This window comes from Eptesicus fuscus, chromosome 5 (genome assembly GCF_027574615.1).
Source record: "Eptesicus fuscus isolate TK198812 chromosome 5, DD_ASM_mEF_20220401, whole genome shotgun sequence".
In the NCBI taxonomy this organism is placed as follows: Eukaryota; Metazoa; Chordata; class Mammalia; order Chiroptera; family Vespertilionidae; genus Eptesicus; species Eptesicus fuscus.
The window spans coordinates 30000737-30126985 of record NC_072477.1 but is presented as its reverse complement, the minus strand read 5'-3'; the positions used below and the strand labels follow the sequence as shown (position 1 = coordinate 30126985).

Sequence of the window (126249 nt, the reverse complement as noted above, 5' to 3'; positions counted from 1 at the left end):
CTATTTCTTTCACCAGGTGGGGGAAGTTTTCAGTCACTATTTCTTCAAATAGGTTTTCAGTATCTTGAGCTCTCTCTTCTTCTGGCACCCCCATAATTCGGATGTTGGTACGCTTGAGGTTGTCCAGAGGCTCCTTACACTATCTTCAAATTTTTGGATTCTTTTTACTTTTTGCTTTTCCGGTTGAGTGTTTTATGCTTCTTTGTATTTCAAATCTTTGACTTGATTCTTGCGGTACTCTAGTCTGCTGTTAGATCTCTGTATAATATTTTTTATTTCAGTCAGTGTATGTTTAATTTCTAGTTGGTTCTTTTTCATATCCTTGAGGGTCTTGCTAAATTTATCAGCCTTTTCTAGGAAAATCTTGAAAAACCTTATAACCGTGGTTTTGAACTCTATATCCAGTCATTTGCTTTCCTCCATTTCTTTCGTTTGTGATCTGTTTCTTTGTCTCCGCATTTTCGCTGCTTCCCTGAGTTGGTAGAGTAGCTTTGTGTGCTAGATGCCTATAGGGCCCAGTGGCTCAGCCTCCCCAGTTACCTGAGGTGGACGCTCTTGGTGCACCCCTTTGTGGACTGTGTGTACAGCCTTGTTGTAGTTAAGTCTTGATTGTTGTTGGTATCACTGGGAGGAATTGACCTCCAGGCCAATTAGCTGTGAGGATCAGCTGTGTCTACTCTGGGAGAACTTCTGTGCTGGAGACACCCTTATGAGACAAGACTTGCAAAATTGCAAAAGCCTCTGTGCTCAGCTTGGATGGGGCAGAGTCTCAGGGCGGAGCAGACAGCCTTGGTTTCCTGTCAGCCCTGCCCTATGAGGCCCCTGGGTCTCAGTGTCCCTTGGTAATTGCTGCAAGCACCTCTGAGAGAAAGCCGCCCTCGAGTTTCACCCACTGCCAGACAGTCCAGTTTCTCCCCGAATAAGTCTGGGTTCCCAAAGTCTCGCCCAGAACTAGAGTTCAGCACAGTCGGGAGCTTCCGTCTCCCTCCCGCTTAAGAAAGCCAGCCACACACTCTGCAGTCAGTCATATCTGCACGCATGCGCCTCCTGACCTCTGCCTTCCACAGCTCCCCTGAGTCTCAGTGTACTTTTCTCTTTACCTGACAGTCCAGATTCCCCCCAAATGAGTCTGGGTTCCCAGAGTCTCGCCAGGAACTGGAGTTCAGCACAGTCGGGAGCTTCCATCTCCCTCCCGCTTGAGAAAGCCAGCCGTGCACTCAGCCACCAGTCCTCTCCGCATACCCTGCATCTCTGTACCTCAGCCTTTTGAAGTTCCTCTGAGTCTCAATGTGCTTTTCTCTTTCCTTCTAGTTGTAGAATTTCCACTCAGCCAGCTTTCCTGTGGTTCTGGATGGTGTCCGTTTTGTCTTTTAGTTGTAGTTTTGAAATTGTTGTGCAAGGCAGCAGTTTAGGTGTTTACCTATGCCGCTATCTTGGTTTCTCCGATTTTGCTATCTTTGTGTTTAAATATAAACTGCAGCATTAACAGACTGCTGCTATCTCTGCCATCCTCTGTGAGCTTGTTTGTCCAGCATACACTGGGACTAAAGAAGCACCTTGGAATATGTATTTTATGATACTGCTTTGTTTAAAGGGGAAAATGGTGCATGCTTGCATATTTCTGGGAGGGCATATATCAGGAGGAGCAAGGTATAGAGGACGTACCTTTTTATCATATATCCTTCTATGTTTCTTTTTTAAAATATGTTTTTATTGGTTTCAGAGAGAGGAAGGGAGAGGAAGAGGGGGAGAGAGAAACATCAATGATGAGAAAGAATCATTGATCAGCTATCTCCTGCACACCCCCTACCAGGGATCAAGCCTGCAACCCACGCATGTACCCTGACGAATCAAAGCGTGACCTCCTGGTTCATGAATCAACGCTCAACCATTGAGCCACACCTTTAGCCTGAAAAATATTGCTTATACAGGCTTTTGTCCTGAACTTCCTTGGAATTCTCATTTCTGTCTCAGCATTAGCAGGCTTATTCTAGAGTCCTCAAGGCTGGCGTGTGGCGCTAACTGTAGGTTAGCCCTTTTTGCTTTATTGGTTCAGCAAATGTTTATTGAGCTTTTAAATGTACCTGAGCTCTACTACCCACAGAACATTTTTTTTTGCTAAACTGTTTTTCCTTCTCTTGTTTTTTATCTTCTATCTCTTCTTCCTCTTCCATTTTTTCCTCCCTTTCTCCCCTTGTCTTCCTGCTTTAGATCCTTCCAGAAGGTATTGCATCTTCACGTGTTGGCAGAGCAGTATTTTTCCTGGGGTCCTTGGTTTTATTATTTTAATCCCCTAGGTTCACATCAGTGTTGTAATTCAATGTTTTATAGTCCAGATAAAGAATGGTGGTACAGCCTAGCTGGCCTGGCTCAGTGGTTGAGCATCGACCTATGAACCAGGAGGTCACAGTTCATGTGTGGGACATGATTCTCTCATCATTGATGTGTCTGTCTCTCTCTCCCTCTACCTTCCTCTCTGAAAACAATAAAAATATCCTATATAATGAAAGGCTAATATGCAAATTGTCCCCTCAACCGGGAGTTTGACCTGGAGTTCGACCAGGGGGTGGGGCTGGCCGGCCAACCGCCAGTGGCCCCTCTCATGGCTGGCCCCACCCCAATCGCCCCCCCGCACCTGATTGGGGGTGGGGCTGGCCTGCCAACCTCCCACATCCCCTTTCCCCGACTGGCCTGGCCCGATTGGCCCAATTGGGGCAGGCTGGCCCGACCCCACCCGTGCATGAATTCGTGCACCAGGCCTCTAGTATTTTAGATAAAGAAAGAATGGTGGTACTTTGGGGACATATTGCAAAGGGGTCATGAGTAAAGAACCCCAGCTCCCCTTACATTGTGCACTGCCTGGCAATGGTACACACTCATTGGTGGTGTCAGTGCCTGTTCCAAAGCATCGTGCAGATCCTGTTTCTGATGTTTTTTAAAAGTCCTATAAAACTTCCTCTGGAATGGGACTTGTGGGGATGCAGTTTGTAAACAAGGGAAGAAAGCCTATTGTCAGACATGGTGACTTAAAGACCATCTTAAAGGTTTTAGGCTCCTTCCAATCACCAAAAACCATGTGGGTTTAAATCCTTAATGTTGAGACCTGGGCAGTGTTGCTCAATGGTTGGAGTATCAACCTGAGCACTGAAGGGTCACGGGTTTGATTTTCAGTCAAGGGCACATAGCTGGGTCACAGTTGGCACAAGCCAACCAATCAATGTGTCTCTCTCACATCGATATTTCTCTCCTGTTCCTGTCCTCTCTTCCGCCCACTAAAAATCAATGGGGCCCAGCTGGTGTGGCTCAGTGGTTGAGCATTGACCTATGAACCAGGAGGTCCCAGTTTGATTCCTGGTTGGCACAGGCCCAGGTTGCCAGCTGTATCCCCAGTTGGGGATATGCAAGAGGTAGCCAGTTAATGATTCTCTTTCATCATTGATGTTTCTATCTCCCTCTCCCTACCTCTCTGAAATCAATAAAAATGTATTTAAAAATAAAAAGCAATGGGAAAGCCGAAACCGGTTTGGCTCAGTGGATAGAGCGTCGGCCTGCAGACTGAAGGGTCCCAGGTTCGATTCCGGTCAAGGGCATGTACCTTGGTTGCGGGCACAGCCCCAGTGCGGGGTGTGCAGGAGGCAGCTGATCGATGTTTCTCTCTCATCGATGTTTCTAGCTCTCTATCCCTCTCTCTTCCTTTCTGTAGAAAATCAATAAAATATATTTTTTTAAAAAGCAATGGGAAAAATATCCTTGTGTGAGGATTTTTAAAAATCCTTAATGTTGATAGGAATAATAAACACAATAGAAGGTTTTATAAGCCAAAGATTATAAACAAAGCCCTAGTACAATAAATAATGCTAATGTTTTTACCAGGTCTTGGAGTGAATGGGCCATCACCAATGCAAGAAATTCCTAAGTAGAAATACAATAAGCCTTGAGTTAAAAATTCAAATGTTACAAGTTGCTTTTTTCACTTGGTGATAAATCTTGGAGATCTTACTTCATCAGCACTTTGAATTGCACTGCTGCTGCCCACCCGATGAACTTCCTAAGGTCATGTGACTCCGAAGCCCCTGCTCTTTACCATCATTCTGCCATTCAGAGCTCCTCCTGCCAGGATGCACAGAAATGGACGTCCCACTTGTGACAGATGGAAAACTGCCCATTTCACATCTGTTCAGAAGGAAGGAACGATACAAGGTGGAAGAAATAAAGAGGTTAAGAAGACTGCCAAGCAATTATTGATGCCATGGGTTTTATGGAATTGATTCTTTAATCTGATAAGAGAAGAGGTGTAATAAAGAGGAGGCATACAGAACAAAAAACTGCTGGCTAATTGAAGACCTGAATTCAAAATCTATAGGAGAATTGTTGCCAGAGAAGCTCCAGTGCCTTTACCTTGGGGCTAAGAGTCCTTGCAGATCACTGGCCTCCCTGTCCCCATTCCTGCCCTTCTCTGGGCTGCTAGTAATGCCTTCCCTCCCTATATTCGTAATATTACTGACAGATTGCAGCTTCTCTGATCTGTACCTCAGAGGCTGTTGCTATGCACTGGAGATGTATATACACTCTTAATTCCAAAGAGAGACAGCATGTATGTGCTGTCAAGTGAGGCAGACAACAACAGAATTACTGTTGAGTTTGTGTTGGCTGGTGCAGCCCTAATGGTGCCTAGGAACAGATCCAACCAGCAGGGAGCTGGAGTCACAGGTTCATTTAGTGGGGTGCCAGGGAAGAAGGGGTGGAGGCTTATTCCCAGATCTCTGAAATGTAGGAAGTGTTACCAAAGAGTTATAGACCATTTTTGGTAGCTTCAGGCCCAGGCTGTGGGTGGAAAGGAACCAGGATGGGAGAAATGGTATGATCAGTAGAGATCAGATAAATATGTAAGCTCTGTTTTATTGGCGTACTGTATCTGGTGATGCTAACAGATAAGCTGTAGGTAGGATAATTTCTCATCAGAGGGGATAGATATATTTATAGCCTGTTTCTCATTATATAATGAAAAGCTACTGTTGGAATAGCAGACAATGATAAGGGTAACAGCTTCCTGTCACTTAAGTGAGTTCAGGGATGACAGATTTCTTCCATGCATGAGATACTGGGTACATTTTTTTAAAAACTAAAATACAGCATTGAATTCTTATCATATCGTAAAGAAAAACCACAGTGCAGTATTTTATTTATAGTATATCTGTCAGTGTGTGTGTGGTAGAGATCAGGGATGAATTATTTGTAATAGACCTTAAAGAAATCTGCCCTTTAAATACAAAATCAATTCACCTCTTACCTAAAGCCACCCTTCAGTTCCCTTTCACTAATCTTTTTTTCTTTTAAGAAAAGCAAATGGGCCCTGGATGGAAGCTCAGTGGTTAGAGCATCAGCCCATGGACTAAAGGGTCTTGGGTTCGCTTTCCGATCAAGATTTTGTACCTCAGTTGCAGGCTCAATCCCAGCCCTAGTCAGGGTGCATGGGGGAGGCAACTAATTGATGTGTCTCTCTCACATCGATGTTTCTCTTTCTCTCTTCACCTCCCACCTCCCTCCCCTCCACTCTTTCTCTTAAAAAATAAAACAAAAAAAAAAAATATGTTCTCAGGTGAGGATTTAAAAAAAAAAAAAAAAGCAAGTGGAGCCGTGGGCGGCGGGTGGAGGGGTGGGAGACAGTGATGGGGGGTTAATGGGGGAAACTGGAACATCTGAAATACTTTTTCAAAAAATGTATAAAGATAATTTTTTAAAAAGAAAAGCAAGTGGAATAAGATCTACGAGTTATTAAGGTGGATTTTATTGTTTTAACCTGTCCCTTATTTTATTTTCAACTATTTCCTAATAACACAGCTGTGCTACCCTGTCTTCAATAAATAAGCTCATCTTACTTTTGCCTGGAATGTTGCAAACTCCCAGATCTAGATTTGAGAAAACTTGGATCTCAGTGGGTAATAGCAACTCCATTGGATATGCGGGTATGGATTTCTTTGGGCTAAAGTTCAAAACTGGCAGTAAGCAGGGTCAGCAACCCATTCACAGACTGGTGTTTGCTGAATGAACAGATAAATTGAATTCTTAATTACAACTAAACTAGATGCTTATGGGTTTTCTTGTTTTATAATTCTTGTCTCTTCTATCTATGGATTTAAGATCTTGACAACTTGGGTGCAGCTTTGCTATTGTGTCCTCCTAGTTCTTTCCTTAATGAGTCGCTGTGAAAGCTATAGAATCTTACAGAGGTAAAATATATTCCTGGAAAAACATCCAAAAACGGATAGCTGAGATTTACTCTCCCGAAGATCACGATCCTGTTGAAGAAAGGGTGTGAGTACAGCCGCTGTTCAGTAGTTTTCCCTCCAACAGGTTCTTCATCTGGACGGTGCCCCTGGGAGGGGCGGGGGAGGAGGCAGGAATGGAGCATCCTGCAGGACCTCACCGCTGGAGCTCCCCGGAATGCCCTTGTGGGCAATATTACATCCAGAGCAAGTCACCCTGAGCTCCTAGCAACACCTTTCCTAGGTGTTCATGAAAACAGTGTGTTCTGTGGACAGATCCATGCTGGTGGTGCTTTTCCCTCTGGCCAGCAGCTTGTTTAAGGATTCAGAAAATGGCCCTGGCCGGTGTGGGCCAGTTGGTTGGGCGTCCTCCCCAGCACCAAAGGTTACCGGTTCTGTACCTGGTCAGGGCGCATGCCTGGGTTGCAGGCTGGATCCTGGGGGCGGGGAGAGGGGGCGTCCTCTATATTTCTTCCTCTCTCTAACTCTCTCTCTAAAATACATATTTAAGATTCAGAAAAATGTATGAAAATACACAACCTAGACCGGCAGGCAGGAAGTAGATGCTGCCTGCGCCCTTGGCTCTGATGGGACTGGAACTGTAAGGAAAGCCTCTCCACCCCGCCCCACCCCCACTCCGCTCAGTTGAGAGGGACAAGGTTAAACGGGCGGCTAGGAATGCCCCGAAGGGAAATACGGGTAACGTGCAAGCTACCTCAACTTATCCTTGGAAATATTCAAGGCTTAAAAGACGGGCGGGGCTGGGTTCCTGCGCCCTTCTCACCTTGTGCGCACACGGGGCGCGTCCTCTCTACCCGAGGGTCTGGGCCGTGGCCTCTGACAGCCTGTTTGGCAATGAGCCACGATAACGTCATTACACCCAAACCCACTCCTAGGAAAGTGTTCTGTTGTTATTGTTTCGATTCGTATATGTGATTTTCTCTCCAAACAAACGAGATCCAAACATGCTGCACAGGTTCTTATTTTTATTTCTTGATTTGAGAGGAGAGAGAAACATGGATTTATTGTTTCACTCCTTTATGCATTCATTGGTTGCTTCCTGTATGTGCCCTCATCTGGGACTGAACCTGCAACCTTGCCATATTGGGACGACGCTCTAACCAGCTGAGCTGCCGGCCAGAGCCCACGCTGCGCTTTAAAAAAAAATATATATATATATATATATATATTTTTATATATATATTTTATTGAATTTTAGAGAGAGGGAGAAAGAAACATTGATGTGAAACATGGGTCAGCTGCCTCCTGCATGCCCCCTGTGGAGTATTGAGCCCGCCACCTCGGCACGTGTCCTGACCGGGAATCAAACCAATCAAACCGGCCACCTTTCGGTGCACGAGACGATGCCCAACCAACTCAGCCACACGGGCCAGAGCCCGCGCTGCACTTTTAAATCCTGCTTTTAAAATGTTATGTCTGCTGGGTCTTTAAATATTCGGTTTGGGATGGTGTGGGGCTTATAATGAGAACGCCTATAATTTAAAACCAGATTTTGCTACTTTGCATCTCAGAAAATGTGGGGCTCCCTACCCGGGTCCCCTCCCCATCCGCCGGCTCTCTCCATAGTCCCCCTGCCCTTGCCTGGACGTGGACGCGCGGCCGGGGTCGCGCCCGGGCTGAGAGCTGGAGGTCTGCTCCCACCTGCTGGGTAGACCTATCGCAGGGGGCCCGGCGGGTCCCCGCCCTCCCGCTGTCCCTCTCCCCGCCCGCCGCAGCCCCCAGCCCTGGCCCCGCCCCGCGCCCGCCGCTCCGCGCGCATTGGTGCCGCGGGCTGTCAGTCCCTGCGCTCTGAGGAGGGGGCGCCGCCGGGCTGCGGTCCCACTGCGGCGGGCTGCTGGCTCTGGGTGCGACCGTGGCTTCCCGGCTGCCTGGGTGCCCGGCCCCGCCAGCGCTCACCCCTCTCCCCAGCACTGAGCAGCAGGGACCCCCTGGCCACGGACCCCGGCGCCATCGGTAAGTGAAGGAGGGCGAGGAGGTTGCGGGAGAAGAAGGTGCGGGCCAGTGTCCGGTCCGCTGACCCTGCGCGGCGAGGTGGGCGGGAGGAGCCCCTGAACCCCGGAATCTGCGCCCCCGGAGATGGCCGGTGTAAGAAGCGGGAAGGTCACTTGTCCCTACGAATCTCCAGCCAGCGCGACCCTCACGGGCTCTGCCCAACCTACCCTCTTCCTTACAGCTCGCCCTGGACGCATGGGTTGCGGTAGATTTTCCCTTCTTCGCCCTTTATGGGAGGGGAATGTGACTGGGGTTCCTGGCATTACGGTTGTGCAGAGAGCTTGAAGCTGGGTTATCTGTCGCACGCCCCCGGCACTTTCCTTTTTGAGTTTATCCTGAGCTTAGCTCCTGCCATAAGGCTCCTCCAGCCGAGAGGGACGCCTTCCTCCGGAGGGAGCTCCGCGCTGCCGCTGGGGAGTCACTGCTTTCCCGGGGAGTGCTCGCTCTTCCCTCCGCGCTTCTCCGCTTCAAGGGAAAGGGGGCGGGGGTGTTCCCTGGGGCAGTAATCTTGCGATTCTACCAGGAAATGACAACGGGAACTTTAAGCTTCAGGAGGAATCACTTGCAGTCTAACGTTCTGCAGAGTTTTAATGTCTACAGACTGCATTTCCCCCATTGAGGTTAGGTTTTTGTTTGGGTATTTGTTTTGTTTCTACAGCGTGAGAATCATTCAGATGAGCTTCTCAAAGCAGCTGTCCATGTTAGTTTCAAATGACACATTCCTACACATGATCTCATTTCAGTATTTCTGTTAGTTATACATCCTCTGGTTAATTAAAGTTTTCAGGAGCTGAGGACTCACAAGATGTGAGAAGACTTAAAGAAAGCTCCAGTTCTAGTACTGATAGAGGCATTAAATGAGGAGGGACGCTTTTAAATGTTCATATTTAAGCTCCATTTTTGCTGTAAGAGGACTGTCTTGCTGTCAGAGGCATGTAGTATGTAACACCCAACTTTAGGAAATACTTAGGTCATACACTGATTTTCAGAGTTCCATTTCCTTATGTGATTCATAGAGGCAAGAACTACCCAAAGATACCTTCAACAGTGAAAGATTTGCATAAAAACAGCCCAAGGGATGAGTCCCTTTGCTTATTTCAGGACATCCATCAACTGAAATTCATAGGATTTTTGTTAGATGATCACGTCGGACCGCTGTTTGTTGGTACCATCATACCATTCTGTGCATTAATTTTTAAATATACCTTTATATTTAAATCTAACTAACCAGTTTGCCAGTTGTAAAGTTTATTGTTTACATTTGGCTTTCGAATTAGTTCCAGAACCAAGAAAATAAAATCTAAGAATTTCAAAAGCTTAATTTTTAAAATAGCAAGAACTCAGTCTAATCTTGATTCAATTATGAGTTGATGGGCTACATAATCTATATATATAAAAGCCTAAGCGATCGTTCAACCGGTAGCTATGATGCACACTGACCACCAGGGGGCAGATGCTCTGACCAGTAGGTTAGCTTGCTGCTGGGGTCGGGCTGATCAGGACTGGGCAAGATGGGCCAGACACACCCTGGAGCCCTCCCGCAGCCCCTCCCCGGCCCCAGTTGTGCACCAGTGGGGTCCCTCGGCCTGGCCTGCACCCTCTCGCAATTTGGGACCCCTCGGGGGATGTTGGAGAGCCAGTTTTGGCCCAATCCCCACAGGCCAGGCTGAGGGACCCCACCAGTGCACGAATCCGTGCACCAGGCCTCTAGTGGTTAAATAACCATTAAACATTTTTAAATTATTTGACTAGTGAATGTAGTACAGATTAGCATCTTTAAACAATTCGTTTTTCTGATGAAACTCTTAAAGCCCAGTTTCAGAGCATGGGTTTCAGAAACAATCTTGGGTTGAATCTGAGCTCTGTTACCTACTAGCTGTGTAATCTCGGCCAAATTGCATAACCTCTCTCAGCCTGTTTCTTTGTAGATGGTGATACCACCACCTACTCACTTTGTAATGTGGGGAGGATTAGAGATGTATATAAAAGTGCTTAGCACTTCCTAAGACACAGAAGTTGCTCAATAAATGTCAGCGATTACTATCATTTGCTCTTACTGACCTTCAACTATGAGCTCATTATGGAAAATGTTTGAACAGCAAATACTTAGAAAAAATTTATACAACTAAATTTAAGAGTGGCGAATCATAGCAATGTTACATTTCCCCAGAGTATATATGAAAAGTAGCACTTCCTTGATGGAACTTATATTTTTAGAACAGAAACCTTATGGTATAATGGAAAGAGCATTGGAGAGTCAAAGTCTTTAGTTCTAACTCTGGCTATGACCTTACCTAACTATATGGTTTTCCAGGCTAACTGTCCATTACGATGCTCAATTTCTTCATCAGACTGGACTTGATTAATCTCAAATAATCTCTAAAATCCTTTTCAGCTCCAGAATTCTTTATTGCATGTAATAAAAATTACACTAGCTTGCTTATCACTACCATGCTTTGTCTGTTTAACTTGCAATTCAGAGCCATAAACAAGTCATAAAGACAGCACAACTAGCCCTGGCCCGTGTAGCTCAGTTGGTTGAGCATCCACTCACGCATCAAAAGGTCACCAGCTTAATTCCTTGGTCAGGGCACATACCCAGGTTTCAGGTTTGAACCCCGGTCAGGGTGCATACAGAAGGCAACCAGTTAATGTCTCTCTCATTGATGTTTCTCATTGATCTCTCCCTCCCCCTTCCTCTCTCTCTAAAATCAATAAAAAATATTTTAAAAAATAATAACATCAGATTTGTAGAAACGATCCAAAATGAAGTTTTAACATAAACTAGAGCAAAATGTATTCACATTGAAATTTTTTTGACAAGGCAAAAGTTAAGCCCCAGACCTGGCTGATATAGTTCAGTTTGTTGGAGCATTGTCCCATGCACCAAAGTGTCCCAGATTTCATTCCTAGTCAGGGTACATACCTGGGTTGCGGGTTCGATCCCCAGTTGGGGTGAGTATGGGTGAGTATGAGGCAACCCATGGATTTTCTCTCTCTCTAAAATCAATATTTTTTAAAAAAAGTTAACACCGATTTTTATTCTTCAGTCATTTTCAGTAAGTTATAATATGGGAAACATGCCTGGTAGAATCATACGCATTCAATGGAAATTGTCTATAGAAAACAACAGGCTGATGGTGAAATAAAATATTTTATCTTCTCTCACCTCTCTCTCCTCTCACCAGGTTAATCTTTAACTAAAACAAAGTCTATCAAGTAAAGGGCTTTCATGAAGAAATTAAAAAGAGAAATTATAGTACTAGAGAAACTAAGCATTTGCATACTGGAGAAACCACCTCAAACAACTGTATGGAATAAGAAGAAAGGAGTGAATACATCTGGAAGAAATTTTGCTGAGTATGACACTTTTGCCCAGCTTCTTGTCGTAATCGGCTGCTAAGGAAGAGAGAATATCATTTTCGAGAGAGTGTATTGTAAAAATGGAGACCCCAGTTTCTGACATTCAAGTAGAAAGCAAGGATGAGACGAGATCAGCAGAAGTTAGAGCTCAGGATGAGAGGCAGGAGGAAAAAGCATCGATGCTTTGCTTCAAGAGAAGAAAGAAATCAGCCAAAGCAATGAAGCCCAAAGCCGGCTCTGGAGCTGTGGACGTGGCCAGGAAGTGTGCTTCAGGAGCTGGAGCTTCTGATCAGCCACAGCCCCCAGGGGGGACCTGGGCCTCAATAAAACGTCTTGTGACGCGCAGGAAAAGGTCAGGTTCTTCAAAGCTGCAAGAGCACTCCGAGGCCAAAGTGCAACCTGAAGTCAGCGCCGAGGATGCTAATCTTCCTAAGAAAAAGGCAAAATCCAGACTTAGGATTCCCTGCATAAAATTCTCAAAGGGCGAGAAAAGACATAATCATTCCGAAATTATAGAAGATGCAGACTGCAGCATCCAAGTTCAGGGAGAGGCAGAAAGGTTGGATACAAGAACTCCAACCAAATCGGATGACCAGGCAACAAAGACCAAGTTGACCCAGGAAGTAAGTGGAGAGGTCTCACAGAAAGCGGGTGATGAGGTCTGTGAATCAAATGTGAGCAACAGCAGAACTTCTCCTGGAGAGAATGTGATTTCAGTAGAACTTGGGTTAGAAAAGGGGCATTCTGCTATTCACACAGGAACTCTAATCCTTGAAAAAGACATTGAAACAACTGAGGAAAAACCAAGTATCCAGCCCCAGCAGACAAGCCCACTGGAAACTTCAGAAGCAGAACATCAGCTACCAGTGGTTTCTGATGCTCCCCGCTCACCTGCAATCCCAGATCAACAAATTGCGGAAGAAGCCAGAAACCATGTCCTAGAAAGTGGACCAAATGGGAAAGACCATGAAAGTGGAGAGATTGTAGCTGAAGAGATTAAGCCAAAGGATGATGAATTGAGCCAGGAATCCGATTTTAAAGAAACTGAGATCAGTGCAGAGAAACCCAAACCGGAAGAAAACAAAAGAATGGAGCCCATTGCTATTATTATTACAGACACTGAAATTAGTGAATTTGACGTTAAGAAATCTAAAAACGTCCCCAAGCAGTTCTTAATTTCAATTGAAAATGAGGAAGTAGGGGGTTTTGCTGAGTGTGGTTTGGAGGGGAGAACTTCAGAACAATATGAAACACTCTTAATAGAAACAGCCTCTTCTCTCGTCAAGAATGCTATCCAGTTGTCTATAGAACAGCTGGTTAATGAAATGGCCTCTGGTGATAACAAAATTAACAACCTTCTACAGTGACTCAATTTCCAGATCATGGGAGGGGGAAAAAGTTTAACGATGAGTTATTTTACATAATTGTGGCATTTCTCATTCATTAACAAACGAGAGATTTTCATCTGTGGAATTTAAAGATACAACCTCAGCCCAGAAGTGTTGAAGAATTAATCAAGTTTATGAAACTCTGCCTACCACTAAAACGCAGCTACTTCTGGATGGAGGATGTCAGCGCAGATCACAGTAGCCAAGTGATGTAAAAGGAGTTGCTGAGGTGGCACGTGAAGATGTATTTATTGAGCACTTAACAGTATGCCATAATCTCTTTTTGGTCCTCTGATGTCACAGAGCCTGGTTTCCTTCTGATAGTTCCACTCTGTGTACAGGTGAACATGACATTCAGTTTTCAGAAACTTTTTGTTACAGTGCACATTTATCTTGTTAAAAATGGTGAGCTTTTTTTGGTGTGAATGTGTTATTTATAGTTGTTACACTCCTAGGCAGTAGTCTTACCTTTAAAAACATTGCATTTTCCCAATTTCAGCAGAATATGCAGAATATGCATAGTCAAACTTTAAACATGAGTGGTCTCCAGTCTTGCTCAAGTCCCTCACAAAAGCCATTCACAAATGTATCCAACAGGCAAATCATTACCAAGTGCCAAGCTGTGGGAACACAACGCGGAGAGCATTCTCCCTCGCCACCTTCCTTCTGCCCCAAACAGACTTGTATAAATCCATGTCTGCAGGGGATCCGCCGATGAAAAGGTTCAAAACAAAACAAAACAAAAAAAAACTGAACAACAGCAAGAGCAAAAAGGAAAAGAGTGCAATGTTACTTTCCATCCGGGAGAAGGCAAACTCCCCAGGTAACAAGTCACCACAGAACAAGGATTCCTGTTGCAGGCTGACTGCTCCCGAGAGACCTCACTCCTCAACTCTCCTCAGAAAGTCATAATCCGTAAAAATATTACTCACTCCTGACCAAGAATGAGCCAAGTACAAGGCTGAATAGAAAGTAAAACATTATTGCTAAAGCACAGTACATTTTAAATGTCCGTATTCTTTCCTTGTGCCTGTGTGTTGAGACACTAGGAAAAAACATTTCACATGGACATTGGGAATTACATTCATAATTTTTTTTTTACAGTACAGCTAATTCCTTACCAAAAAAAAAAAAAAAGAACTTATAACAATGAGAAGGGCTTATTTGCATTTTATTCAGTAACTGAACTCATCGATCTAATCAGTGATTGCCATCCTTTTTGAAAAAGGGATTCCATTTCAATCTTTTCTCGTGGCCATACTACTATAATATACTTCCTTAGCTCTCAGGTTGGGCTTCAGACTGTGCAGTCCCCCGCTGTTCAGGTTGAGTGACAGTGTTACTCTGAAAGTAGGTAAGTAAGGAGGAGCTTTCACTAGAGTTGTACAGTGTTTGCTAAAGAGCATTTGTACATTCCTAGAAAAGAAGAATGTACGGTAGATGATTTTAAATGATCTTGTGACTTCGTGAATTATTTATGGACTGCATATAGGAAGTATGTGCTCATTTGTCCTGTAGAACCTTCTTTCTTTCTTCCTGTAAGTACATGTTGAGACCTCTGGCAGAAGAACCGAATCTGACTTTGGAACTGAACTGTTATCAGTAAGATTCTTTGCTGAAAAGCATGAAGATTTCCCTACCTTCATGCTTGTAAACTTGGGAGGAACCCACCCAAATCCTTCAGTTCAACAAGACGAAAAGTGGATCTTTCAAAACACATGACTCAAAACACCAATTTCTTTTATTTGTCTAACTTTTAAACATTTTTTTTAAAAGATGGCTGAGTCATCCTCCCTAAAAATATTTCTTTTTAGTTCACTATATGTGGTGCTAATGGACGTGGACAGCTCCCAGCAAATATCATATATTTAAAAGTGAACAATTTAAGAAACCTGACTACAGTTGGTACATTTTACAGTGTTTTGAAGAATCCTGCCTTCATTTACTGCAAGATGGCTCAAGCCAATACCTTGCATTGTAAGTTTTTAATCTCTCATAATTGAGCAAAAAGTACACCACTTAGTTATTGAAAATATTTTAAAAGGTTTAGGTGTATTTATTTGGGAGTTTTAAAACTGGCTACTAGGTAAATATATGTAATGAACTTCTTTTTGTTAAGAAAGTAACCTTTTATCTAGTGCTGTGTTTCTCCTCCCCACACTGTGGTTTGATATATATTTTTATTAGAATATTATAATGGATTGTTTTTATGATGAGTGTACTCTACTTGCACTCATTCTTAAGTGGTTTCTCCTCAATCTTTGCTACTGAAAATATCTGGTGAATTAATAAGTAGGATTCCAGTTTGAAAAAGAAATCAAGACATTAATTGGTTTCAACCTGATTATATCTTCCACGTGCAACCTCCTACTACAGTGAATTCTAAGGTGATCCAAATTGTTTTGTTGTTATAGAAATAATTAGGAATCAGATGACTTAGAAATCTCTCAAAACTTTTTATTATAATGGTATTTTAAGCAATTTGACTGTATATGTAAGACATTAAATGAATATAAATAGGTTCTTATTCATTCACAATCCTTTAACAATGTTAACATGATCATTTAAAAGGCAATTTATAGCACATTTTCATTTAAATTTGCTGTGGTCGAAGTGTTGTCTTTAGTGAACATTTATTAATTAGTGGGATTCAGTTTCTCTTTGAACTCAGAAGTTTTTAAGCTGGTTGGCTTACTGGATGCTTGTTAAGTTTTCAGCATTATCTTCCCTCTTTTAAGAATCAAGTGTTAATTCCCTTTGCTTTACAACCCAGAGAATATGAAAACTCTCCTCTATTTTATGTAGCATTATTCACTTAATATTTCCTTACAGAACTTTATAGGACATAAAAATAGCACCTGGTAACACTTAGGTAAAGGTAGCAGAAAACAAAAGAACTTTCAAACAGAAATTATGTTCCCTGCCATCTCCTCCACTTCAACGAATAATAAACACGTGGCACACATGAAGTTCTTCAGAAAAACTCTGCATCATTTTCTTCCAAGGTAATCTATTTGACAGCTCGGAGTCTGTGATGATCTTAATTGGTCTACTATTTAGTGGAGTCTTAGACACTCTGATTTATTTCTGAGAGACTGTTTTTTCACCATTATGTGCGAATAGCCTTCCCACTAAAGGCTTTTAAAGATAGGGATCATAACAGGGCATGCAATTCTGAGTTAACTTCATAAATTTCTAACTTCAAGTTGCCTTATTTTTTGCAGTTAAGAAACATGTTTTTCAGGGTTAATAGCAGAATTTAAAAAAAAATTGTGAAACTTTAGAATCCCATTGTTTGAAAAGATCCTTTTAATGTCAACTTTATTCAACTATGTAAAAGTCTTTCTAATTTTATCTGACACTTAATACATCAGTTGACTTTCCTGCCCATCATTTAAGGTTTAGAATTCTTTACAAATTTTTGTGTTTTATTGTATGACATGAAGTTTCTTATTTTACAGAATTCAAGATTTCAATGCATAGATTTTATGGTACATTTAAAAAAAATTTTTGTAGTGATCTCTATCTATATATATAAAAGCCTAAGCGACTATCCAACCATCCAACCGGTAGCTATGATGCACAATGACCACCAGGAGGCAGACACTCAACTCAGGAGCTGCTGAGCTGTGGTGACTTGGCAGCTTGGTTCTTGGGTGACGCACCTGGAACCAGAGAGAAGAGAGCCCAATTCCAGGATGCATCACCCAAGAACCACCCTCTCTCAATCTAGGACCCCTTGGGGGATGTCAGAGAGCCGGTTTTGGCCTGATCCTTGCCTGCCAGACCAAGGGACCCCACCTGCCAGAGAGACCCTGCTCACTCTGCAGACACCCTTTGAGCCCCGATGCCACTCCAGGTGCAGCCAGGCAGGGAGGGACCATGGGAGGTAGGCTCCAGGGTGTGTCCAGCCCATCTCATCCAGTCCTGCCCCGCCAGCCACCTTCTAATTAATTTCCTTTCAGTGTGCATGAATCCATGCACCGGGCCTCTAGTTTAGTTATAAAAATGTAACAGAAGGAAACTACATCAAATTTAGATGTCCCGATTAAGTTCAATTTGATGCAACATGTGTTGGGTATAACATATGCCAAACACTTTGACAAAGGGGACAGGCTGACTGCCCTCGAAGAGCATTGTTAACCAAGGGAGCAGTACCAACAGCCCCTGGGACAGGAGTGAAGGCAGAGAGCCCAGGTAATGAATGCAGCGTTACAAGTCCCATGGAGGGGAGAATAAAGAGAAAAACAATTTCATCTGGTGTGGGAGGTGGTCATAGAAATACAGGGGCAGCTTGAAAGCATTCCGTTTCTAACTAGTTAAACGGTATATTCCTTCTGGTTTGTGAGCAGGTGCAGAAAAATGCCTGCATAATGTTACATATTTATAGTAGTTCTTTGTCTGTAAAACGTTAAGTGGGTGAGCTGTTATAAAAAGTTCCATATTGTATTTCTCATTAAAATTAGTACTATATTACTGTGGATCAGATGCTAATATTCAAGAAATAATCCTCTAGTAAAAAGGTTTCAACCTGAATTAATACGTGTACTGACTGTTAATATAGAATAAATGTCATAATGGCTCATGTTTATTTTACTTATTCAAATCTTTGAAGAGAAGCATGGTATATTACTTTCATTTCCTGAAACTGTGAAGATCACACTGATGAAAATACTGAGTTTACACTACAAACAAGTTCTCTGCTGATTGGGTGTGGGACAGACTTTACAATGACATGCCTAAAAGAGCCCACCGCCAGCAAAGACACAAACACCTAAACCTTGAATTCAGTTTCATTGACCTGATTCCATGGAAAGGGCGATTCTGACTGGTGTCTCCTATGAATTTGACAGAGGTGTACTTGTTTTCATCACCTCTTGCTATATTCATTGTTCCTACTTTATATTAAACTACAAATTGTTAATAATCTTTACGTCTTTCTAAATAACTAAGCAATCTTGACGTGACAATGCTTAAATTATTCAGATGATGCCTGCTAAAGCGGAGTGTTTCCAAAGTTCTGAGTGTTGCCCTGGCCCGTGTTCTCGGTGGTTAGAGTGTTGGCCCGCACACAGCAGGGTCTCAGGTTCATTCCAGGTCAAGGGAACATACCTAGGTTGCAGGTTCGATCCCTGGGTTCGTGCAGGAGGCAATTGATGTCTCTCTCTCTCTCTCTCTCTCTCTCTCTCTCTCTCTTTCTCGCTCTCGCTCTCGCTCTCTCTCTCTCTCTCTCTCTCACCCTCTTTCCCTCCCTTCCACGATCTCTAAAAATCAATGAGAAAAATATCCTTGGGTAAGGATTAACAAAAAACAAAATAGAAGTTCTGAGTGTTTCAAGAGTTTATTAAGACACTGATTTTTATTCCCCTCATGTTGACAATCCTGTTTTTTCTGAAACACAGCCCAATAGTAATAAATGGACTCTATGAGAGAGAGTATTTCCAATCTCTGGACCCATTTAAAGTTGATAGTGTCTTAAAAGTCCTAAAACTAAATCTTGCACCAAAACAAAATATTTCATTAATGTACAAACACTGTACATAGGGTATTTAATATTTCACATTTTGTAGAATTTTTAATTAAATTGTATTTTTCTAATATAAAAGATACTCTACCTTTTGCAAAACTTGTCCTCACAGGCAATTCTAATTTCCTTTTTAGATCTACCTTTCATGCTGAAGTCTGGCGTTCCCAGCCCCTTTGTGAATATCTACCTTTTTATTTTCTCCCTGAAGGCTTAAGATCTGCAGGGGTAACGCTCCCGAGCTTAGGAAAGAGAGTACTTATGTGTCTTTGTACATGAGCACACTACACATCCACAGAAAATCCTGAGCAAAGCTGGCCACAGGCACCATGAACAAGTAAGGAAAACCTAGGTGAGGGGAGGAGGAGGGTGCAGTGAGTGGCCCAAAGCTTGGAAAACTCCCAAACTGAAAATTGTCTCTGTAAATGCCAGCCTATCCTAACACAACAGTACCAATGTCCAGCAGTTTCTGCACATTTGCAAGACAAGACACATCTCCCCTGACTCATTTGGTGGCTAGACTCGAATAGGACGTAAGGTCATATCTTGATCTTGATGACAGTGTAATTATGGAGCAGGAATTAGACCTGTCATATACTGCTCACAGCTCTACTTGTGGGCTAAACCCCAGGCCTTCCACTTCTGCACTCCTGGGAAATGGGGGAGTACAGGGGGCACAAAAGCAGATGCAGTCATTTGTACACTTGTACTCAAACCTTTTTTCCCAAATCCCTACTTTGACATCTGTACCTTTAGGGCACAGGTCTGGTCAGCATGGCTACAGGTAAGTCTCTGGGCCACATCTGTGATCAGTCACAACCACAACTAATGCAGCTACAGGCAAGCATGCTCCAATCAAATATCATCCTTTAAAAACTACAGTGAGGATATTTCACGTGGAATAGCTATTTGCAGCATACTAGTAAAGTCAGAATATCACTTCTCTTTTACACAGATCATCCAAAATCAGAGTACTTCCAGCATGCTCACCAGAATGGTTAGATTTGTCCTGTATTCACACAGAACGCCATACAATTGGCCACTACTCAACTTAGGTGAAAAAAGCCAATCTGACTTCCTGATCTTTTATTGAGAAACTAGTGGCCTGGTGCATGAATTTGTGCACATTGAAAGGAAATTAAGTAGAAGAAATATTTTAATATCGCTATTCACCATTTCTCTATAATAGAAGTGTCAACCAAATTCACGATTGACAATGACAGATCGAAACACATGTGTAATTGGCGCCAGAGAGAGCTTTCTATGTATCATACATGCGCAAGTCAACTTAGCCATATATATATATAAGGCTTTTCCGGCCTTGGGCTCGGCCGCACCCCAGCATCCGAGCCGACCACCAGTTGCCTGCCATCCGTCGCACCCCAGTGTCACCAATCGGCCACCCCGAGTCCCACCCCCTGCGCCTCCGCTGGCCCAATCGTGGGCGTAGCGGAGTGATGGTAATTTACATATTACTCTATTATTAGATAGGATAGATACCACAAACAGCTTTATCAAAAATTTTGTTGATTTTGGAGTGAATTTGCTTAGAATTATTCTTAGTTTTATGGATTGCCTCTATACTCTTAATGTCTGACTAATGTGCTTTTTCTGATCTGTGAAGGGTTGAATAGTGAATGATGATCATTATGATTTATTAAGCTCTAAGGCTTTTTCATATTGGGTGATCTCAATTTTTTTTCCCATTAATATATAATTTACATACATATAACATCCATCCTTTTTAGTGCAGAGTTCTTTTTTGTTTTGTTTTTTTTTTTGTTAATCTGCACCTGGGGATATTTTACCATGGATTTTTAGAGAGAGTGGAAGTGGGGCGGCGGCGGGGGGCACAGAAAGAGAGAAATAAATGCACGTGCCCTGACCAGAGCTGGGGATTAAGCCTGCAACTGAGGCACATGCCCTTGACCAGAATTGAACCTGGGACCCTTCAGTCTGTGGGCCAATGTTCTATTCACTGAGCCAAACCAGCTAGGGCCAGAGTTCTAAATTTTGACAAATACATACAGTTGTGTCACCTAGCGAGTATTTTTTCATTGTTCTTTATACAACTGTGTATTTTAATTTAACCTTTTGCCCTCGGATGTCGAGTGTGACTCGACACGGTTAGCATTAGAATAAAGGAATCGAGAAAAAGCAAGCGAGTGCAAAGGGTTAATATAATTTCCTGGATGCCTCAGTGAAAACTGTTCCTGCTGCAGAAATTAAAAATAAGGGCTTCTTAAATCCAGCACTTAAACCAGAATAAGGAAAGGCAGGGCTACCATGCATAGCTTTGCAAATTCTGCACTGCCCAACTCCAGGAGAAGCATTTGTTTGGTAGTGGTGCCCCCTAGTGTTTACTATGCATAATCTGCTTGACCATAATGGTGGCTCTGAACACAGCCACCAATTTGAGATCTGCAAAGCTTGTGGTGTTAACTGTGAAACAGGAGATGTTTCAAGTAAAAAAGAAGTCTTCCATTTATGTGCCTTTCTTCCCACGCTTTAAAACAGTGAGATAAAAAGAGAGGACAGGATCCACTGAGCTCATGGCATCAGACTTTGCACATGTGAAAGAAGGGTAATGTTGGTAAATGAGAACTGGTCCAATACAGACTTCTGAGACTCATTCCACTGGAATCTTTGGTCTGCATTTTTAAAACTTTTCCTTTACCTTTGCAAATGTTATATCATTTTTCTAAAGAACTACCATAGGTTCTTTAGATTTCCCTCCCTACAAGGCACTTATTACAAAACACAAGTGACCCAAAATAATGTTAATATTTACCTATATGGTTTGGACTACCATATTGTTTCCACTACAGAAAAATGTGGTAGTGCTAAATCCACGAGATCTCATTCTTTTTCTATATATTTTTATTGATTTCAGAGAGGGAGAGGGAGAGAGAGACAGAAACAGCAAGGATTACAGAGAATCATTGATCGGCTGCCTCCTGCATGCCCCACACACTGGGGATCGAGTCCGCAACCCGAGCGTGTGCCCCTGACCTGAAATCTAACTGTGACCTCCTGGTTCATAGGTCAACGTTCAACCACTAAGCCATGCCAGCCAGGCAAGATCTCATTCTTCAAAGGCCTACTTGGTCCACACAAGTCTAACAGGGACCTGAAATTCTGTAATAACATAGATCCTGACTAGAAAAGCAAACCTGATTGGGACTAAAATTCCAAGGTCTTACGGTTAAAGGCTCACAAGAATCCTCAGAAATGCTTGACATAACAATCACAATAAATGTGATCTTTTTAAAGTTATCTGCTGCACCTTGATCAAAGGAGTGTCAAGATATTGCGGTACCTCATCTACATTAATAAAAGAGAAACATGCAAATTGACTGTCCCTCCGCTACACTAACTAGCCAATCAGAGCGAGTATGCAAATTAACCCACTAAAGATGGTGGTTAATTTGCATATGCAGGCGTGTAGCGAAGACTGAAGACAGCGTAGAAGGAAGCCAAGCATTGCAGAAGGGAGTGAAGTGGCTACGAAGGGAGGGAACCAAGGCAGCGGAGATGGGAGCGGAGACGGGAGCAGAGCCGAAGGAGTGGAGCAGAAGCAGCGGGGTTTGCTCTGGCCACAGGAAGCCCTATTCTTGCAGGAATAGACCCGAGGAAGCCCTATTCTTGTAGGAATCTTCCTGCAACGGGTCTCTAGTCTATACTAATAAAAGAGTAATATGCTAATTAGACTGGGAGACCTTCCAGACGTCCTTCCGGACAAAGCCGGGGGCTTAGCTGGCCTGCAAACTGCCCCCAAATAGCCCTCAGCCCCTCACCCAGGCCGGCCAGGCCCCCCCAGTGGAGACCCTCACCCCGATGAGGGCGTGGCCAGCCTGCAAACGACCCTCAGCCCCTTGCCCAGGCTGGCCATGCCTCCCAGCAGGGACCCTCACCCTGATGGGGGCGTGGCTGGCCTGCAAACCACCCCAGCCCCTCACCCAGGCTGGCACCACCCCCGGTGGGGACCCTCACCCCAATGGGGATGTGGCCAGCCTGGAAAATGATCGAGGCCCCTTACCCAGGCTGGCCCCTCAAGGGGACCCCCACCCTAATCTGGGACTCCCTTCAGGGCAGACCATCTGGCCCCCACCCATGCACCAGGCCTCTATCTATACTAATAAAAGGGTAATATGCTAATTAGACCGGGAGACCTTCCAGACGTCCTTCTGGACAAAGCCATGGTGGCAGGGCCGAAGCAGAGGTGGTTAGGGGGGACAGTTAAGGGTGATCAGGCCAGCAGGGAGAATGGTTAGGGGCGATCAGGCAGACAGGCAGGTGAGCGGTTAGGAGCCAGCGGTCCCAGATTGCGAGAGGGATGTCCAACTGCCTGTTTAGGCCCTATTTATGGGATCGGGCCTAAACTGGCAGTTGGATATCCCCAAGGGGTCCCAGATTAGAGAGGGACATCCCCCTATGCACAAATTTCATGCAGTGGGCCACTAGTATATTATAGAACTCTAGGAAAACCCTCATTAGTCATGACTCTATAAGGTAAAGCAAGATCCAGGAGTAGCTAAGTGTTAAAAAAAAATAGTGAATTAGCCCTGGCTGGTGTTGTTCAATGGTTGGGGTGTTGGCCAGCACACTGAAGGGTCACAGGTTCAATACCTAGTCAAGGGCATATACCTTGGGTCAAGGGCATATATCTGGGTTCTAGGTTTTATATTCACCCCTGGTTGGGGAGTGGGGTGTGTGTGAGAGGCAAACAATTGATGTGTCTCTCTCACATCAATGTTTCTCTCTCTCTCTCTCTCTTCCCCTTCCTCCTTCCCTTCCACTCTAAAAAAATCAATGGAAAAAAATATCCTCGCCTTAGCAGATTTGGCTCAATGGATAGAGCACTGGGCTGTAGACTGAAGGGTCCCGGGTTCCATTCCAGTCAGGACACATGCCTGAGTTGCAGTCTCGATCCCCAGTAGGGGGCATGCAGGAGGCAGCTGATCAATGATTCTCATCATTGATGTTTCTATCTCTCTCTACTCTCACTTCCTCTCTGAAATTAATTTAAAAAAATATTCTCAGTGAGGATTAACAATAACAAAAGTGAATTAAATAGTGGTGCCTAATTTGAACATAATATAAAATAGATTCTTGCCCTAGCCGGTTTGGCTCAGTGGATAGAGCCTTGGCCTGTGGACTGAAGGGTCCCGGGTTCGATTCTAATCAAGGGCACATGCCCAGGTTGCGGGTTCGATCCTCAGTAGGGGGTGTGCACGAGGTAGCCGATCAATGATTCTCTCTCATCATTGATGTTTCTCTCTCTCCCTCTCTCTCCCTTCCTCTCTGAAATCAATAAAAATATTTAAAAAATAAAATAGATTCTTTTTTTTAAAGATTTTTTTTTATTGATCCCAGCTGGTGTGGTTCAGTGGTTGAGCATTGACCCATGCACCAAGAGGTCGCCAGTTTGATTCTCAGTCAGGGCACATGCCCTGGTTGGGGCTCAATCTCCTGTGGTGGCTGTGCTAAAGGTAGCCGATCAATGTTTCTCTCTCATTGAAGTTTCTATCTCTCTGTCCCTCTCCCTTCCTCTCTCTTTCAAATCAATACTAACATTTTTTTAAATGATTTTTTATTGTTTTAGAGAGAGGAAGGGAGATGGGGAGAAACATTGATGCTGGCTGCCTCCTGCTTCCCCCCTACCCCCACCGTGGGATCCAGCTCCTGCAACCTGGGCATGTGCCCTGACAGGGAATCGAACCAGCAACCTTTCGGTGCATGGGACTATGCCCAACCAACTGAGCCACACAGGCCAGGGCTAAAATAGATACTTAAAAGGTACACTGGTGCCACCTTTGGGTCAGATTAAAAATGTACACAAATTATAACCTACAATCACTTTTTAATTTCACAGAGGCCTTGTTAGAGACACAACTGCTTAATTCAAACATTACATGAATATATTAAAAACTGTCATGCTCCTTAATACATATCCGAATTTTATTAACAGCATTTTTACATGTTTTTTTATTGAATTGAGAGTAAGGGAGAGAGAGAAACATCCATTGGCTGCCTCCTGCACACTTTGTACTGGGTGGGGATCAAGCCCACAACCCTGCATGTGCCCTGACCAGGAATCGAACCGGTGACCTTTCGGTTCATGGGACAATGCTCAACCAACTGAGCCACTCCACTTGGGTATTTTTAAATCTTTTTCTTTTTTAATCCTCACCTGAGAATATTTTTCCATTGATTTTTAGAGAGAAGGAAAGAGAGAGAGAAACGTCGATGCAAGAGACACATCAATTGGTTGCCTCCTGCATGTGCACTGACCAGGGCCTGGGTTGGGGAGGAGCCTGCAACAGAGGTATGTGCCCTTGACTGGAGTTGAACCTGGAACCTTTCGGTCCGCAGGCTGATGCTCTATTCACTGAGCAAATCCAGCTAGGGCTTTTAAAGGCTGAGATAAAGGATAATACAAATAGAATTTAATTCTGAACTAACACCTCTCATACTCTAAGAACTTCAAGGATGACTGAGATAAAAATCCCAAAATTTCTCTTGACAACCACCATAAAACTTATTTTAAGCTTTTAGACCAGGATTAGTCAACCTCAGTACTACTGGCATTTTGGGCTGGGCAATTCTTTGTGGGAAGCTGTCCTCTGCGTTGTGAGATGTTTTATCAGTAAAGTAGTCCTCTACCCACAAGATACCAGTAGCAACTTTCCCTCCACCCCCACCCAGTCTGACAACCAAAAACATCTCCACATTGCCAAATGACCCCATGGTGAGGGGGGCCATCTTTGTGATGGTTAACATGTGTCATCTTGACTGGGCCACGGGGTGCCCAGATATTTGGACAAACACTATTCTGGGTGTGTCTGTGAAGGTGTATTTAGATGGGATTAACATTTGAATCAATAGATGAAAGCAGACTGCCCTCTCTAATGTGAGTGGCCCTAATCCAGTAAGTCGAAGGCCTGAACAGAATAAAAAGACTGACCTTTCTTAGAGTAAGGCAGCAATTTTCACCCAGTGTGCCGCAAGAATTTTTATTTAAAAATATTTTTATTGCCGAAACCGGTTTGGCTCAGTGGATAGAGCGTCGGCCTGCGGACTGAAAGGTCCCAGGTTCAATTCCGGTCAAGGGCATGTACCTTGGTTGTGGGCACATCCCCAGGAGGGTGTGTGCAGGAGGCAGCTGATCGATGTTTCTCTCTCATTGATGTTTCTGGCTCTCTATCCCTCTCTCTTCCTCTCTGTAAAAAATCAATAAAATATATTAAAATAAATAAATAATAATAAATACATACATACATAAATAAATAAAAATATTTTTATTGATTTCAGAGAGAAAGGGAGAGGGTTAAAGACATAGAAACACCAATGAGAGAGAATCAATAATCAGCTGTCTACTGCATGCCCCCTAGTGGGGATTGGGTCTGCAACCTGGGCATGTGCACCAACTGGGAATCGAACTGTGACCTCCTGATTCATAGGTCGATGCTCAACCACTGAGCCATGCCAGCCAGACGCTACAAGATTTTTTAAAACATGCAATACCTTACTATTTTAGTCAGGGGCAGTGACCTCTTCTCCCTTAGATTGTCAAATAAAAAAAAAACAGCTGCCCTGACTCGGTAGCTCAGTTGGATAGAACATCACCCGGATACGCCAAGGTTGCAGGTTCGATCCCAGGTCAGGGCACATACAAGAAGCAACCAGTGAATGGAAAAATAAGAGGAACAATAAATCAATGTTTCTGTCTCTCCCTTCCTCTCTCTAAAAATCAATAAATAACTTAAAAAAAGACAACAGCCAACACAATAGTTGTCTGGTGTAAGTCAAAATTATACCTTTTTTTTGTCAGATCAGCAAAAAATACTTTTTTGGTGTGCCAAAGAATTTTAGTACTTAGTTTATGTGTGCCATGAGATGAAAGGTTGAAAACTGAGGGAGTAAAGGATCTTCTGCTTGACTATAAGCTGGGACATTGGTTTTTCCTGCCTTTGTGGAGCTGCTGGTTTTTGAACTGGAAGTGCACCATCAACTTTCCTGGTTTCCAGCGTGCCAAATGTAGATCTTAGGACTTCTCAGCCTTCATTTTCTGTCGATCCAATTCCTTATAATCAATCAATCTCTCATGTGTCAACTTGACTGGACCATGGGGTATTCACACACATACACATTCACTCACTTGCATCCTGTTGGGTTGTTTCTCTGGAAGAACCCTAATACATCCTGGTTGAGAACCACTGTTTTAGATGATTGTTACTGGAGGAGAAGCAGTAGGGAGCAAATAGGGAAGAAAGAAAAAAGCAAAGCAAGAAACTTCTGGGAAAAGTGTAGATATTACCTTTCTTTCCAGAAATGGTGGTTGCATTGTGGTTGCTAAGAACTGGATTCACTGGTACATTTTTGCATCACACATCCAAAATGTTACCTGGCACAGACTACTTACCTTGACACTAGGAAGGTATGTGGCAGATACTACTATAAAGTAAGAACACATTCTATAAGCTGAGATAAAAAAAGATGTTTATGATCAAGTCACATTAATTTATTTGTCATAAAATACATCAAATCCACTGTTTTTCTCCCATACAAAACTTTCTAAAAGAATGTTTCTGAAGCAAACTCACAGTACATACAATGTATTATTGATTTCAGGCTCCTGTATCTTGCTGTGTTACTTGTATTTGAAGATTTCTTCCGTGGGCCTTGTTTCTTGTATAAGTTTTTGAAATCCAAGTTTCTGTGAAAGTATTTAAGTTGATATCTGATGGTTTTATTTGGCACAAAATAGAAGAGTTCATGACAGTTAATGTCAACTGCACTGAGGCAATATCTCTAAGCAATCAAGTGCACAGAGACATCCTGAAGCACAGTGGATTCTTCAAGGTCTTGACAACAATCATAGTATGTGATTCCTTGTATTTAAGACATCCAGGTTGGGGCTGTGTAATCTCACCAGTTTTCAAAAAGTCCAGCCATACAAACACAGAAGTACAGCACGGAATACTCATTTACAGATTTCACTCTAGGCATGTAAAAGTTAATTATAATAAAATGCCACAGAACTACACTTAGTTTAAAATATACAAAGTCACAGATTATATTATGAAAACTTGTCACTTGGCCTACTCTTCCTTCAATTACTACAAAAAATCGGTACTTATCAATGATTTGAGTTACACTATCAAGACTATCTATGCCTGTGCAAATCAACATTAGTGGAATTATACATTTTCAGGTTCTTTTTCCATGGTTTATATGTGTTTCCTTCTATTTTAAATGAAGCCTTTCCAATACCATTTTAATAGAACCTAATGAATTAGTTTTAATTACCACTTCATTTCTTGTCCCCATCTACTTTTTAGATGACTTACATCAAAAAAATGAAAATATTTTACCATTGCTTTTCTTCTTTTTCCTAGGTATAAACAATATGTTTGGAAAAACTTTCAATAAAGCTGAAATTGATGTTTATTCCCAAAAATGAAAAAGGACTAATATCCTTCTGGGTAAAGTCTAAAGAAAAATACTAATGATTAAGCTATAGTAGAATAGGATTACTGGCAACACTGTTGTTTCTAGAGTATTTGTAAAAAGTAAAAACAGGAATATTGTCAATTGAGTGTTGAATAGTACATGACTGCTTCTAAGATGTTCTAGAATGTATGGGTTGGAATATTGAAGTTAATAGATTCAACTATACTAGTAGAATACATGTAGTTTTCTTTATATGACTGGTTTTTATCAATAATAATAAGAGCTCAACAGTTTTAATACAAATCCTCACAACAGCCATGTGAGGTAGGGATAGCTTATATCTATTTTACAGACAGAAAATCAGAGCAATAAATAATAATCTCAAAAGATACAATATAAATCAAGAAATTCTGGTTTTCTTATGAGTCAGACCCCACTTATCAGAGAGTGAGTTCTTATAACATGCTAATAAAGACAATTATTGAAATAGTCTGTTTTTCTCCAGGAAATAGCTATGTGTAGAATCTGGAAAAGAAGGAAAAATTCTAACCTAATCCAAGGGGAAAATGTCTGTTTAATATTTGCCTGATACATTGATTACGGTGCACATAGCATTTCCAGTTTTTAGTTTGGTAATAATGATGCAAACCATTATGTATGGCTAAAATTATTAGTTTCATTTTACAGATGATTAGTCAAAATTAAAGGGTTTAGCTGGAAGGACTTTTTTAATACAAAGTAAATCTTCTAAGTGAGAAATCATATCTTTAAAAAATACACTCATGGCACAGTGTTAGTCATACCAGTTATTTTAAAAATATGCCTGTTGAACAAATGAAAACAAATTAAGTGGGTCAGTTCCCACACTACTACCCACTGGTTCTCCAGAACCCAGCTTTGGAGATTTTTTTCTATAAAATGGAGTTAATATTTTGCCACTTCCTAAATCAGAGAGTATCATGAAGACTAAGGAAAGAACATTTGCTTTGAATTCCTAATAATAAAATAACTATGTGAATAAGAATAAAAATACAGTTAACCACTATTTTCTCAACCCCACAAATGTAGATATGTTTCTGCTTTAAATTTATGTTGTCTATCATGGTCAATCAACCCCAAATAAACTCTTACCATTTCTCCAGACCCTGCCCTGAACTGCTGCCCTGCCCCACAACTTATATGCACCCATAATCACATCCTTTAGATACAAACTTTTTGTGTCAAGGACCAATGTCTGAGGAAGTAGTAAAGAACAGAGAAAATGTATGAGAAACAATAAAAATGAGAAAAATGAAATTTTACTTGAAGATGGCTAAGGAATATATCCTAAATAGCCTAAAAGACATGAAAATCAATGTTAATATTTGTGTTCATCCTATGAGATGAAATGTTTGAGAGCAGTATGAGTTAGAATAATTACTTGAATGATGTAAATTTAACATTTGATAAAGGCCCAGCCTGCGTGGCTCAGTGATTGAGTGTCAACCTACAAACCAGGAGGTCATGGTTTGATTCCCGGTCAGGGCACATGCCTGGGTTGCCAGCTCAATCCCCAGTGTGGGGTGTGCAGGAGGCAGCTGATCAGTGACTCTCTCTCATCATTGATGTTTCTCTTTCTCTTTCCCTCTCCATTCCTCTCTGAAATATATATATATATGATTAAAGTTCTGACCCCAAAGGGCAACACATTTATTTTAACCACTCACAATACAACTGATCCTATATCGATAGCTAGTTAGATTTTGCTCTCAGCACATATCAGTCTTGACCCCAGGAAGCTTTACTCACTTGTCTAAGGTAGAAACTTGACTCCTTTAGACAATGCCCAATGGTTTTATTCATTCAACCCTCAAGAAAAACTTACACTTCATAATTCAGCTAACCTCAATTTACCCAGAGAAAACCTTTGCACCCCTAGAATGAGGTGGATTACTCTTTGAGTTCCCTCCTGACTGAACTCTGATGCTATCAGGAAATGTCCTCAAAGGTCATGGTTGATACCTGGTCAGGGCATGCCTGGGTTGTGCACTCAATCCCCAGTAGAGGGCGTGGAGGAGGCAGCTGATCAATGATTCTCTCTTATTGATGTTTCTATCTCTCTCTCTCCCCCTTCTCTAAAATCAATAAAAAATATATTTAAAAAAATAAGAAAACATTGGATTACGGTAATAACACTGGGGTTTTAGTCAATGCAGATCTATCTGAATCTCTATCTCATATCGTCATCTCTGTGTATGTACCTTACTGTTACTCTTTAGGATTTTTTATCTCTGACCTTTCTCCTTTTCTCTCTTTTTAACTAAAATATTTTCTATTAAAAATGAGGTATGCTCACAATGTTAAAAGGTAAATAAAAGCCATGTAAAATATTGCAGAGCTAATAAGTAAAACATAATTTAAAAACTACTCATATTTGGTATAGCTATGCTTAAAACATATTTTATACATTGTAACATAGTTATGCATTAAAATAACTACTAATTTCCTATATGGCAGAAAATATTTTAAAATAATTCTCTAGGGACTTATTCATGTGAAACATTAGCCAAAAGTGCCAGTCTAGAGTATTCTTTAAAAAATATTTCATTTACTTCATATTAATTTGATTTTACTGATTGTACAACCTGGAAAAACTTAGAAATTCTATAAATAACTCTTTATTCTAAAGTTCCATATTACTACATTGATTTTTTATTTCTAAATTGTGAATTAATTTATGAGAAGTTCACAGTCCTCCTTGAAGGTTATTTTAAAACCATGAATTAATATCTTACAACAATGTTTATTAAACTATGGATAAATAGTAAAGAAAAAAAGTTAACAGAACTTGAGGAAAATAATTTATGAATAAAAAATGCATGTGAATTCTATCAGAATTGGTATTTCTGAAGAAACTGCTACTCAACTAGGATAGTGTCCACGTTTTCTTGTGTGAGCTCTGACTCTAAGGCACAAGATGAGTCTAATTGTTCTTGCGACAAGCGAGAACTTTTCAGGGGGACATCAGACCAGCTTTCACAATATGGCTGAAACCTCTGGGTTAATGCGTTACCAAACCTTTGGCATCGGTTATATCTGTAAGATTTACCTTTGTGTGTATACATGTGTTCCAGCAATTGACTCTTTCGAAGAAATTTATGACCACAGATGGTACAACTGATTTTTCTTTTCCTTGAAAAAGAAAAATTACAGTTTAATTCTACTGGCTCTGTGTCTTTGGAGATCAAGGACACTTGACTGATCTGCAAAGGCTCTGTGGCACCCCGGTTTGAGTGGTCAGGCTGTTGCTCATTTTCCTTAACAATGAAGGAGCTGAGCCTGCGGCATTCAAGAGCTTCGTTGTTTTCATTAAGTGGGTGCACTTCACCAAGGTCATTACTTTCCAGAATAGAAGCAGGGACACCAAATGGGAGGGATCCAGATACATGGGTGTGGAGATGTTGTCTTAGGTTACCACGAGAATCAAAACGTTCTCCACAGTAATGGCATAAGTGAATTTTGATGCTACTTTCGGTGAAAGTGGGGCCTGTCATCTCGGATGAGGATGAGGAGTGGCTCTGGGAGATCACAGATTCTGGGTCACATCTCTCCTGCTTGATGGACACTGGAGGCTTCTGGTGTTCCTCCAAGGCCTGGGCTGCAGGATGGACCTTCTGCTGGTCAGTGCCATCATCCAGCCCAATAGCAAGAGAAAGCTGCAACTGGGGGTGGTCACCCTGGACAGCAGCTCTGCTTCCACTGTTACTGGAAGGAGTTTCTTTGACCTCTAGCCCCTGTTTGACGGCTGTCTTTTGGGCTGTTGAGATTTGGATGCCGTACAAATTTGAGGACTGCACCGTCTCTGGTGAGAACACTTGATTCATTTCAGTTGCAATGTGAGAAAGGTAGTCGGCATGAAGAAAGCGAATCCCTTCCTCCAAACGACTATGATCCACAATCTGTTTTGGTCCTTTCCCCGTGTACATAATGTGCAACAAATAGCTGAATATGTCAGGCTGGATGTCAGTTGGTTGTATTTTTATGCATTCACTGTTAAAAATAAAAAAACAGACCCACACAAAATGAAACAACCTACTTAGTCTTTTAGTTAACAGTATACAGCCTTAGGCTAAAGCAATTTTTTCCTAAGAAGTTCAAATTTAGCAATCTGCCTTGATGAAACACAGCAACAAAAGTTTAAAATTTCATTGGGTACCAGTTTTATGTCCGAGCAACCAGTCTCCATGTCTCCAATCTACTGCCGAAAGTTAGGAAATAGACAGATATCCTGATTAGTTCAATGTTTATGTAGTGACTCCTAAGTGATACTAGCTGCCAGAGAGTAGAAAAATTACAAATAAAATAGGCATCCTGCTTTTAAAGAACTTAAAAAAATCTATTGAGTATATAACCAAAAAAGGGACTCAAATAAATACCTATACACCCATGTTCAGTACAGCATTATTCACATTACCCAAAAGGTAGAAACAACCCAAGGGTCCATCAACAGATGAATGGATTAACACAATGTGGCACACAGATACAATAGAATATTATTCAGTCATAAAATGGAATGAAGTTCTAATACATACTACAACATGGATGCACCTTGAAAATTTGATAAGTGAAATAAGCCAGATACCAGAGGACAAGTTTTATATGATGCCACTTGTAAGAAATATTCAGAATAGGCAAATTCATAGAGACAGACGGTAGTTTAGCGGTTACCAGGAGCCTGCGGAAGTGGTAGTGAGAAATTGTTACTTATAAGATATAGTTTCTGGGGTGATGAAAGGTCTTAGAAATAAACAGTGGTGATGGTTGCACAACATTGTGAATGTAATTAATGCCATTGAATTGTACAATTAAAAATGGTAAAATGACAAATTTTGTTACATATATTTTATCACAATAAAAATATCTTTAAAAATTTAAAGGGTGTATTGAAATTGGTAATATTTAGAATTTAAGTTATGCTAACCTTATTTTGTCTTCCAAACTATATTAATATATCTACTCTTTAAATCACAAGTGAATACAGGGATAACTTTGAAAAGCTTTAAAATAAGTCCCAAGCCAATTTTTTACATATGAATCTAGAATTCAGATATCAAATGGAAATAACTGTGTAACAAGAAATCAGGGAACACCCTGAAAAATTAGGATAAAGACAACCTGAGGGAAGTGTTGGATGTCAAGGACAATGGAATTGGTCGATGGACTCTCCTTCCCTGAAGCAAAAGTTTGTGTGAGTGAGTGCATCAGAAAGCACTGGTGTCAGTATGCTGACAATCCATTTCTTTAGTCCTGAGATCTTGGGATTCCCTCTTGGGCTTCACTCTTAGCTTTGACCCACCCACTTCCACAGTCTGTGGCAGGTGTTTTCTATATCAGCACAGAGCTCTGTTATCTGAGGATTTTCAATTACTCAAGAGATAACACATAGCAGGCTGCCACCTTTGTATCTCCTGGATTTACTTTAGCAAGGTACCTGGTACACAACAGGTATGAGAGGGGAGCCAATCCACAGCTCTCAAATTAGACTGATGTGAAGGTAGTTTCTAAACTAGTTTCTGCATCGACACAGAGAGGAAACTCTTTGGCGTGGCAGAAAAGGCTACCCATCACTTGATTTCGACTCTAAACTCCTCAGTACTTTGTGCCATACATTCCAATCATTCTGATCTAGCCTGGTTCATATCTGCAAGTTTTCCTCTGCCTTCAATAAACTTTCTTGCATTCTTCTACAACATCTATAAAACAACTCCTGATCCTTTAAAATCTATGGCCACTGTAAAACCTGTTCCAATCTTCTCAAAATAGGGCTGCTGACACTCCACTCTACCTTGTGCAACACTTCTATTATAGACTTACCACATTAATTATTAACAACAGTAACTTACAGTGCAAAGCTCCTGTTCTAAGCATTTTAATTTTATTAATTTATTTAATTTTATCAACACCATGGGTGGGTACATTATTCTAGTGTTTTACAGAGAAGGAAACTGAGGCACGGAGAGCACAATTACACTGCAGTTATTTTCTTTACATACATCACTCTTTTATTAGACTACAAATTTCTCAAGGGCAGAGTATAACTTATTTGTTGCTGGGGACTGTTACAGTGCCTGACATGTAAGTGCTCAATCAATAGTTGAATGAATGAACAATTTAAATAAATGTATAACTGAGCTCTGGCCGGGTAGCTCAGCTGCTTGGAGCATCATCCCATACACCAAGAGGTTGTGGGTTTGATTCCAGATCGGGGCATGAATGGGAAGCAACTGATGGATATTTCTCTCTTACATTGATGCTTCTCTCTCTCTCTCTCTCTCTCTCTCTCTCTCTCTCTCTCTCTAAAAATCAATAAAAAAAACAACACATATCCTCGGGTGAGGATTTAAAAAAAATGAGAAAATTAACTTTCAAAAAACAAATAAAATTAAAAATGTATAATTGAGGCTGGAATTTTAAGTATTTCATGTAAGGTCTTTTAAAAAAACCATAGACTGTTCTATCACTTTCAACATAGGATAGAATAAAGCTATTCTTTACCAAGAGCTCAGAATCTGAATACCACTTCCCAGCCCTCTGCCTACATACCTATTCTATTGGGGTAACCTAAATTCAAAAAAGCTTTTAGAAAAAATATTTGAAACAAATGACCTTTGAACTGTAATATGGAATATAAGGTGAGTAGAATTATGACATCAAAACCTTGATATGAAAGTGTTATGGAATAAAAATCAACAACTTAGTGATTAAGAGCACAGACTTTTAACAGCACAGATCTATGTTTGAGCCTAACTTATTAGCCTTAATAGCTGTATAATCCTGGATGGGCAAGTTACTTAACAACTAAGCTTTGATTTCCTTTCTCTAAAATAGTATGGACAATAGTATAATTTACATCAGGTAAATACTTAGTGCTTGTATAAAATAACCCTTCAATAAATTTGAGCTATTATTGTTTTTATTCTTATCTTCCAATATGAATCCTTCACACTGCATTTAATTACTGATATATAAAGAATATATAACAAAATTTTTTTTCTTCTTAGGTGACCCCTAACAAGAATCCCCTAAATGATGTTATAATAAGGTTTAGACATATCACAGTATTCAAACTCTTCAGATTTACAAAAGCACATCCTTACCTTGTTTGGTGAATAAATATCATCTTGAAATAATTAGAAAAAGCAGCAAGCACTGCTCTGTGGGCTTTGAAGTAAACATCTCCAATAGCAACTGTGCAATCACACAGAAAACCAAATTCTCGTTGCATGTTCAGCTGCTGCAGAAGGACAAGGCTATGGCTAGCTGTGTCCATTGTGGCTCTGAGAAAAAGGAGAATATATAAAGATTTAATTTACAAAATTGGCTACAGTTCACATAAGCCTGAGTACAAGGAGATCTACATTTAAATAAAATTATTCAATAATTTTCTTTATTTTAATCCTCATTGAGGATATTGATTTTAGAGAGAGGAAAGGAGGGAGAGACAAATATCAATGTGAGAGAGAAACATCGATCAGTTGCCTCTTATACGCACCCAAACCAGGGATGGAACCCATAACCTAAGTATGTGCTCTGATCTGGGACTGAACCAGCAACCTTTTGGTGTATTGTACAATGCTACAACCGACTGAGCCACCCAGCCAAGGCAACAATTTTCTTATTTTATTTTAAATTAGTTTATATTCCATATTATTTTGTATTGCCCTGGCTGAGTGGCTCAGTTGTTAGAGCATTGTCCTGATACACCAAGGTTGCCAGTTGGATTCCCCAGTCAGGGCATACAAGAATCAACCAATGAATCATAAATAAGTGCAGCAACAAATTGATACTTCTCTCTCCATCCCTCCTTCTCTCCCTGTCTGTCTGTCTGTCTGTCTGTCTCTCTCTCTCTCTCTGTGTGTGTGTGTGTGTGTGTAATATGTGTGTAATTTTGTATTAGTTTCAGCTGTGCAGCATACTGGTCAAAAATTTTCTATTAATTTCACCCCAAACTTAGCTAACACTAAATCCTCCTAATACTACAATTGGTATCAACTCTGCTGAAACCATAAATATTTTAAAATGTATTTTATTGGGAACATGGCGGCGGGAAGGGAGTGAGCAGTCTGCGCGGCCCCGCACCCGCAGGAGGAAATAGAGGGAGCAGCTGAAACGAGAGGAATCCAGCCCGAATTGGTGAAGGAGAAGTGGCTGGTGAGACAGTTTGCAGCTGGGAAGGGCAGAGATCTCCTGGAAAAAGGTAAAACAAGGTTCTGGGCATTAGAATCTGCCGGATCTCTAAACCCAGAAGGTCAGGGGAAAACTACACGGCGCCAAGCCGCGTCCCTGTGGACAGGCAAAGTGTCTGAACTTGAGAAAAAGGGTCCACGGGACTGCGGGAGGTAGTAGATTTTAGACCTTGGAGTCTGATTTGAGATCTGAGCTCAGAGGCAGCCCTGAAGAGCTAACTGCCCGACCGCGCAGTGCCGGCAAGAGAGGAGATTGCAAAGACACGGTCCCGCTTCGCGCCGGGGCCTGCGTCTTTCTCCACTGAACCTAGTTCGTAGGACCTTTCGGATACAGACACCTACCCGTGCTGAGGTGCAGGAGAAGGGGAGGAGTGGTGGAACCTGGGGAGAGTGGGCAGAGGTGGAAGCGTGTCTGGGGCTGAGTCACATCGGATCCCCGGTCGCCATTTTCTCCTAAGAGATAACCCCTCCCTCCAGTCTCCAGGCAACCATTATAGCCACACCCAGATACCACTCTGATTAACACTATAGGAGTTGAATACTCCCCGAGGCCATAGGTACCGCCCAAAAGAAAAACCTTTAGTATCTATTAAGCAGTTATACTACCAGAGCTCCTCAGAGTGCTTCAGTGTGCCTCGCTGGCAAACTTACCGAGGGTGCTCCTCTGAGCTGCCACTGGGAGTAAGCACCTATCCACCACAGGTACAGCATTAAAAGCTGAGTCTGCCCACCCCACAACTACAGAACTCTGGGCAACACAGTCACGCCTTTCCAGAGTGCAGGCCCCCCCGAGCCACATCACCCCGACAGACGGTTCCTTGGAGCCACTGTGAGTCCCCACTGGGCAAGTGTAACTTCAATTTAGGGTGCAAGACAGAAAAATTTGAATACTACCCTCCACGACTGCTGACCTCTAGACACTGCAGTTGTGCCTCTCAAACTCGCAGGCCTACATCAAGAGAACCCAAATAGTTCAAGTAGGGAACTATATTTGATTACCAAGCCCAGGAAAACTGAGAGATTATACCAGTAGCACCATCACCAAAAGATCCTGGGTAGCAAAGCAATTGGAACTACAATCAAAACATTACAGGAAAACATGGGGAGACAGAAAGGAAATTCTCAAAGGAAGGAACAGGAAGAATCACCAGAAAGGGAGTTAAATGAACTTGAGGCTAGCAGCTTAACAGAAAAAGAATTCAGAGTATTCGTTATAAGGATGTTTAAACGGATGGATGACAAATACACACAACTCAATGAGAACTATAAGGAGCTGAATGAAAACGTCACCAACATGAAAAGAAACCAAGAGGAGATGAAGAACGACATAGCTGCAATAAAGAACACAATGGAAGGCTTAAAGAGTAGAGTAGAAGAGGCTGAGGACCGCATCAGCGAATTAGAGGACAAGGTAGGAAAAAACACACAAACTCAGCAGCAACTGGAAAGGAGACTTAAAAAGCAAGAGGAGAGCCTAAGGGAGCTTTGGGACGACAAAAAACGAAACAATATTCGAATAATGGGGATAAAAGAAGGAGAGGAAGAGAAGCAAGGACTAGAAAACCTGTTGGAAGAAATAATGACAGAAAATTTCCCTGATATTGACAAGAAAAAAACTATCCAAGTCCAAGAAGCATTCAGAGTCCCAAACAAGTTGAACCCCAAAAGACCGACATCAAGACACATCATAATTAAATTGACGAACACCAACGACAAAGCAAGAATCTTAAAGGCTGCAAGAGAGAGACAGAAAGTTACCTACAAGGGATCTCCTATCAGAATATCAACTGATTTCTCAACAGAAACACACCAGGCCAGAAAGGAATGGACTGAAATATACAAAGTGATGCAAAACAAGGGACTGAATCCAAGAATACTATATCCAGCAAGGCTATCGTTCAAAATTGAAGGTGGAATCAGAAGCTTCACAGACAAAAAAGGGCTAAGAGAGTTCATCACTACCAAGCCGGCAATGAAAGAAATGCTAAAGGGGCTGCTGTAAAAAGAAGATAGAGAAAGGCAAGAAGAAACATAAACACTAAGGAAAAATATGTCAACAAACAGGTACTTATCAATAATAACATTAAATGTAAATGGATTAAATGCACCAATCAAAAGACATAGGGTAGCTGAATGGATAAGAAAACATGACCCATATATTTGCTGTCTACAAGAGACCCACCTTAGAGCAAAAGATTCACACAGACTGAGAGTGAAGGGATGGAAAAACATTTTTCAGGCAAATGGAAATGAGAAAAAAGCTGGGGTTGCGATACTTATATCAGATAAAATAGACCTCAAAGTAAAGGCCATAATAAGAGATAAGGAAGGCCACTACATAATACTAAAGGGAGCAATCCAGCAAGAAGATATAACTCTGGTAAACATTTATGCACCTAATGCAGGAGCGCCCAAATACATAAAAAATCTCCTGGAAGATATCAAGGGAGAGATCGACATCAATACAATCATAGTAGGGGACTTTAATACACCACTGACATCAATGGATAAATCCTCTGGACAAAAAATCAGCAAAGGAACAGCAATTCTAAATGACACACTAGATCAGATGGACTTAATTGACATCTTCAGAGTATTTCACCCCAAAGCCATGGAATATACGTTCTTCTCAAGTGCACATGGGACATTCTCAAAAATAGACCACATTTTGGGTAACAAGCAAAGTCTCCCCAAATTCAAAAAGATTGAAATCATATCAAGCATTTTCTCAGACCATAATGGCATAATATTAGAAATAAACTACAATAAAAACATTCATAAAAATTCAAACACTTGGAAACTGAATAGCATGCTACTAAACAATGATTGGGTTATCAATGAGATCAAAGAAGAAATTAAAAACATCCTGGAAATGAATGACAATGAAAACACAACATTGCAAATCCTATGGGACACAATGAAAGCAGTCCTGAGAGGGAAGTGTATAACTCTACAGGCCTATCTCAAAAAACAAGAAAAAATGCTAATAGATCATCTAACTCAACAACTCAAAGAATTAGAAAGGGAGCAACAAGAAAAGCCCACAGTGAGCAGAAGAAAGGAAATAATAAAGATCAGAGCAGAAATGAATGACATAGAGACCAAAAAAACAATACACAAGATCAACAAAACCAAGAGCTGGTTCTTTGAAAGGATAAACAAGATTGATGAACCTCTAGCCAGGCTCACCAAGAAGCAAAGAGAGAGGACCCAAATAAACAAAATCAGAAATGAAAGAGGTGAAATAACAACAGACCCCAAAGAAATTCAAAGGATTGTCAAAAAATACTATGAACAACTCTATTCCAACAAACTAGACAACCTGGAGGAAATGGACACATTCCTAGAAAAACACAACCTTCCAAAACTTACTCAGGAAGAGACTAAAAATCTCAATAGGTTGATAACTATGGAAGAAATTGAAGCAGTCATCAAAAAACTTCCAGCAAACAAAAGTCCAGGGCCAGACGGGTTCACAGGGGAGTTTTACAAAACATTCAAGGAAGAGCTAAAACCTATCCTCCTCAGACTATTCCAGAAAATTCAAGAAGAAGGGACACTCCCAAGCTCCTTCTATGAAGCCAGCATCACCCTAATACCAAAACCAGATAAAGATAACACAATGAAAGAGAATTACAGGCCAATATCCCTCATGAACATAGATGCCAAAATCCTCAACAAAATTCTAGCAAATCGAATCCAGCAGTACATCAGAAAGCTCATACACCATGACCAAGTAGGATTTATCCCTGGGATGCAAGGATGGTACAATATTCGCAAATCAATAAACGTCATACATCACATAAACAAATTGAGAGATAAAAACCATATAGTCATATCAATTGATGCAGAAAAAGCATTTGACAAAATCCAACACCCTTTCTTGATAAAAACTCTCAGCAAGATGGGAATAGAAGGATCATACCTCAACATAATAAAAGCCATATATGACAAACCCACAGCCAACATCATACTCAATGGGCAAAAACTAAAACCATTTCCCCTAAGAACAGGAACAAGACAGGGATGCCCACTCTCACCACTCCTATTCAACATAGTGTTGGAAATACTAGCCATTGCAATCAGACAAGAAGAAGAAATAAAAGGCATCCAAATTGGAAAAGAAGAAGTAAAACTGTCCTTATTTGCAGATGACATGATACTGTACATAGAAAACCCTAAAGACTCCATCAAAAAATTATTAGACTTAATAAATGAATTTGGCAGAGTAGCAGGATACAAAATAAACGCTAAGAAATCTATGGCATTTATATACACCAATAATGATCTTACAGAAAAAGAGACTAAAAAAGCAATCCCATTTACCATCGCACCAAAAAAATTAAGATACCTAGGAATAAACTTAACTAAGGAGGTAAAAGACCTATACACGGAAAACTATACAACACTGAAAAAACAGATAGAGGAAGACATAAACAGATGGAGGAACATACCATGTTCATGGATTGGTAGAATCAACATCATCAAAATGTCCATACTACCCAAAGCAATCTATACTTTCAATGCACTTCCCATTAAAATTCCAATGGCATACTTCACAGACCTAGAACGAACTTTTCAAAAATTCATCTGGAATAAAAAAAGACCCCGAATAGCTACAGCAATCCTGAGAAAGAAGAATAAAGTAGGAGGGATCTCAATACCAGATTTCAAGCTATATTACAAAGCCACTGTTCTCAAAACTGCCTGGTATTGGCACAAGAACAGACATATAGACCAATGGAATAGAATAGAGAACCCAGAAATCGATCCAAATCGCTATGCTCAATTAATATTTGATAAAGGAGGCATGAACATACAATGGAGTCAAGACAGTCTCTTCAATAAATGGTGTTGGGAAAATTGGACAGATACATGCAAAAAAATGAAACTAGACCACCAACTTACACCATACACAAAAATAAACTCAAAATGGATCAAGGACTTAAACATAAGACAGGAAACCATAAAAATACTAGAGGAATCTACAGGCAGAAAAATCTCTGACATATGCCAAAAGAACTTCTTCGCTGATACTGCTCCTAGGGCAATGGAAGCTAAAGAGAAAATAAACAAATGGGATTACATCAAAATAAAAAGCTTTTGCACAGCAACAGAAACCATCAATAAAACAACAAGAAAACCCACTGCATGGGAGAACATATTTGCCAATGATGTCAACGATAAGGGTTTAATCTCCAACATTTACAGGGAACTCATGCAGCTTAACAAAAAGAAGATAAACAACCCAATCAAAAAATGGGCAACTGATCTAAATAGAAACTTTTCGAAAGAAGACAGAAGGAAGGCCAAGAGACATATGAAAACCTGCTCTAAATCACTAATCATCAGAGAGATGCAAATCAAAACAACAATGCGGTACCATCTCACACCTGTCAGAATGGCCATTATCAACAAGTCAACAAATGACAAGTGCTGGAGAGGATGTGGCGAAAAAGGAACCCTCGTGCACTGCTGGTGGGAATGCAGACTGGTGCAGCCACTGTGGAGAACAGTATGGAGTTTCCTTAAAAAACTAAAAATAGAACTCCCATTTGACCCAGTGATCCCTCTTCTAGGAATATATCCTAAGAAACTGGAAACATCAATCAGAAAGGATATATGCACCCGTATGTTCATAGCAGCACAATTCACCATAGCTAAGATTTGGAAACAGCCTAAGTGCCCATCAGCAGATGAATGGATTAAAAAACTGTGGTACATCTACACAATGGAGTACTATGCTGCGGTAAAAAAGAAGGAGCTCTTGCCATTTGCAACAATATGGATGGAGATGGAGAACATAATGCTTAGTGAAATAAGCCAGGCAGAGAAAGATAAATATCACATGATCTCACTCATTTGTGGAATATAATGAACAACATAAACTGATGGGGGGAAAATAGATCCAGAAACAGAGAAACATCAATCAGAATGTCAAACCTCAGGGAAGAAATTGTGAGGTAACCAGAAACCCAAGAATGCACGAGAACGCCTTTCCAGCCATGCTAGCAATCATCAGATGTAAGGTAATTTTACCCGGGACAAGAGGGTAAGTATTTTGGACTTATGCTCCTGACTCTTCATGGGTAAGACCACTCATATAGGCTGATCCCCTGACTAACGTAGTCACCAATAATACCAAACACCTTGGTTATCCAGGAGGTCCATGGGGGGGGGGGGCAAGAAAGTATAAATACACAGGGGTCTCCACCCAGCTTCCCTTTTGTATGACACAAAATCAAAACAATGCCCCTTTGTGTGTAAAATTAAAGAGAGGTTTCTGGCTTGTGTGGACACCAAAGAAAGGGTGTCACTACTATCACTACTTGCCCGTGGTAGAAGTGCAGAAAATGTAACCAAGACCTTGTCTATACAAAAAGAAATAGACAGCCAGTTTGAAAGGGTATTGCCATGGACTGGAACAAAGAATATCCTTACATGATATTATTCTACACTGTCATTAAAAATTTTCCCAGACTTGGATCACCCCCATTACATATAATAATTCCTCACACCCATGGGGTGGGGGGAATCATCTGTTTGGTGCTTGGAGACAAACGTAACACATCTCTAGATATTTTAGAATTACAACAGCATATTATATAATTACCCCAAACAAACTTACAAACTAATTCTTTGAATGTCTGGCAGCAATTTTAAAAGGACATGAAAGGGTTTAATCCCTTCCACTATGTAGAGGGCCCCCTGGGAAGGCACCTGAGCATTCTAAATTGGCCCCTCTTGCCCTTTTAGCCAAGAGGGACCTGCTTCCCACAATCCAATTGTCCACAGCTATTGCCTGAGCTTCTGTTCATGCCAAGGGTGAAACCTCATGATGGCTGGTACCATGGATGTGTCTCTCGCCCAGTGGGGTGAGCTGGGCCTCCCTGGAGAAGAAACCTGGGTTCCACAAGATATGTGATCAGTGCTGGGACCCTGCCAGCAGGCGAGGGGATCCCAAGACAGGTGCTGGGCGCGGAGGCCATGGGGGCATAGGCGACCAAGGAGACAGAACTAAACCTCACATCACCCTGCTTGGCCCCGGAGGATGGCTGGTTAGCCAGAGACGGGTAAGATTCCTCAGGGAAGGAACAACCTAAGACAGGCACAGTCGCACAGGGGCCATCAGGAGAGAACTTGGGGGTCAACAGAGGTGGGGCACAGACCTTCACCCCCCCAAGTTTGCAGGGGCCTGAACCCTCACCCCTGCTGAAGGAGATCTCCTGCCCCCATGGCTGCTCAGCTTCACATGCCCAGCTCAAATCGGGACCCAGGTAACAGAGACTTGGCCGACAGCAGATGCCCTCTCACCGCAACAAGACTTGATGGAGATGTCTTGCACCCATGATCCGGGGAACTGGGGTCTAGGATATCTAAATCCAGCCTAGCACCAGGAATGCTCAGGGCCTACTCAAGAAGGCAAATAATCCTCTCCACTAATAATTACAGGGTAAAACAAGATGGTTGTTAGAATATTAAATTTGACAGTAAAATAGTAGTCAAGTTTTCAGACTAATTTAAATTGGCCAACCAAAATAAGCAAATACTCTAGAAAAATCAATTGTACTGGACAAAAAAGCTGTTACTAAAGTGTTAACTAAAATTTTTAGTGGTAGTTCATCTCATGGTAAAATTGCATAACATATAATGAACCTAAAGCAGTCACATTTTAGTGCAAAAAAGTAAAATTTAAAAGCTATCAAGATTACAGCATAAAATTTCCAAAAGCCTCCCAATATTTAAACCAAAAAAGGGGGGATAGTAGAAGAATATCATGTAAGGAAAAATATCCTGCAAATAAATTACATCTAGAAAATTTTTACTTTAGAAAATTAACTTTCATTTGTAATGCTAACAGCAAGTCACCCAGGTAAAACATACATGGTGTCAAAACAAGCCAAAGGAAAATCATTTGGGCAAAAAAATGAAAAAGGATCGCAAATCAAATTCATAGAAAATATTCCTTTATCAACTTTTGGTCGAGAATATGTTTGTATGTTTTCAGAAAACAACTCCGAGACATGTGGATTCCTGCAATAGAGAGGAATTGACAGGAGTGCTCCAGCCATGAAGTCAGAAGAGAAACAGTCCAGAGATGGAAGACGCTGACGATGCCTTGCCATACTAGCAGTCAGCAGATATGCGTCACTGCAGATTGCCCAGGACCAAACCAGAGAGGGTCAGACCTGCAATACCACCATTTGTCCACCATCCAGAACTGAAATATCATTGCTGTTATGAACACATTAACAACTGTTGGACATAGAAACCGGGACTCAAAAGAACTGTTGGCCCAGAAAGAAACTCACTACAGACTGATTCATTTGCCTCTCAGCATAACCATTATTGCTTGTCTCATTTTCAGTTCCTATAAGTGTATTCCTAGTATCACATGAGCTCACTCATCTAGGGGAAAAGATGAACAACATAGACTGAAGAACAAGAACAGCATCCATCAGACTGTCAGACCTCAGAGGGAAAGTAGGGGAGGGTGGGGACAAGGGAGATAGATCAACCAAAGGACTTGTGTGCTTGCATATGAGCCTAACCAATGATCACGGACAACAGGGGGAGGGGGGCTTGCGTGTGGGGGGGATTGGGAAGGGAACGGGGGGGAGGGGGTTGAGGACAAATATGTGATACCTTAATCAATAAAGTAATTTAAAAAAAAAAATAAAAAAAAAATAAAATGTATTTTATTGATTTTTTACAGAAAGGAAGGGAGGGAAGGGAGAGGGATAGAGTTAGAAACATCTATGAGAGAGAAACATCGATGAGCTGCCTCCTGCACACCCCCTACTGGGGATGTGCCCGCAACCAAGGTACATGCCCTTGACCGGAATCGAACCTGGGACCCTTCAGTCCGCAGGTCGACGCTCTATCCACTGAGCCAAACTGGTTAGGGCGAAACCATAAATATTTATGGCTTTTCTTCATCTGGTAAGAAGGTAGCCTGGTATGAGTTGACACAGGAGCAGAAGGAAGGCCTGTCCTCTTTTATCTGTGCAACCACAATGTTTTTAGTTCTCAGTTTTCTTCACTGGAAAAATGGGAATGGGATATTGATCCTTGCCTCAGAGCTAAATGAGAAGTTAGGTGAAAAGCACCGTGTAATTGAAATGCTCTTCTAATGTTAGCTATAAATATTAACAACATAACAGTGTGTCCTGGCTGGGCTAGAGGTGTCACTGCTCGTTAGGGGTCCTCAGTGTGCTTAGGGGACACCGGTGTCCTAACTATCATACAATGTTTGGGAAACTTATCAGCCACAGTAAGGTCAGGAGCCCTTAAAATAGATGTCAAGCCACATCCCCTGATTTACATGAGGCCTGGAAGTCTCATAGCAAAGAACCCAAACCCTGATCTTAACTGGATTCAGACACATATACCGTAATTATGGAGAGTCCTGATGGAAGTAGAATGCAGGATGGGTGCACTAGTCTCAGGGGGAAAATATCATGCATGAGGAAGAACTTGCAAAAGAATTCTGGCAGAGAAGTCCAGTGTGAGTACTAGGGCATTCAAGAATGCTGTGGTTCCAGAGAGGTGGGAGGCTGTGCTTCACCACCTTCTCCACCCCAACTGTTCAGAGAGCCCTGGTGCTGTAGGGAGAAGGCAGCTATGGTATAGAGGCTGGGAGAACCTCCTCTAAAAAAGCAGACCTAAAAAGGGGCTGAAGTTTCCTTTCTAGCCAGAGAATCCAAGGGATAAGCAAGTGAGTGTAGGGTTACCTGTCTGGACATTGGCAATAGCTTGAGCAGCAGACAGCTGAGTGATTGATAATATAATAAAAATAGCTAACATTAAATAGAGCTTCCTATGTGTCAGGCAATATTTCACTGATTTAATTCTCAGTACAACTCTATGAGAAAGGAACTACTCAATGAATCTTACATATGAAGAAACTGAATCAGCACAGAGATTTAATTTACCCAAGGTCATTGCTGGTGAGTGGCAGAGCAGGGGATTCAAACTCAGGCACTGGGTTCCAGGACTCAAATGTCCTCCCTCTCTCCCTCCCAGAGAACATGACACACAAACTAGAGGAGCCAAGGGAACAGTCTGGATTAGACAGCAAGGGGCCCCGGGAAGTCTCAGTAATATGTGGAGTAAAATGTTTGCTCCTGGGAGGAAAACTAGGGACCAGGGAGTTAAGGGTGGGGGGAACCGTACTGTTTAAACTTAAAACAAAAACAAAGCCTTTTATGCAAGTTTTATATAATAACTAGATACCTACATGTAATCCCTTCCCCTCATTTTAATTTTTATTTTATTGTTGAAAATATTACAGATGTCTCTCATTTTCTCCCTCTTTGACCCTACCACCCCACCCTCACCCTACCCCAGGCCTTCATTTTTTATTTTGTATTTTTTGTAAAAATTTTTTTTAATCCTCACCCCAGGATATTTTTTCATTGATTTCTAGAGATAGTGGAAGGGAGGGAGGAAGTGGGGAGAGAAACATATCACTTGGTTGCCTTCGGTACACACCCCTACCGGGGCTGGGGAATCGCAACCAAGGTGCGTGCTCTTGACTGGGAATTAAACCCCAGACCCTTCCGTCCCCAGGTTGATGTTTTAACCACTGAGCCAAGCTGGCCAGAATGAAAAAAAAAATTTTTAATCCTCACCAGAGGATATGTTTTTTAAATTAATTAAAAATTTAATTAATTTTATTTTTTTTTGAGAGAGAGAGAGAGAGAGAGAGAGAGAGAGAGAGAGACCAATTGGTTGCCTCCCACACCCACTCTGACTGGGGATTGAACCTGCAATGTGGGTATGTACCCTGACCAGGAATCAAACCCGGACTGTTTGGCGTATAGGATGATGCTCTAACAAGAACTTACCTTCATTTAAAAATATATATATATATATTTTATTGATTTTAGAAAGGAATTGGGGAGGAGAGAGAGAAAGAGGAACATCAATGAGAGAGAATCACTGATCGGCTGCCTCCTGCATGTGCCTTGATCAGGAATCAAACCGTGACCTCCTGGTTATTGGTCGATGCTCAACCACTAAGCCAAACGGCTGGGCTTCCCCTAATTTTTTAAAATGATATTTCCAAAAGACAAGTAGGTACAGGGAACAATGTAACAAACACCCACCCTCCCACCCCTAGGCACAGAAAGTAAACATTATAAGCATGGTAGAGACCCCCTGCTATCTTCCCCCTCATTCCATCTTGCCTCCAAAGGTAACCACTACCCTGAATTTGGTGTTTATGATTCTCCTATATATTGTCACAATATTACAGCATCTGTATATATCCCTTAAGAAGGTATGGTACTATTTTACATTTTTATATAAATAATATTGCACTTCAAGAATCCTGCAAGTTGCTTAAGTCTACATTCACACATTACTTTTAAAAATCCTACTTATTCAAAAATAAGTTTCTCCCTTTACTCCCCCAATTAAAAAAGTAAACACAAAACTCTTATCCCTTACATTCTCATTTTAAAGGCCTTTAAGTAACAATGAAATAACAAGATAACAAAACCTACCAAGACTTGAGCCTACCTCTAAGAATATAAACAAAATCTGAATTGTGGGTATTATTCCAATTGGAGATTTCAGTATGTAAAAAACATGCATCTTAGATTCAATGAAATGGGTCAAAGTGAAATACCTTAAACTAGCCTATAAATTGTCTCCAAACCCCTCTCCCCCAGATCATAAACATTTTCACTAGTCCTCTACACACACAGACACACACACACACACACACACACACACACACACACTCTACATTAATAGAATGAACTACTGAACCATATAGAAATGAAAATAGCACACTAAAAAGCCACATATAAAAAAAATCTTGTGTTGCCCTGACTGGTTTGGCTCAGTGGATAGAGTGTTGGCCTTCGGACTGAAAGGTCCCAGGTTCGATTCCGGTCAAGGGCATGTACCTTGGTTGCGGGCACATCCCCAATAGAAGGTGTGCAGGAGGCAGCTGATAGATATTTCTCTCTCATCAATGTTTCTAACTCTCAATCCCTCTCTCTTCCTCTCTGTAAAAAAATCAATAAAATATATTTTTTTAAAAAGAAAAAAATCTTGTGGTTAATGATATGAGTAACAGTTAAATTCACTTATTGAAAAATATTTATTGAAGAGAAATTTAATAAAGAAAAATATTTGAAAGCATGCATTGAACAAGGCATAGGGACAGAAAAAAATACATAGCTACTGAAATCAAGAAGATTATAAGCTAACAGGGGAGATAAAACATAGTAATTACAACATGAAGTGACAAGTGCCATAGAGCAGCTCGGAGAACAAGTTATGTGAGGGGGAATAAATAACAGGAAACCCAATGGAAAATAAGCCATTTGAACTGGACTTAGATGAATAGGCAGAAGGTGAACATAGCATCGCAGGCAGAAAAAACAGAATGAGTAAAATTACAGGGAGGGATATAAATATATAGGTAACCGAAGAATTCAGTTGGGCACAGAAAAAAACAAAAGTAGGTAGATCCCAGCCAGGGCACAAAAGTAAGTAACTAACAAGATGGGGTCAGCTAGCTCACTGAATATAAACTAAAAGGTACTCCACTGGTGTCTGTTAAGATGTTTTCTGTGAGGGAGAACAGTGTAGTAGTTCAAGCCTGACCTCTGGAATCAGACAACTTGGATTAAAATTCTTGCTCTGCCACTTAGCTGTGTGGTCTTCACAAAACACAACTCTCTAGTCCTCCATTTCACTTATAAAATATGGGTAATTATGGTATCTATCTCACAGGTTAAGATGATGCATATAAGCACTTAGAAATGTGGTCCCATAGTAAGTATTCAATAAATAGCAGTCATCATCACCACCACCACCATCATTTGGCTTCTGAGTCAAGACTAGTCAGTTTAGTTGGAATATATAAACAAAATTAGTAAGTGAAAGGCATGAATAAATAAAGGCATAAATAAAGGCATAAATAAATAAAAGGGCCTACTGCAATATCCAAGTAATGGTGCAAATGAAGGAAAGAATACGATACACGAGTCGTAGAACTGACGTGACTTGGCAGCAGATGGGATGTGGTCAGCTACAGAGATCAAGTCAAAGGTGAGTCTCAGAATTCCAGCTTGGGTAATTGGAAGACTGTTCATTCCTTCAGGTCATATTTGCAGAGTAACTGCCATGTGCAGGAGTTGATAGAAAGGCAGGGATGCCAAAGAAGAGACATAGAAACTGGCTTGATAAGAGTCAAGTTTCACTTTGGACACAGTGAGTTCAAGTGTTCACTTTAGGACATCCGAGTTTAGTGATCAGAGTAGAGACAACATGCTGGTCTGAGGCTCCAGAGAGAGCAGGGCTGGAGAGGAAGAGGAGGTCCTCTCAAAAAGACAAGGCTGAAGCTGCCGGAGTGAATGGGACTATCGCGTAAACTAAGAGAAAATAAGGTAAGAATAAATACTTGAACAACACAGAAAAGATACAATAAGGGGGATAGGAGAAATAAGAGAATATACTGTCATTGGGGGAGGATAGGGAGGTGAGGGGAAGGTTGAGAACCTTGGCAAGAGGAGGTGGCAATGACGGAAAATGCTGCAGAGTAACACCGGGATGAAGCCTGTTACAACACCCCCAAGTGTGTGACCAAAGGTTTTTGGTGACCTATGAAAACAGTTTGGGAAAACAGCAAAAGCAAAATATCTGCCTGCAAGGCTATACTGGAAAGCAGCAGCCATAAGGAGTAGGTACAAGTAAGATAGGTCATTGAGGATGCTGCAGATTGAAGATAACTTTCAGGGTAAAGAGGGGATGGCACCTCTAGAGGCCAGAAGGAATGCAATCAAAAGTATAAGCATAGCAGTTAGCCATGGAGAAAAGAGGGATTTCTTTTTCTGACGGTGGAGAGGAAATGGTCAATGTGAGGAGAGAGTATTCAAAAGTATTCTTTTAGATGTCACTGATTTACAAATTAGAAGTCAGTCCACATGCAAAGGGAAGAGGTAAGTTTAGGCCTTGAAAGGAACCTAGAATAAGTGTGGATGAGACTGTCAAACCTCAGAGGGAAGGTAGGGGAAGGGAGGGGGAAAGGGGAGAGATCAACCAAAAGACTTATATGCATGCATATAAGCCTAACCAATGGACACAGACACCAGGGGAGTGAGGGCATGAGTGGGGAGGTGGGGGGGGGGGCATGGGAGGATAATGACACATATGTAATACCTTAATCAATAAAAAATATATATATATTTGAAATAAAAAATATTTCTTTAATGCCAACATAGAGCATTTAAGTTTATAGAGAATTTCACATATACTTATTTCTTTCTGCTTCAGATAATTCTTATTTTCAAGTTCATTCACTTTGTCATTTAAAAAAAAATTTTTTTTAAATATATTTTGATTTTTATAGAGAGGAAGGGAGAGGGATAGAGAGCCAGAAACATCGATGAGAGAGAGACATCAATCAGCTGCCTCCTGCACACTCCCCACTGGGTATGTGCCCGCAAACAAGGTACATGCCCTTGACCAGAATCGAACCTGGGACCCTTGAGTCCGCAGGCTGAAGCTCTATCCACTGAGCCAAACTGGTCAGGGCCACTTTTTCATTTCTTATCTATTAAATCCATTCAGTGAATTTTTTATTGCAGATAGTATATATTACCAGACATGAGCAGAGCAAGGACTATGGGCCAGGTACAGAAACTCACAGGGCAGAGAGCCCTGGATGCCTAGAAAGGGGCAAAACTAGGAAAACAAGAACTTTGCCTCTAGGGTAACCTATCCTCCCCTAGCACATCACTGGTCATGTGGTTTGGACCCCTGATCTTCTCGTCCCCAAAGAAAACATCTAGCCCTAGCCGGTTTGGCTCAGTGGATTGAGTGTCAGCCTGCAGACTGAAGGGTCCTGGGTTCGATTCTGGTCAAGGGCACATGCCCGGGTTGCAGGTTTGATCTCCAGTAGGGGGCGTGCAGGAGGCAACTGATCAATAATCCTCTCTCATCATTGATGTTTCTCTCTCTCTCCCTTCCTCTCTGAAATCAATTTTAAAAATTAAAAAAAAAAAAAAGATAACATCTAGGCCTCAGTTGTATTTCAGCTCCAGGCCCAGATGATGCAGTGGCCGCCTCAGGACCAGCCACATTGACTAATGACCCTGCCCTGGCACCAACTAATCATTGGAGACCACAACCTGGAAAGAGCACACCTGGAAAGCTAATGAATATTCCATTAAGTCTCTCCCCTATGATTTCCACCTGCAAGAGAGATGTGCTCAGGACAAAGGATCCAGTGCTCGCTCTCCCTCCAAGGAGCATGCCTGTGCCATTCCCTTCTCCCTCTCCTTCCCCCAAACTCTAAGGAACCCCGTGAGACTAGCAACCTGGTACAATGGGCAGCCCACCCTGGGTTAATCCCGGGCCTGTCTCCAAGGCCCCCTTTTCTCGGACTTCTCAGTGAGCCAAAGCAGCCCGGTCTAGGCTCTCCTGGTGCTTCTTTTATGTCCTTCCTTTTTCCACTCAACTACTTTTGCTGCCATAATGGACCCAATACCCTCTAGCTCAGTGCTGTGTAACCCTTCCCTTTGGATATCCCCATCCCGCAACCGTTTTTCCTTAAATTAAAATTTTCTTTATTCACCGTCTGAGCTATTTAGCCTGCCCATGCACCACTGACTTTAATCTTTCAGTGTATTTTCACGTCAAAAATTTTCATCTTATTGTTACTTTCTATTTCTCTGTTGAGTTTTTTTATTTGTTCACACATTACTAATTTTGCTTTACATCCATAAGCATAGTTATAATAGCTGCTTTAGATCTTCTCTGCCAAATCCAACCTCTGAGTCATCTTGGGGTTAATCTCCATTAATTAGGGTGATAATTTCCTGTTTCTTATTATGTGTATTCATTTTTGGTAATATCCTAGACACTTGATTACTAAAGACTTTAGATTCTATAACTGTCTTCCAACGAGTACTGATGTTTTTGTTTTTGCAGATAATTAACTAGGCTGGACTTAAACTCCAAGTTCTGTCTCCCTATGGTTCAGATATTTCAGTGTTAGGTATGTTGTTTAAAGGCTGTTCAACACACGTATAAGTTTAGGAGTTGGCAAGAGATTTGAGCTGAGTTTATATGCAGTATTTAGACCTTTCACTCATCCTTTCTAGGGTTTTCCTGCTTACTTTCCAGCTGTGTGGTCACTCTGAACTCTGTCCTCCTTTCTTCAAGCAAATAAGATTACAGGTTATTATCCCAGTTTTAGCCATCCCCTCATGTCACCAACTGGGGCCTTCTCTCAGGATAAAAGCCATAAAAATGGAAATTTATCCACTGCTGTTCCCTTCTTCCAAGTACAGTCTCCATTCCAGTTTCTGCGGGCATTTTGTCACTCGTGGATGACATCTGGTAGCTTTCAAACTTTTTTTTCAAGTTTATAGTTTTCATCTCAGTAAAACTATAAATTTTTATAAATCTCAACCTTAATAGAAACTATTCAGCTATTACCCTTGATCAGCAGTTCTAAAAAGTTCTGGTCTCAAAATCCATTTACATTCTTTAAAAAATACATACACACAAACACACACACACATACACACACACACACACACACACACACACACACACCTATTACCCTAGCTGGTTTGGCTCAGTGGATAGTGCCTTGGCCTGTGGACTGAAGGATCCTGGGTTCGATTCTGGTCAAGGGCACATGCCCAGGTTACAGGCTCGAACCCCAGGAGGGAGCATGCAGGAGGCAGCTAATCAATGATTCTCTCATTATTGTTTCTATATCTCTTTCCCTCTCCCTTCCTCTCTGAAATCAATAAAACTGTATTTAAAACAATAATATATATATATATATATGATATGTATATATATATATATATTTATATATTTATATTTTTTTTTTTTTAAGAGAGAGAGAGAAACATCGATTGCAACCTAGGCATGTGTTCTGATCAGGAATCAAACTGGAGATCTTTTGCTACACAGGTCCACACTCAACCACTGAGCCACACCGGCTCCATTTACACTCTTAAGAAAAGTATTACAGACTGGGAAGAGCTGTTTTTATGTGGGTTACCTTAATCAACAGTTACTATACGAGAAATTAAAGATGAGAACTTTTAAATTTTAAAATTTATTAATAACAATAAACCCATTATGTAACATAAATAATACATTTTCTTTTCTAAAACATTTTTTTAAGTGAGAAGGGTGGTATTGTTTTATATTTTACAATCCTCTTTGTTTTAAATATATTTTTTTATCTTAAAGAAGAGATAGAAACATCAATGAGATTCATTGATTGGCTGCTTCCTGCACGCCCCCTACTGGGGATCGGGCCTGCAACCAGGCATATGCACTTGACGGAAATCAAACCTAGGACCCTTCAGTTCACAGGCCAATGCTCTATCCACTGAGCTAAACTGGCTAGGGCTATTTTATAATCTTCTTTAATACCAGGCTTTAAAAAATATAGCTGGCTTCTTTTCTATGCTTCTTCTTTCAATCTGTTGCCATGTTGTGGTTCACATATATTAAGAGAATTTGTCCTTGCAAAAGAGAGAGATCCGTGTAGACCCACTGAAAGGGTTTCAGGAACTTCCAAGGACCACATTTTGAGAAATCTGCCCTACACTATATTATTTTGATTCTATGCAGTAACAAAGCAGGTACTGAATTAGTTCCATTTTATAGTTGAGGAACCATAGGCTCGGAGAGCGTGGGAGAGGTACCCAAAGTCAGATAACTAGTTATTAGATGATGCTACTAGTACTTCAAGTCTGACTTTAAACGCAAAGCCCTTTCTTCAAAATCCCCTTCTAGAACTTTCAACATATATATTGATGGCAGATTTTACAAATATAGTGATTGAAATAAAGGGATAAATTTTCCAAGTTTATGAAATGAAACAAATTCAGATGTGTTTTTTTTTTTAAAAAAAAACAACTAGCAACTTACATACATAATAGGTTCATTCCAACTTGTTTTCATAATAATAGACCTTTGATTATTTGAAGGCAACATAACCAAATTTTACCTCAGGTCAATAAAGCCAATCCATCACAAAGTTACTAAAAACATTTCCTAATACAACCCACTTTGCAATTTATTGGCTAGGCTTTTATGTAGCCTTTGTTCATAGTTTCTTTGATCATCAATTTTATTTTGTCTAGTATGTGGAACAGCCAAAGTTTCTTATGCATACAGAAAGATCTTAGAGGTTACATTTGAGAATTTTTGGTGGAAATATTAAGATGTGAGAGAGGCTGCAGAAAAATAATTTATCATTTTATTACACTTACAAATACTAGAGCCAATACAAGAGTGCTACATATTAAAATACTTTATCTGTTTTCCAAGTGGTGTTTGTACTACAATGGGATTAGCATTATTTGAGCCTACAAAAATCTTCTTTACTTACTAGATTGTAGTAACTCTAGATTAGCTCAAACTAAGTAAACTAGAACAGCTTTATATCAGTATCTACATTTGTTTAATTCAAAGTCAGCTTGATATTCAATATCTTTGATTTTTATTTATTGAAAAAAAATCTATTGTATATTAGATGACTCTCAGACCTAAAATAGCCAGAACAATGTCCTGGAATATACAGCTTTCCACTGTCTCAGGCTGTAAGAATCTTAAAAAAAAAATCTATAGGAGTAAGACATTTATTTCTGTGGAAAACAAATAGTCTTAGATATTTTCTCTGTGGTTCCTACCTCTGTGACTTTATTATTAAGGCAAGGAGATAGGAAAGTTGGCAGAGAAATGTGTACAGCTTTTTTGAGATACTAACTCATGGCTATAAATAAAAAGGTAAAAGCAGAGATATTCAAACTGCCACATGATAAAAGGTTTTTTACAATGATTTAAACTTTTTAATGGTACTTTCACATGATTGTGAAGGTGTAACCTAGAGAAGAATGTTTGCAGAAATAATTTTATCCTGAAATAGTGGCTTTTATTGCTGACTGTATTATAAAACTTTCCATGAAGAGTTGTACTGAAGTCTAATTCCTACTCCAGACTAACCCAAACACAATCGCTGGGGATAAAGCACCAATCCTTCCTTAAAAAGCTCCACAGGTGATTCTAATAAGATACCTCAGTTAAGAGCCACGGCATTTGAAGAGAGGACAAAGAAACTTTAGAGCAAGCATGTCAAACTCAAAGGTTAACATGGGCCAAATATACAAGGTTTAAGTTATGTGGGCGCAAAAAAACAAAAGCTTCAATTTTCATTGAAACATAGGTTTATTTCGATAGACATGCTGAATACACAGGGCTGAAATAAATGAGTAATTGTTAACATAAAATACAACATTTTAATAAAAATTAATATTTTTTCTTTAACATTAACTTACCAGACACTGAATAACTGCATAAATTAGTAAGTGTAACACAAATAAACCTATTTTTCTTGTTCTCCGAAAGCAAAATATTTCCTGTTGCGCACACCAACAAGTCAGTCCAAGACTAAAGACGTGGCTATTGGCTGCTAAAATATTTGCTGCTGGTATTAGTGGAGAGAAATGGTGCGCCTGTGCGTAAGGCACGTAAGAGAAATTAATGCAACACGATTATAGTAATCAGTCATTAGCGAACATTGTAGTTCGTTATTAATAATTATGTATAACAGGATAGTTTAAAAATTAAGTTACGAAATTCTTATTAAAACGTTTCTTACATACCGTTATATTGGCTGGGCCGCAAAAATATTCGTTGTGGGCCACATGCGGCCCACAGGCCACGAGTTTGACATGCTTGCTTTAGAGAATACTTCACAGAGAAAAGGAAGCAACTTCATAAGAAGTGCTAAAAATGTGGGAATAATACCAATTACATTAAGTGAACAAAAATCAACAATTATAATTCTAATTGTAACTTTAACTAACCAGTTAGCCACATTAAGAAACAAAAGTGCTCCCAGCCCTAGGCAGTTTGGCTCAGTGGATAGAGCATCGGTCCATGGACTGAAGGGTCCCAGGTTGGATTCTGATCAAGGGCACGCTTGTCAATTGCAGGCTTAATCCCCAGCCCCGGTTGGGGTGTGTGGGGGAGACAACCAATGGATCCAATGCATGTGTCTCTCTCAAATCTATGTTTCTCTGTCTCTCCCCCTCTCTCTCTAAAAAAAGAGAAAGAAATCAATGGAAAAATATCGTCAGGTGAGGATTAACAACAAAAAAAGTGCTCCCAAGCTAGGAGGATGGACAGTGGGGGCAAAGGAGGAACACGCCATTTTCAGACTTCTTTTTAAAAAGTATTTAGGAAAAAGATATTTACTCTCATACACCTATTTTCATAATATCTAAAAATGATATGGAAATTCCAAATATCGTTTGAGGTAAGATCTGCAGTAATTCTAGACATATGCTTATAAAAATCACTGAGAATATTACAGTAGAGGGTAAGAAGCAATCATGGTAGATGATACAGGAAGATCAGTTACGCTCTAGAAACCTTAACGGAACAGGGAAACGTTAGTTTGGGGCCTCCCACCTGTTGGCAGACACAGCCAGCTTATATCACATCTCTAACCCCCGTCTAACCAACATGTGGGATGCCTGATAAAGCCACAGCACCAGGCAAACAAAAATGCTAACACCAGTCTGTGCATAGGGGACCTTGAAAAAAAATCAGAACCCTGTGAAGGAAAGGAAAAGATTCTCCCTAGGCCACTATAAAAAAATAAAGACTACATTTCTGAAAGAAAAAATAAGGTACTAAAAGGACAGGAGAAAGTTGGAAAATAACAGTGCTAGTACAGATCTAGAACACAGTACAAACAAAAATGATAACTTCTGAATATAGGTAAACCAATACTTTGTTTGCCATGGAATGTTCCACAAACATGTTATCCACATGGGCTAACGAAACCCTTTGCTTAAAGTGTCTAGAGTTTTTCAGAAGGAACAAAAAGTCACGGTATATTGATTTGTAACCAGGGAAGAAATAATTAAGAAAAATTCCAAAAAATAATAACACTAAACACTTTTTCTAAAGATAAGATTAAAAAAACAATGCCTTCTAGCAAAGGGAAAGAAGTATTAATAAATTCAATCAATAACCCTGAAACGGATGTCTGCTTCAAACACTTTATTTCCTCTTCCTCCACTCTCCCGAAGCAAGTTCAAATAGTTATCTTTCCTATCCTAGAGGAATGATCCTGTTCAAGTTATCAATAGCTACTATTATAAGGAGTAAGTACCATGTGCAAGGCCCGTGCTAAGTGCTCTATGTACACTATCTCTTTTAATCCTCACCGTGACTATATGTGTTCTTTTTCTTTCCATTTTACAGAAGAGGAAAAACCTAGGTTTAGGACACACAACTAGCAAATGGTATAAAGCAGGGTACAAAAGTTAGATCTGACTCCATAGTCTGTGCTCGTAACTATAAACTGAAGCAGCATTTTTCTTGATATTCTTTTATCAAAAGACTGAAGTTTGCAATTTGGAATAAATAAGCAGAAAGGGAGCACAGGAAGTGGTGTAGAAGTACTTTATAATTTATCAAGATAAGAGCACCTGCATTGCTTTTTTAAGATGAGGAAAAAAAACAGTCTGCAATCATATAAAACCCCAACTCTTTTCTGGCCCTGTTATTACTAAAATGGGCCAGTTTTTCTTTAAACAAGATGGTCAAGCAGCACCTACAGACCACTGCAAATAAATCACTTCGGTTCAGTGGTGGGGAGGGCATTATGCAACACTTCCCAGCACAGCCTTCACCAGGATATTTTACGGCCAAGGCACTTGGGCCCCTCCTCCCCAGAGCTAGACAGCCTGGCTCCTTCATATTCCCCTCAGGAGATAGGGTGGAAGCACACAGCTCCACTTTCTAAGGCACAGAGGGCAGCTGAAAGTCCTGCTCAGCTTCTCTGGGCAACCACAGGCGCCAATAAATCAGCCACAGGCGATTTCTCTCATCCCCTTCCTGGCTTGAAGTGGTTGTGAGATATAGTCTGTGCAAAAGAGCACAGACTAGACTTGGGAGATAAGTGATCTAGGCTTGAATTCTACTGCAAATGGCTGTATCATTGAAGCCAAGTAAATCCCTGAGCCTACTTCCTGGTTTGTTTGAAAAAAATGGAGACAATACTACCTCCTTTTGGTAAGTATAAGAAATTCATGCAGGTACTTAATAAAAAGCAACCAAACCTGAGCAGAATCCATCTCCACTACCTCCAAATAAGACATTCAGGGCAGGGCTGGGCAAAAAGGTGTAGCAAGTCTTGTGAGGTCCCTCCCTCCTTTGTTGCTGACCAGGACTGTGATGTTTCACTGCTTCCTAATAACCTTCCAGCCATCAGTACTAATCTATTCTATGTCCCACCCATCATTGTTTTGTTCCCTATTAAAGAGCTGATGTCTGATAATGGATTAACAGTTTGTTCTTAATTAAAACATAACAGATTGCTAAACTGGACTTTGATGCCTTAACCTTATGGAAGCAAACAATGCTGCAAATGTTGGTTATTCTTGCAGAGAATAGGGCTGAATTGGGAGGGGGGGGGGAGCTTTGAGCTTCAAAGTACATTATAGCCATTCTATTTCACCTAGAAATAGTGCCAATCCCATTTCTTAAAATACCAAACCCATCACACAATGACCAAATCTGATTTCTCAAGACTCTGGATCAGGCCCAGTATAATCACCTCTGACAAGACAGTCTCTATACCGAGTGGATTAAACTGGCACTGCACTCCTGGTGTGGTAGAGAGAACAATGACCAAGGTGTCCGGAGCCCTTGAGTCCACTTATTCAAGAGGTGCGGGACCTCAATCAAGCTACACGCTTGCTCTTTAGGCCGGGTGTCCTCATCTGTAAAATAAGAGGGGTGAACTGGATTTTCCATAACGCCCCTTTCAGCTTTAAAAACCTGCGATTACAAAGTGTACTTTACACACTTGGCAAAATCCTGTGAGAATGAGCAGCTTTACCAAAAAGACCCGATTCTCAAGAGAATGCATGCCCAATGTAATCCCTTGGGGGGAACCAGGCGTTAATTTAGGAAACAAGTTAGCTGCTGTCAAGTTCCAGGAACAGTCCAGGGGCTGCTTGAGCAGCTGGCTTTCTCCCAATGAGTGCTAGCTAGGGAAGGAAAGTGATACATGGGGCAAGCTTTAAAAAGCCTGGGTGTGCTTAGAATGAGATCAATATAATATGAAAAAAGAAAGAAATGAATCTTGAGTCGGGAGGGGTACTTCCTGCTCTAGAAACAAAGTAATCACAAAGAAGGTGGGGGAGAGGGGAGACATTGGCCTCTCGCAGGCTGCACCTGGAAACCCGCCCACTCGCGAGAGGTCGGGGCTGTTCGCGCGGAGTCGCGGCCGGGTGTGCGGCGGGCGTCCTCGCGCGCTCCCAGCCTGCGCCAGGCCCCGACAACGGCCTCGTGCGGGCAGCGAGGGCAGCGGGGGCGGCTCGGGCATCCTCGGCCCAGCGCTCACTCGCGGTTGCCATCTTCCTCTTTGCCCTGATTGACATGTCAAACGGACCAAAAACACCCCTCTCCCCAGCTACTTGCATCTGTTCCGCGACCGGCGCAGCTGCAGGCCGCCGCCGCCCCGGGCGGCACGCGGCGGGAGGGACCGAGCCTGGAGCAGCCCACAGGGGCCGGGCCGGGCCGGGCCGCGTCGCTTACCCAGACGCCGCCGCGGCGGGCAGCGGGCTCCTCCATGCGGGAGGGGCAGCTCCCGCGCCGCAAACGTCACGCGGCGGCGCCGGCTCACGCACCCCTTGGGCCGTTCTCGCGCGGCTTCCCGCGCCGGCCGCCCCGTGACGGGCCCACGTGACTGCGCGCCGGGTAGCCGCGAACGAGGGGCGCAGGGGCCGGAGTGTGCGTGCGTGCTTACGTGCCAGCTCGCCCGCCCGCTCGCTCCAGTGGCCAGGAGGGGGTCGGCCGGCGCTCGGCGCCTTCGCCACAGTCCCCAGTCGTGACTCTGTAGGCGGAAGCGTGGAGGCGAGCCTGAGCGTTACAGGCTTCCCACACGACCGCGTGACCCGGGGACTTTCCCCGGGGTGTGCACAATCATGGGCACCCCTTCGGTTCGGGAGTGGGGCTGGGGAAAGACGTGCCCGCGTGTCCAAGGGAAGAGGGGTGAGGGCGCGGGGCCAGGGACGCTAAGCCGCGGGAGCCTGGGAGGAGAGGCGGGCTGGGCGGGGTGGGGCATGGCGGGGGAAGTGACTCCAAGCCAGAGGCCGACAGGCCCTTGGGAAGCGGGGTGAGGGGAGCGTGAGGAACGGGCGACCCTGAACGGACTGGCCACGTCCCGGACTGGGCGAGGGTGCCGGAACGCCCGGGAAGTACCGTGAGGGAGGGCCCAGCTGCGGGTCCTCCCGGGAAGGGCTCTGACTTTGGACGGAGTGGGAAAGCAGCATCCAGCCCTCGGGGAGTCGGGTGGAGCCCCGTCCCATCCAGCTGTGCAGACGGGAGGAGGAGGTCCCACGCCTACCCTGGGGAGAGGGGCAGGAGGGGTGGTCCACTGCGGCCGCGCCGGCCCCCGCGGTGCGGGTTGCGCCAGTCTCCTCGGAGCCCGACGCAGAAACTTGTTGCAACAAACAGGCGACCGCGGGTGCCCCTAGCAGCCAGCGGCGGAGTGGGTGGGCGGGCGAGAGGGAGGGGAAGGCTGGCGGACGCCGCAGCGAACTGGTGGGCAGACCCGGAGTCGCCGCGTAAGCGGGGCCGGCTCAGTGCGGTGCGGCAGGCGCGGCTGTGCGGCAGCGGAAGTCCTTTGTTGCAGCACAGTCCCCGGCGGAGCCAGAACCTCGCCGCGCAGCCCAGCCCGAGCGCCGCGCTTCGCCGCCACTGCAGCTCGCGGCCCTTTCGCCTCCGCCCGCCTTTTCGCGTGGCTTATTTGCCTTAAACTCCCTAAAATCTCCGCACCCCCGGTTCCCGCTGCGGCCGGTGAGTATTTGCCAGTTGTGGGACAATTTGCGCAACTTTGGCCCGCGCCTCGGGGCGGCGGGCCGCTGGGCCTGGCGAAGTGCGGGGTCGGACGGCGCCGACCCGCGCGGGGGAGCCTGAGCGTGGCGGACGCGCCGTGAGGACCCGGCGACGGGCGGCTGCTGGGCCGCCTCCCGGTCCCGCCGTCCGCCGGCGCGCCGGGTCCGGGACGTGAGGCCTCCCGGGGTCGGAGCAGAAGCCCCGTTGGAGACGAGTTCCCACATCAGTTGCCTTCTTTTCCCTGTCTTTCTCTGCCTTTATTTTTTGGAGGGGGGGAAGGGAGGGGAGGTGTAGACGGAAGGCGGGCGGACGCGGCTGATTGACGTGCCCGGAGCCCGCTTCTCTGCTCACCGCGGCGGCTCCCCGACGGGTGGGAGGGGAAGCGTCCGGGAGCCGAGGCCGCAGACTTGGGCGCGCTCCGAGGAGGAGGCGTAAAGCCGCGCAAATTCTTGCCACGCTCTTTCCCACCCCCTCTTGCCGGCACACAAGCTTTTTTTGTTCAGTAGAAAGTGTTAGGTCTCGGGTTTGGGAATTTTCAGTGGAAAAGATCTCTTTCCTGGGAAGAGTGCTTTCGCCTCCAGGGGTGGGCGCTTTCTAGAAGTTGTGTTAGTGTTGGGTCAGTGCAGTGCTGGATGTAGATCGGGAGTCGTTACCACTGAAGTATGTAGGCTTGGATCTGAGCTCAGCCACCTCCCACTCTCCCCTTCTATCTAACCACGCATCTGTCTACATGTGATCTGAAAGGTTGGCATGACATTTCCCAGATTAGGAGCGTCAGGGAGAGAGGTTGGTGAAAGTCCCTGATGTTTTCTGGAGGCAGTAGGAGATTGGTGTGTGTGTAATAATATTCCTCAATCAGCGTGGTCGGTACCTGCAGAGTCTCCCCCGGCCTAAGTGGATTCCCACTGACAGTGTGTGTCTGGGCAGGAAAACTATTCCGGGAACAATTTTCCCTTTGCCACTCAAACCCAAGGATTGGTCCAGGCTCTTTGAGGAGACTTAGAATCAGTTTCTTGCGCTGAAGTTCAAGCCATTCTGGAGCAGATTTGGAGAAGGATGCAGTTCTTAAAGATAATTTCAAAGCAATCACTGCCTTCTCATTTGAAACAGTGTATTTAGATTCTGTGAAGCTTGGTCATTGCAAATGGATATGATGGGGAGAATTGGGATACAGAATGATGAAGCTTGACTGAGGACTGGCCAGCAGCACCTCAAAACTTTCCTCCAGATCACTTGCTGGATATCGGATAAAGTCTCAATAATAACTGAATGGCTTTGGGAGCCAGATGGGAGCTTCATCATCTTAAATAGAGGAAATTAAAGCGTAGTGGCAGTGAAATGCTCCTCCAAAGATTAATAAAGACAGTTTGCAGTAGAGCCTTTAAATAACATCTTATATTTATTTTAAAAGCACATTTGTCTATTATGACCAAGTTTTCATCTTACAGAATAACTCAGGTTGAGCAGTCTCTCCTGAAGCCTATTCTTCCCACTCTATGTAGTGGCCTACTTCGTGTGTGTGTGTGTGTGGGGGGGGGGGGGGGGCCCTAGGGCATCATTGTCAGAGAAAACAGAAACAGTGTTTAACCAGGACCTTTCCAGGACATGAACACAGTCTCAGCCACCTGCTCTGGACCTTGTGTTTTGATTTTGCTTTAACACCACAATATTTTTGTGCTTAGCACCATTTCCCATTCTATTAAGGTATTATATGTGTACATATTTTACCATTGCCACCCCCCACCCCACTCCCATATATGCCCTCACCCCCCAGAGTTTTGCATCCATTGGTTATGCTTACCATTTCCCATTCTAACGTGTAGGAGAAAAGTGCCTGCTTTCAGGCCTCTCCTCCAGCCAGGAAAAGTGCTCAGCCTTTGCTATTAACCTTCTGGCTCAAATGGGGAGGAAACCATTTGGGAAAAAATGCAGAAAGTGTTCCATAGATTTTTATTTTTGAGCTACAATCTGTTGTCTTCCCCAAAACTCGAGGTATAGTTGAAAAACATTTGCTTGAGAGGTCACTTTGATCTCTATAGGATGTTTTCTCCTGATATTTTCTTCTTGTGCTAATATCCCTTACCATAAAATATTGAAATTATTTATTCTAATACTCTTTAAAAAAATTAAATCCACACTCAACATGCTTTTATTGATTTTAGAGAGGGAGAGAGAGAGAGAGAGACATCCGACGTGAGAGTGTACTGGATGACACTGCAACCAACTGAGCCACCCTGGCCAGGTCTATTCTAATATTCTTATATGAACCAAATCAAAAATGATTCATGTCCCTTTTTTCCTCTCAAAACGGAAGTACTTTGCCCGGCTGGTGTGGCTCAGTGGTTGAGCGTCGATCTTTGAATCAGGAGATCACGGTTCGATTCCCGGTCAGGGCACATGCCCAGATTGTGGGCTCGATGTAAGAGACGGCCAAACAACTCTCTCATCATTGATGTTTCCATCTCTCTCTCCTTTTCCTTCTCTGAAAGCAATAAAAACATTTTTAAACTAAAAACAATGGAAATACTTTATTATAAAATCCATGCTCTTTGTGAAAATTCAACCTACACTGAAGTTCATAAAATATAAAAATAAAAGTCATTTTGACTCCCACCTCCCAGACATAATCACTGTTAATAGTCAATTCCTTGTTTAAAATGAGAGAAAACAAGATTTGATCATAACTGTGCTGCTGTGTATGCCTCATCCTGCCTAGGGATGGCCTGTCAGATGATTCATGGGCTCATGTTTTCTGTTCACTACTCAGATTGGTGAGAATTGGCCAGGTAGAGGAAAAGGAAATGTTTTGCATTGGGCTGATTTGAAATTCTGTAATTCAGTAGCAAGCATGAGAGTTTAAATATAACAGGGCTGCTATTTTAGGTCTGTCCGTATGAAGTACTTACTGTACCTTGGTGGGCTAGTGTTAGTTCTCACACTTTAATATTAGTGTTGATGTCCAGCCTCTCATGAATTGATTTATACCAGCCAGACTCATTAAAACAAAACCAGACCCTCACATTGTAGGGAATTTCATAATTTATAAGTTGGGAAGGAGTGGGTATACTTGCCATGAAGACTACTGCCAAGATCCCGTGCTCCTGTGGGATGAGGGGTTCCTCTATTCAGAGGTAGCATGCCAAACATGAAGGAAAGGAAATTAGAAGAAAGAAGGGGATTAATGAGGGTGGTTTCAGATGTGGCATGGAAGGAGATGGTACATATTTAAGATAGATTTCTAACTATATATTGTGTCTTGTATGGTAACTATAAGTGATCTTGGTGTAAGTACAGAATCACATGTTACTTATCCTGGTATATTTAAGAAGGAGGAGCTGTGACGCAGTTGATGATGTTCTGAAAACAAAATAGTGCATACACATTCAATCACACATTGGTTATTTGAGTGTGTTGGAGACATGCATTTTTTTTACACTACTCTGCTTTGAGTTTAAAATAATTTTCAAAAACAAAATTGGGAAATTAAAGAATTAAATCACCAACCAAAATTTCTATTCATTGTCCAAGATGTATATAATCCTTTTTAGAGAAAACTGAAGAGCTCCATCCCCACTTTAATTCTTTAGTATTACAGAAGGGCTTGCCCTGGTAAGCAGTGGGAGTCAGCAGATGGAAGAGGAGGTGGGGAAGGGGCAGGGCATTCTACTTGCCATATGGGGCACTATGAGAATGGGGTGACTGCAAGGCTTAGAATGTTCATTCCAAAGGGACACTGGAGTTCATTGTCATTGCCAGAGTGTTGTCTAGTTTATAAAAACTGAAGCGTAGGGCTATGATTCAAAAAAGAGTTTGAGCCGCATCTTATAATATGAGCATTTGATATCAGCCACTGAACCTGTTTCCTCTTTACAAAATGAAGTTAATAAAAATACCCACCTCAGGGTTGTTGTGAGAATCAGTAGTATAATGCATGGGAAATTGCTTTGTGAGTTTTTGGCCACTGTAAAAAGGTAGGGCAAAGGTAGATTTATAGTTGTTAGTATGGGAGAATAATACAATAATCAATATATATAAAAGCCAAGCGACCAGAACAACGGAATGACCCGTTGCTATGATGTGCATTGCAGGGGCCAACCGGCCCAATCGGAGCCCCAATCAGACCCCCCCCCCCAAACTAGCCCCCCCCCCCACTGGCCCGGCCCCGAACCGGGCCACTAGTAAATAATAAGTAAACTTTCACAAACTCACAACTGTAAACCTACTTTTGCCTGACCCTTTATATAAAAGTTGCCATGATTGAAATAGTGCAAAAAAAAAAAAAAAAGATAAGCAAAATGAAATTTATCAAATATCAACCAAATATCAGGCTCAGGGAGGGATACAGTGATGACTAAAACAGTGCCCTGATGTCAAGGAGCTTGCAGCAAAGCAGGGGAGCCACATAATTATAATGTCAGTGTGGTGATGGATATAGCATCCCAGTTTGAATGATACAAGATTTGTCTCCCTATAGTTGTAGATACAGGCTGTTTTAGCAGCACAGAAGAGAGGTGTCTGAGAATAAGCTAGACATAGAAAAAAGGTCTAAGTAAAGGGAATAGCACGTATGAAAGCATGAAGGCTTTTACTGTGTTAGGTGCTGTAAGGATGAGGGGGGGATCTTAAATCTTAAATAGATTTAAGGATTAAAAATGGAGTTAAGCTTCTTAGAATGAACACACTTTTTATGATCTCTATTGGTTTCATTTCATTGACTTTTTAAAATAGGTATTTTTATTGATTTTTAGAGAGGAACAGAGAGAGAAATGTGGGTGTGAGACCGGAAAATCGATCAGCTGCCTCCTGCACATTCCCTACTGGGCGTGTGCTCTGACCGGAAATCGAGCTGGTAAACCTTTTGGTGCATGGGACTATGCTCAACCAACTGAGCCACCCCAGCCAGGGCGTGCTTACTTTCAAGTAGAGAAAACTGTGAACGTTTTCAGGGTTTTGGTTAGAATTAAACATTTAAAATACCAGCTAGCCCAGCTGGTGTGGCTCAGTGGTTGAACCTCGACCTATGAACCAGGAGGTCACGGTTTGATTCCTGGTCAGGGCACACACCCGGATTTCGGGCTTGATCCCCCAGTCGGGGGCATGCAGGAGGCAGCTGATCAATGATTCTATCTCATCAATGATGTTTCCATCTCTCCCTCTCCCTTCCTCTCTGAAATCAATAAAAATATATTTAAAATATCAGCTATAAAATTAGAAACAATACAATTGAAAAATACGTGTGGATCTGCTAAAAAGGAAACAGGGTAGGCCTTCCATTATCGGAGAGCTGCCTCACCAGTTTCTCATTCAGCAGCCTTTACTGAATACATGTTATGTAGCAGAGAAACAAAGAAGCCAAAGTCCTTGCCTTTAAGTTGCTCATAATCTAGAGGAGACATCAACACAAGAAATTTTGGTAGCTGATTCTTACTTACCATTTAATCTGTGACAGGCACTGTCTTATGATATAAGTCTAAATGGTAGGAAAGATTCCCATTCCCATTCTCAAATAAGAATTGAGCCTGGTTGGTGTGTCTCAGTGGCTGAGCATCGACCCATGAACTAAGAGGTCACTGGTTCAATTTCTAGTCGGGCCACATGGCCCGGGTTGTGGGTTCGATCCCTAGTGGGGAGCGTGCAGAAGGCAGCTGATTAGTGATACTCTGTCATCATTGATGTTTCTGTCTCTCCCTCTCCTTTCCTCTCTCTGAAATCAATAAAAACATTAAGAATTGAGGTACAAGTTGGTTAAATAACCTGCTCAGGGTCACACTAACAAGTGACAGAACCAGAATTTGAACCCAGACAGTCTGGTTAGTCTGCTTTAACATCCACTTCATGTTGCTGTTCTGATGATTAAAAAGTATAGTGTAATAAGTGCAAAATGAGATAATACACAGTAACATGAAAACCTAAAATAGTGGGAGAAGGAGGTGTTACAGAAGGCTTTCTGGAGGAGGTGGTAAACTGATTATTAAATGATATATGCGACAGTCAGAAGAACCAATCAGCAGAACTAAAAATGGAAGTAAAAAATATATGAAGAAATGGGGGGTGCTGGGGAGACAAGCAGTTTTATGCTGCTTGAACATGAAGTTTGAAGCAGGAAATAGCCAAACAAGACTAGATGGGTGGATGGGGAGGGCATTGTATGCCTAGCTAAGGAGCTTGTACTTCAGCCTGAGGATAAGTGAAGGGAACTATTGAGGTGTTTAAGCAGAAGAATGGTATGGTCTTATTTTCTTCATGAGTTGTCTGAGGGTGAGGGGTCAGTTAAGGAGCCTGTTGTAATAACTCAGGAGTGATGATAGAGGCCTGTGGAGTTCAGGTAAGGTAGTGATGGAATAGATAGAGGGGCAGATTAGAGAAATATTTAGTGAGAAAAATGGGCAAGACTTACCTACTAATTATGAGTGAGGGGTCCCAGGTGACTTCCAAGTAGTCTGATTAGTGCATAATGTTGCCAGCTAAGATAGAGAATACAGGTGGAGGAGCAATCACAGTCATAGAGTGAGTACTTGGAATAGAAATGCCACAAAATGAACAATAAGAATATGAATACCACGTGCAAAAAGGGACTTTCTGGTCAAGCTGTTTTTTGCTGAGCAGTTTACTGTTCACACAATGCCCTCTGGTGGTCAGAAGATGCCATGTTACCTCTTTAGGATGAACTGATCAAAATAGAGACTATTTGGATTAAATACTTTTCCTACTCCACTCTTTCTTTTTCTTTTTTTTTTAATATATTTTTATTGATTTCAGAGAAGAAGGAAGAGGTAGAGAGAGAGATAGAAACATCCATGAAGACAGAGAATCATGAATCGGCTGCCTCCTTCAAGTCCCCCACTGGGGATCGAGCCCACAACCCAGGCACGGACCCTTGACCGGAATCGAACCTGGGATCTTTCAGTTCCCAGGCCAACGCTCTATCCACTGAGCCCAACCGGCTAGGGCCCTACTCCACTCTTGAGGAGGAGAGGAATATTCCAGAAGCCACTCTGTTCCCTTTGCTTTCTGTGTGGATTAATTTCCTGTAATGCAGCTGAACTACAGAAACACCTCACTTATTCACAAGTTTATCAGGAGCCCTGGGCTGAAAGCAAAAGAGTAAGGCAATTTGTTGCTTATCTACAATTAAAAATAGGTGAAACAAAATGCAGGAATTAAAACCTTACCTTACTCATAGAGCACTTACCTAGGTCCTCATAGAAAATTATTTACATAGATTCAGTTTCGATGAGTTTTTGTCTTAGTTTTATGACCCATAACAGATTGAAATGGTGGGCAACAAGAGTTCAGCACACCTTTCAGAAGAGACAGCTGTTGGCTTGACAAGCAAGGAGACAGAAAAACACTGACCAGCAAACCACAGTCTCCAAAAGCAGCAGTCTCAGGTCACTTTGTAGGTGCAAACAACCCTTGGAAATTTGAATAGCTCTATATTTCAGTAAAACAGTTGGTGCAGAGGAGAAAGCAGGCAGCCAATTATGCTGTACGTGGGGGGCTGCAGTTGGAATAGTAGGAAGAGCCAGCCCTACACTGGGATTAAGGAGACCCAGGTCCTATCCTGCCAGCAACTAAAACTAGATGTGACTTTAAACATATCACTTAACCTCTTAGGACCTCAGTTTGTTTTTTTGTTTTTCTTTTTATTGATTTCAGAGAGGAAGGGAGAGGCTGGAGAGGGCAGAGAGAGAGAGAGGGAGAAAAATCAATGGTGAGAATCATTGGTTGGCTGCCTCCTGCATGCCCCCTGCTGGGGATGGAGCCCACAACCCAGGCATGTGCCCTTGACCGGAATCAAACCCAGGACCCTTCAGTCCAAAGGCCAATGCTCTATCCACTGAGCCAAACCAGCTAGGGCTCAATTTGTTTTCTCATCTATAAAGCAGCAGGCTGAACTTTTGATCTCTTTGTAAAATTCTATGAACTGTGTTTACGATGATGACAATAATATTTAAGAAAAATTGTATTATACTTGGATTGAAAAGACAACAAAATGTTGTCATCTCTAATTTATACAAGTCCCATGAGGGACTATGATTATCTGTATTTTATAGATGAGAAAAGTAGGCTTGGAAGGAAAAAACATTTAGTGGTAGAACTGGTATTCACATCTGTTGGCGTCTGCTTCCTGGGCTCTTAGTTAATACTTTCATTTAACAAGCATGCATTCAATGCCAGCCATGTGGGAAGAGTGTGCTAGGCACAGAGAACTCAAAGGCCAACAAGCCTCACTCTTGTCCTTGAGAGTTCAGTTAAGGCACTGTTGTACAGTACTTACGTTATCATTAATGATATAAATGATACATTAGCACTGTTACAGCCAACATACAGCTAGCTACATTAGAGGTTTTAAAGATTTTAGGGTGTGAGCCCTGGCCAGTGTGGCTCAGTTGGTTAAACATCCATCACAGCGCGGGTTTGATTATTGGTCAAGGCACGTGTTGGGGTTTCAGGCTTGATCCCCAGTAGGAAGCATACAGAAGGCAGCCCATTGATGCTTCTCTTTCTCTCTCTGTCCCTTTCCCTCTGTCTCTAAAATCAGTAAAAATATTTAAAAAAAAATTTTTTTTTTTTAATTTTAGGGTGTGAGCATAGAACTCAGCCACCATTTATAGCATTGTTTCTATGGCAATATGTTTCAAGCTCCAAATAACTAGCTTAAAAATAAAGTTTTAGAACATAATTATAATTTCAGGACTTCCTGTACTAAGTATCAAGTGTACAGTCTAATAATCAGCCAGAATGTGCTCTAAAAAGTGAATAAAATTTTCTAAACTTGATCATGTCCGTCATTTAAGTGTCTTGAAGTGAAACCTTTTATCTTTGGGAGCCTGTACAACTGGTTCTTCCTAGAAATTTCTAGGGAAAAACCTAAAAATTTGATTAAGCTTAAAAATTGGACTATATACCCTGGAAAATGGTATTGTATGAAAGAATTTTACTGAGGTGACCTTATTTTTTTTAAAATATGACTTTTTTATTGATTTTAGAGAGAGGGAGGAGAGAGAGAGAGAATGAGTGAAACATTGGTTGCCTCCTGTAAGCACCCCAACTGGGACTGAACTTGAAACCTGGCCATGTTCCCTGATGGGGAATTGAACTGGCGACCTTTTGGTTCACTGGACGACACTCAACCAACTGAGCCACAGTGGCCAGGGCTGATGTTATTTTTATAGGTGGCAAAATTGTAAAGGCCATAATCTCAGGCTGAAGAGTCATACTGCTTGTGTTCTAATCTCACCAAGTCCTCTGTAGCCTTAGGAAGGTTATATAATATTGTGTGCCTCTGTTTTATCTGAAAAATGGGTCTTGAAACATAACCTACTTTGTAGGGTTTGTTAGGATTAAATGATAAAATTATATACATATTTACATGCAAACATACGTGTCTATAATACATATGATAATGCACACAGACATTTGCTTAGACTAGAGCCTGGCCCATTGATAGTAAGGCAATAAAACAAATTATGCCTTCCCTCCAATTACATTTCCAAGCTTTTGTTTATGCTGCTGTGTACCTTTCCCCATTTATTCACAGATACCTATACAGATTACCGAAATGCCTTTCTTTCCCTTTGCTTTTGCTTTTTTTCTACGCCTTCATTAAGGCTTCACTTAAATCTGACATCCTTCCTAAAACCTATTATAGTACAATTTGTGCTCTTTTCTTCCTAAACTCTTCCTGAACTTTATTCAATACAGTTTAGTACTTAATTTTCTCAGATTGTTTCTTGGTTTAAAATTTAATCCCTTATCTGTAATTAGCTCTATTGTATACCATCCTTCTTTACCCTCTACCTCAATGCTCTGCGCAGTATTAGGAATATTGTAGGTGTTCAATACATTCTGATACTCTGATTTATAAACATGAGAGAATCCTTTCATTACATTTCAGGCTTCTTAAAAAGCTAGCCTGTAGCTCTCATATTAAATCCATGTGCATACATTCAACGAGATAAGACATAGAAATAGGTACAAGGAAATATCTATACTAATAAAAGGGTAATATGCTAATTAGACCAGGAGACCCTCCTGACATCCTTCCGGACAAAACCATGGTGGTGGTGGGGGCGGGCGAGGCAGAGGCGGTTAGGGGCAATCAGACCAGGAGGGGAGGGCAGTTGGGGGTGATCAGGCCAGTGTCGGGGAGGCAGTTGGGTTGCAGGCCGACAGGGGGGGGGGGCAGTTGGGGGCGAGCAGGCCAGCAAGGGGGGGGGGACAGTTGGGGGCGATCAGGCCAGTGGTGGGCAGTTGGGAGCGAACAGGTGGGCGGGGGGGGGGCAGTTGGGGGCAAGCAGGCTGGCGGGGGGGCAGTTGGGGGCGAGTAGGCCAGCTGGGGGGCAGTTGGGAGCAAACAGGCCCGCAGGCAGAGTGGTTAGGGGCGATCAGGCAGGCAGGCAGGTGAGCGGTTAGGAGCCAGCAGTCCCAGGTTGTGAGAGGGATGTCCGACTGCCGGTTTAGGCCTGATCCCCCCCGCCCCCCCGCACGAATTTTGTGCACTGGGCCACTAGCATATATATATATATATTTTTTTTTAAAGGTCCTTTGAGATCCAGAGATAATTGTTAGTTCAAAGACCAGCACGCTGAATTAAGTCTGATGTTGGGCTCTGCTGTAGACTCACTGAGGCTATGCAAATCGTCCTCAGGGGCCTCCTTGGTAATGCAAGTCTGATACAAATTAGAGAGTGATTATTTGCCTTACAGACTGGGTCAATTCCAAAATTCCTTTAAAGTTACTTTACCCACTTTATTTGCTTATTTATAGACCCTTAAATTATCATTTGACTACGGCTAGGGCAAAGGAACATCCAGCAAAACTTTTTCCAATTTAAGAGATTTAGGCCCTGACCGATTTGGCTCAGTGGATAGAGCGTCGGCATTCGGACTGAAGGGTCCCGGGTTTGATTCCGGTCAAGGGCATGTACCTTGGTTGCAGGCACATCCCCAGTAGGAGGTGTGCAGGAGGCAGTTTATCGATGTTTCTCTCCCATCGATGTTTCTAACTCTCTATCCCTCTTCCTTCCTCTCTGTAAAAAATCAATAAACTATTTTTTTTTTAAAAAGAGAGATTTAGCTATGAAGGAAAAGTATTTCTGAAACCTTATTTTGTCAGTGAGAAATTTACTGAAATAGCTTGCAAGCTTCAAAACTTCATATGTCAAATTTACTGAAGGTGTTAACATCATAGATATTTTTACACTTAAAAATGTCGAATTTCGTGCCAAAAAAAGAGCATTTGCGGGAGTTTTAATTCATTACTTTATTTTGAAGAGAAGTGCTGCTGAAAGTTATCGTATACTTCGGGAAGCTTATGGTGAACATGCTTCATCTCAAGATACTTGTGAACACTGGTTTAAATGCTTTAAAAGTGATGATTTCAATGTGAAAGACAAAGAATGTCCAGGTCAACCAAAAAAGTTTGAAGATCAACAATTACAAGCATTATTGGATGAAGTAGTGTGTCAAACTCAAAAACAACTTGCAGAAAGATTAAACGTTGCTCAGTAAACAATTTCCGATTGTTTACAAGCAATGGGAAAGATTTTAAAGGAAGGAAAATGGGTGCCACATCAACTGAATAAAAGACAAATGGACCGAAAAGTCATCAGTAAAATGTTGCTTCATCGGCACGAAAGAAAGTCTTTTTTGCATCAAATTGTGACTGGCGAGGAAAAGTGGATTTATTTTGAGAATCCCAAACACACAAAATCATGGGTTGGTCCAGGTCAACCATCAACATCGACTGCAAGGCCAAATCGCTTCGGAAAGAAGACAATGCTCTGCGTTTGGTGGGATCAGGAAGGTGTGGTGTATTATGAGCTTCTAAAACCAGGTGAGACAGTTAATACTGATCGCTACCGACAACAAATAATCAATTTGAACTACACTTTGATCGTAAAACGACAAGAATGGGCCAGAAGACACGGCAAAGTAATTTTGCTTCATGATGACGCACCATCACACACTTCAAAACCAGTCAAAGACACGTTAAAAGATCTTGCCTGGGAAGTATTAACCCACCCGCCGTATTCACCAGACCTTGCTCCTTCAGATTACCACTTGTTCCAATCGATGGCACACACACTTTCTGAGCAGCACTTCAAAACGTACAAAGAAGTGGAAAATTGGGTCTCTAAATGGTTTGCCTCAAAACAAGAAAAGTTCTGCCGAAAACCGGTTTGGCTCAGTGGATAGAGCGTCGGCCTGCGGACTGAAAGGTCCCAGGTTCAATTCCGGTCAAGGGCATGTACCTTGGTTGCAGGCACATCCCCAGTAGGGGTTGTGCAAGAGGCAGCTGATCGATGTTCCTCTATCATCGATGTTTCTAACTCTCTATCCCTCTCTCTTCCTCTCTGTAAAAAATCAATAAAATATATTAAAAAAAACAAGAAACGTTCTATTGGGACGGTATCCACAGATTACCTGAAAGATGGGGGAAATGTGTAGCTAGCGATGGACATTACTTTGAATAAAGCACTTTTGATGTTTCTTTTGAAATTATCGTGTTTTCTTTTATTACAAAATCCACATTATTAACCGGTACAGCTGGTACACAGTATAATTTAGGAAACATGTCTACTGGATAAGACTAGATGCAAATATATGGATAAAATCATATTACAGCCCAGCTGGTGTGGTTCAGTGTTTGAGGGTTGACCCATGAACCAAGAGGTCACCAGTTTAATTCCCAGTCAGGGCACATATCCTTCTGGCTCAATTCCCTGTAGGGGGCGTGCAGTAAGCAGCCAATTGATGATGTTTCTGTCTCATTGATGTTTCTATCTCTATTCCTCTCCCTTCCGCTCTCTAAAAATAACATATTTTTAAAAAATCATATTACAGATACAGTTCAGATGGGGTAGTCACAAGTGCAAGAGCACCTGGGCAATAAGCCCTGTGTTAAGGACTCATGCAACGTCCTTGTGTTCTTCGAGAAGGGTGCACTGCATAGTACCAAGGACTGTGTAGTAACTACTGTACAGTGGTGGTTAGTACTCATCTGGGTGGTCAGGAATCCTAGTACCTACCTTACCAGTTAACTATACCCTTTGATACATTATATAACAGCCATAGATCTTTGCCCTTCTATGAAATAAGAATTTTGGACTAGATTAGATCTCTTTAAGCTATAAAAGTCTATGAATATATAAATTGCCAAATGTGCTTGGTGGTAGTTTTTTAATTTAGAGTGAGCTGGTAAACTTTTTCAGACTAAATTTTTAAAAATTCAGTATACAATTTTGGCATCACCTAACTCCTTATTCTTCCTGGAGAACTACATGCACACTGTGTGTCCTAGCCTTTAAATCTCATTTGAAGTTTCTGTTCTCAGCCCTAAGCCCCTGGCTTCTAGCTGCAATATATTTGTTCTACCAGCGATGCAGCTAGTAACAAACAAAAGCCACCGCCAGTTTCAGTTATAAAAACAAGAACAACTGACCTTGGCTGGGAAGCTCAGTTTGTTAGAGCATCGTCCTGATCAGCCAGGGTTACAGGTTTGATCTCCAGTCAGGGCACATTCAAGAAACAAGGAATGCATAAATATGTGGAACAACAAATCTCTTATCTCTCTTTTTCTTTCTTTCTCCCTTTCTCCCTCTCCCCCCTTCCTCTGTCTCTAAAATCAATTTTCAAAAACAAACAACTGAAATATAGCAATTCATTTCTTTAGAACTGTTTATAAGCTTTACTATAACAAAGTTCACTAAGTTTTTTTGGTAGCATTAAGGATATCAAAAACTTGAAAAGAGAGCAAACTTGTTTTGAAATTTGAGTGAAAGTTATTAATAAAAGTAAATGAATATAAAAATTTAATGCAGAAATTATTCTAAAGATAAGCTAAAAGTCTCAGAAATTTAGATCCCTCACCCTGGACTGCTCCCCCACCCCCCTTTTTGGTGTTAGCCTTCTTAAAGCTTTTTCTGAATGAGATGTAACAAGAACAGAATTGTTAGTACTAATGTGTGAATGATTGCTCTTAAGTCAGTCTACCTAAAATTATTTTTACTCAGAACTTGGACATTTGCATAATGACGCTGATCAAACTACAGTTCTAGGTCAGCCTCAAAGCTGTAGCATTACATTAATTTTAGACACAGTCAGTACTTGTTCAGCTTCTAGCTCTATGAGGGAAGGATTGAAAAAGAGAGACTTGGAGGCTGTGGGAGGCCTATCTGATCCAAAGCCCTTCTGTACTCCACAGCACAATGCCTTGTTCTACAGAGTGGGCACTTTACTGAGTACAGGTTAAGTGAAGTCACTAACCTAGAAAAATTCAAAATTCACCTGCATGTTATATCCTTGAGATCACAGAATACCTGTGCTATGCTGACTCTCGGTACAATATTCAGTAAATATTTGTTGAATTGATAAGTTGACGTTAAAGTGCTATCGATGCTCTTTGTTTTAGTGTTTTGTTTGTGTTAACACAGAATGTATACATTTTCACGAATTTAATTGATTGCAACTATAGCTACAGATGTGCCTTTCACCTTGGTCTTCTATGTTGTTGCTTTAATTTTGGTTGCCATAATACTGCTTTTCATTTAATTAGAAGGGTCCTTGGAACCTTTAAGCTCTTCATGTTATTATATCAAGCACAGGATATTTAAATCTGAAAGTTTTTACAGATTAACTGCTGGTTTTCATACTGCTAGACTCCTATTTGGAAGGAAGCTAAGCTTATCTACATAAGCATCACAACCACACAGCTGCCACTGTTGTCACTTCCATTAATTATTACATGCCAAGTACACATTGTACACATTCTATGAATTCTCATGTTTGATGTATTATTTGAATTATTATTTATCCCCACTTTGACAGTTCAGGAAACTTGGGGTCAATGAGAATAAACAAGTTACTCAAGGCAGCAAATTCTAGATTAGAGCTCAGATCTGATCCAAAGCCTGTGCTCTCCACTGTACCGTACTGTCCTCAGCAACATCTGTCTCTGCTTCCACACCGGGCATTCGTTATCCTCTGAACAACTTCGTTTCATTTTAAACAACTCATTACTAGAAAAATTTTGAGATACTATCTATCCCTCTGCCTCTTTCTCTTTGATTTATTATTCATTAAAGGTCTCTCTGAATCCTACATAAAAGAGGCTTGGGATGGGGGGAGGTCAAACTTTTCTCATTTTCTTCTACAGTTTCCATTCATAAATACAGTTTTTAAAGATCACATGACTGAATTTTAGAGTGTGGATTTATCTTGGTTTACTAACAACTCCCTTATTATCAGGCATTTGAAATTATAAATAACACATTAATGAAAATCTTGTGCATTAATTGCTTTTTGTATTTAGGTACATACTGAATGTGATTCCTCACAGTTTGGGCACAGATATCTGACTCAGAAAAGGTTGAAATATTGTACCTACTTGAAATACTTGATCTAGTTTATAGAAAAGGTACAGTGGTTGCAATTTCAAGAAGGCAGTAGTTATCATGAGCCATCTTCATTTCACCAGTGCATGTCAACAGTACTATTTCATGCGCATCCCTAACCGTGCAACTCTATCTGTAGGCAGGAAAAGGAAGGCTGGATGAGTCTTTAAGTAATAGGGGAAAGGGAAGGATCCATGTGTGATCTGTGACGAACAGATAAAAAACAAGTGAAGTAAGTAAAGTCAGATACTGTCTTAATTACTACAAGATTTGAAGGGTTTGGGGACTGAAGAGTGAACATGTTATTTCTGTAGTTATTGTTAAATGTTCTTTTTATGTTCAAATTGCCTAGGAACTTGTTTTTATTGTTGTTGTTTTTTTTTTTCAGTAGAAAACAGATTCTGAAGTTTTATGTATACAGATTAAAAATTGAGACTAAAATTTTATTTTATTTTACCTTTGTAATATAATAGTAGGACTTCTGGTGCTTTTAATAGTTTCCTTTCCTTTTTTTTTTTTTTTTTTTTAAATCAAAGTCAACTCCCTACATTAAAAATACTTAGTTTTGCCTGAGCGTCAAGCTCTGAGATGGGAGGTTGATGTTCGATTCCCAGTCAGGGCACATGCCCCGGTTGTGGGCTCAATCCCCCGGTGGTGAATGTGCAGGGGGAGGCCTATATCGATAATTCTCTCATCATTGATGTTTCTGTCTCTCTCTCCCTCTCCCTTCCTCTCTGAAATCAATAAAAATGTATTTTTAAAAAATACTTACAGTTTCACCCAGCCATCCTGGCTCAGTGGTTGAGCGTCGACTTATGAACCAGGAGTTCTTTCTATTCCCTTTCAGGGCACATGCCTGGGTTGCAGGCTTGATCCCCAACAAGAACGTGCAGGAGCCAGCTGATCAATGATTCTTTCTCATCACTGATGTTTCCCTCCCTCCCTCCCTCCCTCCCTCCGTCCCTCCCTCCCTCTCTTTCTCTCTCTGAAATCAATAAAAACATTTTAAAAAGGGGAATTATTATTTTTAAAAATACAGTATCTACCATATGTTAAGTGGAAAAAAACTAGTTGTAGAAAGTAACGTATATAGTATGATCCCAATTAGGTTCAAAAAACAAATATACAACAAAAGCAAAACTATGTGTGGCACATGGTAGATACTCAGATCTGTTGATTCTGTATGTACCCATAGAAACTGAAGATACAATCCAGAGTGTTTGGAGAGGTTACCTCTGGGAAGAGGTATGCAGTCTAAAATGTGTGTGTTTTTGTGTGTTTTTAAAAAAATATATTTTATTGATTTTTTTACAGAGAGAAAGGGAGAGGGTTAGAGAGCTAGAAACATCAATGAGAGAGAAACATCAATCAGCTGCCTCCTGCACACCCCCCACTGGGGATGTTCCCGCAACCAAGGTACATGCCCTTGATCGGAATCGAACCCGGGACCCTTCAGTCCGCAGGCCGACGCTCCATCCACTGAGCCAAACCAGTCAAGGCTAAAGTGTGTTTTTATTCGATATACTTTTATGTTTGAATTATTTGCAGTGAGCATGCGTTACTTTTGTATACATTTTTTTAAACAATCAAAAAATTTACAATCTATGAATAGACACCTCTTCTCAAATAGGTCCATTTCTTCTTATACCCTACAGTGCATATCAAGCAATAAAAGACAGCTATTTTATTTTACTTTTTAAACCTCATTCGAAGATATTTTTTCCATTGATTGTTTTGTTTTTTTTTTTTTTTTTTTTTTTTTTTTTTTTTTTTTTTTTTTTTTTTTTTTTTTTTTTTTTTTTTTTTTTTTTTAAATATATTTTATTGATTTTTCACAGAGAGGAAAGGAGAGGGATAGAGAGCTAGAAACATCGATGAGAGAGAAACATCGACCAGCTGCCTCCTGCACACCCCCCACCGGGGGATGTGCCCGCAACCAATGTACATGCCCTTAACCGGAATCGAACCTGGGACCTTCCAGTCCGCAGACTGACGCTCTATCCACTGAGCCAAACCGGTTTTGGCAATTGTTTTGTTTTTTAGAGAAAGAGTGGAAGGGAGGGAGGAGGGGCACAGAGAAAGAGAGAGAGAGAGAGAGAGAGAGAGAGGTGAGAGAGGCACATTGATGGGTTGAATCAACCCAGGCTGCAATCAAGCCTTCAATGGAGGTGTACAGGCCTTTGATCAGGAATTGAACCCACGACCCTTTCCTCTGTGGGCCAACGCTCTAACCACTGAGAAAACCAGCCAGGGCAAAAAGACAGCTATTCTAACTACAGAATTATTGATTCTCCAGTAATCAAGAAAAAAGCAGTGATCAAACCTATTTGCTCGGTGTCATTTCCATGTAACTTAATAAGTTTTTTGAAATAGAATTTTTCTAAGGAGATTTTCAAACATACAAAAATTAAATTATACCTGTCTCCCAACTTTAGTAGTTATCAGTACATGACCAATCTCATATCATCTGTAGTCCCACAGCCAACCCACTGTATTTATTTTCAAGCATATTTTAGATATATAATTTCATCTATAAAATATCAGTATGTATATCTAAAAGATAGGACTCAATTTTAACAAAACTAAAATGTGCTTATCACATTTTAAAATGTGCAATAATTCCTTTATATCCACCATCTAGTAAGTTTTTAATATTTTGCAGTTTAGTTACTAATTTTCAACTTAAGTTGCTATTTTATTTACTTTCATTGTTTATATCCTTTAAGTACTTTTAAACTCATGTCTTTTTTCCTTTCAAATTTAGTATACATTTCCTTTGTAGAGTTGTAATGAAACCAAAATGATGGTTTTTGCTTGACTTTGCTTATATTTCTTAAAATCAAAATGAGAAGCTTGAGTAAATGGCTGAGTATTTTTCATTTTCAAATTTAAAACATGACTCAGATATATATTATTGAATTTTGCTACATTAGAATGGAAGACTTGATTCATACCTTGACTGTAATAGCAAAGTGACACAAGTCACAAATTATGATCAGATTTATTCTTTTGTTCAAGTGCTTTTGTGATATCTTGTCTGACTGTAATATTTTTGTTTTACATAGGTCGCTAATTAATAGAAGATGGCAAAGCCCAGCCACAGCAGCTACGTCCTTCAGCAGCTAAACAACCAAAGGGAATGGGGTTTTCTCTGTGACTGTTGTATTGCAATTGATGACATTTACTTTCAAGCACACAAAGCCGTTCTAGCTGCTTGTAGCTCCTATTTTAGGATGTTTTTCATGAACCATCAGCATAGTACTGCACAGCTGAATCTCAGCAACATGAAAATTAGTGCTGAGTGTTTTGATCTCATTTTGCAATTTATGTATTTAGGAAAAATAATGACAGCTCCCTCCAGTTTTGAGCAGTTTAAAGTGGCCATGAATTACCTACAGCTGTACAATGTTCCTGACTGCTTAGAAGACATACAGGATGCAGATTGTTCTAGTTCAAAATGTTCATCATCTGCTTCTAGCAAACAGAACAGCAAAATGATATTTGGGGTGAGAATGTATGAAGATACTGTGGCTAGAAATGGCAATGAAGCCAATAGGTGGTGTGCAGAGCCAAGTTCAACAGTAAATACACCACATAACAGAGAGCCTGATGAAGAGTCTTTACAATTAGGTAATTTTCCTGAACCACTATTTGATGTGTGTAAAAAAAGTTCTGTGTCCAAATTATCTACTCCAAAAGAACGTGTGTCACGACGCTTTGGACGAAGTTTTACCTGTGATAGTTGTGGATTTGGCTTTAGCTGTGAAAAATTATTAGATGAGCATGTGCTAACCTGTACTAACAGACATTCATATCAAAACACGAGATCCTATCACAGAATAGTAGATGTTAGAGATGGAAAAGAGAGTAATATCAAAGCTGAATTTGGTGAAAAGGATTCTTCTAAGACATATTCTGCACAGACAGACAAATACAGAGGAGACACAAGCCAGCCTGCTGATGATTCGACTTCAACCACTGGAAGCAGAAAGAGTAGCACAGTGGAGTCTGAACTAGCCAGTGAAGAAAAGAGCAGAGCTGCCGAGAGAAAAAGAATCGTTATCAAGATGGAGCCAGAAGATATTCCTACAGATGAACTGAAAGATTTTAACATTATTAAAGTTACTGATAAAGATTGTAATGAATCCACCGACAACGATGAATTAGAAGATGAACCTGAAGAGCCATTTTACAGATACTATGTTGAAGAAGATGTCAGTATTAAAAAAAGTGGTAGGAAAACTCTAAAACCTCGAATGTCAATGAATGCTGATGAAAGAGGTGGTTTAGAAAATACGCGACCCCCTAACAACAGCAGTCCAATACAAGAAGATACCGAAAATGCATCTTGTGAACTGTGCGGACTTACAATAACTGAGGAGGACCTGTCATCTCATTATTTAGCCAAGCACATTGAAAATATCTGTGCATGTGGTAAATGTGGACAAATACTTGTGAAGGGTAGACAACTTCAGGAACATGCTCAAAGATGTGGAGAACCCCAAGATCTGACAATGAATGGGTTAGGAAATACTGAGGAGAAAATGGACATGGAAGAGAATCCTGATGAGCAGTCTGAAATAAGAGATATGTTTGTTGAAATGTTGGATGATTTTAGGGACAGTCATTTCCAGATAAACAGTATTCAAAAAAAGCAGTTATTTAAACATTCTGCCTGTCCTTTTCGGTGCCCTAATTGTGGCCAGCGTTTTGAAACTGAAAATCTAGTGGTTGAACATATGTCTGGCTGCCTAGACCAAGATATGTTTAAGAGTGCCATCATGGAAGAAAATGAAAGAGATCACAGACGAAAGCATTTTTGTAATCTGTGTGGAAAAGGATTTTATCAGCGGTGTCACCTAAGAGAACACTATACTGTTCATACTAAGGAAAAACAGTTTGTGTGTCAGACATGTGGGAAGCAGTTTTTAAGAGAACGTCAGTTGCGACTGCACAATGATATGCACAAAGGCATGGCCAGGTATGTCTGTTCCATTTGTGATCAAGGAAACTTCAGAAAGCATGACCATGTACGGCATATGATTTCTCATTTATCTGCTGGTGAGACTATATGCCAGGTCTGCTTTCAGATATTCCCAAATAATGAACAGTTGGAACAGCACATGGATGTTCATCTGTATACATGTGGAATATGTGGAGCAAAATTCAATTTGAGGAAAGATATGAGATCACATTATAATGCCAAGCATTTAAAAAGAACATAAATCATTTTCTGTGTTCTAATTTTTAGTTCATAGCAGAAAAAACACCAAAGCAAAGGATGTGAGCTATTTAGAAATTGAGTTAAGATTAATTGTTGGAAAAAAATTTCAAGGCCCTTTTACCTTAAATATTTTTGTTTAGGATCTTAAGTATCTACATTTTAGGTGTTATTAAATGTTTATTTTTGTTTTTTCTTAATAGAATTCTTTGTTTTTAGTTTGTTTTAGCTATGATTAAAAATTTCTTTTAAATGTAGACTATAAGTGGTTGTTACCCCTTTAATGACTATTAAACTTTAGTTTTTTATTAATAAGGTGATGACTTCACTATTTCTATGTGGGTGTTTTTTTAAGGTTATCCTGTGAAATTTTAAACCCAACGTCATTGGCCATTCCTATTTAAATTTTAAAAAGTAATTAGTTATTTAAAGCTATCCTATTCACTTTTAGTTTTTTTTAGCTTTTCTTTTTGGTAAGTTAAACAGTGATTTAGCCATTGTTTATTCCCCTTCTTATCAGTGAAATTCATATTCTTATTAGGCAGGTTAGGTGCACGGAATCTAACCTTGAAGGTTGACATGGGCTCAGACTTGGCCCCAAAAGATTGATAGACCTAAGAAAATTCCTATAAATGAATATTTTCCTATAATTGATAAAATATTATCATTTAATCACATTTAAAACTTATATTAAGTGTAAAACCCAATGACTTTACTCCATTTGAGAAATTTGTGAGGATAAGTCATTTTGTTTTGTGATATTAAATTTAACTATGATAGTTAATTAAAAAGACATATCTTGTATTCATTTAAAATAATTTAAAATATTCTTATTTCTAAAGTGTGTTAGTTTATCAGTTATTTTTGTTTATATAAATAGATTTTAATAGTTCTCTAGGAATATGACATCTAAAGAAAAATGATTTTTCACCTTTAAAAGTACGTACTTTTGGAACTTTGAGATTTGAGAAAGCTGCCATGTGTATTGATAAAATAAATAAAATTAAAAAATCAATTACAAATCTGGTTGTTCTATAAAAGTAGAGTGTGCAAACAACTGTCTTGTGTTTCATACTACTAAGATTTGGAGAAAATGTGCTTTGGCAAATTGCAGTTTATCACCATGCTTTACTATTATTTTTTTCTGTAAAGGACTATAAACTTTGAGGACTATAAAATAATCACAGAGCATATAAATGGAAATAGTTTATCATTTTTTAGTTAAAGTAGTATTACTGTTAGGTATTGCTGACACAGGGTCTACATGAATTACATGTGAATTAAAACACTGGCTAATGACCTGCCAATAAAAACAACTATTGAGTAGAATGCCTTTTAATGTGAGTTACTTGCATTATAATACCATTATCATAATGGGATTTGAAATAACTACTATATTTAAAAGTATAATTTTGTGAGTATAAATAGTATTGCTCCTTTTTTACATCAGATTTTTAAGATATGCAAGTCATATTTTTGTATACAACTTGCATTAAAGAACAAGTTGCCAGGAGAATTGAGAGATCTATTGACTAACACAGACTTAGTTGACAGAGAAGTGTTAGAGCCCAGTGTGAGTCAGAGATTTGTGGGGAGACGTTGAGGTGTTAATAGGAATAGAACAGGAGCCATGCAATAATGGGAAGTAGAGATGGGGAAAATACACAAAAAGATAAATGAGAAATCAAAGATTTTTTTTTTAAAGCTACATAGAAAAAGTGATTCATCTTAGTCTTGGATACAGTAGTTTAGCAAGTAATTAAATCTGAAATGCAACTTAAAATGAAATATGCCATGTACATTACTGATAGGAACCTGATAAAAGTTTTGTAACAAACCCAGAGACAATCAGAGAATAGTGTAGAGAGATAAGGTAAACTTAAACCAAATTTCTAAACTGTATAGTATCATAGTAAACATAATTTTCTCTGGGACCACTGTTATCCATGACCCTCATCAAAATCTATTGCAATGGCTTTTCCATCAAAAAAGAACAGGGTTCTTTCTAAATACTACCACTACTACCAATCCATTTCCTAATGGATTGTCTATTCTATTAGGAAAGGGGATATAACTTAAGTGTTTTGACATGTACTAATAGCCAACAATTAGCAACCAAATATATAAATACTAAAGGTCGGGTGCACGAATTTGTGCACATTGAAAGGAAATTGATTAGAAGAAATATTTTAGAGGCCGGGGAGGGACCGCGGGAGGTTGTCTCCAGGGTGTGACCAGCCCATATTGCCCAGTCCTGATTGGGGGCGTCTCACCCAGTCCCCATTGGGGCTGGCCAGCCGGGGAGGGACCAAGGGAGGGTTCCAGGGCATATCCAGCCCTCTCGCCCAGTCCTGATTGGCTGGACCCCAGCAGCAAGCTAACCTACCGGGCGGAGTGTCTGCCCGCTGGTGGTCAGTGCATGTCATAGCGACTGGTCAAGCAGTCGGTTGACCGATCGGTTGGACACTTAGCACGTTAGACCTTTATTTAGATAGATTAAACCGTCTCTAATTTTACATGACTGAGATGTTTATAGTTTCACAAAGCCACACCTCAACCATGTTTTCTCTGTCTCATCATACAGAACACACACCTTTTGTTCTGGAACTAGCTACAAGGGAGCGCGGGCTTTAAGTATAATGTACAGTTTTCCTTGTTAAGGCAAAGAGTTCATTTAAAGGCTACTTACTTGCCTTTTAAAACTAGGAGGAATGAAAAGTATCCACCACCTTTGACCAGCCCAGTTTCCTCATTTTTTACCTCTCGTGGGGTGGAATTACAGCTTTGGAGCTTGCTATTGCTTCTTGCCCTTTATTGCTGTGAAGACAGTGAATCAAGGTTATGGAAGCTGTGTGCTCCTCTTGTCTTTATAATTTGAGTGATTGGGCTCCAAATCTAAAAATGAGAGGAAAATCTGGATAAGTATATGCACAATCTAGTTTTTCTTTCTGTCTCATAAACACAGTCTTGCTTAAAAGGACTTTTGTTCTCTAGCAAGGAATTCTAGAGTAATGGAGTCAGTGCCTAAAAAGCTTGCCATCAATTATAGTGCCACTCAGATGTTTGTAATTCTTTAGTAAACAGGACTAAGAAACTCAGAGATTAATAAAGCACAACCAAGGGGCAGTGGACAAGGACTCTTAATCACCCATTTATTCAGAGAAATGCCTTATCACATAAAGTAAAATAGCACATGGTTAATGTTTAATGTGTGAAGTTTGAATATAGACAAGGATTAGAAGAAAGATTCCAGGGGCTACTTACAAAAATAAAAGAATTAAGGAGTTTGCTAGGGCACTCAGAACACCAATTAAAAGGTAAAATAATAGACTGACCTAAAAAATCCTATTTAAGTAATGTGGTTGAGGATAAAAATATGAACAAGTCATAAAAGTTGAATAAAAAAGTAAAGACTTGAAATTTTCTGTGATTTGAATAAAGATTGAAGTAATTTGGTAGGTTAAAATAATTTGATTATGCCCTGGCCATTGTGGCTCGGTTGGGCGTCATCCTGTGCGATGAAAGGTTGCTGCTTGATTCCCAATCAGTACACATGGCTGGGTTGTGGGCTCAATCCCTGGTCTAGGGTGTGCAGGAGGCCCCTGATCAATGTTTCAATCCCACATCGATGTTTCTCTCTTTCTCCCTCACCCTCTCTTGAAAAATCAATAAAAAACACTTTTCAAAAATAATTTGAATAGATTTAAAAAATTCAGTTAGAGCTATAGAATAAAACAATTATGAACATGCCAATGACATGCCTAAATACTTGAGATAATATACCAACTTTTATATTCTAAAAGAGTGGTAAGTGAGGGTTGTGGTTGTTGCCAACTTTCTCCCTGGTTAAAACAATAACTTGTTTCCCTAAATCACTTAAGGAACTTCCATATTTAATAGGTCTCTGGAAACCCCCCCCCCAAAAAAAACAACAACAACAGTGAAATTGTTAAATAAAAACTTGTCATTATTTTTAAAAGCTAAATCAGTACCAATCAAAAGAAAAATAACCTGAATGTGTATGTGCACACATAGTTGAGAATAAAGAAATTTGGTTTTCTTAATTTTAAATGGTTTTATGAGTTAAAATTCCTTTTTTTTTTTTTTTTTTGCTATTAATCTACTTTGGTCAGTTCCTCATTTTTTCTTACCATCCCCATCTCTTGTGTATCATCAAATGCTTCTCAGTGATAAATGCTACTGTTCTGCAGGCACCCTAGCATTACTAGGATCCTAGGGTACTGAAAATTTCTGTGGGAACATATCCTTGTGGTATGTTCTCCTTAATACTTGGGGTATAGTAAATGGGGTGACAGATGAATGCCAGGGAACTAAAGCAAGTAGAGTTATATTTGGTGTTAAGAAGTTGAAGTGGCAGGCCAGATTTGGAAACCCATGATCCATCCATCCTAGGGCTCTCACTAGTAATCCTTGCATCCATTTAGTTAGCACTCTTTCTACTCTGCTAAATGCTTTACATGTGTAATTCTGATCTTTACAGCCTTATGAGGTAAGTATCATTCTAATTTTTCAGATGGGGACTGAGGTTCAGAGAGACTTTTTTCCTGAGACCACACAGAAACTAAATACTAGATACGAGAGCTGGAATTTGAACCTAGACCTATCTGATTTCTACATTCCTGTATTTCACCACTAAGCTACATACTCCACCTACCAAGAAGCACAAAGAAGGGCCTTTTCAGCCTAGGAACACATGTGATAAAGCTCCTATGAGACTCTGTGCTTCTTGTTCATCACCTCTCATCTGAGGTGCCTGGTAACATAGCTGGTAATAGTGAGTACCTAATGAACATGTTGAATAATGTAAAAATAATCAGTTGAAAACAAAACTTTTTATTTGAATGGGTCATTCAGGATGATGTTTTAGAAATAAAGACTAAATACCAATATGTTTCCATTTTCTTTATTTAAACTTAAAACACTTAGTGGTATTGTCAGCCACTTTTGGGACCCATGGTAAGCGCTCAATTAAAAATTAATTTGAATTCAACTTACATATTTCTATATTTGTGAACTATCCTTTCTTTTCCTTATTCTTGACCTTTATGTTTTAATTTTCCCCACCAATGCTCATTTCCTTTTACTGGTTATGAAACTGATGAATAACTCAAATCATTTGAAAATATTCCCAAGAAAAATCAGGACCCCAGAATAAACAGTTTCCTCTTTTTGCCTTAACAAAAGATGTGGATAAGAAATTTTTCATTTCTTTGGCTAAAAAAAAAAAAAAAAAATCCCTAATTACCATATTGTGATTGGCTTGATTAAAGTTTATAGAGCAATCAAAATTTGACTAAAAACAAAAGTTGTTCTTTACGCCCAGCTGGTATGGCTCAGTGGTAGAGTGTTTACCAAGAGGTCCATAATTAGATTCCTGGTCGTCACATGCTGAGTTGTGGGCTTGATCCCCAGTAGGGGGCGTGCAGGAGGCAGCCTGTGGATGTTGATACTACTCTCATCCATGGTTCTCTCTTCCTCTCTAAAAAAAAGAAAAAAAATAATAAAAAACATTAAAATTTTTTTTCTGGTCATTTGTAATTCAATTTACAAAAAATAACTATGGCTTTTTAATGTAAACTTTAACAAGTCTTACTTGTAAAAGAAATGAAAGATAATTTCAGGAAACAACAGCTGTATATCCACCCTAACATAGAAGCAAAGTTTAAACAAATGAACAGTTATTTAATGGTTTAAGTGAGAGTTTCCTCCCAATTGAAATGATTTTAATGTCCTGCATCTTATTGCCAGATTTTTACAGCCTATACAATAGGTTTTACTTCTGTGTTAAAATCTACTAATTCAAGGATCTATCTGCCAAATTTTATTTTTTATGTTAGAAGAATGGGTAATGCCTATATAATCATTTAGGGTTACCCCTTTTCATGGTCTATCAAACTCAAGGACATATTTATTGGGTAACATGGGGAGAGTCTCACTAAAACCAGATGAAATTTAGCTACTTATAAAAACTATATGCTAGCAAGAGGCAAAAATGCAAGGATTTAGAAATTTTATTGGTAAATATTAACTAAATGACTATAGCAGCTTGTAAATTCATGCTAATTTTAAACCAATTTAATACCACCTACATATTTATATGTACATGCTTATTTGATTTTAGCTTTAAGAAGTTTAAATCCTATTTAAGTTGTTCCCCTATTATATTCAGGAAAACCAAATCATTGAGATTCATTAGTGACAATTATTCATCCTTTCTATCAAAATCCACCACAGATCACTAGGGGGCAGGAAACCATTATGATTTCTCATTATCTTATTCATTTGCTAACAGAAAAAGATGGCTGTGAAAATTATAGCTCAGTGCTTGGCTCTGGATTGAATGTATCAATGTACTAATTGCCATTATAATAAGTCAGAAATCACAGGAAACCAGGATCAAAGGATGACCAAAAAAAAGGGACATGGTTTCATTTCAGAGTCAGGAATATTAATTTTATGTGAGAAAATTTCTATATCCTCACCTATTTGAGAAAGGAATAGAGTTAGGTAAACAGCCTATGAAGCCCCCAGTTAAAGTTTAAAAAGTTACTATGTTGTTTTTATTCTACTTAAAGCAATTGCTTATACCAATGGGAATTAGCAGAATTCATTTTTAGATGAAATAATTCTAAGCATACAGATTATGAAAGTCATTTTTTCTTTCAAATGCTTATATGTTCCCTGATATGTTGGGGGTGGGGTGGGGTGGAAGTATTTTAAGAAACAATCTCTTTGTTAAAAAATTAAGGCAAAGTGTTGCTGCAAAAAATATAATTTACCCACAATCACTGGGGCAGGCTAGGGGAGCTGTGAATTTAGGAATTTGAAGGAAAACTGTGCGCACGCGAAAGTGTGTGTGTGTGTGTGCGCTTTATTTTCATTTACAGAGTGTATTCAGTACTTAATATTTAGAGCAAACAATGTTAACTTGATGTTCCACTTTTAAATTTGTTAGGTCTATGTTTCAACCAGATTTGCCATTAATAAGTTAAAATACATTGTAAAATTATTTGAAGGAAAACACTTAACTGTTTCCTTCCTCCCTACTTTCATCTACCTGGCTGACATTCTATCTTTATGTTACATATTTATGTGCTCTACCCATTCTAGCTTAGATAATGCAAGAGGGGAGCTGGGGGAAGTGTCCCTATAGTTGGAGAATTATTTGAGTGATGAGAACACCTTATATCTGAAGAGTATAATGAGTTACATTGGGGAAGAAATTAAATAAATTCAAGTTCTAGGAACTATGCTTTTGTTTCCATTCTTTGTTCTATTAATAGTGTGCTGGTCTGATGCCAAAAGCCATGAAATTCTGACCTAAGACATGTATCTTGCAGCGCAGTCAACTTGTAATATTATTTTCTTGAGTTTTGTCTTTTTCTGTGTGGCAGTGGTGAAATAGGGCCTTCTAAACCTCTGGAGAAGTGAGATCTGAATTTGGAGAGGACCTGGGGAAGAATCAATCTTCAACAGATAATCTTTAAATCCAGACCCAGGAATATCAGATCTGAAGTGACACCATCTTTTCTGTCTTCCTGACAAACCTCATCAGCCCCAAATGTTCCAGTTGCAAGCATCCAAGAAAACTCAGAAAAGACCACTTTGAAATCACTTTGTTGTGACAAAATTGAATCACGGCGACTCTCCTAGTATCTGTGGAAAATCTGCTAAAGAAAAGTAGAATATTCATAAGACTTCAATGGGTAAAGTTACACTAAAATGAAACTATATGCTGATTACCTTCAAGGGTCCCTTCTAAAAGGCTTGCTAGGCTACTGTAAATATCTATAATAATCTATAATAATAAAAGCATAATATGCTAATTAGACCAGACAGCAGGGTGACCTTCCAGACGAAGCCAGGGCTGCGAGGGCCAAGCCCCTTGCACGAATTTCGTTCATGGGGCCTCTAGTAATCACATAACTGTGTAAACACATAATTCTAAACTTAATCTGAGTCAGAGTTTACATATTATGAAATGCTTTTAGACAATTAAAAAATTATACATAAAAATCTGTAGAGTATAAATAAAAATGTGGGTACAGAGAAAAAAAGCAAGAACAATACTTTAACAAGAAAAGATAATATAGTTATTACTCACTGTAATGTAACATTTAACCTTTTCTTACTGTATATATGTTACAAACTTGATTATTAATATTAATGAAGCTCTCTTTTAAGTCTGTTAACTTGAAGGAAAAAATAGAAGTGGTATTATTTCTTCAATAGTGGTAGATTTTCACAATTCACAGACAACAAAAAGAATGTATCTTAAGACATCATTATTTTCTTTTGAACTTAGCAATATAACTTAATAGGACAGAATGAGTTTCTGTTAAACACTTATTTTCAGTATTAATGTTTCTCAGTTTTCAAATTTCAAGATAAAATTCAACTAAGTGTTGAATAAAACAATGGTTAATATATTTTAAAAGTCCTTTCAAGAGGAAATGAAATGTTTGGTGAAATTTTAACTTGGCTACAAGTACTTTTCAAAAAATACATTTCTAGCCATATTATTTCCTTATTGTGAGTATACTTGTAGTTTTACTTTTGGTTAACTGTGTACCCAATTCATTATTATTTTATTGTACAATATTAAGATGTCATATATTTTCAGAAATGTTTATTATGTTTTTATACCTATTCAAATATTTTAATAAGGAGTTGCACAAAGAGATCTAACTTAGAGTATTCATAGTAGTATACGCAGTTAAGTAATTTAAACTCTCTAGCTATAAAATAGAATAACTTGAATATTAATTCTAATAATTAGATTAAAAAATCAGAAAAAGTTAATTACAATATGTGGGTCCAGCGGCAAGAAGGTAGAAGAGAAATCCACTAAAGATTTCAAAATCATATGAATTCAATGGCTTTAAAATAAAACAAATAAGTTTAGAAAACTGTTAGTTTCTGAAAAAAAAAACTAGAGTTAATCTCTTTTGGGAGCATGAGGGAAGCCTATAGAAAACAAACTTATAACAAGTAAGAAACAGAAAAGATAAAAAACATTGTCAATAATTAAAGGTTCCAGATCAAGATAGTAGAGATTCAATAATTTTAATTGACTGGTAGAATTAGATTCACAAAAGAAATATGCTTAAATTTTGATTACTAAAATATGAATATAATGATAAGAAGTGATTTAAATGCATTCTATAATTTGATTATTTTCTGTATATTAGTACAAAATGGAGTTTATTGGGTTACATAGAGAGTTTTTGTTACATTTATAATCCATTGTTTTTACCTAATAAAATTTCCTCCTCTATGTTCAGAAGTTAAACTGTCTGTATATTACTTTTATTTAAACTGTACTTTTCAACCTTTTAAAAAATTATTTGTCTGAAAAGTTATCAATTCCTTCCATTCTCTAATACCAAAATAATAAAATATCTGATATAGCTAATTATAGTGGTCCTGAGAAGCTTCAGAAGTACACAAAGAGAATTACTAAAATGATTACTGCCAAATCCTGTTTTCTTTTAATACACAATGACTGCAAAAGTACTAATTCATAGCAAACACAGATGGCAACACATTAATTAGGTTTCTTTATAATACAAAAAGAAAATTTATAAGAATCCACTGACATAGTATTTCAAAGGGTTGGTTAATTCGTTTTTCAGAATAACAAACATAATTTATTTATAGAAATAACTTCCTAACCAGTATAATTCATTTTGTTTCTTTTCAGTTAAAGAATTTACTAATTTTGTTTCCAGTGATCAGCAATGAGTACTCTCATTTCATATCAGTTCTGAAAGACGATTGTCATAGTTTCAGTTAATTTTAATTTCACTTAATTTAATAAGTGTCACCAATAATGGCATATTGAGTCTGACTTCTTTCAGATTATTTCAGACTATTCCACAAGAGTCTATCCTCCAAGTTAGCACTCTACAAAACTGAAGTAGGAACCCACAGTATTTATAATCTGCTGTGGTCACAGATTTCTCTCCTGGAAAAAGGCTTTGGTTTCTAGGTTTGGTTCTGATAGCCTGCAGTGCCAGGCATGGTAGTGTCCTACCCTAGGCTGCTGTGTATCTATAGTTTAATTGTAACTTTTAAGACAGTTTTCCAAGACTCAAAGAAGCAAATAGTGAAATTTTTCCTATATGACAGGTGATTGGATAAATATATTGGGATAGGATACTTCCAAGAATTACAAAATGGCAGTATTTACAGAGGTCTTAAATATAATAATTAGTTTGACAACAGTTTGCTCATAGGTCCTCAACTTATCGGCTGCTACTTACTCCACCTTCTCTTCAGGCCAACATTACCTCCTCAAAACAATCCACAAACTTTATGAAGGTTGAACCTGGGTAAGGACTGAGAGCGTGCCAGAAAAATCCATAAAATTTTTCCCCTAGTAATTTGGGAAAAAATTTATTCTTAGTCTCCCTAGGGCAGGCCTGACTATCCATGTACAAAGTTTAGACCTTATTTTATTCATCTTTGTATCTCTAGTACAAGTATTTTCAGATGTGACTTTGTTTCATCTTTTGATATTTGCAGTTTGAGTACAGAAATATAAGAGGTAGGCAGATAATCTTCCTCTTATACAAGAAAAAATATTCAGTTTTTTGGGTCACTTTTAATAAACTTGAACTAGTGAATCACTACTGTGTTCCAGGTACTTTTCTGGCTGTTAGGGATTAATTAAAGAGGGTTTGATATATACTAAAACTCTTGGTTTTTCCACACTGTGTTGAACCTCAGCCTTTGGATTTTAAAAATACTTTGAAACACATAGTATTTATAATCTGCCAAACAGATTTCATTTGGTGAAAATCAGTAGTAATTTCTATGTAAGTAGTAGGATTAGTAAGTTTTGTCTTGAGTGAATGTTAATAGTCAAGTTTCAAAAATGAATTGTAAAAACATAAGGGTATTTAGAAAAATTACTGATAATCCTACCATCTAGAGAGAACCAATTTTGATGCATTTTTCATATACATAAGATTATCCTACATATGGGATAAGAAGTTACAAAAGTCTTGTATCTTATTTTCCACTTAATTATGTCAAAAACGTTTTTCTGTGTCATTAAAATTCTTGTAAATAATTTTTATGGCTACATAATAATTCATCATGTAGATATACTATAATTGATGTAATAATTTTCTTATTGTCAGATATTTAAGCCATGTCCTTTTTAATGCTGTTATCATAAATAATACTACCTGAATGTTCTATTATTTCTGGATAAATCCCACATGGTAATGCTAAATAAAGGATATGACTGCATTTAAAGTAAAGAAAAAATATTATCACATTGCCTTCCAGAAAGATTGTACTAATTTATATTCCCACTAGTAGAGTTTACCTGTTATGCTGCACTGGTGCTGGCTCTGATGAATATTATTTGACCATAAATTTGCTAAGTTGATAATTTTAATAGACCATATTTTTAATGAATTCTGAGCCACAATCATAAAAAAGAACAAGATTTAAAAAAATCAATACCAGTATAGAACAATGTAAAAATTCTAAGAATGCTCAGTGTATGATAATGTTCTAGGACTAAAAAAGTTTATTTCATATAAGATCAAAATGCAAATACTGCATCTTTTTGGGGAAAGCTCCGGATGCTAAAGTGTGAAACATCAGTTTACTAGATAAAAAGTTAGAGCAGAAAAAAGATATTGCTAATGAAAATACAAATAAATTGCTACTGTGGTTTTACAAAGCCATGTTATAGATGAATGTGGTAGTTAGGCTGCAAGAGTTGTTTGTAATAACTGTACATAGAGATAGTACATAGTTACTAAGAACCTCTCCCTTCTGAAGTTTTAATTTTAGTGTTTGTGTATACGAATTGGCATGTTTGCTTTTTGCAATCTTGCCTTGCCTGAGGTAAATGTGTGAGAGATCTGAAGAATTTGTTTTTCTTACAGTTCTGCTTTCTGTTGTAGCCGAGACCCTGTTTCTAGATCACATCATATTAGTTCTACAAAGATTTGGATTATTCTCCAGCCCTCTAATTCCCCCTTTTTAAATAACTACATAAAAGACAATAATTTGCAAGAAAAAAATCAAGAGATAAGTACTCACAATTTAAGGCAGCTCCAATAGAAAACTTTTGGTTTTATCTTTGTCTTCTTAATTTCTTTAAAAGATTTCCTGGTTCATATTTTTTTTTTCTTTTATTTTTTTCATGGAAAAGGAGATGGGAATTGTGGTTAAAACCAGTACTATTTAATGAGATGAACAAATTAGTAGGAAGTGTGTTTTTAAATATTGGAGATTACATATACAACTAGGTAAAAGAAAGGCAAATGTTCATTGATGAGGCTTTATAGGGTTCTAGCAACATTACTTCTAGGCCACAGATGATGTGTTCCTCAGACAAAAACTTTGCTCCAGCACTGTCTCACACAACTTTGATATGGGCTGTCCATTACTACCCTCTTTCAAAGGATGTGCTCCACCTCCCATAGCCTCAGGGGGTGGAAATCATGGCAGATAAAGTTCTGAAACCTATCCTGTCCACCTGAAGACGCTCTTTTCTTGTATCCCTGCTCTTGTAGTAACACTAATCTGTATAAGATTTATAGTTGCCCCAGGATACAGTGCTTTCCTCTTAACCCAAGCTCCTACAACCCACACACAGAATGCCTTTCCTCCCCGCTTGGCTGGCAGACTTCCGCACCTGGCTCAGGCCTGGCACCTCTTCCAGGAAGCGCTCACCCACACCCTTTCCCGTCTGGACGTGCCCCTCCTTTGTGTTCCCATAGCATTTCTCTCGAATTATGTTGATCTCTTTATTAGACTCCCAACCTCACAAAGACAATCGCCTTTGTCTTTTTACTCTCACATAGATGGTGCCCCTTAAAGCTTGTTGAAGACAGCTTCCTCCCGGAATGTGAAGTGTGAGCCCAGCGATTTCGTTACGGTTTCCTTCAGGGGCCCATTTACAGGAGTCAGCTTCTACCTCGTCGCCTGGTGCCAGGCAGTGCTTCCACAGCCATTCTCACGCTCCTCTTCCGAAATGAACTGTTCTTTTCACCGGCCTTCCCTGAGGGTGTATGCCTCTAGGGTCACTCGAGCACAGCTAAAGAAAGGCTCCCTCCGGAGAGCTGTCATAAACAGGACTCGGGTCACACACGAGCAGCGCGTAGGCTGGGGAGGAGAGGATCGGGCTGGGGGGCTGGGCGCGAGCCTGGGCTATTTTGTGGAGCAGACGTGAGGGTTTGATTGTAGACTTATCCCATGAATAACTCAAAGTGCCTGGTAAAGCCCTGGAAACCCAACATAAAGCAGTGGAGAGGACAGGGAGACGAAAATCAGGAAGCTTAAAGGGGCAGGGCCAGCAGGAAAAATGGAAAGCGAGGTAGAGAAAGTTTAAACGCTGGGAAGCCGAGTTGCAGCCACTCCCCAGTTCCTTTTCCGCGCGGCGCGCGGGGGGGGCGGGGGAGGGCCTTTTCGGGAGCCCGAGAGGGAGCTGCCCGGGCTCCTGCTGTCCTCGCCCACCAGGCAGTTTGCACCGAGCGCTCACACCTCCTGAGCCGCCGCAAAGTGCGCCCAGTAAAATTCTGGGAGGCTGACAGCCCGATCCCAGAACACCAGGGTTATTTTCTTTTTGCCTCCGGCTGAGGGGGAGTCGCCTTCACTCCGGAGGCCACGTCAACATTTAAAAGAGCAGGTTCTGGCCCTCTTTCCTCGGTGCAACCAACTCAGTGAATTGCCCTATCCCCGAGAGCTAGGGTAGTCGGTTCACTTGGCGCTGAACTGCACGTCAGGCCTAGAAGCTGGGCGCACGGCCCCGGTGACTCCCCTCTCCGGCTCCCCTTCCGCGCCCCGCTCCCACCACGCCCCAGCCGCTCCTTCCCCGCCCCACTTGGGAGCCCGCGCTGCCCATTGGCCGCGTGCCCTGCCAATCCAAAGGACGTTGACGAATCCCGCCTTAGGGAAGGCAAAGATCTAGAAAAAAGCGCACACACCTGGGGGCGCGGGGGGGGGGGGGAGGGCGGAGCGTGTGCGAGCCTAACGCCCCCAAGCTGCCGGCTGCGCGCGCGAGTAGCCGCGGACCCGGCCGCTGGGAGACGAGGGCGGGGCGTCATTTGCATAACGGCCGCCCCTCGGCGCCTGGCGCGGGCCGCGGTCCCGCCCCTCACTCGCTGGAAATCTGTTGGGCCACCGGCGGGTCACTCGGACCAAGGCAAGCCTCGGCGGGCGGTCCCGGGAGCCGATTGGCTCTGGGGTTTCCCACAGGGCGGCAGGGCGGCGGCTATAAGAGCCGGGAGCCGAGCGGCGCGGAGCGGGAGGCGCTGCCGCACGGCCGGTGTCAGGTGCCGGGCGACCGTTAGTTGACGCCGCGGGTTTCCTCTGCCTGGTGCTCTCGCCTTAACGTCGCTTCGCCTCTCTTTCCAGTCACGATGTCTGCCCGCGGCCCGGCTATCGGCATCGACCTGGGGACCACCTACTCGTGCGTGGGGGTCTTCCAGCACGGCAAGGTGGAGATCATCGCCAACGACCAGGGCAACCGCACCACCCCCAGCTACGTGGCCTTCACCGACACCGAGCGCCTCATCGGCGACGCCGCCAAGAACCAGGTGGCCATGAACCCCACCAACACCATTTTCGACGCCAAGAGGCTGATCGGACGTAAGTTCGAGGACGCCACGGTGCAGTCGGACATGAAACACTGGCCGTTCCGGGTGGTGAGCGAGGGAGGGAAGCCCAAGGTGCAGGTGGAATACAAGGGAGAGATCAAGACTTTCTTCCCGGAGGAGATCTCCTCCATGGTCCTCACCAAGATGAAGGAGATCGCCGAAGCCTACCTGGGGGGCAAGGTGCAGAGCGCGGTCATCACGGTGCCCGCCTACTTCAACGACTCGCAGCGCCAGGCCACCAAGGACGCGGGCACCATCACGGGCCTCAACGTGCTCCGCATCATCAACGAGCCCACGGCGGCGGCCATCGCCTACGGCCTGGACAAGAAGGGCTGCGCGGGCGGCGAGAAGAACGTGCTCATCTTTGACCTGGGCGGCGGCACCTTTGACGTGTCCATCCTGACCATCGAGGACGGCATCTTCGAGGTGAAGTCCACGGCCGGCGACACCCACCTGGGCGGCGAGGACTTTGACAACCGCATGGTGAGCCACCTGGCGGAGGAGTTTAAACGCAAGCACAAGAAGGACATCGGGCCCAACAAGCGCGCGGTGCGGCGGCTGCGCACGGCCTGCGAGCGCGCCAAGCGCACCCTGAGCTCGTCCACGCAGGCCAGCATCGAGATCGACTCGCTCTACGAGGGCGTGGACTTCTACACGTCCATCACCCGCGCCCGCTTCGAGGAGCTCAACGCCGACCTCTTCCGCGGGACCCTGGAGCCGGTGGAGAAGGCGCTGCGCGACGCCAAGCTGGACAAGGGCCAGATCCAGGAGATTGTGCTGGTCGGCGGCTCCACCCGCATCCCCAAGATCCAGAAGCTGCTGCAGGATTTCTTCAACGGCAAAGAGCTGAACAAAAGCATCAACCCCGACGAGGCGGTGGCCTACGGGGCCGCGGTGCAGGCGGCCATCCTCATCGGAGACAAGTCGGAGAACGTGCAGGACCTGCTGCTGCTCGACGTGACCCCGCTGTCGCTGGGCATCGAGACGGCCGGCGGCGTCATGACCCCGCTCATCAAGAGGAACACCACGATCCCCACCAAGCAGACGCAGACCTTCACCACCTACTCAGACAACCAGAGCAGCGTGCTGGTGCAGGTGTACGAGGGCGAACGGGCCATGACCAAGGACAATAACCTGCTGGGCAAGTTCGACCTGACCGGGATCCCCCCGGCGCCCCGCGGGGTCCCCCAGATCGAGGTTACCTTCGACATCGACGCCAACGGCATCCTCAACGTCACCGCCGCCGACAAGAGCACGGGTAAAGAAAACAAAATCACCATCACCAACGACAAGGGTCGTCTGAGCAAGGACGACATTGACCGGATGGTGCAGGAGGCGGAGCGGTACAAATCGGAAGATGAAGCCAATCGCGACCGTGTCGCCGCCAAAAACGCCGTGGAGTCCTATGCCTACAACATCAAGCAGACGGTGGAAGACGAGAAACTGAGGGGCAAGATCAGCGAGCAGGACAAAAACAAGATCCTCGACAAGTGTCAGGAGGTGATCAACTGGCTCGACCGAAACCAGATGGCAGAGAAAGATGAGTATGAACACAAGCAGAAAGAGCTGGAGAGAGTGTGCAACCCCATCATCAGCAAACTTTACCAAGGCGGCCCTGGCGGCGGCGGGTCTGGAGCCTCCGGGGGACCCACCATCGAAGAAGTGGACTAAGCTTGCACTTCAGTCAGCGTAAACCTCTTTTCCTTTCTCTGATTTTTTTTCCTTTTGTTTTTGTTTCTTCTAAATGTCCTGTGCCAAGTATGAGATCTATTTTTGGAAGTCTTTAGCCCAGTGTATGCATATGAAAGGAAAGGAGCAACAACTTAGTTTAATTATAAAAAGTTAGTTCTAAAGTTTGATTATTTGAGGTTTCTCTTTAATGCATTTTGCTGTTTGCTGACTTGAGCATTTTTGGTTAACTTAGTGTTTGAGATGGGGAACCTGAAGTTTGCACACACGTTCTGTGGAAGCTTGGTAACAATAAAATACATAAAAGCTTGAATTGTTTATATTTATGTACTACAAGAGGAGAGTCAACATTGCAGTAAAGTCAAGAACAGTCATTATTTTTGCACACAATTGCATACATACAAATTCAAAGTAAAGCTGAAATTGATCTGAAAATTACTGTCTTGGAGTTTTCAATTTTCTCTTGGTACTGTTTTACTCATGTTTAAGATACTAATATGAGATGAAATATATCTAACTCAATCTTGTCTAATTCTCAAATGAGTTTCCTGCTTTAAATTACCAACAACTTAAGGGGAGAAGATCTGGGTAAACTCCCTTCCCCCCTCATTTAATACAAAAACCAAACTGGGGTCTTGCACTGTACCCAAACTCCTAAGGCGTGGCTTAAGTGTTCAAGTGAAAATCCACCTGAATATTCCATTAAAATACAAGCTATATTCTGGGGTTAAGTGTAAAATGATTCTTTAAACTAAAAAAAGCTGGGGCAGGAGTTGTCTTCTGATAATAGTATGAAACAACTTGCTTTTCTGTGTTTTAATTGTCTAGTTACTAGACTCTAGTAAAACAGCTCTACCTCTCAGCTTAAGGCAAATTCCATAAGGATATGTTTTGAGCAGATATAATTTATAGGGGGATAAGAGAGATATGTATTTTTTCCTGATTTAAGAATCATAATGCTTTCTCAATATCTGCCTTAAATCACTAGAATAGATTTTTTTAAAGGCAAACTGCAAGATAGTCCTGTATTTTGTTAATATACAACTTGTCCATTTTCCTATATATCTTATCTGATTTGAGGTTGTTACAAATAGGAAAATTGCAGCCCTTTGAGATCTACGATCCTGGGCCTTAAAATTCACATCCTTGGGAGAAGGGGGTTCATGTTGATTTTTCATTGAAATTACACTTCTGCTTTGTTCCGATTTATTCTCTTTAAGGGGAACTTGGGAGAAATTCTGTAAAGCTCATTGGAAAATGCATAGTTAACCTAATGTTTTCACCACACACAGACATTTTGATATCTCTTTCCAAGTGATGTAGATTTGCTTCATGTTGTTCATAACAGTGAATTATAGAAGCTATATTTTTAAGATAGTAGTGGACCCTTCTTTTTCATGCGGAGAGATTAATTTTTGAAGTAATATAAAAACTAGGGAACAAATTAGCCTAAAAACATTGGGCTTTGATAATGACCCTCACACAAGAGCTGACTCCTATGTACATCTGCTTTTCCTCTTCTCCCTCTTCTCCTCTTCCTCCTCCTCCAAAGCAAGTCCCATTTGGGTGGGGGGAAGATAAAAAAGCAATTGTAAAACTGATTCAAAATAAACTTTAAAAAATTACACTGAAAAGCTAAAGATAATTTGGGGTTTTTCAATGCTGGTGTCAAGCTGGTGGAAAGTTTTTAGCAAGGAGGCAGTAAGGGTATTTCATTGACTAGAGATACTATCACATAAATATTTGACAAACTACCTTGTTACTAAGAGAACAGGTCATTAATAGCCTTAGAGTGACTTTTAGCATTAATTTTTTACCAAGGTAATACCCATGCTATTAAACTTCCAGTAGTTCTTGATTTGTTGAAAGTGTTTATCCCTTGCTCTAACGTCAAAATATAATGGAGTCTTTCTGTGAGTGCAATTTGGTATCAGTATGACCATTTTAGACCTCACTTTAGAAGACATTAGTTTCTAAAGTATCAGAAAAACGACTAGTGGTAGTCTCTTTGATCCGGTGGCCTGACCTCCGGTAACTGCCTATAGCACTAATTTCAATCTATGTAGATACTTCATTTTTTATTATTTTGAAAAGTAATTTGTAAAGCTCCTAGCCTTCTTGAGTGTTGTTGTTTTTTTTCCATTTAATTCTGTCTTCTCAAATGTATCTAGATCTCAATATTATTAAGATAAAGCCACCAAAGCACCCATTTAATGTTTCCAGGGGTCAGTTGAAACTAGTAACCTAGTAACTCCTAGGAACTTCTTTGCAAATGTTAGATCAGCCATAGTCAAATGACAATGGAAAAAACACTTGATCGTAGGATAAGGCTAAATTACAGTTTAAGAATTAATTAAGCATTACTTGAACTTTAAAGTAGTGTGTTATGGTAGAGACTAGTGGTCATGACTAAAGCAAATGCAATACATATAGAATACTAAGGGATAAAAAAATACATTTCTCAGCCCTAGCCAGTTTGGCTCAGTGGATAGAGTGTTGGCCTGTGGACTGAAGGGTCCCAGGTTCCACTCAGATCAAGGGCACATGCCTGGGTTGCAGGCTCATCCCCAGTGGGGGGCATGCAGGAGGCAGCTCTCATCATTGATGTTTCTACCTCTCCTTTCCCTTCCTCTCTGAAATCAATAAAAATATATTTAAAAAAATACATTTCTCAGAATAGGCACTTAAATTCTTACCAGAATGTCTAAATAACATATTTGTCCCTGTTTTGAGGCAACAAAACTGGACACCTGTTAAGACCTAATAGTTGTTTACAGTATTTGAGATGTGTGAAATTTCAAAACAAGCTCACTCTTAAATTTTTATAGTAGTATTAATTTGATATATATATAATGGAAATTCATTAAAAATTGTACATTAGGAGATAGTAATACTATATATTTAAACTTAACATGCATAATAGAATATTTGATGAATCATCTAATCAAGGGAGACTTATGCATAATAGAATATTTGATGAATCATCTAATCAAGGGAGACTTAATGAGAATTTCTTTATCCTATATATATAATCTTAAATGAGAATACAACCTTGCTATCTAGATAAAAATCAAAAGATTTCTTTTTATGAAGCTTAAATACTAGGCCCATGATAAGGCCTTCACCTACTTTAAATTGAATGCAGTTTATAAAAATTGTGTGGTGAGGCATTGAACACTGTAATTGAAGTTTTAAAGAATCTCAAATCTATACATTAGACAATTGCTAAAGGAATATATACATATATAGGTGAAGGAACAAGAATACTCACTTGCTTCTGTAAATTTATAAATAGGTATGTGAAAACTATTTTTGAAAGGCTATCCTTAAGCATTAACATTAGATACAGAATTTCATTCCTTAAAGAAAAAGTATGAGTCTTTGGAAAAAGAGCCCAGTGTATATTTTGATATAGCTCTTGGAATGGGTATATGCATTTCTGAAACTTATTAGGGTGATATTTAATGTAGAAATGTCCTTTAGAACAAATCAAGAAGCCATAGGCTCTTTCCTCCACCACTTTCAAAGTAATTAGGTTGTTTGTGAATTCAAGATTGGGGAAATAAGCAACCAACAGTGGAGTTGCTAATTAAAATACTGTCATTGTCATGTCCTTACATGTTCATTTTCAAAGGTAGATTTATAACACTATAAACCTGTCCATTATTACTTTTTTCATGGTATAAACATGCATTATAATTCACTTAATGTCTTGCACCTAAAATCTGAGACCAGCAACTTAGTTCTGTTATATTCTCTTAGTTATATGACTTTGAGAAGTTCTTTTAATTAGGGAAAAAACCCACACATACACACAAAACAAAACCTTTCCCTCACAAGACACTTGGAATTATTAGTATTTAGATAGTACCTTTATCCCTACTTTATAATAGCATGAATTTTTTTTTCCTAAAGAGAAAATTATATTTCCACTTACGTTGTGAATTTTTAATGGCATTAAAAAAACCTATTTGGTGAAAAAATCTAACCTAAGAAATGAGTGGGTCACTTTTTAAATAATGATTTAGCAATAAAAACAATATTTTCTTCCCTCTTTTGTGAGGGTTTGGTAATGCAGAAGTATAAGGTGGTCCTTCAGAGTTACAGGTTTCCTTTAACACTATGTCCCTCTAGCACATGTGAAATAACTTGTAACTTTCATGTAGGTCAGTGTTTTGGGTTCTCAACTCGTATTTTTACCTTAGTTTTGTATATTAGACAGCATGAAGTTAAACTATGGTGAAGTGTCAAATATCTTTGTTTTTCTTCCCTTATTGGGATAAACTGGAGGTTGACAGAAGTGTGGTCTGTCTTCCCCATCATGGTTGTGAGGTGAATAGATTCCAGGTTTTTCTCCTCGTCTTCTCCTCCCCTCCCCCCAAGTTGTAAGGCAGCTCGGTGAGAAACTCTTGGTCACTGGGATAGTCTTACTCCTTTGCAAATGAGTCATCTTGCAGTAAGCCAGCCTTGAGGCCACAGCCTCAAAGCAGCACTGCCAGCATCTAGGTAGGTGGGTTTTTATGTATCTGAGCCGACCAGAACAGCTAACAGCCATGGACTCAAGTGAATGGAACATAAATCTAAGTGACTATGATTTTATATTACTGTAACCAGTGGTTGTCTTACCAAGGAGTGAGGAGTGAAAGTAGTGGGAATGTCTATTGCCGTATTTTAAAAATTTGGGGAGCATACAGTCACCGACTATTTACTGAGCATCCCCTCCAAGCAAGCTGTGGGGATAAGACAAAAGCCTCTGTGAGGCCTTCCCAGCCACGTTGTGTCCCTCAGCATTGCTTACATCAGTGTTGGGAGGAAAGAACTACAGTCCGCCTATCTACTCCGCTGCAAGAAGAAATTCAAAACATGACTTGAAAAGTGCAAAGTGTAGACGTAAACGTATCAATTGAACACCCATTGACGCAAAGCAAGTTGCTTGGAGCAACACTGATTTTGAGTACTTACTAATGGTGGTGCTTTGCACACGCTGCTCCTTAGAAATCCCCACAACCCCTCAGCTGGGGATCTTCAGACGTGTCATCAGTGGTCCCACCCTGGGTTTCACATCTACTTATGCAGCAGAACCAAGTTTTGAAAACTTTATTTCCAAGCTTCCTCCCCTCATCCCTCCTCCCAACCCCCATCCCCCACCCCACACCGCACCCTTCTCCTCCCGCCGCCCCAAACCCGCCTGGCCCCCCTGGGTTTGAACTTGAAGTTTGGAACAAAGAGAAGTGGAAGTGAGTCTAGTTATTCCGATTACACATAATACAGTGAAGTGAAGGAATACAATCCCCCCTCCCCCCTCCCCCCCGGCCCCGGCCCCGGCCCCGGCCCCGCAGCTGTGCTGTGGAAACGCCCGTGAAGCCTCACAGGAGAGGCTGACGTTAGGGGCCCAGCAACGCCGGGGCCGCGGCGCCGGGACCCGCGGCGGCCGCCCCCGCCCGCGGCGGAAGCAGGGTCCCGCCCCGCGCCCGCCCGCCCGCCGGTTGCCCGGCGACGCCTGAGGCGGACAGAATGAGGCCATGTCTCAGGTGCGGGAGGAGTTGCCGAAGAAGAAGCGTTTGGACGCGCAGGGAGTTCTGCGGCACGAAGTAAGTGCGGCCCGGGCCGCCCCTCCCGGCGGCGTGGAGGCCGCCCCGCCGCCCGCGCCCGGCCCGGCCCGCGGCGCCCGCGCCCTCCCGCCTCCGCCTCCTCCCGGCGGCCCGCCCCTCGGCCCCGGGCGAGCGGACTCCCCCGGGAGAGGCGGGCGCGGTGCCTGCGAAAACAAAACCCGGCGGACCCGGCAAACGGCCAGAGCGGACCCGGGCTCCCCGCGCAGATCCTGGGCGTTAGCGAGAGCGCCACCCCGCCGCCTCCAACACCAGGAGCCCTGCTGCGGCGGCCCAGGCCGGCCCGGGCCCGGACCCGGAGCGGGAGGCCGTGGGGCGGCGGCTACCGGGGCTGAACGGGGCCCCTGTTCTTGGCTGGCTTCCTCGGAAGGGCGGCCAGGGTCGGGGCCGCTCCTCCTGGCATGTGTCTCACCCCCGCGCACGTTCTGTGGTATCAGCACTGTGGTCCGAACCCCAGTTAGTCGGTGGATTGCTGTGAGGGGCCTTGAGATGGTGCAGGCTAAATTCTGCAACTTCCCCTCCTTCCTATTGAAACCACATTAAAACCAGCAGGAAGGAGAAAATCCACACTTCAAGTAACACACACACACACACACACACACCACTTGAAGATTCTACATAGAGCAACTAATGGGAATCACTGTTAAATGTTTATTGTGACATGTGGATTGTAAATTGAACTTGTAATTGTTTTTGCTGCTAATCATTTTATTTTACAACAGATGGGATTACGATTAGGCATGTGGTACTGGAGAGATGAAAGCAAAACTCTTGAATTCAGAAGGTAAATTTTAATACAATTTGATTGTAGCTTTCATAAAAATTACATGTGCTTGGAGTAAAAAAAAAATATTCAAACAATACAAAAGGGTATAGAGAATAAAATAAATATCTGCTGAAATTCCCACCAATGTAAACCCGTTCAATGGTAGGAACTATCTTACTCATCTTCCTGACAGTAGAGCCATTTACAGAACTTTACAAAATAGACATTCACCAAATATTTATTTTTCAATAAACCAATTAGATTCAAGCACAGGAAGACTAGAGGCAGGGGATCCATTAGAAGGTTAGTTGTAGGAGGATTACAGATAGTCACACAGGTAGAAACAGAGTCAGGACTAAGTCCATGTTGGTAGCAATGAAGAGAAGGGTGCAGGACTAAGAAATATTTAAAAGATATTTGGGTAGAATTGATAGAATGTGGTACCTGGGTGTGAAGGGAGAGGGAGAATTAGGTCTTTAGATTGACCCCCAGATATCTGGTTTGAGTAATTGGGTGGCTGGGATTGCCCAATACCCATATGCAGACTGAAAGAGGTAAAATTGTGATGTGTTTGAGGGTGCTATGACATGTTCACATGGATACGTGTTTTAGACTGTTGCACAAATGAGGCTGGAGGCCAGGAAAGGAGTTGGCTAAGCAGATGTAACTTACAGTTACATTATATTTAGTGTTAAGTAAACAATTTAAAGGCTAAACAGTACATTAGAATCATAATCAAAAGTTTATATTTCATTGAGTATTTATTTCAAGATTTGAGTAATCAGTCATTTCCAAAGCAGTGATTCAGTTTGTTATCAGATTATCTCAGAAAATTTTTGTTGAGTAGCTCCTGGAACATCATACTCAGTGAGTGTGAGATAGACAATGAGAAAGACATCAAGATAGCTTTGGGATTAGACAGACAAAAATCCATTTTTAAAGCACAAGTACATGTAGATATAAATATTTAAGTGCCAACATTTTGTTTCAAACTTCATATACTTATTTACTTTAATGTATATTTTTATTGATTTCAGAGAGGAAGGGAAGAGGGATATAGAAACATCAATGATGAGAGAGAATCATTGATTGGCTGCCTCCTGCACACCCCTACTGGGAATCGAGCTCACAACTAGGGCATGTACCCTGACCAGGAACCAGGGACCTCCTGGTTCATAGGTTGACACTCAACCTCTGAGCCACACAGGCTGGGCAAACTTCATATATATTTAAAGGCCATCTCAATCCTCTCTTCTTACTGACCTTCTTTATAAATGAAATAAATTTGTAGTATTTTTTTAAACTAATTCTCATATAAGAACTAGTTTTTTAATGTGTTTTTTTTTTATTATTCCTCACCTGAGGATATTTTTTCATTGAATTTTTGAGAGAGTGGGAGGGAGGGAGAGAGACAGAGAGAGAGAAACATTGATGTGAGAGAGACACATCGATTTGTTGTCTCCCACACGCACCCCGACCGGCACCAGAGATGGAGCATCCTTCAATCCACAGGCTGACACTCTATCCACTGAGCCAAACTGGCTAGGGCAGAATTAGTATTATTTTAAAAAACTAATTATCTTATTTTCCATACAAGCCTACTAATAAATTACAGATAGCAGTTTTATACCGGCGTCCTTATTCATAAAATATTCATATGTGAAAGTTTCTTTTCATTTATTACCAGATTATTATTTGAAAATAGCTTGATTGATTTCCACTAATTTTGGAGAGTATACATGGGATGGTTGCTTTGAAAGGGGGATTACATGCACAATGCTGAACAAAAAAGGCAGTGCTGCAGAGACAGGCCACCCCAGTGGTGATGAGACAGGGCAGAGGCAGAGGAGGTTGAGAAGGGGCAGTGGTAAGGGCAGGTGCTGCAGAGGCAGAAGGTCACTGCTCTCAGACTTAGTTCTGTTTGGTATTGCCCCACAGGTCTCTGCTGAGCGTACAGGACGGCACTGCATCTATGCTCTAGCCCTCTCCCACGGTAGCATGGAGGGGTGAGATTAGAACTAGGGAGACAAGACAGTGATGCAGCAAACCAAGGAGGGGAGGGGAGATGACTTGCAGGAGAATGGAGAGTCAAAGACCCTCTAGAGCTAGCCAAAGAGGAAGAAAGATCAGAGGAATCAAAGGGAGGCTTCCTGGGGGCGGGGCTAGCCAAGCCCTGGTCTGAGAAGGGGCAGGAGTTGACAAGGCAAAGGGAGACTGGGTTGGGGAGGAGGAGAGTGCATTCTAGGCAGAAGGAACGTGCAAAAGCCCATTCTTGAGAGGGCATGGGACATGTTTGGGACTGCAGGTAGTTCAGCAGGTTGGGTATAGAGTTCCAAGTGTTAAAGAGATAGAGGAGACCAAGGCAAGATCATGAAAGGTCTTGCATACCATGCTGAGGAAGTTGAAATTTGTTCAGAGGATTCGGGGGAGCCATCAAAGGGTTTTAAGCAGGGAAGTAGCCTGTGATTAGAACTACATCTTAGGAAAGTGACTCAGCCTGCAGCATGGAAAATAGTTTGGAGGGAGACAAGGCTGGAGGCAGGGAGATCAATTAAGAAGCAATTGCAGCCCAGCCAGCATGGCTCAGTTGGTTGAACATCATCCCATACACCGAAAGGTTGCTGGTTCCATTCCAGGTCAGGGCACATGTCCAGGTTTCGGGTTTCATCTCCAGTCAGGGCTCGTACAGGAGGCAACCAACTGATGTTTCACATCTATGTTTCTTTCTCCCTCTCCCTTCCTCAATAAAATCAGTAAAAAAAATAAAAAATAAAAAAAAACATTTTAAAAATTAAAAAAAAAATTTAGAAAAAGAAGCAGTTGCCCTGACTGGTGTGCTAAGTGGTTAGAGCATCGGTTTGAACATCAAAGGATCTCGGGTTCCATTCCTGGTCAAGGGCACGTACCTGGGTTTCAGGATCCCCAGCTCCACAGTTAGGGCTCCTGTGGGAGGCAACCAATAGATGTGTCTCTCTCATATAGATGTCTCCCTCCCTCTCTCCCTCCCTTCCATTCTCTCTAAAAGTCAATTAAAAAAAAATCCTCAGGTGAGGATTAAAAAAGCAACAACCAATTGCAGAAACTTAGTTGATAGATGATGCTGGCTAAAATTAAGATGGTAGCAGAGGGAAGAGAGGGAAGTAGAGAAATTGAAAAGATATTGAAGAATTGAATGATTAGTGGACTGTGAGGGCTTAAGAATGACAGAGGAATTAAGGATGACACATTTTCTGCCTTGGACACCGGGGCAGGTGGTGGCACTTCTTTGCTGAGTTGGGGGAAATAGCAATAGTGAATACAAGTTAAAGCGGAATAAGTTCAGTTTGGACATACTGAGTCTGAGGTGTCTGTAGAATGCCCAAGCAAAGGTGTCCAGTAGGCAGGCGTGTCAGTTTATATGTCTGCAGAAAGATCCGGACCGTAAATATAAATTTGTGAGTTATTGGTATTAATTGAGTAGATGGAATTACTCAGAGGAATTGAAGAGAGTAACCAAATGGAACCCTAAGATAGGCCCTCAATTTAGGGGACATAATTGGGAAAGGGGGCTTTCGGAGACTTAAGAAAGAGCAGCCAGAAGCGAGGAGGGAATTTTGGAGTTTCGTAAACCCAGATAATTTGCTTTGCAAAGTAACAGCTTGGTCTAAGGGGCATTCACATTCTATCTGGAAGTCTTTTCCTTGGTATAAGTCTCCTTCCACCTGGGGCAGGCCACCTTTTACACCTGCTAGCCAACAAGAGTTTGCAGACTTCTACGTATTCTCAAGTTCAGATCAGGAGAAGAGGTTCCCCATCCTCTTCCCCACCTTGCATTTCCTGGCCTCTTTCCTGGATGAATGACACTGGAAGTCTTACCCTTCAGAGAAGACCTAGCACCCTCTTCACCGGCAGAGCTTGCCTTACCTTTTCAGACTATATTCTGAGGGAGGTACCTATCAGAATACAACAGGACACCCATAACCTCCATGCAGGAAATGGATACACAGTAACAGACAGGGAAAGAGTGGTCTTTATTTCTTAACAGGCAGTCAAGGAAGAGACAGTAAAGAGTGGTTTGCAGGGAGACCTGCGTTCATTTCCTAGCTCTCCTGCTTACAAGGTATCAGTCAAGTTGTCAAGTTATTTAGTTCTGATAATATCAGTCTCTCATCTATAAGATGAAATAATAATGCCTTGTGAGGAATACACTGAGTGGCCAGATTATTATGATCTCTGAACACATACTAATCTGGCCACACAGTGTGTGTGTGTGTGTGTGTGTGTGTGTGTGTGTGTGTGTGTATGCAGAGGATTCGGGGGAGCCATCAAAGAGTTTTAAGCAGGGAAGTAGCCTGTGATTAGAACTACATCTTAGGGGGGGAAATATATATATATATTAGAGGCCCAGAGCATGAATTCATGCATGGGTGGGGTCCTGCCAGCCTGGCCAGGGGGAGGTGACATGGGTGGTTGGCCGGCCTGCCTGCTGGTAGAACTCCTGGTCAAGGGAACAATTTGTATATTAGCCTTTTATTATATAGGATATACACTGAGTGGCCAGATTATTATGCGTTCAGAGATCATAATAATCTGGCCACTCAGTGTAGATGGTGTTGCATAATTCGTCAGCATGCATGCCCATTTCTTATTTGTTAAAGAGGGAATACCTTTATTCACAGGCCACATCTAGGTTGGCCCCTGAGGCATGCTTCTCTCTGACACAGTGTCAGCACTCCTATCCCTCTTGTCTCAAGTGCCCCTCCTCCCAGCTGGGAGAGAACCAGCAGCCTGTGTGAGTCTTTGCCAAAGTCATTGACTCCTCTGAGGACACACAGCAGAGGAAACTACACCTCCAGAAGCCTTGAACTGCTCTTGTTTGTCATTATGGCCTAAGAGAAGACTACTAACTCATCACTGACGAGCTCCAACTTGTATGGAAGCCAAGAGTGGGCCAGCCCTCTGCATTTTAGTGATGGGTTCTACAGGGAAAATATGATTTTTTTCTCTCATTTATTTCAGGGCAAAGGGAAGCAACATGATTATTGTGTAATATTAGGAAAACACATTAACAAAATGCAGTTGTGAAAGGACCAGATTCTAAATGGGTTGTCAGGTTGAGGGGGAGGGTACGGAGGCCGTAGGAGGGTACAGAACTACCTCAGACTGGGGTTTAGGAGTCAATCAGGTACAGTTCAAAGGACGAAAACAAATGATTACTAGTGATGGTTTTTAGTGATTCCAACCTCACTGAGAGCATAGGCTGCCTTTAGAGCTAGGCAGGGCACTCACAAAGAAACCTGTTTCTTCAGGGAGCTAGAGAATGACTTCGGTCAGCTGAAAAGCCACCCGGGACAAGTGTGAAGTGGGGAAGGCATGTCCAGAGGTCAGAGAATAAGGACTTAGCAGTAATGCCGACTATTGACTAAGGGCAGGCGCTGCCTGCCACACATTTCAAACCATGAGAGTTGGGCCAGCTTCTCTGCATCTTTGTCCTCTCCATCAGTGACAGCCATGTACTAGATGACCTTGTAGATGTCCTCTAACTCCAAAATTTTTATTTTATAATTCTAAGTTTGTTTGACTTAGTTCATAGGCTTGATATACATGATAGTCGCAAATGTATTTTTTTCAAAATTTTTTTATTTTAGGGCTCTCCAGTCTCAAATTATCTCAAGCAAACTAATAAGGCAAGAAACTTTGAATTGTATGGATGAAACTGAGAAAAGGGTACTCAATAAATTAAAACATTCCTCCAAACTTATCATGAGCTTTGTTTCTTGTTAAGTTGCTACATTTTCATCTGGAAATGTTTTGTGTATTACAGTATTTTGAAGGTGCTGATATGTGGAGGCTGAATATAAAGATTGAAATTTTAATTTTTTTCTAGATGATTGTTCCATATGTAAATGCATAAGTTGAGTACTGCTGTGCCTCAAATTTCCTTTAGGCCCACTCATAACATATCCTAGTCCTAAGGTTACATAAGCTATGGTCACGATATGATTATTTTCCCCTGGGAAAAGGTTAAGTTCCTAATTTTCTCATTTCTATCACAGTTTTACACCTGCAGTAGAACCCAAGGAAAAAGGAAGGAGAGGCAAAGCTGTTCACTTTGCTGAAATTGATGCTTCAGACAGGTATCTTAATTTCCCAACCTTCATAGCGCTTCTCAGCAGAATGGGTTAAGCCTTTACAAACCTGAAGAAAATGTCACTCCCCTTCTCCTACACTGAAATGCAAATACCCATCAAGTAAAGAGCATGTACTATTTCATAATTATGGTGGGAGTTACAATAGTCCCTATAAATGTATACCTGTAATAATTTGCCTAGCTTTTTATTTTATTTTATTATTATTTTTTAAAATATATTTTATTGATTTTTTTACAGAGAGGAAGGGAGAGGGATAGAGAGTTAGAAACATCGGATGAGAGAGAAACATCGATCAGCTGCCTCCTGCACACTCTCTACTGGATATGTGCCCGCAAGCAAGGTACATGCCCTTGACCGGAATCGAACCTGGGACCCTTGAGTCAGCAGGCCGACTCTTTATCTATTGAGCCAAACCGGTTAGGGCACTTTTTATTTTATTTTTAAAAATATGTTTTTATTGATTTCAGAGAGAGGAAGGGAGAGAGATATAAACATCAATAATGAGAGAGAATCATTGATTGGCTGCTCCTGCATGCCCCCTACTGGGGATGGAGCCGGTAACCTGGCATGTGCCTGACTGGGAATCGAACCATGACCTCCTGGTTCATGGGTTGACATTCAACCACTGAGCCACATCGGCTGGGCAACTTTTAGCTTTTTTTAAATCTGAAAATAATCTTACCTTAAACAAAACCAAGCTTGAGAATTAGGCTCTTGATACTTAATAGTAAAAGCCTCATGTACCTCAGGATAGATTAAAATCAACTAAAACCTTTCAAAGCACTACTGGAGACTGTTATATTCTAAAACAGGTTGACAGATAAAAGACTTGCTTCAAGAGAGGCTAAGTCACTTCAAGCCTTAGAGAAACGAGGTCAGCAGGGCAACGTTACACTGAATGATGTTAAATGTGAGTAACTGCTTCCTCATCCTTATGTCTTATCTGGTGTCAACCTCTAAGGCAGCTCTTTGTTCTTCTTTCAATTGTCCATCTTCTTTTTTGTAGTTGTTGCTTTGCTTTTGCTACAAGAGAGTGAGATGCAGCGGATCTGTTCTTTTACAACATTTATGAGGTATGTAATGCTTGTGAGACATTTTAGATCTTTTATCCTTTATTATAAAGTAACTAGAGGCCCGATGCACAAAATTCATGCAAGAGTAAGCCTTCCTTCCCCCAGCTGCTGGCACCAGCTTTCCTCTGGCAACTGGGACCCGGGTTTCCCTCCAGCAGGCACCCGGGACCCGGGCTGGCTTCTCTCTGGCTGCCGGCAGGGACCCGGGTCCTGGGCTTCCCTCGCAGCCCTGGCTTCGTCCAGAAGGTCATTCGGCTGTCTGGTCTAATTAGCATATTATGCTTTTATTATATAGGATTATATAGGATTATATCTGATAAATGATGACAAATCTGATTTTTGGAGAAAGGCCATGGGGCTGGCTCTATGCATGCCATCCTCTCAGGAACCAGGCCAAAGAGAGGACGCCAGAAGTCATAGGAGCCCACAATAAAGTCTCAGGGGAGGGGATGCGGAGAGCATATTGGTAGATGAATATGCTGATGTTTCCTGAGTTGCTCTTCCCAAGTAAACTACTTACTCTCAAATCTTTCTGTCTCAGGGTTGGTTTCTGGGAGGACCCAACCCAAGACAGGTAGTTATTAATATCCTGGGAAAAATCTGCAATGCTTACCTTCATCCAGCTCTCAAGATATAGTTAAGGAAAACATGCCCATTTGGGGTTGGAAAGGAGGCAGTAAAAGTCTTGTAAGAATATTTAGAAAGAAAACAGTGACTTCTAGTATAAAAACAAATGAGAAAGGATTGTAAATCAGTGCAATCTTTTTGGAGAGCAAGACTTATGAAACTTTAATATGCATATATAGTGTGCCCTAGCAATTTCACCTAGCAAGTTACCCAGAGCTATGGTTACTTGCAAAATCACTGCAGTAATGTCTATAATATATATATTTTTAATCCTCACCCAAGGATATGCTTTCTCATTGATTCTAGAGAGAAAGGAAGGGAGAGAGAAAGAGAAACATCAATGTGAGAGAAAAACATTGATTGGTTGCCTCTTGTACATGCCCTGACCAGGCATTGAACCCACAACCTAGCTATGTGCCCTGATGGGGAATGGAACCCACAACCCTTTTGGTGTATGGGATGACACTCCAGCTAACTGAGCCACCCACCCAGGGCATATTTATAATATTTTCTAAAGACCTAAATATCCATCAATAGAGAGCTAATTACATAAATTTTGAGACATAGAATACTTGATTCAGCTGTTTAAAAGAGTGAGGATGGGGGTGGGCTAGAAGGGTTTAATGGGGGAAAGGGGGGACATATGTAATACTTTCAACAATAAAAATTTAAAAAAAAAGTGAGGAAAATCTATACATAGTATTGTGAAAAGAGGTCCTTGCTACCCAGATGCAAGTGACAAAAACAAGTTGTAAAAATTTGTGTGTATAGCATTATCCTGTTCATTACAAAAATATTGAGGCATATTTATGCATATGTATTTGTATTGGTATAGATGTGATTGTTTATGCTTTAGAACAAGCATGTCAAACTTGTGACCCATGGGCCGCACAATGAGTATTTTTACGGCCTAGACAATATAATGGTATGTAAGAAACGTTTCAATAAAAATTGTGTAACTTAATTTTTACACGGTCCTGTTATACATAAATATTAATAATGAACTACCTACAATGTTCACTAATGACTGATTACTATAATCCTGTTGCATTCATTTCTCTTACGCGCCTTACGCGCTGGTGCACCATTTCTCTCCACTAATACTAGCAGTGAATATTTTAGCAGCCGGTTGCCACGTCATTAGTCTTGTACTGACTTGTTTGGTGTGCGCAACAGGAAGTATTTTGCTTTCGGAGAACAAGAAAAATAGGTTTATTTGCGTTATGCTTATTAATTTGTGCAGTTATTAAGAGTCTGGTAAGTTACTGTTCAAGAAAAAATATTAATTTTTATTAAAATGTTGTATTATTTTATTTTAACGATTACTCATTTATTTCAGCCCTTTGTATTGAGCATGTCTCTATCAAAATAAACTTATGTTTCTATGAACATTGAAGCTTTTGTTTTTTTAACGCTCACATAAACTTAAACCTTGTTTATTTGGCCCGTCTTAGCCTTTGAGTTTGACATGCTTGCTTTAGAAAGTTAGGGAAGTGTCAATATTTCTCTTTTTTCCACATCCAGCGCAGCTAGAGAGCGGTCTAGTTCCTGAGTAGGGGCGGCTGGGGATTGAGAAAAATGAAAGAAAGAGACAGTCACAGATAGAAGGAAAAAGCTGGGACCGGGTGGGACCGCTGTCCTATTCTGATGGAGAGACAGTGACCCAGAGCCCATACAGCGTGTTTATTTTATACCCCCAAATACCAGGAAGTTTTACTTAAAAGTCAAGACAAAGGAGATTATTTGCATTCTTGGGTGGGCCTGAGTCATATTCATTACTGGTGCTCGGCTGGATTTAAATAATAAAACCCACCCCTGGCACCTGGGCAGAAATGAAGGTCAAGCTGACAACACTTCTGCCTTTTGGCAGAACGAGTTTCCAGCACGTGGCTTTGCCTACCGCTCTGGATTCAGCTGCCAATTTAAAGAAATGCCCAGGTGCCTTCCCAGGCGCTCTCTAAAGGTAAGGATTCATAACAAACTTGAATAGGATGGTGACAGAGGGGTAAGAGGAGAGAACTTGTTTTGTTTTGTTTTTTGAGAGAACTTTTTACTTGCTATATTTGTGTATCTTTTTTTAAACAATGGGAAAATATTACTTGTATAATAAAAACTTTTTAAAATTTAAAAATAATTGATAAGCAAAGCATCAATTTAAGTTATCAGTTAGCAGAATTATAATTTCATGTCTGACCTTCCAAAAAGCCTTATTTGAAAAAATCAGATTTCTTACATCTTCAATAGATTTCTTACATTTAATAGAATTTTAAATGGAAAAGTAATTGTATGGTAGATATAACATGTATTTCTACTTATTAAGCTGTGTTCATATATTTTTTTGAGAAACTTGCGTTTGAAATATGTTAGAGTTAATATCTTTTATTTTCATCTCCCATAGGAATAAGAATCTTGATCATTTCCTCATGGCATTATTGTACTATTTATCTCATTACTTGGAAAAAAGCTCACTGGAGAAGCAGCCCAAAAGCTATATGGTGTAAGCAGAATTTTGTAATGTGCGTTAGAGTTTTACCGGTATTAAAATGAACTTTTGTCTGTGGTGAAGAGGTGATGGAAAATTTTAAATCTTCGTAGTAAACTAAAACATTTTACATGAGAGGAGTTCACCAGTTTTTAAAGTTCACTGAATAACTCACCCAGTGGGTATTCTGGTGAAAAAAAATATTCCAAATAATATAGACCAGCACTGCCCAATAGGAATATAATTAGAGCCACATATGCAATTAAAAGTTTCTAGTAGCCATATTTTTATTTTTTTAAATATATTTTTATTGATTTCAGAGAGGAAGAGAGAGATAGAAACATCAATGATGAGAAAAAAATCATTGATCAGCTGCCTCCTGCATGCCCCCCACTGGTGATCAAGCCCTCAATCCAGGAATGTGCCCTTTACTGGAATTGAACCCAGGACCCTTCAGTCTGCAGGCCGACACTCTATCCACTGAGCCAAACCGGCTAGGGCTCTAGTAGCCATATTTTTAAAATGTAAAAACATACAAGTGAAATTAATTTTAATATATTTTATTTAACCCAATGACCCAAAAATATTATCATTATAATATGCAGTCAACATTAGGTAGTTTTCGATGAAATTATTTACTATTTTTTTTTAGTAAGTCTTTGAAATTTGGTATCTACTTTATACTTAAAACATATCTCAATTTAGATTAACCACAGTAAGTTTTCTATAGCCACATGTAGCTTCATGGATACCATATTGGACAGTATAGATATAGATATTATGTGTATGCTTTTTTATGTTTACAAAGTTCTTGCCAAAAGGTTTGTAAGTGTCTAGTAAAAAACTAAGCATTAAAAAATTTAACAGATTTAGCCCTAACCGGTTTGGTTCAGTGGACAAAGCGTTGGCCTGCGGACTCAAGGGTCCCAGGTTCGATTCTGGTCAAGGGCATGTACCTTGGTTGCAGGCACATACCCAGTAGGGAGTGTGCAGGAGGCAGCTGATCGATGTTTCTCTCTCATCCATGTTTCTAACTCTCTATCCCTCTCCCTTCCTCTCTGTAAAACATCAATAAAATATATTTAAAAAAATTAACAGATTTAACCAAAATAATATTTCATATCACAGGAAAAAAAACCCACAAAATTTCTTAGGCTGCATGTGAAGAATTTAACTGCTTTAGACAAAGGTGACTCAGAGCAACACACAGGGAAAGAATCTGGAACTCAGAGTCCAGAGCAGAACAATGCCTCTCAGGCTTGGTGACCTTTCAAAACCCATGGAACTTTCCAAGTGCCCAGCCTGCCCTTTGCCAGTGCATGTGGAACCAACCCAGTGATTTAGCTGTTAGGAATGCTGGTAGAGTCATTAACCTATGGCTGCAGAATGTTTTCAAAATGCAAAATCCTTGTATACAACAAGCAGTCTGATTTTATGGATAGATAAATATATCTGGACAGCAGTTTTGTAAAGAACCAAATAAATAATTCACACACTGCTGCTCCATTTAAGCCATCATAATATGCAACATCCATGTTATTTCAGATCTGCTTTTCAGAGCAGGGCATCCAGAGATCATAAAGTGCTCCTGTGGGAAGCCAGCAAAGGGGCTCAAGCCGACTGTGGGCTCAGAATGTTTGAGGCGTCTTACTATTCCCAAAAAGAAACTCGCTGGACTTTGGTGGCATGTTAGCTTATATGTTGTAAGGTGTTTCCTCTCCTAATTCTGAGGAATATTGCTAATCTAGCAGATATTTGTTTCATTTCTTAATTTATGGAAGTAGATAACAGAAGAAAGGTTTCTTAGTTATTTTAAAACTTATGAGAACACAGTGGTATAAGGTAGGCTTTCTTAGAAGGAATCAGTTACAGAATGATAAAAACAAACAAACAAGTGCATTCTCTTTTGAGCATTCCCGTGCCTTCCCCCAACCTTCTTTTCTCAGGTGTGTATTTTTGCTTTCTTTCTCCTAAGATCCAAGGGTTCTCAGGAGACTTGCAAGCAGGGGAGCAGAGGGCAGCAACAACTCACCTGGGCTAACCCCCTGAACCTGTCTCCAAGGGCCCTTCTTTTGCCTCTATAACTTGTTTCCTGAGTCCATTCAGCCCAGCTGGCTCACTTTTTTCACCTCCGTGACTTTCCTTCCAAAAAGCCAAGGCAGCCTCGCCGAGGCTCAACCTTCCTCATGTTTCCAGAGGGTCAGGGCAGCTCCGCCTAGGCTCCTCCTGTTGCTGTGATCTTGCCTCTTCTAGCTTAAGATCTTCCTCTGTTTTACTGTCCCCAGCTTTAATAAGCATATTCTCAAATAAATAAATAAGACTTAAAATCATTGATTCTATGGTGTGATTCTAAAAAAATTATGGTAACTTCATTTTCAGGCTTACAGTAGTCTGTTGCTTTACTTATTATAATAGAAATAAATACAGATTGGATTGAGATATGTGGACATAAATAACTCTAAGGAAAAAAATTGATTTTAATCGAACTAGTTAGATATAACATAGGGATAATAATAGTACCTACTTCACAGAGTAATAATGCATATTTATCTTAACCTAGTGCTTGGCACTTGGAAGAAAGGCCAAACTGTGAGAGAAGAGCAGAAAGGGAGGTGGAAGGAGAGCAAAGATACATTTGTTGGTTTTAGATTATTAAAACCCCTATTTCCAGAAGAAGAAGCCTTATCCGCATTTTATACAAGAAGAAGAAACTAGGCTCAGAGAGATTAAATAGTGGACATACCCTGTAATTGGTGGAGCTGACATTAGAACCCAGGTCTCCCTAACTCCACAGTCTGCTCAAACCACTGTGCAAAGTGCCCACCACCTGCTACCAATCAACTCTGCTGGCTTTCCCACAGTTCATCCACTTATAATTAGGAACTACAGTGGATAGATGTTGATGTGAACAAAACTGACTCCATCTCTGTATCCCTGCTTTGGTTTCTCTTCAAGTTTCCATGCTGAGAACTGTGACCTAACTAGTCTCCACCAGCACTAAAGCCTCACTTAATGACTAGCTGTGTCCTGTAAACTCACACAATGTAATTATAAAGGTTCCTGTCAGTAAACGGCCAGAATGACATAGCAACCGAGATAAATATCAAACTAGGTGTTGGCATCAATTCTAAGCAAGTATCCACCAGGAGATATGGTTCCTGGCTTGTACTACATTCTTCGTCTCGTCAGTCATTAGTAGTCCAGCTATACTATAAAATATTGGCTGTAATAGCTGTCTGATGGCAGAGTTCGCTATGCAGACCTAGACCACTGGATTGCCTGTCTGCCCCAGTTTTGTCCCTTGCAAGTAACTTACCCTAGAGTAAGTTTTATTATAATGAATGGACTTGCCTGCTTCATTTTTGAGTCTTAAGATACCTCTTTGGTTCAGTGGTCACTGTACCTCTACTCCACCGTCAGACATATAGTTTCTGAACAAAGGCACAATTATGTATGCAGTTATTTTAATGTATGCAGTTTTAAACATCATGTCATAAGTCTTTTTTGTTATTATAGTCTTCATAATTATAATTTTAAAAATATATTATTATTGATTTCAGGAAGGAAAGGAGAGGGAGATATATAAACATCAATGAAGAGAGAGAACCATCGGTTGGCTGCTTCCTGCACGCCCCCAACTGGAGGTTGAGCTCAAAACCCGCGCATGTGCCCTGACTGGGAAGCGCACCAGTGACCTCCTGGTTCATGGGTGGACGCTCAACCACTGGCTGGGCCTTAATTACAATTTTTAATGGTGGCATAACATTTCATCAATCCAATGTATGTTATTGACTTACTGATTTACCTAAGAGACAGTATGGTATAGTGGTTAAGGGTACAGACTTTGGTGCTTGGCTTAAATTCCACAGGAGTCACACATTAAGTTAAATGCTATATTAAGTACCTGGCTATATATATTTTATATATTTTGGGAACTTATAGTTTTTCTGATAGATAAAAGATAAATAATGATTATATTGAATATCTTTTTTTAAATTTCTTTATTGATTAAGGTATTACATATGTGTCCTTATCCCCGAATTATCCCCCACCCCCCTGTATTGAATATCTTTCTTTTTTTAAAAATATATTTTATTTATTTTTTACGGAGAGGAAGCGAGAGGGAGAGTTAGAAACATCGATGAGAAAGAAACATCCATCAGCTGCCTCCTGCACACCCCCTACTGGGGATGTGCCCGCAACCAAGGTACATGCCCTTGACCGGAATCGAACCCGGAACCCTTCAGTCCTCAGGCCGATGCTCTATCCACTGAGCCAAACTGGTTTTGGCTGTATTGAATATCTTTATACATTAGATTTTCCCCCTAATTTTGGAAGATTAAAAAAAAATTCTGGGAGAGATTATTGGATCAAAGTTTATGATCAATTGTATGGCACTTGAAATTATTTTCAATTTTTTTTCCAGAGGGTTATACCTGGGCTTGTTTTAAATGCCAGGTTCTACCCCGACCTACTGAGCCCGAATCTTTGAGAGGGGGTGGCATTGGGAAACTGCACTTTTATTAAGTAACCCCAGGCGATTCTTACATATATTAAAACGTGAGAACCATTGGCCTGAAAGTCTCAAGGTCTTTCTTGACTGTTGTTTGCTTTGTTTTGTTTACAACAACAAAAGAATATTAGCCACTGGCAGCTCTGGCAAAGCAGGGGTGAATGGTGAGGGTGGGGACCACTGAAGGACACAGGCAGGCAGGCACAGTGATGGCTGTCGGGTGCTTGCGGGGATGTGTGTTGGGTTATGGGAAATTTGGGCATTTAAAGTTGGAACCCAATTTGTCTATTCCAGAAATCTATTTTATTTCAGCCACTCACAGGCCTTCTCATCACATATGGTAATGATTTGTGCTTTGAACTATCCATATTATTCTCAAACCCCCACAGCATAGCCTCATGTAGTTAGCCTAGTGATTAACATCAGAAGAGGCAATGATTTTTCCCTGTTGTTTAGAGTGCATTTCTTTGGTTTAAATCTTCCTGAAAATTAAAAGGCAAGAAAAATGCTGCCTGGCTGGTATGGTTCAATGGTTGATCGTTGACCCATGAACCAAGAGGCCACTGGTTTGATTCCTGGTCAGGGCACATGCCTTGTTTCAGGCTCAATCTCTAATAGGGGCCATGCAGAAGGCAGGCGATAGATGATTCTCTCTTATCATTGATGTTTCTCTCCCTCTCCCTTCCTCTATGAAATCAATAAAAATATTTTTTTTTTAAAGAAAAAAGTTAGTGATACATTTTCCATAGTAGTCATTGGACTGTATTGTGGGCAATATTGTTCCCTTCTATACTGCAAAAACTTTTTTTATTTTTTTTATTTTATTCATTAAGTTGATTGGGGTGACATTAGTCAACATGAACATGTAAGTTTCAGGTGTGGGTTTCTATGTTACAAGATCTGTATATTGCACTGTGTGCCCACACCCAAGTTAAATCTTCTCCTGTCACCTTATTTTAGGCCCTCCTTCACCCCCCATCCCCTTCCCTCTGGCAACCACCACACTGCTGTTTATGCTCATGAGTTTCAATTTTATATCCCAGGTATAAGTGAAATCATATGGTTCTTGGCTTTTTCTGACTGACTTATTCACTTAGCATAATGTTCTGAAGGTCCATCCATTGCAAAAACTTTTAACATGCTTCAGACATGCTGTAACCTTTGAACAGGCTGCCTTAAAGTTCATTTGCAATTCAGTTTAAACTGGGGTATGTTTTCAAGGGGAAGAAAGGTTATTGTAATTAATGCCACAGTTTCAAAGTAGTAATCCCCAGATGCCTGCTTAGCAAACACAGAGGTGCGAATAGGCACACATTGAGCCCCAACCCTTAGTAGTGACATCAGGAACCCTGGGAAGCGCAGGTGGGAGTCTCCATGTTTTAGCAAAACAGCAGGGAAGTGGACTGCTAACTGCCTCAGAAACCAAGATAGGTAATAAATTAGGACTGCCTGTATATAAAATTAAGGATATACGGCATAAAGTATAAAGAATCTATAAAAAAGTGAAACCGGCTGACATGGTTCAATGGTTGAGAATCAGCCTATGAAGTAGGAGGTCATGGTTTGATTCCCTGTGCTGTTTCTCTCTCTCTCTCTCTCTCTCTCTCTCCTCTCTCTCTCTCTCTCTCTCTCTCTCTCTCTCTCTCTCTCTCTCTCTCTCCTTCTCTTTCTCTTTCTCTCTGAAATAAATAAAAAAATATATATTTTTTTAAAAAATGAAAATTCACCATAAATTTGAGATGCTGATGACAGTGATAAATATCAAAGGACTTTGAGGGCCTCTGCCACAGCTTGAATAAGATAGATGAAAGGATAAGTCGGATGTGTGGATTCACTTGTATTTCCTTCAAAATAGTTTATACTTCTGGCTTTTCATTAATGAATGTAGGTATTTGCCAAAATTAATCCAAATTATCGTTTTTCTTTTCAGGGGCCTTGTGGAGAAAAAAGAGATGGAACTGGTTTTAACTAAGTTAGAAGCGGCACAGAAATACTTGGCGCAGAAGTACTGTGTCCTTGTCCTGGGCTTGGGAATGCCCGATAAGCATCACATGTGCTGCGGGAGGTGAGTGCACACTTAGGATTTCATTCCATCATCATTTGTTTGAATATCCATGTCCTTAAAACTCTTAAATTTGACTTTAGGTGCCCTGGAGAAAGGTTCCTTTTTTTTGTTGTACAGAATAATTGAGCTCAGCTGAGGCTCTGCCCCCAAAACATGTGATGTTTCTTTTGAGAAAGCCGAGAAAGTATGGGAAGAATCCCAGAATCTCTGCTGATATTTTAACAACCATCTACTGCTTGGGTTTAAATATCTTTTCTCTCAGTCCTGGCTGGTTTGCTCCAGTTAGAGCGTCAACCTGGGGACCAAAGGGTCTTGGGTTTGATTCCCAGCCAAGGGCATGTACCTCGGTTGCAGGTTTGTCCCTGGCCCCTGTCAGGGCACGTGCCAGAAGCAACCCAGTCGATGTGTCTCTCTCACGTCAGTGTTTCTCTCTTGCTCCCCTTCCCCTCTCTAAAAAAATCAATGGAAAAAATATCCTCAGTTGAGGATTAATAACAACAAGAAGTCTTTTCTCTCAGCATATATCAGATTAATGGAATCTTGCTCTCAACCAGGAAGGCTTCCGGCTGCCACGCAAAGGCCCCTTGGCTGCCTTGCGAGGGAGACCGAGTGATGGGCGTGTTTGATGGGTGTGTCCCCTGCCCTTTTCCTGCTTGTTTTGATGCAACAACAGTTGTGGATACAAGCTAGTGAGGTGATCCTGTTTGTGGGAAGGCAATTTTTACCTAAGGATGACAATTTATACACTACAGTCATTAAAATTTTAAAGTGTCTTGCCCGGCCGGTGTCACTCAGCATCCAGCCATGAACTAGGAGGTCGAAGTTCAATTCCCAGTCAGGACACATGCCAGGATTTTGGTCTTGATGCCCAGTAGGGAGCGTGTAGGAGGCAGCCGATCGATGATTCTCTCTCATCATTGAGGTTTCTATCACTCTCTCCCTCTCCCTTCCTCTCTCTGAAAGCAATAAAAACATATTAAAAATTTTTAATTATTTTTTTGCTTTAGTTATGCTACTTTATTTATTCATTTATTTAAATTTATTGGGGTGACTTGAACATATAGGTTTCAGGTGTGGGTTTCTATGTTACAAGATCTGTATATTATACCGAGTGCCCACCACCCAAAGTCAAGTCTTCTGTCACCACCTGTGAGGGCTTCCTCAAATAGGACTTGAGTTTATTGTTGTTTATATTGATATATTTTCAGTTCAGGCTCATTTTCTTTGTTGTTGTTTTTTTGTTTGTTTGTTTTGCTTATACGTTAGTTTACCTGTGGTTTTACTTTCTGAGGTTTTCATTACTCGTGGTCAACTGTGGTCTGAAAATATTAAATGGAAAATTCAAGAAATAAACAATTCATAAGTTAAGTCACACTCTGTTCTGAGTATTGTGATGAAATCTCATGCCATCCTGCTCCATCCTGGGATGTGAATCGTCCCTTTGTCCGTCGTCTCCATGCTGTATAGCTTCCTGCCCATTAGTCACTAGTGCTCATTCAGAAGGACGAGCACACTGCTGTCCCCAGGCTGTTGATCGCATGGCGTAGATTATATTTGCATGGCATAATGATATATTTCCACTTCTTACTGCACCCAATCACCAGAACCATTGATTTTTTTTCCTTTTTCTTCATTTTAGTCTTACCCTCTAGTTGTTTTATTTCCGTACCTACTAACACCTCATGTTGCCTCTTCATCATATTTCCACTCCACCCAACACTCACATCACCAGTAGCATTTGGAAGAATACATTTCTTGGCTTGTTTATCCTGAATTTATATTTATTAACCTTTGATAGAACACTCCAGGGGTTTTGATCTAAGTAACCTAAGAAGTTGGAGAAAAACACATTGGGACTCATTACCAATGCATCTTGCCAGCATTTATGTGCCTAAATAGTCTTGGGGCCACAGGTATTGATCCTGCAAAGGGACCTTTTGAAGATAAGGGTTTGTTCACTGAACATTTGAGCTTCCCTCTCAACCTAGAGTTGTGATCTGTTATATTGCAGGGAGAAAATATCAAATACACAAAAAGACTGGAAATTCTTTGAGGTGAGTCACTTATGCTTGGGGGCTTTTCTCTTGGATGTGAAATTGAAGTATAGCAACAACTAATAGCCATTTGCCAGGTGCTTATTTATAGTGAATGCCCTTTTTCAAAAGGATGCTAACAAACTACGTATTTTTGGTCTGATTTTCCTCCTACAAAGGTTAGTACATGTATAATTTATCACAGCTTTTTAGGAATGTTGAAAAATTGGATTGACTGGGTTTACATCTATTTAGCAGTGTTATATAGATAGGTGGGAGTTTTTCATATCATAGCTCTGGGTTGTGATTCTTGCCTGTTTTCCGTTGTAGTCCTTTTATACTTTCTGTGCATATGTAGCTTGGATTGTTTTCCGACGTCAACATTTCTCAGAGATTGAGGAAGAAATAGGGAGGCTCTTTCGTACCAATATGTTTAATATTCCTCGAAGGAAGCGTGAGGATGAAGAATCAGGAGGGGAAAAGAAACGCATGACATTTGTACAATTCAGGTATGGCCTTTTGACATTCTAAGCTCAAGGATATTTCTAGAAAATAGGATGATGTGACCTAAATGTCACCTTTACCCCCATAGGAGAATGATGGCAAAACGCCCAGCGATTAAAACAGCCATTCACATGCGCTCCCCAGTCATGTCTACTCTGCTGCCGTCTCTCAGAGAAAAAGCTCAGAATATCTTTGAGAAAAAGAATCAAATCAGCACCAGATTCCCAGCCCAGATGCAAGAGCACATGGAAAAGATGGAGTCTGTGCCCATGCCAATGTAAGCGGCCCAAGGAAAGAGAAGAGAGGGCCCCGAGTATCATTTCCTAGGTTGGGCCAGGAGGGACAGGGGCTCAGACACCAGGCCTCTGCCAAAAAGCTGAACAAAGATGAAAGCACCATCTTCCTGCCCACCCCTGCTCCTTTCCACCTGTTCCTCTCCAGAGTAGCTCTTGGGACACCCTAGACTAGAAAAGATTGCTAGAACATTAAGCTAGTTCTAGTTTGGACAAGTGAGTAGCAGACTTTATAAGGCTGAGGTTTTTCCATTAGAAGAATCATCTTTGGGAAATGGGGGAAGGACCGGTACCAAATCTGGTTTGGGGCTGAGTTTTTGACCCGTATTTAAGACCACAGTGGTTCAGGGAAACAGGGAATGCTTAAAAAAAAAAAAAAAAGCTGTGTGTACATACACACAACCACAGCCATATACCTTTAGTCTTTGCCCTTACTGCTTTAGCTATACCAATAATTCTTTTCACAGAGTTGGCATTTTGGGGCAGCCTCGATGTCTGTTCAACCCCCACACTCTTCTCCCCCTTGAACCAGAAGAAAACATGAAATCGCCCGGGAGACAGTCTTTCCTGATAGAAAGAAATAACGTAAGGATTCGGGATACACTGGACTTGGTCATGAAAACACTGTCCTCTCAAACATCATTCCCTAAGTAATCTGGTCCATTCCATTTCTGTAATTAAGTTTGCTTTGTCATTTATTTACCTCCCTGGCTTCTGTGTGACTAGAGTAACATATCAGGACATTTAGCCAGTGTTCTAGTGGACTAGTGAAGAAATATTCTTTTTATTAATTTCTAAGTTCATTTTTGCTTTATAACAAAGTGTCTTTGATATGTTTGTAAAAAATTTTATAAAAAGGCAAATTAAATATTTTAAATATTAAACCTCTTTCTATGGCTCTATTATTACTGGCAGTAAGATATAAAGTATATCTGATTCATTTAAAAGCCTTTTAACATATATGTTTCATTAATTCTTTTATTTATTCATTTAACAACAAATATGGATTAAGCCCCTGCTCCCTTCAAAGCCTTGTGTTGGGTTATGTGGAGAGAGAAGATCATCAAGACGGAGACCATATCCTCCAGGTCCGGGTAGTAGAAAGGATGAGTAAAATACGTGCCTGTTCACAAAACAATATTGAAGATGACAGAGGTCAACACTGGTGCCCTGAGAGGACAGAGCAGAAGAGCAATCACTTCCGGGGGGGGGGGGGGGGGGGGGACGCGGGGACCGCAGTGTTCTGATTGGAATTTGCTGTTGCAAGGACCAGATGGCACTAAAGAGGAACTTCCAGTCAGAGGAAGAATGCATGCAAAGGCAGAGATGAACGAGTGTGCCCTGTGGCCAAGGAGTGGCACGGGCATGATGTAGGTGAAAGGGTGTGGTGGAAGAACAGGCTGGAAGGTTCAGCTGAGTGTCCGGCTAGGGAGTGGAGGGATGCTCTTTGGTAGGCAGTGAAGATTAGGAAACTCTAGTGAAGCCAGGGCACTAGGTGGAATACAGAGCTGCTGATTATATAATATTATCATTTTAAAAGTCCTGTAGGAGTTTAGCCAAGTGAAACAACTGCACCGAATTTACCTTTCTGTGCCACAGGGTATAATCAAACTCTGAAGTCCTTCTTTTAGCAGTTAGCTAAAAATTCATTCAATGCATAGAAAAAACTGGATCCCTTTCCCAGGTGTAATACCGGGAGCCGAGGAACGCCAGCCCCAGCCTATTGGTCATGTGGGGCAGCTTCTGTTAAACCTCCTCTGTCTTCACTCTCTCATCCTTGATTATCCCAGGTTAGTTTCTGTTACTCCTGTTAAAACTGCAAAGTTTCAATCAAGATCCAGGATTATAAGTTAACCCTTGCCAGACTTTTTATTTATGTCGAGAATTTGGTTATAAGGCACTCTGTCATAACACATTTTTATCTAGACCATGTTGACATGGTTTCATTTTTGTTTCTTGTTTTTGCTATTTTTTAACAAATACAGCCTGGAAGTTGTGAGACTTTCATACTGTCTTTACTAGGGCGCTGGGCTTTCTCTGAC

At 41.1% G+C, this 126249-nt stretch overlaps 5 protein-coding genes, 1 long non-coding RNA gene and 1 other non-coding gene across 19 annotated transcripts; 4 read left to right on the top strand and 3 right to left on the bottom strand.

The window, feature by feature from the left end:
* Positions 1 to 11722: 11722 nt before the first annotated feature.
* On the top strand, positions 11723 to 13009 carry AKAP5 (A-kinase anchoring protein 5). Its single transcript, XM_008138957.3, has one exon. It carries the CDS (start codon positions 11723 to 11725, stop codon positions 13007 to 13009), a length of 1287 nt encoding a protein of 428 aa, XP_008137179.2.
* A 17838-nt stretch (positions 13010 to 30847) lies between these two features.
* Positions 30848 to 60730, bottom strand: ZBTB25 (zinc finger and BTB domain containing 25). Of its 3 annotated transcripts, none has more exons than XM_054716000.1 (4): positions 60663 to 60730; positions 60063 to 60149; positions 35147 to 35326; positions 30848 to 32039 (listed from the first exon to the last, which is right to left on the bottom strand). In XM_054716000.1, exons 3-4 carry the CDS (start codon positions 35317 to 35319, stop codon positions 30908 to 30910), a joined length of 1305 nt encoding a protein of 434 aa, XP_054571975.1. In that variant the 5' UTR covers positions 35320 to 35326; positions 60063 to 60149; positions 60663 to 60730; the 3' UTR covers positions 30848 to 30907. The 3 variants fall into 3 exon arrangements, with proteins under 3 accessions (XP_054571975.1, XP_027997406.2, XP_054571976.1); XM_028141605.2 differs by lacking the exon at positions 60063 to 60149 and adding an exon at positions 58866 to 59031; XM_054716001.1 differs by lacking the exons at positions 60063 to 60149; positions 60663 to 60730 and adding an exon at positions 58369 to 58377.
* Positions 60731 to 60914: 184 nt separating this feature from the next.
* Positions 60915 to 87272, top strand: ZBTB1 (zinc finger and BTB domain containing 1). 2 transcript variants are annotated; one of them, XM_028141604.2, is made up of 3 exons: positions 60915 to 61114; positions 79619 to 81534; positions 86309 to 87272. In XM_028141604.2, the coding sequence occupies exons 2-3, from the start codon at positions 79637 to 79639 to the stop codon at positions 86358 to 86360; spliced, it is 1950 nt and encodes a 649-aa protein (XP_027997405.1). In that variant the 5' UTR covers positions 60915 to 61114; positions 79619 to 79636; the 3' UTR covers positions 86361 to 87272. The 2 variants fall into 2 exon arrangements, with proteins under 2 accessions (XP_027997405.1, XP_008137175.1); XM_008138953.3 differs by lacking the exon at positions 86309 to 87272 and having other exon boundaries at positions 79619 to 83103.
* Positions 84287 to 94488, bottom strand: LOC129149122 (uncharacterized). Of its 5 annotated transcripts, none has more exons than XR_008556085.1 (5): positions 93862 to 94488; positions 89900 to 89987; positions 89343 to 89465; positions 87148 to 87274; positions 84287 to 84669 (listed from the first exon to the last, which is right to left on the bottom strand). It is a non-coding gene; the product is annotated as an uncharacterized LOC129149122 (long non-coding RNA). The 5 variants fall into 5 exon arrangements; XR_008556083.1 differs by having other exon boundaries at positions 84288 to 84669; positions 89343 to 89462; XR_008556084.1 differs by lacking the exon at positions 89900 to 89987 and having other exon boundaries at positions 84288 to 84669; positions 89343 to 89462.
* LOC114230674 (small nucleolar RNA SNORD2) lies at positions 91524 to 91589 on the bottom strand. Its single transcript, XR_003616642.2, has one exon. It is a non-coding gene; the product is annotated as a small nucleolar RNA SNORD2 (small nucleolar RNA).
* A 1405-nt stretch (positions 94489 to 95893) lies between the features above and the next one.
* HSPA2 (heat shock protein family A (Hsp70) member 2) lies at positions 95894 to 98546 on the top strand. Its single transcript, XM_054715997.1, has 2 exons — positions 95894 to 95968; positions 96181 to 98546. Exon 2 carries the CDS (start codon positions 96186 to 96188, stop codon positions 98091 to 98093), a length of 1908 nt encoding a protein of 635 aa, XP_054571972.1. The 5' UTR covers positions 95894 to 95968; positions 96181 to 96185; the 3' UTR covers positions 98094 to 98546.
* A 4964-nt stretch (positions 98547 to 103510) lies between these two features.
* Positions 103511 to 125091, top strand: PPP1R36 (protein phosphatase 1 regulatory subunit 36). Of its 6 annotated transcripts, none has more exons than XM_054715995.1 (12): positions 103511 to 103702; positions 104443 to 104504; positions 110114 to 110152; positions 110522 to 110602; positions 111430 to 111527; positions 111624 to 111690; positions 114716 to 114814; positions 121243 to 121377; positions 123389 to 123431; positions 123864 to 123919; positions 124003 to 124191; positions 124675 to 125091. In XM_054715995.1, the coding sequence occupies exons 1-12, from the start codon at positions 103634 to 103636 to the stop codon at positions 124859 to 124861; spliced, it is 1125 nt and encodes a 374-aa protein (XP_054571970.1). In that variant the 5' UTR covers positions 103511 to 103633; the 3' UTR covers positions 124862 to 125091. The 6 variants fall into 6 exon arrangements, with proteins under 6 accessions (XP_054571970.1, XP_054571969.1, XP_054571966.1 ...); XM_054715991.1 differs by having other exon boundaries at positions 103514 to 103702; positions 123741 to 123919; XM_054715994.1 differs by lacking the exon at positions 114716 to 114814 and having other exon boundaries at positions 103512 to 103702; positions 123741 to 123919.
* The last annotated feature ends 1158 nt before the right edge of the window (positions 125092 to 126249 follow it).

Bases quoted from the DNA above. Each gene is read 5' to 3' on its own strand.
- AKAP5 (XM_008138957.3), top strand. From the start codon at position 11,723: ATGGAGACCCCAGTTTCTGACATTCAAGTAGAAAGCAAGGATGAGACG.
- ZBTB25 (XM_054716000.1), bottom strand. From the start codon at position 35,319: ATGGACACAGCTAGCCATAGCCTTGTCCTTCTGCAGCAGCTGAACATG. The intron at 32,040-35,146 runs GTAAGGATGTGC...TATTTTTAACAG, and splicing joins ATATTTATTCACCAAACAAG to TGAATGCATAAAAATACAAC.
- ZBTB1 (XM_008138953.3), top strand. From the start codon at position 79,637: ATGGCAAAGCCCAGCCACAGCAGCTACGTCCTTCAGCAGCTAAACAAC.
- HSPA2 (XM_054715997.1), top strand. From the start codon at position 96,186: ATGTCTGCCCGCGGCCCGGCTATCGGCATCGACCTGGGGACCACCTAC.
- PPP1R36 (XM_054715991.1), top strand. From the start codon at position 103,634: ATGTCTCAGGTGCGGGAGGAGTTGCCGAAGAAGAAGCGTTTGGACGCG. The intron at 110,153-110,521 runs GCAAGAAACTTT...TTTCTATCACAG, and splicing joins ATCTCAAGCAAACTAATAAG to TTTTACACCTGCAGTAGAAC. The intron at 124,192-124,674 runs GTAAGCGGCCCA...TTCTTTTCACAG, and splicing joins GAGTCTGTGCCCATGCCAAT to AGTTGGCATTTTGGGGCAGC.